Raw genomic sequence first — 144,179 nt, 5'->3', positions numbered from 1 at the left:
TTTAACATCCTAACAACAAAAAGGTAACTACATGACAAATCAACCCCTATCCTCTTAAGAAAGTTGCCCTCTAACTGGGGAAATGGAAGGGTATGAATGGTGTCCTAATTACATCATTCCCAAGTACAACATAAACATTGTATAATATTTTCCATTATTTCATCTAGATGTTTTGCTTGGTCTTATTCTTAGGCAACTGGTTTTCAAGATGGCACTCTTATGAACTGTCTACCCTGGGATGGGATCAGTGACCTCCCAGAGAGAGCAACAACTGAGGAAGTAAAGGATTCCAAACCTGCCAGCTGATCATCTCAATTTAAAGCAAAACAGAGAAGAAAATGGGTAATAATTTCCAAAAACAAAAGGCCAACCCAGGCTAAGGGCATAACACATACCACCTCCTACCCAGCAACTCTGAAACATGGAATAGAAAGACACATGTTTTTGTTTTCCCAAAGCAGGTCCAGGTGGAGTTCCAGAAAAAGTTTTCATGTTCTTGTTGCCTCCTCACAGGCCTACTGCCCTGTTAGTAGAGAAAGACAGTCTCTCTCTTTACTTTTTGTCCCCTTTTACTTTCTTAAGCCCAGTGAAATGATATTCATTTGAGCACACACCACTTCATATCCTAAACCTTACTTCTGTAATGTCTCCAAGGACGAAACTTCTCTTACTTTTCTCTTTCTCCTAACTCCATGCCCTAGCTCCCTCTCAGGTTCTCCCTCTGTGGCAACTATGGGTCCTGTCCACACAGGGTGTTCCAGACTCTGTCCTCTGAGGAAATTCTTAATAACAGGATTTTTAAATCCTAAGGTGCCAAAAGAGAAGGGGAAAGAAATGACAGACAACAGGCACAGCAGATTAGACTTTATTCAAGAAGGCATGGGATGCTCCTCCTTGGCAACTCACAGGAGTTAGTGACCTGCCTTAACAGCTGGAAGTCAGTGCCAGAAAAATGTGGATTCTAAAAAAGAATCCAGTGATCGAGAGGTGGGATGATGATTCACAGAAAATGGTGGTAATAACAGGAATTTTCTAGAATTTTCCCTGCAGTGCACCTCCTGAGAGACAAGTAACTGGAAATATTTAACCAGCCCCAAGCCCTTGCTACTTTCAATTTATTGTGTGTGACTAAAGATTCATAAGGAGAAAAGGGCTAGTGAGGGCCATACAGGATTAAAGGAAGGTTGAGAATATATGAGGGGTGAGTAAAGAAATAATCAGAATGTCTTTTCTCCTGCTGACAACAATGATGCTCAAACTCCTGACGAATCTGTGAGCTTCTCCTCTCAGCCACCTCCCACCAGCTCCCCTACCTCAGCCTGAGTGGGAGCAGGAGGTGGCAAGTCGCAGGGAGCAGCAGGGTAGGGTCTACAGGCAGCCTGAGGGCATTAGATGCCCTTTTCCCAGGGAGTCCAAGTGACCTCTGTTTCACACACAATGGAAAGAAACCCAGTGGGCAATTTTCCTGGGAACAAAGAAGTTAAAACCACACGCGCTTTCCCTCCTCAAGTTCTACATTTAGAAGAAATCATTCTATTCCCTGTGATGACTTCTTTCCAGGTCAGTAAAGGGTCTCCTCTGTAAAATGGAAAAGGTTATGATTTCATCTAATGTGAGCTTAGAATAATTCTGAATGGTAGGAAATACAATTTCACCCTCTTTTTGCAGATGTGTTTGCCCACAATGAAACCAGTTTTACTGTTCAACTGTTTACATGTATTGACAACATCTCATTTTTTAAAGAAAAACAAAGAAATTGTTCTAGTCCACCTTAGATTTTATTTCAAACCTTGCTAAGAATAGCAAGTTACTTGAGAGTATAGATTTGATATAAAAATGGTTAAAAAGGAGTTCCCCAACTTGAGCCCAAGTGAGAGGGGAGAAATGGGAATATGTCCCCCCAGAAAGATGAGTTGAACTGGCAAGAGTGTCCTACTGTTGAAGAAAGCCTGGAGCACAGGGAGTGTCTTGCATCTCAAGTGTAACAATACTTTTCACAGATACTACTGTTTTCCCACTGAGACCTGTAGAGAAAAGAAGTGGGAGGTCTCAGAGAAGCGTGTTAAAAAAAAAAAAAGCAAATTAAAACTTTTCAAATGATCAGACTGAACAGGTGACACCAGAAGACTAGAGCTCCTGTGGCTAAGTGCAGAGACACAACCAGCTTCCTGGGCCCCCAGCTTCTAAGGGGCACCAAACCCCCGCCCCACCACTGAGAATAGCCCAAAAGGGAAAAGGTTTTACCTGCCAGGTGGCATCTCAGGAAGCATACAGGATAGGGGTAAACAGGTAAACCCCAGTTTGCAGTGAATGCAGTGAGACTCACAAAGGGCATGTTTGAGTGACAGCCCTGCTTGAGGGAAGGTGTCTGTAACTGCAGGGCTTGTTTGTGGATTGTTGCAGATACATGTAGGGCCAGAGTTAAATTGCCTTAAATAAGAAAGGAAAGTTTGAGCCCCACTCCTTCTTTTTCATCCTTCCCAAATGCTGCCCTACAAGATTCAGCCTCTCCTCTAAATAAGCACAGCCTAAATATTTCTTGCTTAAGTATTCATTTAGAGGGGTACCAAATTAATAGTCAGCTTAAGCTTCCCACATGAATTTGTATTATCCTAATCAAAGACAATAGTGCTTTAGAAGAGAGTCAGGCCCAATATTCTATATTCAACAAGTACTTACAGAGAGAGAAAGAGAGAGCAAGGGAGGGAGAGACAGAAGAAGATGAAAGGGAGAAAGGAAGGCCAGGAGGGAAGGCAAGAGGGAGAATTCAAAGTTGACTCTAAGAAGGTTTTGGGTCTGAGACACTGGAAAGATGGAGATGCCATCAACTGAAATGGAAAATAATAATCAAGTAAGGCAGGTTTGAGAAGACAAGTAGCTCCATCTTGGATGTGTTGAATTGGAGATGTCAAGACAGTCACCAAAAGAGCCTGAGAAGGCAGCTAGAAGCCTCAAAATTAACATATTCAGAACCAAACTCTTGCATTCATTATTTCTCATTCCCCATCCAAAGCATGTCTTTGCCGTCTTCCATTGCTCAGACATGACAATTCTATTCAGCTAGTTGCTCAGGCCAAAGACCTTCAAGTGATCCTGGACTCCCTCTTTCTGTCACATACCACACCTAATCATCTACAAATATTATGAGATCTACTTTGTAATGTATTCGGAATCTAATCCCTTCTTATTTCCTTCAATGCCACTATTTCAGTTCAAACCACCACCATCTTTTATCTATTAAAATTAATATTAGGCTAAAACCAACATTTAATGAGCTCCTGAGATAAACAGTAAATGTGGTATTTGATCTCAAAGATTACTATTTTACCTTTATTATTTAAAAATCTAGTAGTCAAAGTTTTAAAGTTTGATATATAAGAATAATAATTTGTTGGCACTGATAGAGTGCTCTTGTAGTCACTATAGTGTACATTTACAATCCCGAAGGGATCTCACTTTGAGCTAAGTGTGATTGAGAGACAAAGTAATTTGAAGGCAAGTGTTTCCATTTTAGGCACTGTGATACTGACATCGCCACTACGGTTTTCCTTCCTTTCTAATAGTAGCTCACATGGCTAGAGATTTTTCTCCTCCTCTACTCCTGGGTTTAATGGCTTTGTTTATAGTAAAGATACATGTCATTGAACCAATCTTGCAAATTCTGGGCATTGTTTGAAGAAGATGTTTTCTAACCATTTTCGTAAGGCTGTTGCCCTTGCTGATATCTGATATTTCTAATATTTTTGCATGAGTTTACTGTTTCACACAATCTGTTTTTAAAAACCTATCCTTAAACCTTGGATCTAGAAATGTGGCAATAGGACAATGCAATTTTCTTTCAAAATAACAAAGTTAGGCTGGGTGTGGTGGCTCACGCCGGTAATCCCAACACTTTGGGAGGCCGAGGCGGGCGGATCATGAGGTCAGGAGATCGAGACTATCCTGGCTAACATGGTGAAACCCCATCTCTACTAAAAAAAAAAAAGAAAAAAAAAATAGCTGGGCGTGGTGGCAGGTGCCTGTAGTCCCAGCTACTTGGGAGGCTGAGGCAGGAGAATGGCGTGAACCTGGGAGGTGGAGCTTGCAGTGAGCTGAGACCGCGCTACTGAACTCCAGCCTGGGTGACAGAGTGAGACTCCTTCTCAAAAAATAAAATAAAATAAATAACAAAGTTAGCTCTGACTTTTCATCTGCATCTCAGTTTTTACCACATGAACACCCATCTCAGCACCTTCTCTGTAGTCAAATGCTAGAGGACAATGTACGGCATCATGTAAGAAATATTTGCATATGCAAGATATTTCAGACTAATAATTTCCTCAGTGAGCTCCAAAAGCAAACTACTTTCTGGTCAAACAAACCACTGACTGTTAGTAAATCCTGTTATGTTGATATTTTTGTCCATCAAATGTAATAGTAAACCTTTCTTTTGTTCAAGTAGCCCTTTCAACATGTGTAGTTACTATCCCATCATATTGGAACACCTTGATAAGTCCTGCCAAGACAGTTCAAAAATTTCTTGAAGGTCATAAAACTTGTCTTTGGCTAAAGAAGAACATCAACAGTGACCCATTGTCTGCTGCTTAGGGATTAATAATCTTGTTATATTCTTCTGTGCCATAATTACTTTCTAAACACACAACTAAAGGATGTGAACAAAATACTGATTGTGGTTCCTAAATTACACATAGCCTTCACTACGTTTGTTCTATTGTCAATATCAATTACATAATAATTTCTTTTCTCTATTCAATAAATATTTCTTCAACCAGATTCACTCTGTTGTTCACTGTAAGAGACCCAACATCTCTCAGCAAGCTAGTAAACAGGAACAGAGTTGAACTTATCATGACTCCGCCAGGCTGTCATACCTAAAAAAAAAAAAAAAAAGACATCCAGTTCTCCCTGCATGCCCAAATTTTTGATGTATGATTTACAAAAGTAGTATATTTAATTAAGTGACTGCCTTTGTGTTCAAAGGAGAATAGAATTCAGGAAGAAATTTTTAGTATGTATTTTTTTAAAGGAACTTTTATCTAAGATTCATGTGCATACCTCAAAAATTATTCATCTTTAACTATTGAAAATTGTAGACAAGCTTTAACAAGTGTTTTAACAATTATTTTATTTAAGTGTTTAATCTTCATAGACTCATAACTATAAGGATTCATCTTCTGAAAAGATTCTAACAGAGTATGTATTTTTAGATTAGTTATGTGACCAAAATATATTTCAAGTCTCTCCATTTTCTGCAATACTTTATTTTCTTCATATTCTTTATTATGTCTTTATTGCAAACTATTTTTTAATCTAAAAATATAAACAATAGAACTCCTGGACACAGAGAGTATAAGGATGGTTACCAGAGGCTGAGAAGGGTAGTAGTGGATGGGAGTGGAAGGATGGTTTAAAAAAAAGAGTTAGAAAGAATGAATGAGGCCTACTATTCTACAGCACAACAAGGTGACTATAGTCAATAATAACTTAATTGTACATTTTAAAATAACTAGAAGAGTGTAATTGGATTGTTTGTAAAATAAAGGATAAATGCTTGAGGGGGTGGATACCCCATTCTCCATGATGTGATTATTACACATTGCATCCTATATCAAAATGTCTCATGTACCTCATAAATATATACACATACTGTGTACCCACAATAATTACAAATAATTTTTTTCTCTCTCTCTAGATTCCTCCTCTCTGGGCATGGAATCTCTGAAAGAAAGGCAGCAGCCCCAGTTAGGGGCTTATAGACAAAACTCCCATCTCCCTGTGACACAGCACCTGGAGGAAGAGGTGCCTGTGGGCACAGCTTCAGCAGACATAAACATTCCTGCCTGCTGGCTCTGAGGAGAGCAGCAGATCTCTGAGCACAGCACTCAAGCTCTGCTAAGGGACAGACTGCCTCCTCAAGTGGGTCCCTGATCCCCATGCCTCCCAACTAACAGACATCTCCCAGGAGGTGTCGACAGACAGCTCATACAGGAGAGCTCCAGCTGGCATCTGGTGGGTGCCCCTCTGGGATGATGCTTCCAGAGGAAGAAGCAAGCAGCAATCTTTGCTGTTCTGCAGCCTCCGCTAGTGATACCCAGACAAACAGGGTCTGGAGTGGACCTCCAGAAAACTCCAGTAGACCTGCAGCAGAGGGGCCTGACTGTTAGAACAAAAACTAACAAACAGATAGGAATAGCATTATTATCAATAAAAAGGAAGTCCACACAAAATCCCCAGCCAAAGGTCAACAGCAGCAAAGACCAAAGGTAGATAAATCCATGAAGAAGAGGAAAAGCCAGTGCAAAAATTCCGAAAATTCCAAAAACCAGAACACCTCTTCTTCAAATGATCACAACTTCTTGCCAGCAAGGGAAAAAAAAAATGGATGAGTTTGAAGAATTGACAGAAGTAGGCTTCAGAAGGTGGGTAATAACAAACTCCTCTGAGCTAAAGGAGCATGTTCTAACCCAATGCAAGGAAGCTCAGAACCGTGAAAAAAATTAACAGGAATTGTTAACTAAAATAATGAGTTTAGAGAAGAACATAAATAACCTGATAGAACTAAAAAATACACCACAAGAACTTCGTGAAGCATACACAAGTATCAATAGCCAAATTAAGCATGAGAAAGGAAATCAGACATTGAAGACCAACTTAATGAAATGAAGCATGAGGACAGAATTAGAGAAAAAACAATGAAAAGGAATAAACAAAGCCTCCAAGAAATGTGGGACTTTGTGAAAAGACCAAATCTACACATGATTGATGAACCTGAAAGAGATGGGGAGAATGGAACCAAGTTGGAAAGCACTCTTCAGGATATTATCCAGGAGAACCTCCCAACCTAGAAAGACAGGCCAACATTCAAATTCAGGAAATACAGAGAACACCACAAAGATACTCCTCGAGAACAGCAACCGAAGACATATAATCATCAGTTTAACCAAGGTTGAAAGGAAGGAAAAAATGTTAAGGACAGCCAGAGAGAAAGGTCGGGTTACCCACAAAGTGAAACCCATCAGACTAACAGTGGATCTCTCTGCAGAAATCCTAAAAGCCAGAAGACAGTGGGGGCCAATATTCAACATTCTTAAACAAAATAATTTTCAACCCAGAATTTCATATCCAGCCAAACTAAGCCTCATAAGTGAAGGAGAAATAAAATCCTTTACAGACAAGCAAATGCTGAGGGATTTTGTCACCACCAGGCCTGCCTCACAAGAGCTCCTGAAGGAATAACTAAATATGGAAAGGAAAAACAGGTACCAGCCATTACAAAAACATACCAAAATGTAAAGATCATCGAAACTATGAAGAAATTGCATCAACTAATGAGCAAAATAACCAGCTAACATCATAATGACAGGATCTATGGGGGGAACCCGCTACCAATATTTCAGTGTAGGTTCCTTCTATTTTCCATAAGTGTTGGCCAGCTGAGAAATAAAGAGAGACAGTACAAAGAGAGGAATTTTACAGCTGAGCCTCCAGGGGTGACATCATATATTGGTAGGACTGTGATGCCCGCCTGAGTCTCAAACCAGCAAGTTTTTATTAAGGGTTTCAAAAGGGGAGGGGGTGTAAGAACAGGGAGTAGGTACGAAGATCACATGCTTCAAAGGGCAAAAAGCAGAACTACTAATAGGAGTCTAACAAAGATCATATGCTTCCAAGAGAACAAGGCAAAAGGGCAAAAGCAGAACTACTAATAAGGGTCTATGTTTAGCAGTGCATGTATTGTCTTGATAAACATCTTAAACAACAGAAAACAGGGTTCAAGAGCAGAGAACTGGTCTGACCACAAATTTACCAGGGCGGAGTTTTTCCCCACCCTAGTAAGCCTGAGGTACTGCAGGAGACCAGGGTGTATCTCAGTCCTTATCTCAACTGCATAAGACAGACATTCCCAGAGCAGCCGTTTGTAGACCTCCCCACAGGAATGCATTCCTTTGCCAGGGTATTAATAGTAATATTCCTTGCTAGGAAAAGAATTTAGGGATATCTCTCCTACTTGCACATCTGTTTATAGGCTCTCTGCAAGAAGAAAAATATGGCTCTTTTTGCCTGATCCTGCAGGCAGTCAGACCTTATGGTTGTCTTCCCTTGTTCCCTAAAAATTGCTGTTATTCTGTTCTTTTTCAAGGTGCACTGATTTCATATTGTTCAAACACACATGTTTTCCCATGAATTTGTACAGTTAACACAATTATCACAATCATAACACAGGTCATGAGGTGAAGTACATCCTCAGCTTATGAAGATAACAGGATTAAGAGATTAAAGTAAAGACAGGCATAAGAAATTATAAAGGTATTATTTGGGAACCAATAAATGTCTATATTAAAATGAAATATTCACAATTTATGTTCCTCTGCCATGACTCCAGCCAGTACCTCCATTCGGGGTCCCTGACTTCCCTCAACAAGGATCAAATTCACACATAACAATGTTAACCTTAAGTGTAAATGGGCTAAATGCCCCAATTAAAAGACATAGACTGACAAATGGATAAACAGTCAAGATCCATCAGTGTGCTGTATTCAGGAGACCTATCTCATGTGCAAAGACACACATAGCCTCAAAATAAAGGGATGGAGGAAGATTTACCAAGTAAATAGAAAGAAAGAAAGAAAAAAAGTAGGGGTTGCAATCCTAGTCTCTGATAAAACAGACTTTAAATGAACACAGATAAAATAAGACAAAGGAAAACATCACATAATGGTAAAAGGATCAATGCAACAAGAAGAGCTCCCTATCATAAATATATATGCACTCAATATGGGAGCACTCAGACTCATACAGCAAGTTCTCAGAGACCTATAAAGAGACTTAGACCCCCACACAGTAATCGTGGGAGACTTTAACACCCCACTGTCAATATCAGACAGATCAACAAGACTTAAAATTAACAAGGACATTCAGGACTTGAACTCAGCTCTGGGCCAAATGGACCTAAGAGACATCTACAGAACTCTCCAGCCCAAATCAACAGAATATACATTCTTCTCAGCACCACATAGAACTTATTCTAAAATTGACCACGTAATTAGAAGAAAAACACTCCTCAGCAAATGCAAAAGAAAAGAAATCATAACAAACAGTCTCTCAGATCACAGTGCAATCAAATTAGAACTCAAGATTAAGAAACTCACTCAAAACCACACAACTATATGGAATATGAACAACTTGCTCCTGAACTACTACTGGGTAAATAATGAAATGAAGGCAGAAATAAATAAGTTCTTTGAAACCAATGAGAACAAGGACACAATGTACCAGAATCTCTGGGACACAGCTAAAGCAGCACTTAGAGGGAAATTTATAGCACTAAGTGCCCACAAGAGAAAGCAGGAAAGATCTAAAATCAACACCCTAACATCACAATTAAAAGAGCTAGAGAAGCAAGAGCAACAATTTCAAAAGCTAGCAGAAGACAAGAAATAACTAACATCAGAGTAGAACTGAAGGAGACAGAGACACAAAAAAGCCTTCAAAAAATCAATGAATCCAGGAGCTGGTTTTTTGAAAAGATTAACAAAATAGATAGACCACTAGCCAGACTAATAAAGAAGAAAAGAGAGAAGAATCAAAGAGACAAAATAAACAGTGATAAAGAGGATATCACCACTGATCTCACAGAAATATGAACTACCATCAGAGATTACTATAAATACCTCTATGCAAATAAACTAGAAAATCTAGAAGAAATAGATAAATTCCTGGATACATACACTCTCCCAAGACTAAAACAGTAAAAGGTTGATTCCCTGCATAAACAAGTAACAAATTCTAAAATTGAGGCAGTAATTAATAGCCTACCAGCCAAAAAAAAGAGCAGGATAAACGGATTCACCACCAAATTCTAACAGAGGTACAAAGAGGAGCTGGTACCATTCCTTCTGAAACTGCTCAAGGAAATAAGGGAAACAAGTGGAGAAACATTCCATGCTCATGGGTAGAAAGAATCAATGTCATGAAAATGGCCATACTGCCCAAAGTAATTTGCAGATTCAATGCTATCCCCATGAAGCTACCATTGACTTTCTTCACAGAATTAGAAAAAACTACTTTAAATGTCATAGGGAACCAAAAAAGAGCCCATATAGCCAAGACAATCCTAAGCAAAAAGAACAAAACTGGAGGCATCACACTACCTGACTTCAAACTATACTGCAAGGCTACAATAACCAAAACAGCATGGTACTGGTACCAAAGCAAATATGTAGACCAATGGAACAGAACAGAGGCCTCAGAAATAATGCCACACATCTACAACCATATGATCTTGTAAAAATCTGGCAAAAACAAGCAATGGGGAAAGGATTCCCTATTTAATAAATGGTGTTGGGAAAACTGACTAGCCATATGCAGAAAGCTGAAACTAGGTCCCTTCCTTACACTTTTTACAAAAATTAACTCAAGATGGAGTAAATACTTAAATATAAGGCCTGAAACCACAAAAATCCTAGAAGAAAACCTAAGCAATATCATTCAAGACATAGGCATGGGCAAAGACTTCATGACTAGAACACCAAAAGCAATGGTAACAGAAGTTGAAATTGACAAATGGGATCCAATTCCAATTAAACTAAAGAGCTTCTGCACAGAAAAAGAAACTATCATCAGAGTGAACAGGCAACCTACAGAATGGGAGAACACTTTTGCAATCTATCCATCTGACAAAGGGCTAATATCTAGAATTTACAAGGAACTTAAACAAATTTACAAGAAAAAAACAATGCCATCAAAAAGTGGGTGAAGGATATGAACAGATATTTCTCAAAAGAAGACATTTATGCAGCCAACAAAGATACGAAGAAAAACTCATCACTGGTCATTAGAGACATGCAAATTAAAACCACAATGAGATACCATCTCATGCCAGTTAGAATGGCGATCGTTAAAAAGTCAGGAAACAACAGATGGTGGAGACAATCTGGAGAAATAGGAATGCTTTTACACTGTTGGTGGAAGTGTAAATTAGTTCAACCATTGTGGAAGACAGTGTAGCAGTTCCTCTAGGATCTAGAACCAGAAATACCATTTGACCCATCAATCCCATTACTGGGTATATACCCAAAGGATTATAAGTCATTCTACTATGAAGACACATACACACATGTGTTTATTGCAGCACTATTCATGATACTGAAGACTTGGAACCAACCCAAATGCCCATCAATGACAGACTGACTAAAGGACACATGGCACATATACATCATGGAATACCATGCAGTCATAACAAAGAGTAAGTTCATGTCCTTTGCAGGCACATGGATGAAGCTAGAAACCATCATTCTCAGCAAACTAACACAGGAACAGAAAACCAAACAACACATGTTCTCACTCATAAGTGGGAGTTGAACAATGAGAACATGTGGACACAGGGAGGGGAACATCACACACTAGGACCTGTTGTGTGGTGGCGGGGAAGGGGAGTGATAGCATTAGCAGAAATACCTAATGTAGATGACAGGTTGACAAATGCAGCAAACCACCATGGCATGTGTAGACCTAAGTAACAAACCTGCACATTCCGAACATGTATCTCAGAACTGAAAGTATAATTAAAAAAAAAAGAAGCATAGGTAAAATACATATTGTGGAAGACAAAATCATGTTTAGATGTGTAAAAACCTATTGTAGGAGAATAATACAGTGTAGGGTAGCAAAGAATTCAAGTGCATAAAAATACATAAAATAAAATTTTTTTAAAAAATTATTTCTTATAAATATTGGTGAGCGTGATTGAGTCCTTTATCACTGTGAAATTTTGAGTTGCTAAAGTTAACATTCTGCTTTTAATCTTTCCTCATAAGATGTGAAGAAATCCCAAATAAAACACTCATGGATTAAATGGAATTAAGTAACTTAAATACAACTTTTAAAAATTATTTTGCTTAATGGCATAATACTAGTACAGATGCTGCTGTAGTTATGACATGGTTATGTTTTGATAAACTTGTTGTAACTTGAAAATATTGTTAAGTCAAAGATGCATTGAATACAGCTAATTTATCAAACATCATAGCCTAGATTATGCTACCATTAATGTGCTCAGAACACTTACATTAGCCTATGGTTGGGCAAAATCATCTAACACAAGTCTATTTTATAATAATGTGTTTAACATCTCATCTATTTATTGAATACTGTACTGAAAGTGAAAGACGGAATGGTTGTATGGGTACTTGAAGTACGATTTTCACTGAATACACATCACTTTAGTACAATCATAAAGTTGAAAAATCTTAAGTCAAACAGTCATAAATTGAGAACCATCTGTATACAATCTACAAATATTAGAATAATGATATAACCTAAACATCCTCATTATTATTACTATTACTACTACTCTTACTAAGTAGAGTAGATTATAATATTACTCCATAATGTTATTATTGATATTTATTAATACATTTTAATAAACATTTGTTGTAGAAAAATATATACTATTCTACATAAAATCATGTAATCAACACACTCTCATTATTTATATTTGTAACCTATTTCCCTATTAAAGTATTTGAAAGCAGTTTTTTATAAATAAAATTAACAGCTTGGATCACCATCATTAATTATTATGGTATTTTAGTCTCATTAGTAATAAATGTGTATTTATCCTTGAATCAGCTGAGAGAATTTCAGCATAAAAAGCACACGATGAGATTTTCCCTCCAAAAGACCCTTGCCACTATTTGATATTGAGTTTCATATACACAATAAGTCTGAAATTCATACCTTCTTAAATTACTAACTTAGTTTTCCTCGCTAGGCATGATGGTAACACGTATGATTACGAGATCATTGATCACACAAAGTTCAGAGATGCCAGGAATGATATTGAAGCAGGTCTCCAGCTATTTGCCTTGAAGATGAAGTCCAAGGCAGGTCTCCAGCTTTTTGCCTTGAAGATGAAATCCAAGATGAAGACGACATCTTGGTCTCCCACCAAGGGATGAGTTCTGGTCTACTCCAAGAATATATTTGAACTTGGATATTATTGTATGTCTGCTTCTACCCTCAACTAGGATGTAAGCTTCATGAATGCAGGTTGGTTTTTATTTATCACTCTATCTTCAGTGCCTAGCCCAAAACCAAGCACATAGAAGACTCAATAAATATTTACTGAATTAAAACTATGTAGCTATCATAAATAAAATCTATGCAAATTGACATGGAAAGATGTCTACAAAATACTTACTGACTAGCACTCTTTTTACATAGATAGCTACTTTGCTCACCATACTCTCAATGAGCTGGCTCAAAGTCTTGTATCTGGAAGAACTTAATAAAGATATGTTGAATGAATGAATGAATGAATGAATGAATGAATGAAATGAAAGCAAAGAGCTTCCTTATGGTTGCTCTCCTTCAGTCTCAGCCTTCCAAACTGACCTCTTTCATTTGTTCATTTGTTCATTTATTAATGTTTCTTTCTAATATGCAAATTTGACCATGTTTTTCTGCCCCAAAATCTTTAACAGCTGCTCATAACCTTCAAGATAAATTCTAGGATCTATAATAGAGCACCCAACACTCTTCATCATCTGATCCCAGCAAACCTAAGCAAATACATGTCCTGCCACAGCTCTCTCCCTATGGTCTCATTCCCTCTCCATGCCCTTAATGTTACTAATACTAATGACTTCTAATTCCCTAAAGATACTGATACCAATTCCTTCTTTGTTTCTCACAAGAAATTTGTTGCCACTCTTATCTTTTGTTCATCTGTATTTAACATGTCTTTGTTCTTTGGATGCTTTTAAAACTTTGTCTTCATCATTGGTTTCGAGCAACTTTATTATTATGTGCCTTGTAGCTTTCTCCATGTTTCTTGTGGTCAAATTTTATTTCTAGTATATTGTATAGTATTTACTTATCATACATCTAATAAAAATTTAGAAAAACTCAGCAATTAAAAAAATATTCTCCCCACTCCAATACCTTCTCTCCTTTAGAGGTCCAACTACATGTATATTAGTTACTTAAAGTTCTGCCACAGCTCACTGATGCTGTTTTCATTTATAATTTTAAAAAAAGTTTTCTCTCAGATGGCATTTTAGATAATTTTTATCACTGTATCTTCAAGTTTACTTACCTTTTTACCTCATGTATAATCTGCCACTACTACCATACTTTTTTATCTTCATTATTATAGTTTTCATCTCTGGAAGTTCAATATAGTTGCTTTTCAATATCTTGCATTTCTCCCCTTAACTATTTAAACATATGGAATATAGTTATAATAATTGTCTAAATGTATTTGTCTTTTCATTCTAACAACTGTATCAGCTCCAGATTGGTTTTGATTATTTTCTGCATTATTGGTCATATTTTTGTTTGTTTGTTTTCACATGCCTGGAAATCTTTGTTTTAAGATAGACATTGTTATTTTACTTGCTAGATGCTGGGTATTTTTATATTTCTGTAAATATTCTTGAGCTATGTTTTGACATACAATTTAGTTACCTGGAAACAGTTTGTTTAGGTCTTGCTTGTATGACTTGCTAGGCAGGCCTCAAATGGCATTCGCATCTGGGCCAAATTATTCCTCACTACTGAAGAACAATCTTCTTGAGTATTCACCCCAGTGCTTCATAAATTGTGGATTTTTTAAATCTGGGTTTTGGGAATAAGCAATCTCCGTAAGCCTGTGTGTATGCCAGGCAATATTTTCTAATCATTTTGAATTGTTATTTTCTTGCTCTTGAGTAGTTTCCTCGAACACACAAAACATTGATCAGTAATCTGCTGATTACTCAAAGAGAAGCTTTGCAAATCTTCAGGGTTCTACCTCTGTGCAGCCATCTTTTCTTTTTTACTTTGTCTTGCAAATGCTAACCACCTTGGTCTCCCCAGACTCTCTGTCTCCTTGACTTAGGGAGTCTGCCAAACTCTGGCTAGGTTCCCCTCTGCTGCATTTTTAATATTTATCTTTACTAATTTTTTCTTAATCTACACTGAAGTTTTGGATCAAAGACAGATATCTTGTGACACTCACAGCATGATCAATCCTGAGTAACATTGCAGCATTGTTCCTCCATGTCTACAGTGATACAATGAGAGCCAGATATTAAAAATTTTCTTGAATGAGTGACAGATTACCCAATAAATGAGAGATACAAAAATAAATTTTCTTTGTTATATACAAGAAAAAGAAGAAGATGTCTCCCTTTCCACTTCTGAAAGAATCTCCTTGGAAATATCTTACTCTAACCTTTTGGAATGTAAATAAATCTCTCCAGAGAAAAGATAATCCCAGTGTCTCCAGTTTTACAACTCAGAGACGTCTCCAAGTCCCAGGCTTCATCCTCTCTTGAAATGTACACACAAATCTTTGTGGTTAGTTAAATCTCTCTGGACTTCTCACTATCTATACAGTTGTAAATTAACTTCTAAGACTCGCTCTCAGGTCAGATTCCAAGTGTCAGTAAAATTTGTTCAGAAAGCCCTAACTGTACTGAAACATAAAAATATTTTCTCCTCAATCTGACATCCTACTAGTGTTACAACCTGGAAACACTCTCAAAGAGTAAACTGCAACTTAGGTTGTGACCTACACACAACTTCAAGTCATGACTTATTCAAGATGTGACTCACCTTGCTTTCTATCTCTCAGGCAGATAGAAAGACACTGAATTGTTGATGGCATCATTGAGCAGCAGAAACTCTCAGCATTCTGTTATGCACAATACTAAAGTTTCTGGCTGGGCACAGTGGCTCACACCCATAATAAAATAAATTAGCTGGGTGTGATGGCATGCACCTGTAGTCCTAGCTACTCAGAAGTTGTGGCCAGAGGATAGTTTGAGCCCAGGTGTTTGAGGTTACAATGAGCTATGACCATGCCACTGCAAACCAGTGGATGACAGAGTGAGACCCTGTCTCTAAAATAATAATAATAATGATAATAATAATAATAATAATAAAGTTTCTAATTGTTTAAGGCAATCTGAGTTGGGGTTTTAGCCAAAGCATCCCAACTGATGTGCTGCCTTTTCCCCAAGCTCCTGTATCACTTGTACATGCTTCCTTTTCAGCTGTGGTTGGCTGCATAACTGTCTTCCCTCTAGACTTCAAGCCTCTTGAGAGCCAAGAGGACACAAGTGCATCTTATCTCTCTAAACTCAGAGCCTGATACAGAGTAGGCATGGCATGTGTGTTGAATGAATGATTCTTCGTCTCCTCAGAAGGTTGCAAAACATCTATTGTTACTATTAATAATAGTTTTTATCAAAAAAATCCATATGCCAACCACGTGCAGCATCTTATGTAATCTTCCCAATAATCCAATGAAATAGATACTTCTCCAGTATTAAATTCATTTTGCAGTAGGAAAATTGAAGCTTTGGAAAGTTTAGTAACTTGCCCAACCTTACACAGCTAGGAAATGATAGAAATAGACTAGGACCCAAATATCTCAACCACCAGATATTTTTCTTTTTTCTTTTTTTTTTTTTTTTTTTTTTTTTTTTGAGAAGATGACCTTATTTTACTACTTTATAGCTCCTCCACAAAAGTCTAGCACCAGATTTTGGTACATGTGTATAGTAAACGTAAATTGAATTGAGTCAAATTGAATTGAATTATAGAGAATTGGAGAGAAAGGTAGTTGCTAACATTCAAATACTTAACAAAAATCCTGCCACAGTTTAACTGTAATTTCTTCCTAAAGAAATAAATTGATATTTCAGAAATACAACCCATTAGAGATTCTCAGTACCCTGCTAATGAGACCAGCTCACTAAATTCCAAAAATCTTCAAATAATTTATAGCATGCTCAAGCAGTACATTTACTCCCTTTTCTACCTTGTCACTGAACTCATAAGTATTTCATCAACTATCATAAAATTCCAGGTTCATTTTCTATTTCAAAGCCAAGCAAGATGTCTGGGCACCTAATAAATATTAATTAGTGAAGATGATGAAGGTTAACTTGATATGTTTCTTTCCCCTAATTGCTTTTGAAGACCGTTGGCATCATTTAGCATTGGATTGAAAGCTTTGGAAGATGACATTTCAAATCTATACATTGTTTAATTAACATTAATAGGTATTTCCATATTTTATGTTCAAAAGCTTTTGCAGTCATTAATTACATATGCAGAGTGATGGGAACAGATACAATTTCCTCTGAGAATCTTGATGCACTAAACTGCTTCTGTGCTGCTGGAATCAGGAAATGCCATAAAAACATTCTTTTCTGTGGTCATTCTCCTTTCCTCTCTGTTTGTCAATTTGGATAGTAAAGCAAGGTTGACAAATCAATTTGCAATGCCAAAGTTAGATATTTCTTTTAAAGCTACAAAATAACAACAACAACAATATGAAACCCTACCCAGTAGTGTCTGGTTTCTCATTCTCCACACATTCACACACATACCTAAAGGAAAGAACCCTGGGAAAGTGTTAAATGAATTCATGTATAAATAAATGCACACATGCATTTTTAAGTGCACTGTCCTATTTGAAGTTAAATGTTCTCTGGGGTTTGTTAACTTTCCCAAACTGTCCCCTTGACCAGGCTTGTCTGACCCTTTCCCAACTCTAATAGGAAATGTGAGCATCTGTGATCAAGAGTCAGCCCACCACTTGGACACACACCACCCCCAACGTGATCTTAGGTCTTTTTGTAGCCAGATTCTCCAGTGTGTGGAAATGACACCTCAGGAATGTGTTTAAAGTTGTCTTAACCTTTTCAGATCACCAGGGTAAAGGTGTCCAAATACAACTACCAAACAGCCATTCTGCCTAGTTTAGCTCTCTCACTCGCACTATCCAAATGTTAAGACAATAATTTCAACAAATCCTTAACCTAGCCCTGAAATTCTAGCTCTATTAGTGCTTTTAAAGCCTCAGGTCCAGTTTCCTTAAAAGTCAGTTATAGTAAGATTTTGCAGAACAGGTTTCTAGTTTCTGTTCCCATTGGGTTTCTTCACCAGGAAAAGTTTCCTCCTTGCTGCTGCCTCTTTCTTCCCTTGTCTGACCTTTTGTACCATGCACCAGCCCCTCCTCTCCAAATACCTTGTCTTCTAAGGCATTATGAGCCATAGCTTTGTTATCTCATGATCATGTAAACAGGATAAAAATAGAGGGCAGAAAATTTAGAACAACTGAAGCAGCCACTGGCATTTCCCTATTAATTCAGAAAGGGAGTGCACTCTGGCACCAGGTCAAGATCTGTCTTGAGCTGTGAGAAGAGGAGTGATGGAAAGTCCAAGGAAAGAGTGTCTTTTAATTCAGAAAGGAAGCTTTGCCAGAATTTTCCAAGGATGGCGATCTATAGTTTTGTTTTCATTAGATTATTCAATTGATAGAAGCAAATCACAAATTCCAAAGGGATTCAAATAAGGAAAATGTCTCAGATTAGCACTGGAAGTCTGTATTGAACTTGGGCAGATAAACTTTTGATCTTAAATAGAGAGAACTAATTCCTTTGATATGCAAAATAACTCAAAACTATCTCTGCTTTCCTCTCTCTGGGTAACAGTTTGCAGACATTAGGGCTACTTTAAATGATAAAGAACATACCTTCATGTTGAAAAATTAAAAATAAAAAAGAAATTTAAAAGCCTGGGTTCGAATTTAAACCACCTTGAATCTGGTGACATGGGCAGACGGTAATCAAAAAGCCTCTCTGAGTCAGCTTCTCACTTACAAAAGGAAGTTAAGGATACCTCTATTCACAAGCTGGTGTGCATAGCCCTTTGCAAACTCTAAAAGGTTATGTAAATATAAGGAACCATTAATATGATGATCCAGGCACATTTCCAAAACACTATAGTCACCATTGAAACTGGGAACTATGGATTGGTAAGCCCCTGTAAAAACTCCTAAAGAAGATATTTTCTGCTCTAAGGCATGTATATTGCTACCCTGAAAAGACGATCAATACGAGGACTCATGTGAGGACTGAGACTCCGCTAGATCATTGCTTTGGAAAGTATAAGCCATGGAAAGGTTCACTGCCTGAATCTCCTAAACAAAAGAATAATTTTGACCAGAAATACAATGGAAATAGATTGCTTGCACATATACAATAATTGTAATAGTATCTTGTCTCCACACTATCCTTCCTCCCACCCTCATATTGCCATCCAGTTTGGTTCTTCTGTTTCTTTAGTTCCTGCCATCCCAGACTCTCAGGATCTCACCTACCCCAAGTGATTCATTAAGATATTTTTCTAAGCAAAGATAGTTCTCTTCCTATGAGAAGTTTCAGCCCAAGCCCTTAAGACAAGGACATTTTCACCTTGAAATATGTGCATTTAATAAATGTGTATCCCTGGGAAGTAAAAAGAGGAGGTGGTAATACATAAAACCAAAGTGCTTTTTGATACCTTGAACTCTTGTACTGGAAAATACACTGAAGAATAATTAATAGAGAAAATCATAAACCTAAAGTTTTGTAATTATGATAATCTCATTTGCATAACTCAGCTTAAAAATCTATCATAAATTCATTATAGCAGGAGTACTCTTATCTCAGAACATTAAAATATTCTATTATTATTAAATAGGGGAGAAAACAATCTAATGACATGACAAGGTGCTAAGTTTTTTAAAAATTATCTTCATCCAAATATTCTGGCAGCTGCTCAGGTCCATGCAATGTCCAGCTAGAAGCTAATTCACTCCAGGTGTCAAGACAGCTAGCCTTAACAGCAGCATTGCTGGGTTATAGATATTTGCCTTATATTTTCTACAAATCAGTTACTTGTTCCCATTGCATTCATAGTTAATGAGTTTACAAATTAAAATTTAATCAAAAACATATTGGTAAATTAACTGTCACCTCTTTTACTTGCCCACTAATACTTTTTATCCATTCATCCATTCATTCATTTATTCATTCATCAAACATTTATGGAGGGCTTACCAAGGGCAAACTCCAGAGGTGCAAGCAGGAAGGATGGCCCCTGCCCCCAAGTCTAGTGTGGGAGTCACCATTTACAAATATTTGTAATAGAAAATTGTTTATGTTATTATTCATTCATTGAAACCATGTTTTCAAACCATCAATTGTTCTAGGCATCTATATCATATTATCTCATTTAATCTTCACACCACCACCACTTCAAGAGAGGTATTACTAGCCTCATTTCATACACACTGTAAAATGGGGTGGTCAGCGAGGTTAAGCAATTTGCCTAGTCACTGGAAAATGGCTGCTTAGGGGCAGAGTCTAGATGTGAACCCAGGTCTGTTCAATTCCAAATACTGGTGGACAGAATTGTATAGGCAAAGGCATGATAGTATATCCTGCTATGGCCCTGATTTCATCTTACTGATCTACTGCGGTGGAACAAGAGATTCATTAGGGCTGGTTTCTCTATCTCCTCCCAAGCTTCCCAAAGTAGACAGGAAGCTCCTCGAAAGCAAGAATGGCACTCTGCTGATTTAGTGGTCTCCCCTGAGCCCAGCACAATGTCTTACAGAGATGGCGTTCAATTATTGTTTGAAGAAATGAGTTAGAGAATATAAAGTGGAGGGAAGAAATGAAGAGAGGAAGGGAAAAGGAAGAGAGGAAGAGAAAAGAAGGAAGGAAGAAAAGAAAAGAAGAAGGAAGGAAGGGAGGGAGGGAGGGAGGGAGGGAGGAAGGAAGGAAGGGAGGAAGGAAGGAAGGAAGGAAGGAAGGAAGGAAGGAAGGAAGGAAGGAAGGAAGGAAGGAAGGAAGGAAGGAAAAAAGGAAGGAAGAAAGGGAGGGAGTGAGGGAGGAAGGGAGGGAGAGAGGGAGGGAATAAGAAAATACAACTTCCGTTATTAAATTTTTATCACAGGGCATCTTATAGTGTTTACTTTCTAAAATATTTTTAGATTTTTCTTAGAGTGCTGAGTTAACCCTCTTATGTCTCCTTTTGAAAGATAATTGCTGGTGTATAATCTTAGTGACATGATTTTTTTGCTGTTATAATCCAGCAGCCAGAAGATTCAGCACGTGCTCTGGTCATGATAGAAACAGCTTCGTGTATATGGTCCTGGATAAGATGGTGCTCGTAGGTCCACAACATCAACCTTTGTGAATTATTAATTGTCGTAATAATGGCAATAATACTTTGCATTATTTATCAAGTTTACTTTCAAGGCAGTTGTACCTTTATCCCTCCAAACAACCCTGATCTTCTATAGTTTATGAAACTAAGGCAAGCCCCCCTCAGGGAGTTAATGCCCTGATCGTGGTTAAAGCTGATGGGGAAACTACTACCACCTTGAGCACAGCATGATTGGAGATACTCATATGGATCTGAGTTGAGACAGGGCCTCACAGCCACCTTTTGCCCTAGATGCAGTCCCTTATATCATTTGTTTTGACAGTTCCAGCCAAAAGATGGCTACTTTCTTTAAGTCTATGATGGTACCTTAAGATCTCACAACTTATTTTGGTTGAGCGAACTTACAGACAGTCCACTGTGTGCTAAGGCTCGCTTTAGGCACTGGGTCTCAATAAGGCACAATCCCTGATCTCTGTTCCTGGAAGCTCTCAATACAACAGAAGAGACAGAAATGTAACAATTATCTTCAGGGAGATATTAAAAATATACAACTCCCTGTGATGGTTAATACTGAGTGTCACTCGATTGGATTGAAGGATAAAAAGTATTGATCCTGCGTGTGTCTGTGAGGGTGTTGCCAAAAGAACTGGGGCTAACATTTGAGTCAGTGGGCTGGGGAAGGCAGATCCATCCTTATCTGGTGGGCACAATCTAATCAGCTGCCGTCCAATACAAAGCAGGCAGAAAAATGTGAAAAGCAGAGACTGGCCTAGCGTCCCAGCCTACATCTTTGTCCTGTGCTGGATGCTTCCTGCGCTCGAACATCGGACTCCAAGTTCTTCAGTTTTGGGACTTGGACTGGCTCTCCTTGGTCCTCAGCTTTCAGACAGCCTATGGTGGGACCTTGTGATCGTGTAAGTTAATACTTAATATTAACTTACACGATCTATCTCATTAGTTCTGTTCCTCTAGAGAACCCTGACTAATACACCACCTTCACACAATGGACACGAACCAGTCAGAAGGGATGTTGGCCAGTGCTCACGGGCATGCTGGCTGCATACCACCCTACATAATACTGCATTATAAGAATGGCGGTCGAGGTCTCTAAAAAGGATGCTATGGGAGTGCAAAAAAAGATTCAGTTAATACTTGGCTCAAGCTGATACATGATAGAATCCTGGCCCCTAGGAGGAGGGGTTTAGGCCCAAAAGGTGAATGATTATAAAAACAGTGACAAAAATGGTCATATTTAGCACATACCACATGCCAGATTTGAGTTAAGAATATTCCCAAAGTTACCTTAGGTAATCTTCACAATATCTCATTTTAACCAATGAAGAAACTGGAACTTAAAAAGGACAAATGAATTACCCAAGATCACACAGGGTTCGAATAGAATTTGAACAGAGTTTGAACAGTAACAATCCGATTCCAGAGCCTGTGCTCATACCTGCAATTTGAGGTGCAGATTCTTCTAAAAAGGGAAGCTATCAGAGTTAAGGATACAGAAAGACTGAGAGCTGTTTGGCAGAAATGTAGTTTTCTTGCTACAAGGGTGAACTGGGAATATTTCAGATAGTGATCACTGAAGACCTTAGTCAAAAAGTCAAATCCAGTTTGATGTAAGTAAAAGTAAATACCACATAAGACAAAGTTAATAGTCTCTTTTCTTAAGAGTCCATGTAGAACGAAGGACAGGCAGAAAGAGCTATCAGGTAAATATTCCTCAAGATGCCGGCGGAACTGAGTAATGAGCACAAAGGAGTCTCATTGTAACTCTGAAGAGCCCAGCTGGAAATGTTGGAATAAAACCATCTTCTAGAAACTGCGTCTGGATCACAGAAATGTTCCTCTTGTCGGTTTTTTATCACCACAATCAGTTAATGGAAGTAGCCCTTTCAAATCTAATAGTTGATCTGTTTTGGGACATTGGGATCACAAAATTAAATGAATGAATGAATGAATGAATGAGCAGTTGATCTGCTCCTGTTGCCTGATTTACACCGAAAATCACATAATTCTCTCCTAGGGTCCTTTACAGCCTAAGGTGAGGAAATGGCCATGATGGCAGCCCAGGAGAACTGTGGCTTCACTTGGAGTCAACACAGCAGAAAAGAAAAAAAGAATGTTCCCAGAAGAATTTATTTAAAAAAACACATCTTATACTCAAGTCTCAAAGTAATAGAGAAGAGGAGAAATGTCACCAGCAGAATTGATTTTTCATGATGTCCTTCCAAGAGTCTTATGTTCTCAGACCGCAGGAAATTCATATCTGCAGATCTAACGGTAACATGAAAGAGACGAAAAACAGCCTCACTCACTCTCTCCTGTAAAAGTGCAAAGATTTCTGCTTGATAAATAATAAACAGTAAATCCCAAATGTTGAGACTGAGGGTGTCACTGGGGGAGAACTACTGCTCTAAATATTAATACTACTAATAGTAATATTGGCCATTTTTCATTAACCATGGCCTGAGTCTCAGCCTTAAGTATTCAGAAACTCATTTATTTATTCATTCATTCAACATGTATTGAGAGCTGACTATGTACCAGACACTGTCTGAGGTGCAAGGAGATAAAAATAGGCGGGTGAGTTAACAGTCTCTGCTACTATGGAGTTTATATTCCAGTGGGATAGAAAGCCAGCAATAGTTGAACAAATAAATGAATAAATGAGGAGTTTCAAGTAGCAATAAGTGCGGTGAAAAGCGTAAAACAAGAAAAGAAAGCAAATCTGGCTTCTTGCTCTAGACTTCCAAAAGCCGTTAGACGTAAGCACATACATCATGCACCACAGTCAGAGAAAGAACTTTGCACTCTGAGATAAAGCACAAAATTGTGAAACACCCTAACTCTAGTCCTCAAGAAAACAAATTTTAAATTTTTCCTTACAGAAAACAACTGTGACTCTGACTTTTGCAACACTGACATAGGCAGACAGTTAATGACTCTTGCAGATAAGACAATAATGTGAAGAAATCTGTTTTTCAGGTGAGAATAATGAATGTGCTAATTGTAACTTTGTAAAATTTTTTCCTTTAAATAGCAACTATAACTATAAGGCTGGATATTCTTTCCAAGATTGGACGTAAAAATATTTTTCTGAAAGCTCAGATTCGTCTCTGAGTTTTCCTTTGACAACAGTATCGTGACAGACAGTAACTGCAAGCGAGGAGGAGTCCAGTAAGGGTCAGAAAATATGGAGACACTGGCTCTGGAAAGGAGCAAGCAATGAGAAGCGTTTTCCGGCAGAAGGAATAGCAAGGCCTTTGAGGGCCTTCAGGTGGGAATGAGCCAGGTTGGCTTGAAGACTAGAAAGAAGTTGCGTGTGGTTGGAGAGTAAGGAGAAACTGAGAGAGTGGCAGACAATGAGCTCAGAGAGAGGGATTAACTGAATTAAAATATTGAGGATAAAGGGAGCCAGATTTCTCAGTCTCAGAGAAGTGATTACAAAAGAAAGAAAACTATAGTAAACCCTGTAGTATTGGGTGAGAATTGGAGACGCTGACACCACCTCATGGATTTTAGTACATATAGATAGACACAAAAATAAATGAGGATGTGGTTGTGTATAGAGAAGCCCTAGTTCTGTCCACTGAGAAGACCTGGGAACAGCAACACCACAACAGCAATGAGTGTATCTAGTTCCCAGGTCTGGCTTCCAATTATTGTTCTTCTCTCAAAGGAATCATGGCTCCTTGGGAAAATGGCTGCTTCCAGAGCTGGAGCAAGGAAAGATTCTGAAATATCTTACTGTTCCAGATAGCAAGAAGGTATTCCAGAATGACACAAAAGCCAGCCTGAAGAAGATCTCACTGGCCAGAATTACAAATAATTAATAGCAACTAGGAACAATAAATGATAGCAAAAATTATAATCCATTGAATAAACAGAAAATCATGAGTCCACACTGACATAAATAAGTGAGTAAATAGACAATTGAAGGTTTGATTAAAACAAAATAGTTATATAATTTGAAATCACCTCCCCACAAGATACTTACTAATTACAAGGGAAAAAAAAGATAGCCTCAGGCTGGAGAAGCCTGGCAGATGCCACCTTAAACAAATGATCTGAGTGACCTCTATCAGCACAGGGACACATCAAAAGTTTGCAGCACCTGATGGGATGCAGCACAAAGGGCACAGTATTGTTTCTTCAGTATTCCCGCCAAAGATACACGGCCTAAATCGAATCATGTGGAAACATCAGCAAAGCAAATTAAGGAAATTTAAAAAGCAAATGGGCCTGTAATCTTCAAAAGTGACAAAGTTATGAAAGTCAAAAAGAAAAAGGACTGAGGAACCATTTCACATCGAGAGATTGATGGCAACTAAAGAGACATGACAACACATGATTCCAGATTGGATCATTGTACTACAAAGCCATCTTAGGAAAATTGGTGAAACATAGTAACGTAGCAATGCTAATTTCCTAGTTTTGATCGTTGTATTATGGTTACATAGGTGAATTCCCTTGTTTGTAGGAAATGCGCACACACACACACTAAGGTATTAAGAGGTGACCAGAATCATATTGGTAACTTAGTCTAAAATGGTTCCAAAACTGAGTTTTATGTACTGTGCAAGTTTTCCACAAATTTGAGATTGTTCAAAATAATTATTTTTTAAAAGATTTATACAAAAGGGATTATTTTGTAGCATAGATTACTGTGAGGCAAGAGCAATCAGACACCAAGTATGATGCTTTTGCAGTAGACCAGATAAAAAAGACAGTTGTTTCAACCAGGATTGAAGCAATAGAAATGGAAGGAAGTAAAGAAATTTTGAATATGCTTAGGTGAGACAGCTGTTGTTAAGTAGGGGTTAAAAGAAACAGATAATTCAAAGATAATTTCTAGGTGTGGGGCCCAAGTACCTAGGTGGTTAGCGATGTCATTTTCTGACATGAGAAAGACTGGGAGAGAAGGAGTCTTGGGAATGAAATCAGGAGTTCTGTTCTAGCTATATTAAGTTGAAGATGTTTATGAGACATTTGAGTGAAGATGCTGAGTAAGCAGTTGGATATGTGAGTCTGGTGCTTAGGAGAGAGAGGAGAGAGAGATAAATTTGGGAGTCACCAACACATATATGGTTTTAGTTATAGGACTGAATAAAATCACTGTTTGAAATAGGGTTTGATATAGTTTGGATATTTGTCCCTGCTCAAATCTCACGTGGAGACGTAACCCCCGGTGTTGGAGGTGGGGCCTAGTGGGAGATGTTTTGATCATGGGGGTGGATCCCTCTTGAATGGCTTGAGTCATCTCCTTGGTGATATATGAGCGCTCCCTCTGAGTTCACAGATCTGGTCATTTAAACGAATGTGGCACCAACCCCCTCCACACTCTCTCTCTTGCTTGATCCTGTTTTCTCCAGGTGACGCGCCTGCTCCCACTTTGCCCTCTGCCATGGTTTTCAGCTTCCTGAGGCCTCTCTAGACGCTGGCAGACGTTAGCACCATGCTTCCTGTAAAGTCTGCAGAACTGTGAGCCAATTAAACCTATTTTTCTTATAAATTACCCAGTCTCAGGTATGTCTATCTAGCAACGCAAGAATGGACTTACACAAGGTTCTTGATTGAAAATAACAAGATCTCCTCTAACATGAAGGTCAAGTAGAGAGGAAATGACAAAGGATCCTTAGGGGGAATGCCAGTGAAATCAGATGAAAACCAGGGTAGAGAGATATCATAAATGACTCAAAAACAAAGTGTTTCTAAGAAGGAAGCAAGCACCTCTGTTGAATACTCCTGAAGGGTGAAATAATATGGAAGCAGAGAAGCGACCACTGAATTTGCAACATAGAAGTAATGTATAACTTTGATAAATGAAGCACACCTAACCTGGTCAGTGGTCCAGGGCCAGTCAGATTTGCAGATGCTCAATCACACTAACAAAGCTCATAATAAAATGATACTAAAAACCAAAATATCAACTAATTTAGAATGAAAAGTATAACTGCAATGTGCAGTGGATAGTAAGTCACTATATGTTCCTATCATCCTGACATGGGCTTCTGCTCCTGGCTGATTGGCCTTCATCAGAATCCAAATTATCAGAAGGTTGATTGGCAAGAGTGGAAAAAAAGTATTTAATGAGATGAAGTTCTGATATTCCACTCTATTCATCTTCAAATGATCAAATATATCAACCAGGTAGGCCAAAACCTCTCCTTGAGCAAACAAGAAATCTTTTCCCAAAATAGAATTCAACTGGGCATGGCCAGCCTTTGCCTTTTTATTTCCTACTCTTCAATTGCTGACCTATATCATCTCTCACTGACAAATAATTTAATACTCTTTATATATATTATATATAGTATATGTATATATAATATTAATATATGTATGCATTATATATTATATAGTATATATAACATATATTATATATTAATATATGTATAAATTACATATGATGTTTCTATACACACATACTATATGTATAATATACTATCAATAAATTATATATTACATATACTATATGCTATTACATATAGTATATATAAGTATACATATAGTATATGTATATATTATCTATAGTAGTGTATAGTATGTATATACAATTTATTTTTATATAGTATATGTGTATATATATGCTATATAAAATATAATATAAATACACATGTACTATACCTGTATCTTTTAGTGCCCTTGACAAATTATGGTCTGCTTTTATAGGTCTAGGAGCTATTTTAACTTTGCATATATAACCCACTTACATTGATTTTACAGCCTTTCTCATGGCAGCTGTATTTCCATCATTTCCAAGTTATGACTATTGTTTTAAATCTCTTTGTGTGGCTACGTTCATTCTTCTGAACATCAGAAATATAAACCTTAATCACAAGAGTGATCAAACTTATCTGCCATTTGCTAGGGTTTTGTAATTCAATTTTTTTCAGCTTAAGAAGTTTGACAACATTCTCAAAAAAAATCATTTTAAGCAAATAGTTTAAATAGACAATGAACAATAATACTATACTTCAAAAGTGATAGAGAAAAATACAAATAGATGGAAAGTTCCATCAATTTGGATATAGCACAAGTCAAGTCATGTTCACTAGAACAAGTCCTTACAGCTGACATCTAAAGCAATAGCCCATAGGCCAGAGATCCGTATCATTGAAAACTTTTGTTTTCTCTGTCATAAACACTTTGAAGAGGGATGAGAAAGGTTATAAAATCAGACAAGGATAGAGTGATAGAACTCCCTTCAAACCCCACACCCTTCAAAGTAGAGATCTTCATTGCCCACCCAGTGACTCTTCTGAGGAAATAAGAAATAAGAAGGAAATAAGAAACTAAGTCTTTCTGCTTAGTTTAACTTGCCACCAAAAGAAAAGTAAGGTGACAAATCTCAAAGCATGTGAGATGAGGTTTAATTCCAAAAATCCCCTCATCGGCTTTTCCTGGGTTCTTTGCCCTCCTCTTTTTACAGAGACCGAGAAAGAGACAAGAACTATCAGCTTGAGTGATGCCATTGAACAGTTAACAGATTATTTCACTTCTTTTAAATCTACTAACAGTATTAGTCTCATTTTACACACGAAGAAACTGAGACTCAGAGAGATCAAAATTATTTGCCCAAGGTCAAAATTTCAGTTAGTAGCAGGGTCAATATTTATTTAGGTCATATGACTCCAAAATGCAAGCTCTTTTTTAAAAATTGTGTTTTACGGCTTTATTGAGTTATAATTGGCATACAATAAGCCGCCTGTTTAAAAATTTACAAGTTGATAAATGTTGTATAAATGTTGATAAATGTTGTATAAATGTTGACTATATATACACCCATGAAACCATCTTCATAATCAAGATAATGAGCACAATCATGACACCCAAGAATTTCCTTATGCTCTGTGCCCAGGCCACTACTGATCTAATTTTTTTCACTGAGATGACTTTGCATTTCCTGGAATCCTATATAAGTAGAATCACACAGTATATATTCTGTTTGTCTTTTTTATATAGCTGATTTATTTTGAGATTTATTTATATTGTTGCATGTATTGATAGTTGCTTTTGATTGGAGAATCATATTCCATTATATGAATGGATCATAATTTGTTTATCTTTTTACATGTTGATAGTCATTTGGGTTGGTTAAAGTTTGGGGCATTAAAATAAAGCTGCTTTAAACATTTGAGTGCAAGTCTTTCTGTGGACATATGCTTTTATTTCTCCTGGGTAAATATCTAGGAGTTGAATGGTTCGGTGTATGGTATATGTTTAACATCTTAAGAAACTGCCAATCTATTTTCCACAGTGATTGTGCTATTTCACATTCCCACCATCAGCAGATGAGAGTATTCTGGTTGCTCCACATCCTTGCTAATGTTTGATATAGTCAATCTTACTAATTTTAGCCATTCAAGTGGCTAAATATGTAGTAATATGACATTGTGGTTTCATTCTGCATTTCCATAACAACTAATGATGTTGAGCATCTTTTCATGTTTATTGGCCATACATATATTTTCTTTGATGAAGTCCGTCCAAATCTTTTTTCCATTTTTGTTGGGTCATTTTTCTTCTTACTCTTTCATTGTAGGAGTTCTTTATATATTCTAGATACAAATCATTTGTCAGTTACATGTTTTGCAGATATTTTCTCCCAATCTGTGCTTTGTGTTTTCATTTGCTTAACAGTATTCTTTTTAAGGGTAAACATTTTCAACTTTAGTGCCAAAAATTTTTGTCTAAGCACTGCTTTAGCTATATTCCACAAATTTGGATTTTTTATATTCTTACTGAAGTTCACATCAAAATACTTTCCGAATAGTAAACATCCCATTACTTGCCATCCCTGGGTTCTCTCCCCTTTCTTCACTCAAATTTAAAGAAAGAGACAGAATAACCACCAACTTGAGTGATGGCAATTGACAATTTACAAAACATTTCTTCACTTCATTGAAACTTACAAATATTATTAGTCGGTTTTACAGAAGTGGGAACTATAGTTCAGGAAATTAAAATAATTTGCCCAAGGTGGAAGTATCAATAAAGACAAATTCAAACCTTACTCAAGTCACCTGACTCTAAATCCCATGCACTTTTCATTGTACTTTATCCAGGTCTCTAAAAATCTAAGTTAAAGCCTTTTTGCAAGCTAAGTGTCTAAGATAGCTTGTGTTTTAAAAGATGGCATTCAGACCAGAGACAGTGGCTCACACCTGTCATCCCAGCACTTTGGGAGGCTGAGGCAGGCAAATCACTTGATCCCAGGAGTTTGACACTAGCCTGGCCAACATGGCAAAACCCCATCTCCACTAAAAATACAAAAATTACCCGGATGCAGTGGCATGCACCTATAATCCCCGCTACCAGCTACTTGGGAGGCTAAGGCATAAGAATCGTTTGAATCCTGGAGGCAGAGGTTGCAGTGAGTGGATATTATGCCACTACACCCTAGACTGGGTGACAGAGCCAGATTCTATCTCTAAAAAAAAAAAAAAAAAAAAAAAAAAAAAAAAAAAAAGTTCAAAGGTATATCCTAAGGACTCTCAGATTTCTAAATGTGATAATGTCAGACACAGCAGCCACAGAGAGTAGTCAGTATTCTTGCCCAACAAGTCCTCTCTTATCTTTGAAATCATCCTTTAATAGCAGCCCTGGCCATATTTCATCCATTGCAATCCAGGTGGCTTGTGTTTCATCTCTATTAAGCAATTTCAATAGCCTGGCAAATGGTTCTCAAATTGGCACTTAGAAGACTCCCTTTAGTAAATCCTTGGGATTCTGATTTAATCAGTATTAAATGGAATACAGGAATCTGGGGGGTTTTTTAACAAGCATCATAGATAATTCTGATGCAGGATATTAGTGGATCACCCTAAACTGGTAAGAAGGGAGTAGAGGGTAAGGATCAAGTGGGAGGAGAGGAAGGGACAGAGTAGGCAGAAGACTTGTTATAAAGCGCCTTGTCAGCCCGCTTTAACGATTTAAATTTTAACCTACAAGCAATGGGGAATAATTGAGGTTTTAAGCAAAAGAGGTACATAATACATTTACACTTAAGAAAGATCACGATGGTGAAATGTAAAGAGTAGATTAAACAGAGCAAAGACAGGACATAGGGAGAGCATGAGGAGGCTGTTAGAGCAATTCTGGTAGCAGAAGACGGTAGTTTGCTAGTAGGCATGGAAAAACTTTAGGAAAAAAAAATTAACATACACGAACAGACAACATGCAGTGAAAGGGTTCAATAAAAAGAAAAAAATATCAAAAAGACTAATGCAAACTGCTAGTAAGGGCCTATAAACAAGAAATCAGTACCCAGAGGACCTCTTGTACTCTGAAGCTTCCTTGATTCTGTCCTTTCAAGAGGCTTATTGTTTATGATAATAAAAGGAATTTACTGCCTCAGATAACAAAAGGTTGTTGCTTAGAATCTGGGCAACAACCACGTTAACCACAGCCATATTTTTTAGCAGAGGTCTCTCAAAGCAGTTTTATGATTCTGTCTCATGAAAGTCTTCCCAGCCAGCCTCATCGTCCCTCTGGTACACCTTGTTTATGGGCTCAGGTGCTCTGTGCTTCATAATGGCATCATCACTCAGTTTGCTACAAAGTTTGGGAAGGAACTTTGCCCTGAGTCCAACATTAAATGTATTCAGAGAAACCCTGGCATGGATGGCCACATGTTAGTCCTAGGATGTATAATGTAAATCCAGATTTGTGAATTTATACTTATACATTGTATATTTATTCTGTCTAATAATATTTTAATCACATCATATGTCATTTCCCTGGGGCTGGTATAAAAGGTTACAGGTTCAAATCTCATTGAGGTGGCATCTTAAGTCAATATATTTTTAGCCCTCATGTTATTTTATTGTTTCCTCTAAGCATGGTCCAATAAAGTGATAATAATTTCCTTTGTACCCACTTAAAAAGAAAATTGCCAGGGGAATAAAGAGATGATTCCTACCAGAAAAGCCTAAACAAGAAAAGAGGGGGAACAAATCACTGAAATTACCAAACAAGGGAGAAGAGGCCAGTTTTAAGAGAGCAAGGAACTGCTGAAGCAATGGTTCTCAACACTGACCTCACGTAAGAATGACCTAGGAGTTCTTATAAAAAGTTTTTTCCAGACCAATTAACTCATATCTCTGGGGTTGGGCCTCTGGCAAAGGTACTCTTTATAAACCCCACAAGCACTTCTAAGGTGCAGCACTGGGAATCACAGCCATAGGAAGTCAGCATCCAAGAATTCCGACTTGATATGTTGTACTGCAAGGATTAAGCGAAAGTCCGTGTTTCTTCTACCTCACACTCAATGTCTAATCTGAAGTTTTAAGAAAAAATCAATAAATGAAGAATATTTTTTAAAATTTTGTGTTTCAGAAATGAATATGGCTTTTTTTTTTTGTCTTCTGAAAACATAAATCAGGTAATACCACTCTCAGAAATGAGTATCATTTTGCTGCTTTTTCTCATCTTTTAAAAATGTAAATCAGATCCTGTCACTTTCCTAGGTCCTCTCCTTACATTTGCAGGCCTCGGCAGAGGGACTAATAGAGGCTACCTAATGTTTATTTAAATGTTTAAATTAATAGATCAAGCTAATACCTGTTAAATAAAATATATTCCATCCTCCTACTTTAAGCCATGTCTGTGTCTAACAACAAAAAATCGAAAAAACTCTATATGGTTTTCACATGATTAAAAGCCGGCAAAATATCAAAGATGACTAAATTTCATTATCATTACACATCTCTGAGTGTTCCATTGATGGTCCAGCAATGTTTGTAAGAGTAATAATGTTTACACGGTCCACAAATTATTATCTATTTATGAAATAAAACTTATTTTTTCTTGCCTTCATTTTAGCATAATCAGTAATTACATTGTTATAACCAATATTTGCACATAATTTATGTTCTAGTGATAGTAATGTCAAATGAGACTCCCTTTTTAGTTATTCTTCTTAGTTTTTTTTATTAATTTCAACTTGGAGAAATTTTCTCCTGCTGAGAAAGCAGCAAACAAGATTGTCAATAAAATATTTTTTTAGAGATAGGATGTCTCTACGGTGCCCAGGCCGGTCTCAAACTCCTGGCCTCAAGCGATCCTCCCACCTTGTCCTCCCAAAGACTTGGATTACAGGTGTGAGCCACCATGCCCAGGGAATAAAATTCTTAAGTTAACATTTAGATTCAAAAATAAATCTCAAATTTTATTTACTACATTAAAATGTTTTAATGAGGCTGCATACAATTATCACTTTGCAGAAAGTATTAAAACCATTTTAATGTAAGCACATAGATTATCATTTGTATCACCATTTTCACTGTTAAGCAATGCCTAGAGCCTGAAGAATCTTTCATGTGCATGCACGTGTGTGTGTGTGTGTGAGTGTGTGTGTGTGTGTGTGTGTGTGTTTTACTAAAGCATGGAGCCCAGGACAGGGTCCCCTCTAGTTCAGTCTAAAGGCAGAACTGCTTTCCTTCTTGTAATGGCTTTCCTTAGAATTACATCTAAACTCCTTACCAAGAACTATGAGGTCTTACATGGTCTGACTTCTCTCAGCTCTGAGCCCTCATCACCCACTGCTCCTGTTTTGTTCAATGGTCTTTGATCTGCTCCTCAGACTCCACAAACTCCTTCTTGTTCAGAAACTTTCCACTGGCTCTTACCTCTGCCTAATACAGCTGCTTTCAACTGCATGGCTGGCTTGAATCCTTCAGGTTTCAGCTTAGGGCAGGCAATATATGTAGTGGTTATAAGTACAGATTCTGCAGCTAAACTCCCTGAGATCAAATTTGGTTCTACCATTGCCCACCAGTGTGTTCCCGGTCAAGTCTCTAAATAGATCTTTCAGTTTCCTCCTTTATAGAAAGGAGGCAATAGTACTTTCTCATATGGCTACTGTGTAGATTGAATGTGTTAATAGAAATGAAACTCAGGCTAGCATACGAATAAATCATAGCAATATCATATAAATAATTGCAGTAAATCATAGCTTAAGAAATCAAAAGCCACCTCTTCAAAAAGACCTTCCCTGACCACCCAACCTAAAATAGCTTCCCACGGGCACATCACTGTATTTCATTTTTTCCCAGTATTGATCACCATCTGAAACTACCTTGTTTATTTCATAATTGTTTATTGTCTGTCTTCTTCCCCTAGATGACAAGTTTCACGAGAACTGAGCCCCTGTCTCAAAGTCCGTTGCTGTATACTCTTGTGCCTGGCACATAGTTGAAGTCATTAAATATTTGTTGATTAACTAGACTTTATTTAAATCCTTCCAATTTTAAACCAAATCAGAAATTATAGGTTTAGAAAGATGAAATTTACTCGTCTTTTTCCAACCAACACATCTCAAATTCTGCTCATTTATGATAGGTTACAGGTATGTGTGCAGAGCTGCAGTGTGCCAAAAAGTAGGTGTCAAAGGCAGCGTGGGGATCGTGGTGTTGAAGACTGCCAGCCACTCGCAAACAATGAGAGAGACTTCTAACAGTCTCAGGGAGAGAGGAGTCTTTGCAGTCATCCAGCAAATGTAGGCAACGTGGACTTCCCACCTGATGGATTTAAACTATTGTTTGTTGTTAATGAACAAATTGACCAGAAAATGACCAACTTTTGCCTTGTACAGCAGAAGAAGTCATAAACTATGGAGGCAACTATTCCCTAAAGAAAAAGTAAGAAACATGGGTCTTAATAGATCGTCATCAAAATTTGTGAATGAACACAAACACCAGGGATGCCACTTGAAATTATACCTTCTAAAATAAGAATAAAAATTCCATTGTGCAAGAATGGAATCCATTTCTTTGCTGACTATTGTCTTGCTTTTCACAAACAGATTTCTCGAGCATGCTGGACACTGGCATCAAGCCAACGACATAAGAAAGCAATGCAATGAATTCCATTCTAATTTGGGAACTGTTACAGATAGCTAAGTCTCAAGAGCCCATGTGACTTGCCCATACGAAAGATGTCTGTTGTCTACTGCAGCCTGTGGTAGCAACCCGCACACCTCTGTCTCCTTTGGCTTCTGTTCCTCCGTTTTCCCCCAGTTTTTCTCACTTTCCCCATTCCTACTCTTCTAACTGGAAAAACTGATTTGTTTCCCTTTGAGCTCCTGAAGAGAAAAGATAGAATTAAAATAAAACACAATGATCATTCACATTGTGTACAGAGAAGCTATGTATCTGAACCAAAGCCTGTATCAGAAATGTATTGAATAATATCAAAAAAAAAAAAATGACTTTCAAAGGTGTGGCCCAGTTTCTCACTGCTGTAAGTAAAGTGAAATGTATAAGAAATGACTCCAATCATTTCAAATGGTGTTTTGTTTCCTGACCAGGCCACCATAAAGTGTTCTATTAGCTTACATAAGCTGAGCATCTTCCCTATACGCAAACACTAATGTCCTGTGAAATAAAAAACAATGCAACACTGCAACTCTCTGCAGTTACAGTAGTCCTCACTTACCTGCAGTTTTACCTTTGTGATTCCAGTTACTCACAGTCAACTTTGGTTGGAAAATGTAAACTGAAAAATTCCAGAAATAAAGAAGTCCTAAGTTTTAACTTGCACACTGTTCTGAGGAGTGTGAGGAGATCTTGTGCTCTGCTCCCTCCTGCCCAGGACAAGAATCCTGCCTTTGTCCATAGTATTTGTGCTGTTTCCCACCCATGAGTCACTCAGTGGATGTCTGGGTTATCAGATCAACCACTTCAGTATTGCAGTGCTTGTGCTCAAGTAACCTTCTTTTTACATAATAGTGGCCCCAAAGCACAAAAGTAGTAATGCTGGCAATTCAGATATGCCAAAGAGAAGCCGTAACATGTTTCCTTTGAGTAAAAAGGGGAAAGTTTATCACAGGAAGGTTTGTATGGAAAAAAACAGTGTATGTTTTCAGGCATATACTGCAGCTCTTGGAAAATATTCCCTGTAGATAAGGGGGGACTACTGTATTCACAAACAACTGCAGAGACTGAGCTTTTTAAATCTCTACCACAATTTCCAATAAGACTCTGTCATAAATTCCCTTAGATTGCATCCTTTTGCCTGATGGTTTGTTGACAAAAATAAAGAAATAAAATAAAGACATCAAATTTGCTTCATTCTAAGGAAGTTTTATTCCAAGTCTTCAAAAGGAAAAAGGGAAGAAACAACAGAAGTATTGAGATGTGGATTCACTCATATAGCCAGCAAGTTCAGATTGTTTGTAATCTGCTGGCACACTGATAAAGCAGTAAAAATAACAGTTTACATCAGCACCACCTGGCTCAAAAAAATTCTTCTATTCCTTGTTTTGAGGGAGTTAAGCTGATACCCACCCCCACCCATCTACCTATCCACTTTTCCGGGAGGCCCTTAGACTAAGCCAATGAAAGAGAAGTCCTGACGTAGCAGCCTGTGGAGAATTATATCTAAGGGACAGAGCTGCAGCAGAAAGCTGGACAATCTGAAGGATGCACAAATTATCCTGACCTGGGGGGAGATGTTCAGCCTGAATCTCATTCACCAGTGCTTGCATCTGACTCAAGACTGTGTCCAGCTTGGCAGGGTTACCTTTGTCCTCCCAGACAGGGTGCCTTTTTCTAATTCATTTAAAGGAGCCATATAATAAGCTCCTTTCTCCAGTATAAACTCCAGCATCACTTCTTCACTGTGAAGGTTTAGACCTTACTTTTCCATGATCTTTATATGGATGTCCATAATTTTAACATTTATCACATTATAATCATTTATTTGCATGTCTGTTTTGACATAAGACTTCAAGATTCTTGAAAGCAGGCACTGAGTACTTTTCCCCTCTTTTATACCCAGTTCCCAGCACAGAACCTGGTACAAAATAAATTGTGCCAATGCTTCAAAAAATATGCTTACTGTATGGATGTTTGGAAAAATGGATGGATAGATGAATGGACAGATGAGTGAAATCCGGAACAGACCTATCAAGAGTATGAGAATTGGCTTAGAGTCAGGGCAAAGGACTTCTCTTCCTGTTTTTTCTCTATCCTTTGACAGTATTGGTGAAAGAACAGAGAATAAAAGTCAAAACAGTCAAGAAGAGATTTTGTTAATGATAGCATTCATCACTCAATAAGCTAACACAACTGTATGCAACTAGCACTGTTCTGTAGTTTTTGAGGTTGTGCTGGATATCTTCAATTTGCCACTTCCCTGCACAGATCAACTACTAACCCATCTCCACCACACTTTAGAAGAATTAAGGAACGTTTTGAGACAGTCCACTCTGGTGCATCTTATGTTGGCTTTCCTCTGCCCCCCTCCATCAAAACTTATTTTTTCTGTACCTTCCTTTAAGTGACAGACTACAGAAAGTTAAGTATCACCCTTCCCAAAGTTTCCTTGTATATTTGGGGAAGACACTCACTAATGTGACCCCTCAAGTAAATAACCTTCTGTGGAAAGCAGCTTTAGTGGAGTCATTTCTTTGGATACCAGCCTCTGGAGCGGAGCACTGAGTACTTTAACATCAACAGCAGTAAATCCACTCTAAGCACATTGAAACAAATAAACATCTTTAAATTTAGCAAATCAGAATGCTTTTTATCCTCACTGGAGGCAAGCTGGGGTCCTTTTTGCAAAAGTTTTGCTGCCTAATCCATTGCTTCCCAAACTTTTTTAAAGGAAAGGACATTTAGAAAATGACAGTATTTGTAATATAGAGCGTGGAAAATAGTTGAGGCTGTTTGCTGTTACAAACAGCCAGCCTGGGGGCTCCAGCTCTAGTCGTCACCTGCAGCCCAACAGCTGAGGGGGTCAGCCTCTTGCTTGGCATACTGCCTTCCATCTGTGTGTCACAGTGAAGACAGCCACGCTGTCATATTCTACTCATATCCCTGACACTGGACACGGATACTGCCACTAGAACTACAGTCGCCTTGCCCCTTTGGATGTCACTGTGGCCACCACTGCTGCCATCCTCAGAATGGATTATGTGTGGCTTATTTCACACAGCTGGCAGAGGGATTTGGTCTGTTGTTTCTCAATGAGTAGCCTCCAAGCCTGGCTATTAGGTCCCCTGGGAAATTACAATATCTTTTTATTTTGTGTTCTAAATTTATTCACAATGTTTTAAATTCAAAGCAATACAAGGTACATACACATGAAGAAGTTTCAATCCCTCTCCCAGTACATCTCATTGGCCCTCACAACCTCTAAGCAACCACTCGTGAAGTGTATGGATGCTTCCAGCATTGTCTTGCAGATACAAGTAGAAATCGATATTCTTATCGCCCTTTTTGGTTACACAAAAGGTAGCATGCTATCTGTACATTGTGTGTGCATATGTGCATTCTTTTGCCCTTTGACATTTTGCCATGTGAATACACAGAGAGCATTCTCATTCACTTTTACAGTGGTATAGAGTATAGATTTCCATTGTGTGGATCCATACCACAGTTTATTTTAGCCCATACTTATTAATGTTTACTTGGCCTGTTCCCAATATTTTGCTGTGAAAAGCAGCACAATGCTGCATATGTCATTTTTTCTGTATGTAGGTGTGTTTTTAGAAGAAATTCCTAGAAACAGGATTGCTGGGCCCAAGGATAAATGCATCTGTAATGTTGATGAATATTGCCAAACTGCCCTCCACGGCATAGGCTTATCATTTTGCACCCCTACCAGCAACGTCTGAGAGTGCCTATTTCCCCACAGTTTTGCCAGGGTATGTCGTCCAGTCTGTGGATTTTTGCCAATCTGATAGGCGAAAGTTGTAGTTTAGTGTAGTTTTAAAGTTTATTTATCTTATTATGAGGGAGGCTTATCATCTTTTCATTTGTTAAGGCTGTCTATATTTGCTTCAATAAATCCTCTTTCTGCTGGAATTCGCTAGAGCTGTTTTCTGTTGCTGTATATTGCGACATGGTTTAAAACCTTCTCTCCTGGAAGACAGAGTGTTTCTACAGGAACTAATTTTGATAGTGGTCCTTAAAGTACCAAAGTAGAGGAGCTGGATTCTACCCTAAGAATACATCCCTCTAGAGATAGAAGAAGAGGAATTAATGGTGATTGTAAGCAACCTCCTCCCCCAGAATCAGATCTAGACTCCTTGACTTTATCAGGTTTTGCTGTTAAGTGCTTGAGCTGGGAATAGGCAATACGGTGACCTGTTGACACACCATGATTTTAAGTTCTAACTCTAGTTAATGTTTCAATAACTTCACACCACCCACAGATGTTATATTCTTGTGTCTTCTCCCTCTTTGCTGTCTTCTCCTCCTACCTTCCTTGTATTCTTTCCCCTTTTTTTGTTATTCCTGAGGATTTCAACTAATATAACTTCAGGGGGCAAGTGAAGTTGATCAAATCATCAAAATGTTCCTCTGTTCTGTAGCATATCTTGTCATTCCCAGTGGATTTCAAAGACTTCAGCAAAATTTTTCCATTCAGCCTGACATCAGCATGGGGATTCCTGCCACTCAAGGCCTCAACTTGTAGGAAATCAGAACTGGGAGAATCCGTGCTATATGTCAGGGCTGGAGGGAATTCTCCTGGTCTAAGAGGCCAACTGCAGGAAAGCAGGTTGGCAAAATCACAGCACAAATCAAGCAGTGGACATCACTGAGAGGTTCAAACCAGCAGACAGGACTCGGTACCTAAAAGCCTAACCTCCTACAGTACTGGTTACAACAGGGAGGCTCCATCGTATCTGCCCAGATATGGCAAGATCCCACCAGAGGGCACGGAGTCTGGGAGGGAAGTGGGAGTACAGGATATGGGAACTAGCACCAAGAAGGACCAGAAGGGGCTAATCTGGGATTTCGGGCTAAGTCTTAGTGCCAGAAAGGATTATGTAAATAAACAAAAAAGGACTATTGATTGAGGTGTCAAGGAAGGTCCATCCTCCAGTCCAAGACAAATTTTTAGAAAGAAAAAAAAATATTGTCAAGAGTTATATGGAAACCTAAAACTCGGCCCACATTTTGATACAGTCACTTTAACATGGCCGCTAAAACAAACCATTAAAATTTCATCTTTAAAAAATTACCAAGCTATTTGGACAATAGATAGCCTCTCTTTGTCTCAGAGCTGGAAATGAGTGAGGCTCAAGGTCAAGGTGAAGGGCAAGAGGGGTGTGAAATGGGAGTTGGGAATGTCATGGCACACACTGCTCAGTAATTTAAGCAAAAAATAGAAACAGTACTTTTTTTTTCAATTTTAATGAAACACTTTCAAGTGAGCCACGTAAAAACATTCTGCTTCACCAGGACTCTCTCCAATGTCCTAGTGGCCAGTTCTGGTGGGCCCTACGGAGACCTCCCAAAGGGGGTGTGGCACTTGGGAACCCAAGGGCTGAGGCCAACCCTCCAGATTATGAATTGGCTGAATAGAATTATGTCCAACCCCACCAAATACACTATACCATCACAATCCCCTCAGAACGAGGACAGTCCCAGGCCTGCAGAGCAAAATTTAAGAGAAAGTTTAGGCCCCAGAATTTGTTAAGGACAAACTCAAGAGATCAAAGGGAAAGGCTGATACCACCACTGGGAAGGTCATAGACGGTCTCTTTCCCACCAATGCAGGGCCCGCGTCTGACTGCTGTGCGCAGCTGGTCTGGCTCAGTTAGGCCAGACCAGATTTCCCTGTATGAGTCATAAAGAAACACAGTAAGTGATACTTTTCTGGATTACAATAGCTCTTAGGGAACTTTTGTATAGAACAGTTTATTACATAAAATTATAACAGTCAACATAAAAAACACTCACTTACTTTGCAATTCTTCATTATTTTCTCAATTGGCTTTCATGGTATGTGTAAAAATGAAGTCCAGATAAAGTCTTTCCCGGTGAAGGGGAAAAAAAAAAAACCCTAACTCTTTAAACTGTCTTTACTCAAAATCTGTATCACAGAAAAAATATAAGTCTTGGTAAGTTACAAAAATAATAATTTATCTATTATAGCGAGGTTATTCAACTTGATTGGATTTCTGTTTAGTTCTCTCTTGCTGCCTTTCTTTGGGATGCATGTTTGTGCAGCCCCCTCAAAGCATGAAACCTGTTTTTCTGACACAAAATAGGACCTTGCACGGTAGCTACTGTCACCACTGCAGCCTGCCCTGCGTCTCATTAGGGTTAGGCCTTTAGCAGCTGGGGCTGTCAACTAGGATAAACTCATGAAGTTTTGTTTATTTATTCTTTTTCTAAACCCTCTAATCCAAGCATTTGCAAGCCAGCCATAACAGCAAGTGTCTGCAGACAATAACTAATTCATTTGCTATACTTTCCCCTTTGGTGGTACTGACATGTAATAGAATACCTGTCAGGACACTCTGGCGGAATAGGAATTACAGGAATATTTTTGACAGGACACTAGTATTGTGTCTTGATAATTTATTGAAACCACCTGGTTTCAGATAGCCTACTCTGGGTAATACCTGACTATTATTGTGAAATATTTCAACCTTACAGAAAAATGGAAGGAATAGTATAAAAGTCATCCATATACATTTCTTCTAGATTACCCAATTTTGAACATTTTGTCATCTTAGTTTTATCTCACTCTCTCAATGTGTGTATGTGTATGGATGTGTGTAAATGTAGTACCGTTTGAAAAAAAAAAAATTGCAGGTATTATACTTCCACCCTAAATATTTCCTCACTGACCTTTCAATAATAGGAACATTCTCCTACATAAGCACAGTACTATTATTATACTCGAAGTATTTAACTTTGATACAATATCATCAGATATATAGTCCATGTTCAAACTTTTCTGAGTGGTACAATAAAGTCTTTAAATCTGTTTTTCTTTCTGCAATTCCAGGATGCCATCGAAAATGACACATTGCGTTTTGTTGTCACCTCTTTCTAGTTTTCTTTCATCTAAAACAGTTCTTCGTATCAATCCCCTGAGCTCCCCACCTTTTTGGTCTTTTATCACATTGGCATTTCTGAAAAGTCAGTTGTTTTGTAAAATATTCCACAACCTGGATTTGCCTGATCATTTCGCTATGATTTAATTCAGGTGAAACATTTCTGGCAAGATTTTGACAGCATTACACAAGTAATGTTGAATATAGTACATCACATCAGGAGGCAGATAATGTGTCATTTTTTATGATGCTAAGTTTGATCATTTGGTTAAAAAGGAATTTGCCATATTTATTTATTATGAAGATAATTTTCCCCTTATAATAAATAAAATAATAAATGATAGTTGGAGATAATGTGAATATTTTTCCCTGACAACTTTTCACCTATTGATTTATGTGCCCATGAATGAGTCTTCCCTATATTGACTATTATACTGTTGGTGGCAAAATGATGATTTTCTAATGCAATCGTTCCTTCCACATGTATTAGTTGCCATTCTTTTGTAAAGCAAAGGTTTTTCTTCACCTTCAACCATTTAAAAAAATCACTATGGAACTTAACGATTCCTTTAAAATTAAGTATGTTTTAATTCTTGATTTTTATTATTCTCTTTGATGCTCATACCTTTTTAGTTATGGTCAGGGGACCCGCTTAAAGCTAGTAAAGTTTATAATTTTACCACATTATTACATTTCACAATTAATTACAGGTAAGCAGTTATGCTGTATTAAAACACTGGTTTTTAATATCCACTTCATTATTCTTATAGAATTAGTAATATAATTCAAACCCCCAAGCACTCCATCTTATGGAATCATCCTTCTCATTATTATTCAAACAAAATAACTGTGCTCACATCCCCCAAAATTGTAGAAAATTCAGCAACATCCTTTACATTTTAAAAGATTTAGGACAGTGAGGGAATTGCCTGTCTCCTTTCACAGCCTGCCCAGGCCCCCATCACTTTGGGGCCAAGCCCATGTTGCTTGTCCATGTTGCCATCTCCTGCCACATTTCCCCCAAGCATGGATTCTGTATCTTCCTCATTTTTCAAGGCTTTGCTGAAAATAAAGCATTGTTACAACACCAAACAGGAAAGAACTTAACAGTCTACATCAGATATCCTTGCTCCAGGAAGGGAGCATTCTCTGAATGAATTGCATTCATTTTCCTATTCAGTCTATCATAGCTCCTTTCAACATCAGCCCCACCTCTCAGACAGGCACCAGGCACCCGGCAAATGGAGTGACACAGCAAACACAACTCATGGCAAAGTCTAGAATCACTCCATAATTGGTGTTTAAGTTCCCCAGTCAGTAACATCATTCTCCTCTTTGCCTCAATCATCCTACACATGTATATCCTTTCAACCACCTCCCTGACCCCTCACCTTGGCAACCCATTCTTGCATCACCTTCAGTAATGGCCCTTCGGTGTCCTGTCCTTACTAGCTAATCCTAGGTGGCACCATTTCTCCTGGCTCACCCCAGCCTCAGGGTGAGACTCTTCATAACACTTTCCCTTGGGCCATCTGCTCCTTAGGGCCATCTGCTCCTTAGGGCCACTTCCCCTCTCCCCCTATCACTGTTCGTAGCTATCTCTTTTAATGGAAAACATATTAATTAATCTGCTGCACTGGCCCAATTCCTCACACTGACTGTTCAACATTCCTTTCTGTTCTGACCAGCCTAACTCATCTGACTCTTTGCAGGATAGGAGAGGCTGTGGAGCCACACTGCAGTTAGGAGTCAGAACATTCCAGCTCCTAGAAGGAAGGACATGGTGTATTAGGCCATTCTTGCGCTACTATAAATACTTGAGATGGGGTAATTTATAAAGAAAAGAGATTTAATTGGCCCATGGTTCTGCAGGCTTTACAAGAAGCATGATATGCTAGTATCTGCTTGGTTTCTAGGAAGGCCTCAGGCAGCTTTTACTAATGGCAGAAGGTGAAGCATGAACAGGCATGTCACATAGCAAAAGCAGGAGTGAGAGTGAGAGGGCAGTGGGGAAGGTGCCACACACTTTTAAATGGGCAGATCTCAAGTGAACTCAGAGCAAGAGCTCACTTATTACCAAGGAGATGGCCCAAGTCATTCATGAGGAATCGACCCCCATGATCCAAACACTTCCCACCAGGCCCCACCTCTAACATCGGGGATCACGTTTCAAAATGAGACTTCAGTAGGGAAAGCTATCCAAATAATAACATTCCACCTTGTTCCTTCCCAAATCTCATGTCCTTCTCACATTGCAAAACACAATCATAATTCTCAATAGTCCCCTAAAGTCTTAACTCATTCCAGCATTAACTCAGATCTCCCAAATCCAAAGTTCTATCTGAAACCAAGCCAAGTTTCTTTCTCCTATGAGCCTGTAAAATCAAACGCAAGTAGTTAACTTCCAAGATGCAATGGTGTTACAAGCATTGGGTAAATATTCCTGTTCCAAAAGGGAGAAATTGGCTAAAAGAAGGCTCTACAGGCCTCACACAAAACTGAAACACAGCAGTCACTAAACATAAAAACTTCAAAATAATCTTCTTTAACTCTATGTCCCACATCCAGGGCAACTGATAAGAGAAGTGGACTCCCAAAGCCTTTGGCAACTCTGCCCCTGTGGCTTTGCAGGTTTCAGCACCCAAGGCTACTCTCACAGCTGCAGTTGAGTGTCTGCAGCTTTTCCAGGCTCAGGGCACAGGCTGCTGGTGGATCTACCATTCTGGGATCTGGAGGGCAGTGGCCCCATTCCCACAGCTACACTAGAAAATGCTGTAGTGGGGACTCTGTGTGGCAACTCCAACTTCACATTTCCCCTCCACACTGCCCTAGTAGAGGTCCTCTGTGAGGGCTCTCCCCTGGAGCAGGCTTCTACCTGGGCACCCAGGCTGCCAAGGCTTCACTCTGTGCACCTACAGGTTTAACACCACATGGAAGCCACCAAGGCTTACTGTGGCACAACTCAGAAAGCCACCTAAGCTATATACGGGGCCCTTTCAACCAAGGCTGGAGCCAGATTGGGCAGGATGCAGGGAGCAGTGTACTGAGGCTGCACAGAGCAGTGAAGTTCTATGCCTGGCCCATGAAACCATTCTTTCTTCCTAGGCCTCTATGCCTATGATGACAGGGGCTACTACAAAGGACTCCAAAATGCCTTCAAGGTCTTTTTCTCATTGTCTTGGATATTGGCAGCTGGTTCCCTTTTATTTATGCAAATAACATGCTAAACATGATAAATATCCTTACTTCTAAAATCATGCATATTCCATAGCAGATGGGAGGCAGGACTAGATTGCAGCTCCAGACAGAGCAGCATGTGGAGTTTTGCATTGTGAATTTTAGCTCCAGATCGACTGCAAGAACAAATCAGCAATTTTTAGAGCACCCACAGACCCTCTGAAAGAACAGGACTGCTCCTGCAAGACCCAGGAGACACGCCAAATACTGTGAGTGCCCCAGCTATGGAAGGGGGAAACAGAGATTCTCCTCTACTGAACACACACCCCCACTGGAGAAGCTGAACGTCTGTTTGTGGGAGAAGTTTCCAACTTTACACAGAACGGAGTCAAGTTAGCCAAGCGAAATACAGGGGTACAGGAAGCAGCAAAAAGGCCCTGGGAGCTTGCTGGGTCCCCAACCAGCCCATTCCTGCCTGACACCACAGGGATTCATCAGGAGGGTGGCCAGAGGAGCAGGGGTAAAACTCCACAGGGAGAAGGAATTCTCCAGCTGAACTTCATAACAATTTGAATGGGGTGGGAAACCTCCTGGCCAGAACTCAGGAAAGGGTGCAAATCCAGAGTGCAGACTTCACAGGCAGGGGGAAGAACTAAAGTCCTTTTCTTTTGCAGCTGGCAGGTGGATAGCCTCAGGCAAATTTTCAAGCCTGTCTCACCCTCTGCCTGGAAACAGACTCGGGGATGTTCCTGGGGGTACAGTGAGAGTGAGATTGGCCCTTCGGTTTGTATGGTAACTGGGTGAGACCCGTGACTACCAGCTTTCCCGCACTTCCCTGACCACCTGTATGACTCAGCAGAGGCAGCCATAATCCTCCTAGATACACAACTCCAGTGATTTGAGAATCTCACCTCCATCCCTTACAGCAGCCGCAGCAAGACCCACCCAAGGAGAGTCTGAACTCAGACACACCTAGCCCTGCCCATACCTGATGGTCCTTCCCTATCCACCCTGGTAGTGGAAGACAAAGAGCATGTAATTTTTAGTGTTCTAGGGCCCCACCCACCCGTGGTCTCTCTCCACACTACTACAGCTGATGCTTTCTGGAAAACACCACCTCTTGGCAGGAGGCCAACCAGCACAAAAATAGAGCATTAAGCCACCAAAGCTAAGGATCCTCAAGGAGTCCATTGCACCCTCTGACACCTCTACTGGAACAGGCGCTGATATCCATGGCTGACGGACTCATAGACAGTTCACACCACAGGACTCAGTGCAGACAACCTCTAGTACCAGCCCGGAGCTGGGTAGACTCACTGGGTGGCTAGACCCAGAAGAGAGACAACAATCATTGCAGTTTGGCTCACAGGAAGCCAACTCCATAGGAAAAGGCGGAGAGTACTATATTAAGGGAACACCCTGTGGAACAGAAGAATCTGAACAACAGCCTTCAGCCCTAGACCTTCCCTGTAACAAAGCCTACCCAAATGTAAAGGAACCAGAAAACCAACCCTGGTAATATGACAAAACGAGGCTCTTCGACACCCCCCCAAAATCACACTAGTTCACCAGCAATGGATCCAAACCAAGAAGAAATCCCTGATTTACCTGAAAAAGAATTCAGAAGGTTAGTTATTAAGCTAATCAGGGAGGGACCAGAGAAAGACAAAGCCCAATGCAAGGAAATCCAAAATATGATACAACACGTGAAAGGAGAAATATTCAAGGAAATAGACAGCTTAAAGGAAAAACAACCAAAAATTCAGGAAATTTTGGAAACACTTTAAGAAATGTGAAATGCTCTGGAAAGTCTCAGCAATAGAATTGAACAAGTAGAAGAAATTCAGAGCTCAAAGACAAGGTTTTCGAATTAACCCAATCCAACAAAGACAAAGAAAAAAGGATAAGAAAATATGAAGAAAGCCTCCAAGAAGTCTGGGATTATGTTAAATGACCAAACCTAAGAATAATCAGTGTTCCTGAGAAAGAAGACAATTCTAAAAGCTTGGAAAACATATTTGGGGAAATAATAGAGGAAAAATTTCTCTGGCTTTGCTAGATACCTAAACATCTAAATGCAAGAAGCACAAAGAATGCCTGGGAAATTCATCACAAAAAGATCTTCACCTATGCACATCATCATCAGGTTATCCAAAATTAAGATAAAGGAAAGAATCTTAAGAGCTGTGAGAAAGAAGCACCAGGCAACCTGTAAAAGAAAACCTATCAGATTAACAGCAGATTTCTCAGCAGAAACCTTACACGCTAAAAGGGATTGGGGCCCTATCTTCAGCCTCCTCAAACAAAACAATTATTAGCCAAGAATTTTGTATCCAGTGAATCTAAGCATCATATATGAAGGAAAGATACAGTCATTTTCAGACAAACAAATGCTGAAAAAATTCACCATTACCAAGCCACCACTACAAGAACTACTAAAAAGAGCTCTAAATCTTGAAACAAATCCTGAAAACACATCAAAACAGAACCTCTTCAAAGCATAACTCACACAGGACCTATAAAATAAAAATGCAAATTAAAAAGCAAAAACAAAAAACAAAAACAAAAAAAAACAGCGAAAGTATGCAGGCAACAAAGAGCATGATGAATGCAACAGTACCTCACATTTCAATACTCACATTTAATGTAAATGGCCTAAATGCTCCACTTAAAAGTTACAGAACATCAGAATTGATAAAAACTCACCAACCAACTGTTGCCTTCAGGAGACTTGCCTAACACATAAGGACTCACATAAACTTAAAATAAAGGGGTGGAAAAAGGCATTTCATACAAATGGACACCAAAAGTGAGCAGGGGTAGCTATTCTTGTATCAGGCAAAACAAACTTTAAAGCAACAGTGTTTAAAAGAGACAAAGAGGGACATTATATAATGATAAAAGGCCTTGTCCAACAGGAAAATATCACAATCCTAAACATATATGCACCTAACACTGGAGCTCACAAATTTATTTAAAAACTTACTAATAGACCTAAGAAATGAAATAGACAACAATACAATAATAGTGGGGGACTTTAGTACTCCACTGACAGCACTAGACAGATCATCAAGACAGAAAGTCAACAAAGAAACAATGGATTTAAACAGCACCTTGGAACAAATGGACTTAACAGATAAATATAAAACATTTTATCCAACAACTGCAGAATACACATTCTATTCAACAGTGCATAGAACTTTCTCCAAGATAGACCACATGATGGGCCATAAAATGAGCCTCAATAAATTTAAGAAAATTGAAATTGTATCGAGCACTCTCTCAGACCACAGTGGAATAAAAGTGGAAATCAACTCCAAAAGGAACCTTCAAAACCATGCAAATACATGGAAACTAAATAACCTGCTCCTGAATGAGCACTGGGTCAAAAACAAACTGAAAATAGAAATTAAAAAATTCTTCTAACTGAATGACAATAATGACACAACCTATCAAAACCTCTGGGATACAGCAAAGAGGGTGCTAAGAGGAAAGTTCGCAGCCCTAAATGCCTACATCAAAAAGCCTGAAAGAGCACAAACAGACAATCTACGGTCACACCTCAAGGAACTAGAGAAATGAGAACAAACCAAACCCAAACCCAGCAGAAGAAAGGAAATAACCACGATCAGAGCTGAACTAAATGAAATTGAAACAACACAAAAGAATACAGAAGATAAATGAAACAAAAAGTTGGTTCTTTGAAAAGATAAATAAAATTAATATTAGCAAGATTAACCAAGAAAAGAAGAGAGAAAATCCAAATATCCTCACTAAGAAACGAAACAGGAGATATTACAACTGACACCACTGAAATACAAAAGATCATTCGAGGCTACTATGAATACCTTACACACATAAACTAGAAAACCTAGAAGAGATGTATAAATTCTTGGAAAAATTACAACCCTCCCAGCTTAAATCAGGGAGAATTAGATACCCTGAACAGACCAACAACAACCAGTGAGATTGAAATAGTAATTAAGAAATTACCAACAAAAAAAGTCCAGGGCCAGACAGATTCACAGCAGAATTCTGCTAGACATTCAAAGAAGAATTTGTACCAATTCTTTTGACACTATTCCACAAGATAGAGAAAGAGGGAACCCTCCCTAATTCATTCTATGAAGCCAGCATCACCCTAATACCAAAACCAGGAAAGGGAATAACCAAAAAAGAAAACTACAGCCAATATCCTTGATGAACATAGATGCGAAAATCCTTAACCAACTACTAGCTAACTGAATCCAACAACATATCAGAAAGACAATCTACCATGATTAAGTGGGTTTCATACCACAGATGCGGGGATGGTTTAACATACTCAAGTCAATAAACATGATACAGCACATAAACAGAATTAAAAACAAAAATCACATGATCATCTCAATAGATGCAGAGAAAGCATTTGACAAAATCCAGCATCACTTTGTGATTAAAACTCTGCAAAATCAGCATCCAAGGGACATCCCTTCATGTAATAGAACCCATCTATGACAAACCCCCAGCCAACATAATACTGAATGGGAAAAACTTGAAAGCATTCCCTCTGAGAACTGGAACAAGACAAGGATGCCCGTTCTCACCACTCCTCTTCAACATAGTACTGGAAGTCCTAGCCAGAGCAATCAGACAAGAGAAAGATATAAAGGCCATCCAAATTGGTAAAGAGGAAGTCAAACTGTCACTGTTTACTGATGATATGAACATTTACCTTGAAAACCTTAAGGACTCCTCCAGAAAACTCCTAGAACTAACAAAAGAATTCGGCAAAGTTTCCGGATACAAGATTAATGTACACAAATCAGTAGCTCTTCTATGTACACCAACAGCGACCAAGCAGAGAATCAAATTAAGAACTCAACCCATTTTACAATAGCTGAAAAAAAAAAAAAAAGACTTAGGAATATGCCTAACCAAGGAGTCAAAGGAATTCTACAAAGAAAACTACAAAACACTGCTGAAAGAAATAATAGATGACACAAACAAATGGAAACACATCGCATGTTCATGGATGGGTAGAATCAATATTGTGAAAATGACCATACTGCCAAAAGCAATCTACAAATTCAATGCAATTCCTATCAAAATACCACCATCATTCTTCACAGAACTAGAAAAAACAATCCTAATATTCATATGGAACCAAAAAAGAGCCAGCAGAGCCAAAGCAAGACTAAGCAAAAAGAACAAATCTGGAGGCATTACATTACCTGATTTCAAACCATACTATGAGGCCATACTCACCAAAAGAGCGTGGTACTAGTATAAAAATAGGCACATAGACCATGAAACAGAATAGAGAACCCAGAAGTAATGCCATATACTTACAGCAAGCTGATCTTCAACAAAGCAAACAAAAACATAAAGTGGGGAAAGGACACCCTTTTCAACAAATGGTGCTGAGATAATTGGCTAGCCACATGTAGGAGAATGAAACTGTATCCTCACCTCTCACCTTATACAAAAATCAACTCAAGATTGATTAAGGACTTAAACCTAAGACCTGAAACTGTAAAAATTCTACAAGATAACATTGGAAAAGTCCTTCTAGACATTGGCTTAGGCAAGGATTTAATGACCAAGAATCCAAAAGTAAATGCAATAAAAATCAATATCTGGGACCTAATTAAACCAAAGACCTTTTGCACAGCAAAAGGAACAGTCAGCAGAATAAACAGACAACCCACAGAGTGGGAGAAAATCTTCACAATCTATTAGTATGACAAATGACTAATATCCAGAATCTACAGCAAACTCAAAGCCATAAGAAAAAAGCAAACAATCCCATCAAAAAGTGGGCTAAGGGCATGAATAGACAATTCTCAAAAGAAGATATACAAATGACCAAGAAACATATGAAAAAATCCTCAACATTACTAATGATCAGGGAAATGCAAATCAAAACCTCAATGTGATACCACCTTACTCCTGCAAGAATGACCATAATCAAAAAATCAAAAAACAGTAGATGTTGGAATGGATGTGGTGATCAGGGAACACTTCTACACTGCTGGTGGGAATGTAAACTAGTACAGCTGCTATGGAAAACAGTGTGGAGATCCCTTAAAGCACTAAAAGTAGAACTACCATTTGATCCAGCAATCCCACTACTGGGTATCTACCCAGAGGAAAAGAAGTCATTATTCAAAAAAGATACTTGCATATGTATGTTTATAGCAGCACAATTCACAATTGCAAAATTGTGGAACCAACCCAAATGCCCATTAATCAACAAGTGGATAAAAGAATTGTGGTATATATATGCAATGGAATACCATGCAGCCATAAAAAGGAATGAATTAACAGCATTTGCAGTGACCTGGATGAGACTGGAGATTATCATTCTAAGTAAAGTAACTCAGAAATGGAAAACTAAATATTGTTATGTTCTCACTGATACATGGGACCTAAGCTATGAGGATGCAAAGGCATACGAATGATACAGTGGACTTTGGGGACCTGAGGGGAGAAGAGTGGCAGGGGTGAGGGACAGAAGACTGCAAATATGGTGTCATGTATACTTCTGAGGTGATGGGTGCACCAAAATTTTACAAATCACCACTAAAGAACTTACTCATGTAACAAAATAATACCTGTACCCCAAAAACTTATGGAAAAATAAAATAAAATAAAATAAATCATGCATATTCACATACACACACATATATATATACACACACACACTTCTCATTTATCTCACTCCTGTCTACAGCACCTAGCAGAAAGTAAGTACAAATTGCCATTAAAGAGATAAGAAAGTCAACAATCTAAATTGCAACACATACAAGTGGCAGCTCTACCAAGTAGCACTGACTTTCCTGAGTCATTGCGAATTTCCTACATCATTTAGTGAACATAACCAGGTCAGATAGCATGGCAGTAAGAACCTTTAGCTGAACAATTATAAGCAAAACTAATGACAAAGAAACAGAAGTCAGGCCTCTGCCTTGGACCTTACTCAACCCTGGGCTGCATCTAAATATTTAAAAACAAAAAATTAAGTAGTCATCTGAGTGAGTCCATTTAATGGCGGCAAACTTTCAATAAGTAAACTACAATCAGGGAGTTGAGGAGGGATCAATTCATAGTACCCTTGTTGGAAGGCAGAATAATGCTCCTCCCACCCAAAAGATATTCATATTCTAATTCCTGAAACTTGTTAATATCTTACCTTACATGACAAAAGGGACTCTGTTAAGCATCTTGATCTAGGTAAATGATCCTGGAATATTTCCGTGGGCCCAATGTAATCATGGGAGTTCTAAAAAGATGGGAAAGATCGGCAGAATCTCAGAATCCAAGAGATTTGAAGATTCCACACTGTTAGACTTGAAAACAAGAAACGGGACCATGTGAGTAGCCTCTAGAAGAATGTGGGCAGCCTCTAGAAGCTGGAAAAGACCAGGAAAAGGAGTCTCTCCTCTCCCCGGAGCCTCCAGAAGGAATACAGCCAGCAATCACCTGATTTCAGCCCATTAAGACCCATTTTGCTTTCTGACCTCAAGAATTGTAACATAACAAATTCATATTATTTTAAGCCACTAAGTTGGTAGTAACTGGTTACAGAAGCAACAGAAAACTAATACACCAAACTTCCCCAGCTGAGTACTGAACAAATTAGAAAATGCAAGGAATAAGGCACAGAGCAAGATATCACCTTTTTTGCTGATAAAGCATGTGCCTGATGATGGTTTGAATTGGTGTGCCCAGCCAAATTTCATGTTGAATGAACTGTATTCTCCAATGTTGGAGGAGGGGCCTGGTGGGAGATGATTGGATCATGGGGTGGACTTCCCCCTTGCTGCTTTCATGATTGTGAATGAGTTCTCATGAGATCTGGTTGTTTTAAAAGTGTGCAGCACCTCTCCTTTTTCTCTGTTCCTCCTGCTCTGGCCATGTAAGATGCACCTCCTTCATATTCACCTTTCTCCATGATTCTAAGTTTTCTGAGGCCTCCCCAGCCATGCTTCCTATATAGCCTGTGGAACTGTGAGCCAATTAAACTTCTTGTCTTTATAAATTGCCCAGTCTCTGGTAGTTTTGTTGTTGCTGTTGTTTTTTGACCAAGGCTGGAGTGCAGTGGTGTGATTTTGGCTCACCGCAATCTCCAGCTCCTGGGTTCAAGCAACTCTCCTGCTTCAGCCTCCTGAGTATCTGGGATGACAGGCATGCACCACCACGACCAGCTAATTTTTGTATTTTTTTAAGTAGAGATGGGGTTTTGCCATGTTAACCAGGCTGGTCTCAATTGCTTGACCTCAGGTGATCCACCAGTCTTAGCTTCCCAAAGTGCTGGGATTATAGGCATGAGCCACTGAGCCTGCTCCTCTGGTAGTTATTTATAGCAATACGAGAACAGACTAATACAGTGCCCCAGATGTGTAATGATAAGGGGCTTCCTTAAAACAAGCCCCAATTTAGACAGAGCACCACCAGCCAGAGGCCGTGCTGGTCCACTCAAAGTCCCATAATTGCCCCTGTACAATTTATGGCAGGAGGTCCAAACCGGAAAGAGTCATGATTTCTGTGGATGGCTAGACTTCAAAGAGAAAAAAGAGAGAATGGGGCAGAGCTGGCCTTCCCTAGTTCTCATCCCTAATACCTAACAGAGGGGAATAAGTGAGGAGGTAGACTGTAGCTAATATATGTCCTTCTGAGTGAAAACAAGAGGGAAAAAATACATTTAATTTAAGTACATCTGGGCACTGCTCCTTCTACTTAGGCTTTATTACCCTTTAGGCCATACCTCATCAGTGACGCCTTATGTCATAGGTAGCAGGAGCATTATTCTATAGTCCATTTGCCTGAGTTGAAATCCTGCCTTCATCACATTCATTATGTCAAGTTGCTTACTCTCTCTGTGCTCTGGTTAAGAATGGTAGGGCAGTTCAGAGAGGCTTATAATATATTCATAGCTTATTTCATAGTTTTGATATAAGAATTACATAAGATAATGGTTTTAATGTACTTAGCACAATGTCTGACATAGAGTATACATTCAATAAATACTATTATTATTACCATGTGCCATTTTTGCATATCTCAATATGTTGTACAAATATTCTTTGTTTAAGGAGCTAGAAAATTATTACAAGGAATTTGACAGCCTAATCAAGGGTTGCCCTCAAGGGCATATTTGGAAATGTCTGGAGACATTTTTGGTTGTCACAAATGGGGAGTGCTACTGGCATCTAGCAGGTAGAGGTCAGAGATGCTGCAGAATACTCTACAAAACACAAGACAGTCCCCAACAACAAATAATTGTCCAACCCAAAATGTCAGTAGTGCTGAGATACATAAATCCTATATTAGATAGACAACATAGGAATTGACTTGCTTGAGAAAAAGAATTTTTAAGTTTATATTCTATGCATTCAGCAGAATATGTAATGTATAAATTGAATACTGAAATACAATCAAGTAGCCCTGTGATACAATGAGAGGAAGATGAACCAAGGAAATGAAAGTCAGAAACTGTTTGGGGGGATTTTTTTTTTTCTTAGTTAAACAATAAGCAGTTTAGGCAAAACCGCTGTTGCCAGACTGCCTCTCTAGATTCCTCCTCTCTAGGCAAGGCATCACTGAAAGAAAGGCAGCAGCCCCAGTCAGGGGCTTATAGATAAAACTCCCATCTCTCTGGGACATAGCACCTGGAGGAAGGGACAGCTGTCGGCACAGCTTCAACAGAGTTAAATTTTCCTGCCTGCCAGCTCTAAAGAGAGCAGCAGATCTCTCAGCACAGCGCTCAAACTCTGATAAGGGACAGAATGCCTCCTCAAATGGGTCCCTGACCCCCGTGCTTCCAGGGGTCGACAGACACTTCATACAGGAGAGCTTCCACTAGCATCTGGCAGGTGTCCCTCTGGGATGAAGCTTCCAGAGGAAGGAACAGGCAGCAATCTTTGCTGTTCTGCAGCCTCTGCTGGTGATACCCAGGCAAACAGGTTCTGGAGTGGACCCCCAACAAACTCCAGCAGACCTGCAGCAGAGGGACCTGTTAGAAGGAAAACTAACAAACAGAAAGGAATAGCATCAACATAATAAAAAGGATGACCCCATAAAAACTCCATCCGAAGGTCACCAACATCAAAGACAAAAGGTAGATAAATCCAAGAAGATGAGGAAAAACCAGCGCAAAAAGGCTGAAAATTCCAAAAACCAGAATGCCTCTTCTCCTCCAAAGGATCACAACTACTGTCCAGCAAGGGAACAAAACTGGATGGAGAATGAGTTTGACGAATTGACAGAAGTAGGCTTCAGAAGGTGGGTAATAACAGACTCTGAGCTAAAGGAGCATGTTCTAACCCAACGCAAGGAGGCTAAGAACCTTCATAAAAAGTTACAGGAAGTGCTAACTAGAATAATCAGTTTAGAGAAGAACATATATCACCTGATGGAGCTGGAAAACACAGCACGAGAACTTTGTGAAGCATACACAAGTATGAACAGCTGAATCGATCGAGTGGAAGAAAGGATATCAGAGATTGAAGATCAACTTAATGAAATAAAGCATGAAGACAAGATTAGAGATAAAAGAATGAAAAGGAATAAACAAAGCCTCCAAGAAATATAGGATAATGTGAAAAGACCAAACCTATGTTTGATTGATGTATCTGAAAGTGACAGGGAGAATGGAACCAAGTTGGAAAACACTCTTCAGGATATTATCCAGGAGAACTTCCCCAACCTAGCAAGGCAGGCCAACATTCAAATTCAGGAAATACAGAGAACACCACAAAGATACTCCTCATGAAGAGCAACCCCAAGACACATAATCATCAGATTCACCGAGGTTGAAAGTAAGGAAAAAAAGTTAAGGGCAGCCAGAGAGAAAGGTCGGGTTACCCACAAAGGGAAACCTGTCAGACTAACAGCGGATCTCTCTGCAGAAATCCTACAAGCCAGAAGAGACAATGAGGGCCAATATTCAACATTCTTAAACAAAAGAATTTTCAACCCAGAGTTTCATACGCAACCAAACTAACCTTCATAAGTGAAAAAGAAATAAAATCCTTTATAGGCAAGCAAATCCTGAGGGATTTTGTCACCACCAGACCTATCTTACAAAAGCTCCTGAAGGAAGCAATAAATATGGAAGGGAAAAGCCAGTACCAGCCACTGCAAAAACAAACCAAAATGGAAACACCATCGACACTATGAAGAAACAGCATCAACTAATGGGCAAAACAACTACCTAGCATCATAATGACAAGATCAAATTAACACGTAACAATACTAAACTTAAATGTAAACAGGTTAAATGCCCCAGTGGGAAGGCACAGACTGGCAAATTAGATAGAGTCGAGACCCATCCATGTGCTGTATTCAGGAGACCTATCTCATGTGCAAAGACACACATAGGCTCAAAGTGAAGGGATGCAAGAAGATTTACCCAAGCAAATGGAAAGCAATAAAAAACAAGGGTTGCAATTCTAGTCTCAGATAAAACAGGCTTTAAATCAACAAAGATCAAAAAAGACAAAGAAGGAGATAACATAATGGTAAAGGGATCAATGCAACAAGAAGAGCTAACTATCCTAAATATATATGTATCCAATACAGGAGCACCCAGAGTCATAAAGCGAGTTCTTAGAGACCTACAAAGAGACTTAGAGTCCCACACAAAAATAGTGGGAAACTTTAACACTCTACTATCAATATTAGACAGATCAATGAGACAGAAAATTAACAAGGATATTCTGGACTTGAACTCAGCTCTGGACCAAGTGGACCTAATAGACATCTACAGAACTCTCCACCCCAAATCAACAGAATATACATTCTTCTCAGCACCACAAAACCCTTATTCTAAAATTGACCACATAATTGGAAGTAAAACACTCCTCAGCAGATGCAAAAGAACAGAAATCATAAATAAACTGTCTCCCAGACCACAATGCAATCAAATTAGAACTCAGTATTAAGAAACTCACTCAAAACTGCACAACTACATGGAAACTGAACAAACTGCTTCAGAATGGCTACTGGGTAAATAACGAAATTAAGGCAGAAATAAATAAGTTTTTAGAAACCAATGACCACAAAGATACAATGTACGAGAATCTCTGGGACACAGCTAAAGCAGTGTTTAGAGAGAAATTTATAGCACTATATGCCCACAGGAGAAAGCGGAAAAGATATAAAATTAACACCCTAACATCATAATTAAAAGAACCAGAGAAGCAAGAGCAAACAAATTCAAAAACTAGCAGAAGACAAGAAATAACTAACATCAGAGCGGAACTGAAGGAGATAGAGACAGGAAAAACCCTTCCAAAAATCAATGACTCCGGGAGCTGTTTTTTGAAAAGATTAAGAAAATAGATTGACCGCAAGCCAGAAAAAATAAAGAAAAAAAGAGAGAAGAATCAAATAGACAGAATAAAAAATGATAAAGGGGATGTCACCACTGATCCCACAAAAATACCAGCTACCATCAGAGAATACTGTAAACACCTCTGTACAAATAAACTAGAAAATCTAGAAGAAATGGATAAATTCCTGGACACATATACCCTCTGAAGACTAAAACAGGAAGAAGTTGAATCCCTGAATACACCAATAACAAGTTCTGAAATTGAGGCGATAACTAATAGACTATCAATCAAAAAAATCCCAGGACCAGATGAATTCACAGCCAAATTTTACCAGAGGTACAAAGAGGAGCTGGTACCATTCCTTCTGAAACTGTTTCAAACAATAGAAGAAGGAGGACTCGTCCCTAACTCATTTTATCAGGCCAGCATCATCCTGATACCAAAACCTGGCAGAGACACACACAAAAAAGGAAAATTTCAGGCCAATCTCCCTGATGAACATTGATGGAAAAATCCTCAATAAAATACTGGAAAACCAAATCCAGCAGCACATCAAAAAGCTTATCCACCACAATCAAGTTGGCTTCATCCGTGGGATGAAGGGCTGGTTCAACATACACAAATCAATAAACGTAATCCATCACATAAACAGAGCCAATGACAAGAACCACATGATTATCTCAATAGATGCAGAAAACACCTTCAATAAAACTCAAAACCCCTTCAGGCTAAAAACTCTCAATAAACCAGTTATTGATGGAACATATCACAAAATAATAAGAGCTATTTATGAAAAAGCACAGCCAATATCATACTGAATGGGCAAAAGCTGGACACATTCCCTTTGAAAACCAGCACAAGACAAGGATGTCCTCTCTCACCACTCCTGTTCAACATAGTATTGGAAGTTCTGGCCAGGGCAATCAGGCAAGAGAAAGAAATAAAATGTATTCAAACAGAAAAACAGGAAGACAAATTATCTGTTTGCAGATGACATGATTGTACATTTAGAAAACCCCATCATCTCAGACCAAAATCTCCTTAAGCTTATAAACAACTTCAGCAAAGTTTCAGGATACAAAATCAATGTGCAAAAATCACAAGCATTCCTGTACACCAATAATAGACAAACAGAGAACCAAATCATGAGGGAACTCCCATTCACAATTGCTACAAAGAGAATTAAATACCTAGGAATGCAACTTACAAGGGATGTGAAGGATCTCTTCAAGGAGAACTACAAGCCACTACTTAAGGAAATAAGGGAGGACACAAACAAATGGAAAAACATTCCATGCCCAAGGATAGGAAGAATCAGTATAGTAAAAATGACCACACTGCCCAAAGTAATTTATAGACTCAATACTATTCCCATTTGCTACCATTGACTTTCTTCACAGAATTAGAATAAAAAACTGCTTTAAATTTCATATACAAAAAAGAGCCTGTATAGTCAAGACAATCCCAAGCAAAAAGAACAAAGCTGGAGACATCACACTACCTGACTTCAAACTAAACTACAAGGCTACAGTAACCAAAACAGCATGGTACTTGTACCAAAACAGATATATAGACCAATAGAACAGAACAGAGGCTTCAGAAATAACAACACACATTTACAATTATCTGATCTTTGACAAATCTGACAAAAACAAGCAATGGGGAAAGGATTCCCTATGTAATAAATAGTGTTGGGAAAACTGGCTAGCCATATACACAAAACTGAAACTGGACCTCTTCCTTATACTTTATATAAAAATTAACTCAAGATGGATTAAAAATTTAAACATAAGACCTAAAACCACGAAAACCCTAGAAAAAAACCCAAGCAATACCATTCAGGACATAGGCATGGGCAAAGACTTCATGACTGAAACACCAAAAGCAATGGCAACAAAAGCCAAAATTGACAAAAGCTCTAATTAAACTAAAGAGCTTCTGCACAGAAAAGAAACTATCATCAGAGTGAGCAGGCAACCTACAGAATGGGAGAACATTTTTGCAATCTCTCTGTCTGTCAAAGGGCTAATATTCAAAATCTACGAGGAAGTTAAACAAATTTACAAGAAAAAAACAATCACATCAAAAAGTAGGCAAAGTATATGAACTCACACTTCTCAAAAGAAGGCATTTATGCAGCCAACAAACATAGGAAAAAGAAAATGTCACTATCACTGGTCATTAGAGAAATGCAAATCAAAACCAAAATGAGATACTATCTCACACCAGTTAGAATGGTGATCATTAAAAAGTCAGGAAACAACAGATACTGGACAGGATGTGGAGAAATAGGAATGCTTTTACATTGTTGGTGGGAGTGTAAATTAGTTCAACCATTGTGGAAGACAGTGTGCTGAATCCTCAAGAATCTAGAACTAGAAATACCATTTGACCCAGCTATCACATTACTGGGTATATACCCAAAAGATTATAAATCATTCTATTGTAAAGACACATGCACATGTATGTATACTGCAGTACTTTTCACAAGAGCAAAGATTTGGAACCAACCCAAATGGCCATCAATGTTAGACTCTATAAAGAAAATATGCACATATACACCATGGAATACCATGCGGCCATGAAAAAGAATGAGTTCATGTCCTTTGCAGGGACATGGATGAAGCTGGAAACCATTATTCTCAGCAAACTCACACAGGAACAGAATACCAAACACTGCATGATCTCACTCATAAGTGGGAGTTGAACAATGAGAATGTATGAGCACAGGAAAGGGAACATCACATATCAAGGCCTGTTGGAGGATGTGGGGCAAGGGGAGGGATAGCATTAGGAGTAAAACCTAATGTACACAACGGGTTGATGGGTGCAGCAAACCACCATGGCACATGTACACCTATGTAACAAACCTGCATGTTTTGCACATGTATCCCAGAACTTAAAGTAAAATAATTTTTAAAAAGAATAAGGAGTTTTATCTGGAATTCTTTTTAAGGAACCAGAATTCAGCCCCATTGCCCTACTCACATAAAGTAATGAATAGTTTCAATTTTCCCCATTACAATACTGCTTTCTCGTCTACAGCTGACTGTAGACATTCCTGTAAGATGGGGGTTTCCAATCTACGGTCTATGGAGAAGCCACAGATGGGTATGTGCAATAAGCCTTGTCCAAAGACTGAACACACAATTTGTCTCTTACTCCTCTGAACTATCTTTTAATAAATGGAAGTGCTGCTGTAATTGAGAATATAAAAAATTAGCATAAAAACATTACCATATTAAAAGTATCTTCTTGTCATCATGTATTTTCTCAATCAATGAAGATAAAAATATACCAACAGCATGTGATAAAGAGGTATACTTGAAATTTTGAGGTGTAATGCTAGAGAAAGTTGGGAATCTTTTTCAATATGTTTTATATTAATTAAATTCTGATCTTTCTTTAATTTCATTATGGCCTCCCACTGTGTGTGTCACCATGATCTCCAAAATGACACAGAATTTGAATGGTTACAGTGGAAAAATCTCTGGGTAACTTCCTTTCAATGTGCTCTCTTTAGCATAGCTTAGAGAAAATCTTCATTTTCCCTATCCCTATTTCTGAACCCTCCCTTCATCCCAACCACAGTGGCCTCAACTGTATGTTTTAGCACTGCGTTCTGCCCAGGAAATTCAAGCATTGCTGCAGTAGCTCGATGACATTATCAAGGACACATGTATGTATGTATGTATGTATGTATGTATTTTTGTTTGTTTGTTTGTTTGTTTGTTTGTTAATCTTCCTGGTCTACCAATCTCAGCCAGTTGGCTGGCTTTTAATGTCAAGCTCGTTCCCTCGTAGTTCAAGAAGACCACAACATCACAGCCACATCCAAAGGCCAAAAAAAAGAACATTTTTTTCCTCAGCCATCTCTTTTTATCAGGAGGAAAATCTTTCCCAGAAGTCCCTCCCTGAGAACATTCCCAGAAGATCCCCTCAGGGATCACTGACAAAGAGAGTTCACATGGCCAAACTCAAAACTGCGAGGAGGCGGGGAAAACAAGCACTGGAATTTTCACCTCTGTAGCAAGAAGTGGGTACTTCCGGCAGAGTTAGGAGACAAGAAATGGAAAAAAGGCTGGTAAGTGTTTCCCTTAGATAGAAGCTGTAAATTCAAACTGAAAGGACACATATCTAGGCTTTGGGAGCCAAATCTACTCTTGTTCTAAGCCTACTTTAGCTCTAATTTCTCTCCCCATCCAATTGTTTACCTTCTTTTTAATCCAATTATTCCCAAAGATCTTTACGGAGTGAGTTTTCTTTGTTTCAAGGTAATTTAAATTCATTGTAGAAAAATTTAAAATACCAGTAAGCAAATACTAGAAAAAGTAAGTTATACCACTCTGAGACAAATACTGTTAATAGCTTGGTATATATTTCTTTAAACATTGTTATAGTAACGTATAACAATGTTATAGAAATATATATCATATATACATTATGCAAACAAATATGTATAACATGCATATATGTATATACATACATATATGTATACAACATACATATATGATATATGTTATACATTTGGATGTATATGTGTACATATAAATGTGTACGTACCTATATTTCTTTGTATGTTTTATGTACCTACTTAAAATGAAATATTTTAAGTGCTTATGTCTAGCACATATCAGTGGCTGTTATATGTATAGGTATACATATAACATACAAATATATATAACACATATATTACATATAATAATGTTTAAAGAAACAAATACGTAGTAATGTACAATGTTTAAAATATATTTTTGCAAGGTATTTTCCTTATAGTGTTTTCTTCTACTTCAATATATATAGGAATGCAAGAATGCATGACAAATTACTGTGCTTAACTTTAAAAGTTGAACTATTTTGGAAAGCAAATTGAAGTCTTTAGAAAGTAGCCAATACCAGCTGATAGACACAGATAATAGGAAAAAGAAATAGTCTAAAAGAGTTTGAAATAGTGTCAATTTCAGGTTAATTCATCAAGTTTATATATTAGTAAATGTGAAGTTACATGGTATTTGGCCAAATTGTAAGATCTGATGAAATTAATTTTCAGTCTAGCATTCCAGTCTAATAAGAACACCATTAGATTTCCATGCATATCCATGTTTGCTTTGACTATTACAGGCATAAGTCATTCCTTTTAACTCTGTTATGAATAATTCTGTAGCATTAGAAGGATTTAGGGTATTAAATGTTTGTTCTAGTTTACAAAAACATCCACAGAAAGAGCACTTTTATCTTTCAGAGTTTTCACTGAGCTTTTACAAGGAACTTATTCAAATTCACCCTAAAAGTCATTTTTGAATAACAAATATAATAACTTTAAATTAGTCAGTATCACAGAAACATTTTCCTTGCACTTCTAGAAAACACCTGACCACAGCTCACATCTCATGGATATGATGACAGCTTGATAGTGTGATTTTGACCAACCATCTTGACTTTTCTTCTTTGATGCAGCTGTTTGGCCATGAGAATGTTTTGATGTTGTTCATATTCCAGTTTTGTCATTTATTAGATGTTTTCTGGTGACATATAACTTAACCTTTATAAAGGCTCCACTTTCTCACATATAGAATGAAAATAATAATATGCTCCTCAGAAGCTTGTGGTGACGATTAAATGAAATATTTTAAGTGCTTATGTCTAGGACATATCAGTGGCTCAGTAAGTGATAGCAATGACAAAGTTAGCAACTGGGGTATTGATGATGTTGATGGATGAAGATGGAGCAAGTGTCTGTACAACACAGGACTAAAAAGATGCTCTCCCTTTATCTGAAGGTCTGGTTCAAGCATCCCTAAACACAAAGCATGTTCACCAACTTTCAAATTAAGTCGGGAAAATTAACGTTATGTGAACTTCAGAATCAAAAGAAGTTAGAGGCAAGAGTACTGTAATGTGTTTGGTAGTGGCACTTACTGATAAAAGGTGACACCACAGACCAGACGTACGTTTCACAACTATTTCTTTCCTCAATATACTGACTTAATTGGTTTTTAACATATTGATGGTTCTTTTTTTGCCAGGTATTTTCTAGGTTCTTATTTTTGTCTTGGTGTTGCAAAACTTCTAGAAGCTATTAATGAAGAGTCATGGTATGCTTAGCTATAAAAGAAATGTTTATGACATAGACTTAGGCATATAGAAAGGAAAAAAGGCAATGGTGGAGAAGAGACTGCAGTTTGGAAAATGCTATGAACCAATCCACTAAAACAAAGGTTAAATGAGGAACAACTACTGTTCCCAGAGAATCCTCATGAAAACTTCAACCATGAGTGTACACATAGTACTAGGAACATAGGTAACTTCTTAAAAAGATTCTTCAGAAACATGTGGCAGCTTCTACTTGTCCAGGATAAAACATGCTATTACAGCATTAACAGTGTGAAAGAAATTGGAGTAGAAAGATTTCAATGTTGATTTCTGCTGGAAAACTTTTCCACAGCTATTCCTCCCATCCCCATCAAACACTATCATCATTAAAAAGAACAGAGAAGAAAAAAAACCACATTGTCCTATGAATTAGACAATAAAAATTAGATACAGTTTTTGCTGAAAGTGTAAAAGGAAGATAATTCTCTTAAGAAGCATGCCTCTGTTGACATCAAATAAAGTTGTATGACTTAAGAAAGAAGGTACAACTAATTACCGATTATCTTCCACTCCATGAAAGGAAAGGTGGAAACAGATCATATTATAATTTGAATCAATTTATTGAATTTAAAATTACTTTTCTACAGAATCTTTCTATGATGGTCATGGAAACCAGAGATCTGCAATGCAGTTTGCCTTGCGCTTGAATCCTGGTGTGTGTACATGTTTATGCATTGATGTATATAGGAACAAACTGTTTAGCCAGCAGCTGATGGAAAAACATTTGTCCAGTGTTTTGAAATATACAATTCTATCTTGGATGACAACAGCTTGATGTACATTTGACACTCTTGTCTACAAATGTTGGTCTGGCAGCCTTAGTGACAAGAATATGGCTGAAAATTCTATTCTGGCTCAGTGTAAGCATTTAAGCATATGTTCATTTATCTCCTCCTGTACCAGTTACATATCCTACTCAACAGATGGGGCAGGTTACTGAGAACAAAGAATGATCATGGCTTACATTGTCTGCCCCACAAACACCTCTTTGAAAAAGATTTAGCACTCACTTTTCAGAGCACTTTGATGTTCTGCATTTGGTTTAAGGCTAGTTTGGTATTGAAAAAGACTGTACATTCTTAATTCCTCAACACAGGACTATATAAGAAAGGGAATTTTAACCCTTGATATTCTTGCCTGAAATCAACAGGCTAGCTAATATTAAATTTGAGTTAGCACACTTACAAATTTCAGCCTGAGAATTTATATGGTGACTTAAAAGTTTCTCAAATCAAAGTTGAGTGGAGGAGCTTTTCAATGACCAAATCTGACAAGTAAATGAGCACAGACACAGATACGCGGTCACTCAACATCTACCATAGACTCATCCATTTTCTCCAGTATAGGTTCACTATTGAGAGAAAGAAAAAGGAAGGAAGAAAGGAGTTTGCACATGAAAATTTAAGCCTCTAAAGTATGTAAAATTCCTGAATACTGAACAGAACAGATTTTAGGATTTTATAAATTTATAAATTGATTGATAGATTTTATAAATCAATATCACTTCACATTTCTCCATTGATTTATATCACATTTTTGGAAATATTTTATCTGGTTTCTGATTGGTTTTTAATTTTCCAAAGCTCTTATTGCATTAACTTTTCCTTTAATTATTTGTGACTATTTCACACAAAGTGTATTTCAAAGCCATTGCAGCACAATGGTTAAAACAGATCTGTGTTAGAATCCTGGCCCTATTGTATACTCTACTTGCTTTACAAAAGTAATCTAACCACTCATCAGTAAAGGAGGCATTGTAATATCCACCCCACCAGACACTCTAAGGATAGAGTAAGCGCTACACACAAGGTGCTTAGTACAGTGCCTTGTCCACAGTAACATTCAAAACAATAATGTCAATACCTGCTAAGCTTCAGATTTCAAACCCGGCTACATATTAGAACTTGGGTAGCTTTTTAAATACTGACACTGAGGTCCCCATCCCATTCCAATGAAATCAGAATCTCTTTTTAATGCTCTCTTATTATTTACGATAACAATATTTTTATGTGCAATCAGAGTTAAAACCCACCTAGGCATTTTGTGGGCAAGGATTCTATCTATCTTGTTCACCATTTCATACCTATGACCTACCACAGTACTTGGTAGAGAAAAGGTACTCAATATATATCTTGAATGAATGAATTTAAAAGGTCTGTCTGTTCAACATATTTCAAGATAAATTAACAACAAATATCAATACATGAAATGCTTATAAGTCCAACAAAAAGAAAGGAAAAGTAATTCGGTATCCAAATGGAAACCCAAGCACACCATAGCTTCCATGTTTAACTTCCAACCAATACAATCATATGCCTTTCCAGTCATCTTTGTATTATTTTGGGTAAAATAAGAAGTGGATAATTTTGTTTAATCAGTAGAGCAACTAATAAGAGCTTTTACAACAACTTATAAAAATCTTACACTAGAAGAATAGTCTTCCACCTTTTTATCTTCACAGCATACTTATGAATAAAGGAATGCTTGTCCACATAAAAGAAGGGACTAAAAGCCTCAAGGCAACACCAAATAAGTCAGAAGCAACTACAACATAATCATTACTGTGACTGGAACAATGTCTCACAAGATTTACAAAACTCACTCAGTTATCCAATCATTTCCTCAATCTTGTAGTAGAGTATACTGTTTTAGAAGAATTTTGTTCTTAATTTACTTCCTTATAAACTCATGCGACAAAGCTCTCACACATTCCAGTAAGCCCTCAAAAGATTTTCAACGCCATTTTAGCTTACAGTAATAGCAAATTATACTCACTTATACTCTATATGCACCCCACAACCCTCTGAGCTCAAAGTTATGTCTGACTGACATCTTCAAGGTGGTAAGTATACTCAGTTGTGGTAAAAGGTAACATTATTCACTCATTACATTAGCCAGCTGTTTCTATAATAATGCTATGTAACAATACCTCCCCAAACTCAGAAATTTACAACTACAAGCATTTATACACATGCTTCTGGGATGGCAGGGAAGCTGCAGTTTGACTAACGTAGCCTGAGTGAGCTCGGCAGAGCAGCTCTTCCTCCTGCTTCAGGTCAGCCGGGGACTGCTCCAGACTGTGGGTTGTAGGTCTGCTCCGATGTCACATTTTAGGTCCCAGAAAAAGGGAACATATTCTTCATGTGGCAGATTACCAGAATGCAAGAGAAGCAAATCTAATTACAAAGCACATTGCAAGCATCTGCTCATCTCAAAGCTGACTTCATCCACTGGCCAAAACAAGGCATATGGCCCATCCCAAAAATCAAGGCGATGGGGGGAGAAAGATGTATGTTATCCATTATGAAGCTATGGCAAGTACATGGATGTATAATTCTGTTCATGGGGAGTTAAGCACTCAGTTTCATACTGAGCAAAATACAGTGGCGTACAAGTTGAGAACTCCTGCCAGGAAACTCCTGCCAGAGGAAAAAGAATAAGGCAAGCAGCATTGATTATCATGCTTTGACTGAATAGGTGGTTTGCTCAGAATATCAAAATGGCTCTCTACCTACCAGCATTTAAATTTTTATGATTAGAATCTCATGTTAGTTAAACAACCAAAATTAGAGCTCCAAGAGACTCCAATAAAATTTAGAATATTTCCTTAGAGACAGAGTAATAGAATGAGTATCCTGAACCAGGCACAACTAGGTTTGAACCCCGGCTCCTACACTGACTAGCTGCGTGATCTTAAGTTGCTTTTAAGTCTCTAAATACTTGGAGTTTTTTGTTTGCTAGGTGGTTTTCGGTCGTTTTATTTTATTTCATCTATGTCTATACATTGGAAATAGTACTGACCTCATGGAATGGTAGTGAGGATTAACTGAGCAAATAAGAAAAGCATCTGACCAACTATTGGTGCACAATTTCTTCATTCCCTTTCAGCCCTGAGAGCAGGGCCCACTTATGAGACTGGCTGTTTAGTTTCCTAAGAGAAGAGGAGAGGGAAGAGAGATGGTGATGATACAGCCTGAATTTCTTGGCACAGTCTTCATGTCTCTAAGTATGTTTATACTTAGATGGATGACCTGGCAGTTGCATGTGAGAATGAAGATGCTCATCACCCTCTCCGCTCAACCTTCTTCATTAATCACCTCTCACCTAATTCTAACACACACTTTACTTCAATGCCATTTACTCTGTAAAGTATATATTGCAATCGCATGTATTCCCTGACCCTACTCTGCTCTCAACTAGGCTGGGTGCTCCTCCTATGTGCTCTATAGCATGTGGTAATTCTCCATCTTAACATTTCTCTTGCCATATTGCAATTGTGCATTTATGTGGATCCCCACTCTGCTCTAAGCTCCTGTCTGTCTTGTTCATTCATTTTTTGTAGGATATGAGAGACAGTGATGGGCATCTATTATTTTGGTCTGGCCGGCATCCAGCCCTTCTTCTTGTGGTATCTCCTTAGTGGCATTATTTTTTATACCTACATTTAGCTTTAACTGAAAGTCTACTCATGAACCCTTCCCTAAATAATTTTTTTTTAAAACCCCTTTTGCTTACAACGGTTTGAATTAGGTTTGGAACTTCCAACTGAAATGGCTGACATAGACAGGTGCTGGTTCATGGCCAAAGGGGTATTGCCAGTTACCAACCCAAAATATCCAATTTAATGAGTCAATGTAGGGTAAATTGTTTCTCTTCTGCCCCCAAGTGGAAGCCAAGATTGAGTGCATTAGACTGAGGGTTCACAGCATAGTCAGGGCATTTGGGCCTGTCGCTCTGAGAAGCCTGGAACCACAGACCCAGGGTACAGGGACTTGAAGGACACCAATAAACAGGAAGCAGGGAACGCAGATGCCTCTGCAAACAAGCTTCCCTGGCCTCATCACTTGGCATGGGAATCACCATGCTCCTCCCACAGGACAAAACTCAGTCTCCTGACAACGATGGGAAAAGAGGATCAAATAGCTCAACTTCAGGAAGAAGCTGTTATGTTATTTTAAGAGTGAATGGAAGTCATTAGTACCATGACATTCCTGGTGTGGGCCTAGTCACGAAGCTGCCTGTTTGCCTTTGAAGCCGGCATGATGCAGCTGCTCCTGCATGTTTGCTCTGAAAATAAGATCAGACACCTAATCCTCTCCCACAAGCCATTACACGTTAGAAATGCCTGATTCTCCCCAGGCCGCCTACAATCTCCCGACCTGTCGTTTTTTGCATTTACATCAGAGGAGATTTTCTTCCCTCTGCTTTACATTTCCATAGTTTTATAAAACTATACATGATTGAGGAATTTCAAACGGCAGTGATGGATTACATGACCTATTAAGTAGTTTGCTGGTCTACACCTCATTTTGCATTCAAAGACACGGGGTGAGCACAGAGAAAAGGGACCTTCCTGGATCCCCTGATGGCTATGTGGTTGCCAACAGCTTTCCAGGGAAACACCTGTGAGAAACTGACCTATGCACATTGATTAGTAAGATTAGACTAAGAATTTGTGACAGAAACAAGTATTTCAACACTTGTGCTTTGCACGTATATGAATACATTTCTTTACAATTGATTTTTGTATATAGGCAGAGGGTTGAGCAAAGCAGGGATAGAATTAAGTCCCTGAAGGCAAGAGCTGCTGATTTCTGATTAGAACCATATCCGGGAGTGCCATGGGTTTCAAATGGTGTTCTTTAACCTCTTTGCCCTCACATGTGGGTCTGGAAGGAGTTTGCTGAGGGTTCCATGATGAGTAACTGGTTACTTCTAACCACCACCAATATTTTACTTGAGGGTAATAATAATTCTTTCTTCCTTTTTTTTCACATTTTTTACTATATTGGATAAAGGTTTTAGCAAATTGTTATTTGTTATTTTTTATCATGAACTGAGTTGTGTAAATTTGGATTGTATTTCAAAGGGTTCTGCAGTTTTAGAAAGTTTGATGATAGCTAACTCGAGGTATTTCTCAGTCCTATAACTTCTGGCTTCAGGGTGATCCCTATGAGCAAGACCAAATATTGCCTAAATGACGCGGCCTCTATATTCACATCATCATTAGTTTTCTTCATGTTTTTTCACTTCCTCAAATTCCTACTAAAAACACAAAAACGAAACTAAATGAAACTAAAACTATGTCCACAATATAAATACGCAACTATATATTTCTCTTTTAGAAGGCAAGTATCATAATGTCCAGTGATGGAAACCAAAGTCAAAGTAGCTTAGATAAAAGCAGAATACATTGTCAAGCTCAGGTGTCCACAGAACAGGCAGCCAAGCGGTCAGGCTGAGCACAGAGCCCAGTGCTGGGAGGATTTTAGGACTATTGCCTTTCTCCCTCTCTCTCTCTCTCTTTCTCTCTCTCTTTCTCTCTCTCTCTCTTTAATTTTTTTTATTATACTTTAAATTCTAGGGTACATGTGCACAACATACAGGTTTGTTACATAGGTATACATGTGCCATGTTAGTTTGCTGCACCCATTAACTCATCATTTACATTAGGTATCTCTCCTAATGCTATCCCTCCCCCTGCCCCCCAGCCCACAACAGGTCCCAGGGTGTGATGTTCCCCGCCCTATGACTGAGTGTTCTCATTGTTAAATTCCCACCTATGAGTGAGAATATGTGGTATTTGGTGTTTTCTGTCCTTGTGATAGTTTGCTCAGAATGATGGTTTCCAGCTTCATCCATGTCCCTACAAAGGACATGAACTCATCTTTTTTACGGCTGCATAGTATTCCATGGTGTATATGTGCCACGTTTTCTTTATTCAATCTATCACTGATGGACATTTGGGTTGGTTCCAACTCTTAGCTATTGTGAAGAGTGCTGCAATAAACATACGTGTGCATGTGTCTTCATAGTAGCAGGCTTTATAATCCCTTGGGTATATATCCAGTAATGGGATTGCTGGGTCAAATGGTATTTGTAGTTCTAGATCCTTGAGGAATTGCCACACTATCTTCCACAATGGTTGACCTAGTTTACACTCCCACCAACAGTGTAAAAGCGTTCATATTTCTCCACATCCTCTCCAGCATCTGTTGTTTCCTGACTTTTTAATGATCGTCATTCTAACTGGTGTGAGATGGTATCTCACTGTGGTTTTTATTTATATTTCTCTGATGACCAGTGATGATGAGCATTTTTTCATGGGTCTGTTGGCTGCATGAATGTCTTCTTTTGAGAAGAGTCTGTTCATATTCTTTGCCCAGTTTTGATGGGGTTGTTTGTTTTTTACTTGTAAATTTGTTTAAGTTCTTGGTGGACTCTGGATATTAGCCCTTTGTCAGATGAGTAGATTGCAAAAAGTTTCTCCCATTCTGTAGGTTGCCTGTTCACTCTGATGGTAGTTTCTTTTGCTGTGCAGAAGCTCTTTAGTTTAATTAGATTTGATTTGTCAATTTTGGCTTTTGTTGCCATTGCTTTTGGTGTTTTAGACATGAAGTCTTTGCCCATGCCTGTGTTCTGAATGGTATTGCCTAGGTTATCTTCTAGGGTTTTATGGTTTTAGGTCTAACATTTAAGTCTTTAATCCATCATGAATTAATTTTTGTATAAGGTATAAGGAGGGGATCCAGTTTCAGCTTTCTGCATATGGCTAGCCAGTTTTCCCAGCGCCATTTATTAAATAGGGAATCTTTTCCCTATTTCTTCTTTTTGTCAGATTTGTCAAAGATCAGATGGTTGTAGATGTGTGGTGTTATTTCTGAGGCCTCTGCTATGTTCCATTGGTCTATCTCTGTGTTTTTGTGCCAGTACCATGCTATTTTGGTTACTGTAGCCTTGTACTATAGTTTGAAGTCAGGTAGCATGATGCCTCCAGCTTTCTTCTTTTTGCTTAGGATTGTCTTGGCAATGTAGGCTCTTTTTTGATTCCATATGAACTTTAATTTTTTTCCAATTCTGTGAAGAAAGTCATTGGTAGCTTGATGGGGGTGGCATTGAATCTATAAATTATCTTGGGTACTATGGCCATTTTCACAATATTGATTCTTCCTATCCATGAGCATGGAATGTTCTTCCATTTGTTTATGTTCTCTTTCATTTCATTGAGCAGTGGTTTGTAGTTCTCCTTGAAGAGGTCCTTCACATCCCTTGTAAGTTGTATTCCTAAGTATTTTATTCCCTTTGTAGCAATTGTGAACGGGAGTTCACTCATGATTTGGCTCTCTGTTTACTTGTTATTGGTGTATAGGAATGCTTGTGATTTTTGCACATTGATTTTGTATCCTGAGACTTTGCTGAAGTGGCTTATCGGCTTAAGGAGATTTTGGGCTGAGATGATGGGGTTTTCTAAAAATACTATCATGTCATCTGCAAACAGAGACAATTTGACTTCCTCTTTTCCTAATTGAATACTCTTTATTTCTTTTTCTTGCCTGATTTCCGTGGCCAGAACTTCCAACACTATGTTGAATAGGAGTGGTGAGAGAGGGCATCCCTGTCTTGTGCCAGTTATCAAAGGGAATGCTTCCCGTTTTTGCACATTCAGTATGATATTGGCTGTGGGTTAAATAGCTCTTATTATTTTGAGATACATTCCATCAATACCTAGTTTATTTAGCATGAAGGGCTGTTGAATATTGTCAAAGGCCTTTTCTGCATCTATTGAGATAATCATGTGGTTTTCGTCATTGGTTCTGTTTATGTGATGGATTACGTTTATTGATTTGTGTATATATTGATTTGTGTATATTGAAGCAGCCTTGCATCTCAGGGATGAAGCCGACTTGATCGTGGTAGATAAGCATTTTGATGTGATGCTGGATTTGGTTTGACAGTATTTTATTGAGGACTTTCACTTTGATGTTCATCAGGGATATTGGTCTAAAATTCTCTTTTTTTGTTGTGTCTCTGCCAGGCTTTGTTATCAGGACGATGTTGGCCTCAAAAAAACAGTTAAGGAGGATTCCCTCTTTTTCTATTGATTGGAATAGTTTCAGAAGGAATGGTACCAGCTACCAGCTCCTCTTTGTACCTCTGGTAGAATTAAGTTGTGAATCCATCTGGTCCTGTACTTTTTTTGGGTGGTAGGCTGTTAATTATTGCCTCACTTTCAGAGCCTGTTTTTTATCTATTCAGAGACTCAACTTCTTCCTGGTTTAGTCTTCGGAGGGTATATGTGTCCAGGAATTTATCAATTTCTTCTAGATTTTCTAGCTTATTTGTGTAGAGGTGTTTATAGTATTATCTGATGGTAGTGTGTATTTCTGTGGGATCAGTGGTGATATCCCATTTATCATTTTTTATTGTGTCTATTTGATTCTTCTCTCTTTTCTTCTTTGTTAGTCTTGCTAGCAGTCTATCAATTTTGTTGATCTTTTCAAAAAACCAGCTCCTGGGTTCACTGATTTTTTTGAAGGGTTTGTGTGTCTCTATCGCCTTCAGTTCTGCTCTGATCTTATTTATTTCTTGCCTTCTGCTAGCTTTTTGAATGTGTTTGCTCTTGCTTCCTTAGTTCTTTTAGTTGCGATGTTACGGTGTCAATTTTCCATCTTTTCTGCTTTCTCTTGTGGGCATTTAGTGCTATAAATTTCCCTCTACACACTGCTTTAAATGTGTCCCAGAGATTCTGGTACATTGTGTCTTTGTTCTCATTGTTTCAAAGAACATCTTTATTTCTGCCTTCATTTTGTTATTTACCCAGTAGCCATTCAGGAGCAGGTTGTTCAGTTCCTGGGTGAGTCGATGCCCCGCCCTGCTTCAGCTCGCCTCCATGGGCTGCACCCACTGTCTAACCAGTGTCAATGAGATGAACCAGGTACCTCAGTTGGAAATGCAGAAATCACCGTCTTCTGCATCGATCACACTGGGAGCTGCAGACCAGAGCTGTTTCTATCCAGCCATCTTGGAACAAAATCCTCTCTTTAATTTTTTTAAGAGATGAGGTGTTGCTCTGTTGCCCAGGTTGGAATGCAGTGGTGATGTGAGCATAGCTCACTGCTGCCTTGAACTCCCAGGCTCAAGTCATCCTTCCACCTCAGCCTCCTGAGTAGCTAGGACTATAAGTGCATACGACCATGTGCAGCTAATTTTAAAATTTTTTTTTGTAGAAATGGGTTCTTGCTATGTTGCCCAAGCTGGTCTCAAACTCCTGGACTCAAGTCTTCCTCCAGCCTCATCCTCCTGAGTAGCGAGACCTATAAGTGTACACCATGCCCAGCTAAGTTTTTTTGTTTGTTTGTTGTTTTTGTTTTTGTAGAGATGAGGTCTCACTATGTTGCCCAGACTGGTCTCAAACTCCTGTCCTCAAGTGATCCTCTTGTCTTGGACTCCCAAAGTGCAAGGTTTACAGGCATGAGCCACCATGCCTGGCCTCAATCTCTCTCCCTCTCTCTCTCTCTGTCTCTCTCTCTCTGTCTCTCTCTCTCTCTCTATATATATATATATAAACACACATACACACACATACACTAACACACACACACACACATATACATATATATGTATATCTTCCTCTTTCCCTCTGAATATCTCTCTTTTTATACTTCTTTCTCTCTCTCTCTCTCTCACACACACACACATGCACACACACACACACACACACACACACACACTTCTACCAATGTCTATCTTTCAGTCTCATTTTCTCCTGTGCCAGATTGACAACAGATCGGACTGCTGCACCCTTCAAAGTCTCCTATCTCCATCCCCAGATTGGAAATGCTCGCTGGCTCTCAATTCAAAAATCCTGAGGAAAGACATTTTTGGGTTCAGCTTGTGTCTGATGTTTGTCCTGGAAAAAATCAAGAGTAGCCAAGAGGTAGATCTGCAAGAAGATGGCACCACCCATTCAACCTCACGGACTTAAATAGAGGGAGGAGGTGATACATGTACACATTACAATGGATGTCACAAAGACTACCTAGAGATTTTGGAGCACCCTGGTGATCAATATTAAGTAAAAATGGCAGGATATTAAAAATATCTACACTATGATAGCCATGTTTTAAAAAATAAATGGACTCAAATATATTATACTAGGGCAGAAACTTCTCTACCTTACTCACTTATTTATCCAAGCATAGTCCCTAGCACATAACCAGTTCTCAAGAAATATTTGTTAAATGAATAAATGCAATAAAAGCGAAAGGAAAAAAATGACAGAACCTGTATATACCAAACACTAAAAGTTGTGGTCTCTCCACATAAGATTACCCAAAAAAATTAATTTTTTCTTGATATACTTCACTGAATGTTTAAATATCTTATAGTGGACCTGTGTTACTTTTTAAACCAGAAAATTAGAATGTTGTCAAGTTCCCTTCACAGCAATCAGGGGCTTTGTGCCCCAAGAGGCTCTGGAAATGTCAGGTGCAGGATCTGCTTCCTCCAGCCCAAATCAGGCCACCTGTGGAATGCGGGTTGTCCTGGGAAGAAAAAGCCTGTTCGAAGCTGTTTCCTCCTTGACAGTAAGATAGCAGAGGCAGGACTCTGGCTCCCAGGCCCACTGTGATGGGATACCTCTCTAATTCAGTGTCCCAGGGTTGTTTTCAGCCTCTGCAGTGGCAGCTGCCCGGGAAGTAAAGAACAGGAAAACACCAAGGCGGAGCAGCTTGCCTCACCTGTGTGGAAATAAGTCAGCTTGCTCTTCCCCAAAGAGTTTCGGAGCTTGACAAATGAAATCACCTCATCTTACAGGGCCAAAAAAGGAAGGGTAGAGTGAAGTGACTTTTGGAAAGTGACTTAAGCTCTTGAGCCCGTTTCCTCATCTGCCTGGAACCTGAATATGACTGATCTTCCTGTACCCAATTTACAGCTCATCTTAGCATTTTAAAGAGACACAAATCCAAATTCAAAAATAAGGCAGATCTTTTGTGATGGAGAGGCAAAAGGAAAGAGATATGCCATAGGCAGAGCACACAGAAAACCTTCCTAACAGCGGCTTTTGCATCTGTACCCTAAAGCCCAGGCCTGACTGCGTTTTTTGCAGTGCACCCTATTATTTTTCTTTCTTTAATTTGCTTGGTTTTCTTTCTCTCTCTTTTCCCTTGTTATCCACATTAACTACCTAGGAAATTTATCTTTATATGTTTCTCTTCATGCTGATATAATTATACACAAGCATCTATATACACACAAACATATGTGGTGGAAATTGCATTTTTGTCTTATAAAAATGAGGTCATATAGACTTTTCTGTATCATGCTTTTCTCATAACAACTCATAGAAACCCCTTCCAATCATCTGATATAGGTCCAATTCTTTTTTGTTTAGTCAAGGCATAATATTATAAAGGATGAATATTTCATAATTTAGTCAGCATTCCCTGTTGATAAATGTCCTTGAACATTCTTATACTTGGTGCTTTTCTTTCAAAGAGTTTCTCAGAAGTGAGATTTTCTGAGTTGAGGGACATGTGTATTTTTTATTTTAATAGCTTTTCTTAGTTTATTTTCCAAAAGTTTATAACAATTTCGACTTCCATAAGCAGAGTATGATAATATTATTTTCCCTGCATGCCCACCAGCAATAAATAGCACTCTAAAAGTTCTGGTATTTAGTCAGGTATAATGTTACCTCATTGTTATTTTAATTTGTATTTCCCTGGTCTGTAGTGAATTTGAACATCTTCATTTTTTCAGTAATTGCCTCTGAATACCCTTTACCCATTTTTCCATTGAGTGTGTATAGTCTTATCCGTCTGTAAGAACTCTTTTTACTTAATCCTCCGTTCATCCCTACATTATAAATATATTTCCAAACCTAACTTCTATTGATTGATTTTGTTTATAGTATATTTTTCCATGCAAAAATTTTTTCTCCAACTTTATAGAGCCTCTTTTATAGCTTCTGAATGTTGTCTTGTTTTAAATCTCCTCATTCCCTGCAGGTGTTTTTTTTCAATTGCCTTATTGTCTACACTTAATTCTTTAATGTATCTGGTATTCGTTTTAATATCCCAAACTTGGAAATACAGCAAAAGAATGACTGCCTATGCTTTCACTGCCATACTAGCATGCTAACAGGTCCATTAGAGGATTATTTAAATCTCTTGGCCCTAGAGACCAGAAGATGTAGCATTTTTGACTTGCTATTTACTATTGATTGGGACCCAGACTCTGTGCCTTTTCATGTAAACTTGCAGGTTTTTCTCTAATAGAGTACAAATTATTTCTGTCAAATGGAGAAATAACTCAAGTTACAGTTATATTTCCCTAGGTAACATTAACCAGTTTTGTCTCTTAGTATGCTTGTTCCAGCCTGCCTGTCCTAGACTAACTATATAAATCTCTGTTCTCCAAATACTTTTTGAACCAGCTTTACCATCTGCTGGTTTCCTCATTAATGAACTAAATAAATCTTTGACCTGTTTCAAATCTATATTTATATAAGAGTTATGTTTTTAACTTCTTAAAAACTATACTTTGACAGTGGAATATATTTGTATATAGAACATGAGAGAGGTTTAATTTTATTTTTCTCCACATCATGGTCAGTTGTGCCAGATCCATTTATTAAATAATCTATCCTTTTCTCATCTACATAGCAATGCTTAAATTTTCCATGCCTAGAATAAAAACCTTGTATATAGTAAGCATGCAATAAAGATATTCTGGATGAATTCTGCGTATTCTCCTGTGTACTCGGTTCTACCAATTCTTCAGCTTTTCTGAGCTATTGGCCTATTTTTTAGCAATAACATCTATTTGTTTACTGTGGCTTTACAGTATGTTCTGATATTTAAGAAGCAGTCACTTTTAGTTAGTTTTCTTTTCCAAAAATTTTTCTATTCATGACATTTGTCTTTCCATATAAACTTTGTTTTTGGAAATAGGGTCTTGCTCTGTCCCCAGGCCTGGAGTTCAGGCGCACAATCATGGCTCACTGCAGCCTCAAACTCCTGGGCTCATGCAATCCTCCAGCCTCAGCCTCCCGAGTAGCTAGAACTAAAGATACACACCACCATGTCCAGCTATTTTTTTATTATTTTTTGCAGAGATGGGAGTCTTATTATGTTTCTGAGACTGGTCTCGAGGTTTTGGCCTCAAACGATCCTTCTGCCTGAGTCTCCTAAATTGTTGGGATTACAGGCATGAGCCACTGCACCCAGCCCATATAAAATTTAAGATTATTTTTTCAGTTCTATAAAGAAAAACTGCATTTAGAATTTCACTGAGAATTGTACATTTATCTATTAATTTTGATGAAATTGATGTTTTGTGATTTTAAACTTCCTATCCCAGAACATGGTGTGTCTTTCCATTTGTTCAGCTCTTGCTTTATGTCTTTCAATAACAGTTTTATGATTTTCTTCATATTAGTCCTATATTTTGTTATCTTTATTGTTAAGTATTTTATGGATATTGTTGCTATATCAAACATGGAACTTTTCTTCCATTTCCACTTTTAGATGCTTTCTGCCAGGACAGAGAAAAACTGTTGATTTTTATATCTTTATCTTGTATACAAATGCCTTACTAAATTCTCATTATTTTTAATAGTTCATTTGATTTCACATTGATCTAGTTGTTCTCTGACCCTGAAGTGCTTTAATAGAAAAAAAATAAAAATAAAATAATCCACAGGATTTCTTTTCTATCTATAAGTATTTACTTCACCTAGCAATGTATCCCTTACCACATTCCTTTTTTTTTTCCTTAATATCCTAAAACTCGCTGCAAACATGCTTGTTTTTATCTAAGTTCTACTCAAGAGAGAAGGAAGGACGCTGCAGGAATGCCATCCACAGGAGACGGTCTCAATGTAAAAGTCTCTGGATGTCCACCAGATCTGGAAATCATCTAATACACTGCGGCATGAGGCAGTGGAAATATCAAATGCAAATCACCTCACAGTTAGGGGAAAGTGCTACACATCAAAACTAAGGGATGATGTATAATTGAAAAAGATTAGTAACAAAGTTAGGAGACAGAAGGTATAGGAGGAGGTTAGGATGGGAACAAGAAATAAGTCAAGGTAAGTTTCTTCAGTCCCATGATCCTCGCAAGGGTGCCCAAGGCCTTTAATCCACCCCTGGTTATGGTGTTGGAAACCTGTACAAAACCAAAGATCCAAGCACTCTCTGAAGCACAGCGCACATTTTTGAAAAGGAAAGTGGCTTTATGTAGACACTTTCAGAAGAGCATACCCAAATTAGTAAATGCCTATTTTTTTAGCACTCTTTGCTTCATCTAGACACTGTCTTTATAATGTTCCTGGATGCTAAGTCTGTATTTTTCAGTAGTTCTTTTCCTCTCTGGCTTTTAAAGCAAAGTGAAAAGAAAAAATGCTGTTATCATCTTTTTTTATGTACTAATATACCAGCATTTGGTTTTATGAAATTTAATCAAAGCATTTTATAGTCTATAAAATAGATCACCTTCTGAATTTAAAATAAATTGTATTTTACACGGAAGAAAGGTTCACCAAGAGCACATATATTTTTCAAATCCATTTGTTCTTCATGTTAGCAATGTTAAAAGAGGCATTTCCAGCTAGCCCATACCTGTTCTAATGTCATGAGTGACAGGCTTTTACCTTAGAGAAAATGTCTTTATTTGTCATCGTCTAAGTCAATATTGTTGCAAAGGACATTTGATCAGGCTAATGAAACACTGGACTCCTTCAGCTTCGAAAAATGGAAGCAAATGAAATACTGTGATATCATTTTTCATGGGGCCAAGAAAAGAAATTCTGCAAACAGAACAGCTGGATTCTCTTTATGCTCTGACAAAGAACACACAAAAGGAACAACAGTCATTGCTTTCACTAGAAATTTAGGCTTAAGCCTGTGGTGGTCTGACTTTACTTCCCATCCCCCACCCTCCCAGGACTTTTCTCTAAAGACAGCCATGCATGCCTCTTTTTATCGTCATACGTGTACACATAGACATTGCCGCCAAAGGCCAGGGTCTCTGTGGAATTGCTCTACACTTCCCTTATTGTTCTCCTACCCCTCACTTATCAACCCAGCTATTGGAAGAGAGTGTTTTCTGTTCTGTTCATCCCACCTTGGACTACTCCACAGGTGAGTGACTTTCAGACTTTTCTGAGAGGCGCCCAGCCTACACCTATGTGCAGCCTGACATCCACACACTGTTGGGCATGGTTCTCTGTACACAGGAGCTGCTCAGTTAATTTTTGCTTTCCTCCTCATTACCTACCACCAACTCAAAGTCTGATTTGTTTATAACCTGTGCTGAGCCACCTAAAATGCCCCAGGAAGAAAATGCTATTCACAGCACTGACCTACCCAAATTTTTATCCCAGCGAGTCACATTACCCTTAGGATATGAAACCCAGGGCGGGCTGCTTTTCAGGGTCCCTCAGCTTCAGTGCAACTGGGGCACACACAGTCCAGATTCCATCTGTCCTGGGCAGCTTTCCTGAGCCTTGGGCAGACCAGCTCACCATGAATCTTAGGCATCTGTTGTCCCTTGCCGCCTATCTATAAGGAATAAACCTGCTTTGTGTAACTTGTGCATGAATGCTGTGTCTCACCAGACTACTGCAAGTGATAGAAACTGGGACAGCCCAAGGTGTAGTGTGGTGAGGAGTCCTCCTGTAGGATTGATACCAGTGCACCATGAACCTGATCCAGAGGGGATCAAGCATCGGATATGAGTTTAGACAGTGTTCGAAAGTGTTCCTTTGACCCTTAGATTCTGTCATTCTTGGGTAGAAAACAATATTTCTACTAAAACAAAAATTTTAACATCTCTATTTTTCCCTGCATTTCTTCCTATCTGAGCAACATCTGTTGTACCCCCTGAAAAATGACCCAACTTCTCAAATGTCTGTGTCCTGTTGAGTACATTAAACTCTCCCTTAATGCCCACCATTTGGAAAAACATGCATTATATTTAAACCCTGAGTACATTACTTGGCAGAAACACATACTGCAATATTTTAAATATGAGGCCTATTTATGGCATTGCTTCTCTGAGGACAAGTTACCAGATCAGTGACAATTACTATTCCTCATCTCACCTCAGGGTCTCTGACAAAGGAGCACAGAGCAGGAAGCAATTACAAGAAGCAGGCGGAATGTCAGCAAAGAGGCATACTGAGGCACCTTACAGAATCACCAAGGAGAAGGATTAAGGAAAGTCTTCCAAAGTAATTATCCCAAAGACCAGTGGGGACAGGGTAAATCTCCTACAAGCTCTTAAGATGCATCCTAATGTCACTGAAACCAGGAGGACTAAAGAAATGTTTGCCTGAATGATTTGATAGAATAAAGAACACAATTCAGAAAATCTGCAATTAAATGTGCACCTGCAAGTATGCCCTACCTGTGGTGCTCTTATCTTCCTCTCTAATTTGCAGTCTCTCCCTCTCTTCCTCGGTGTGTGTGTATTTGAATATATGTCCAAATGTATGTTTATGTGTGCATATGCACTTTAAAATTTTTTTAATTATGAAATGTATGTGAATAAACTGCCTAATAAATAAACCTTATTTCAGAGTATGGTTCCCATTCAACTAGATATATAGTAAATAGATTTTATTGATTATCCAATCCTAAGGCAAATTTTAAAGTTAGCCAACTACATAGCAGTCATATCATTTGATTTTTATTGGTTTTTCCAAACCATTGAGGTATGAGAATCAGATAATTTTCCAGCAACAAAATCTATAACTTAGCATTTGAGGTATTTAATCTGAAAGTCGGTGTTATTTCTGCATCCATTAGGATTCTGATGAGACCTTCAACTTGAAGGCATTTGACAAAAGTATGGAAATTCTTTGTCTTAAGAGTTTGCCTTTAAAGGAGAAATTAGGAAGAAAAAGTGTTAAAAGTGGAGTGATGCTTCATATGGCTTTAGCTGCTAATTATATTCCCATTTTGAAATCTAGGGCTCATTTTCAAGTTTGTGTTCTGAAACTAATTCCATCATTGAGGTTCCTTTGAGCACAACAGAATGTTTGAGATAAGAAGATTCCTAAAAAGACATCATCAAAAAATATGTAAGAATATGGCATTTTTAAATAAAATCAAAAGATTTTTACCTAAGAAACTCAGGAGGGACCACTCATGTTTAGGAAGTACACCTAGTTGTTTGCTCCTATCTCTTAATTCCACAACTATGCAGAATTTTAGAGACTTTTAGAAAGTTGGTCCTTGCTCTCATAGCTAAGACTGCTAATAATCAAGGCCTGAAGGCTCAGTAACCCCTACCCAATTTCTTAACCAATCCTTGACATATTCCTCTGTTTTCCATATCTGGTGGGTCTTGGAATTAATTTATATTCCTAGATGCTAAAATAATTTTTAGGTTCACATGAAAACTCTCAGTTAAAGCAACCACTTACAGACCGTGTCACTGAATGAGTTCACAGAACAAAATGTGTTTACGAATTTTTAGATAAACTCACCTGTCATACTCATTGATGGATAAGGAGTAAAACTTTCAAAATGGTTGGACCTTAGTCTGGGAACACCTGTGTACCCTAGCTATCAGCTCAGTTCCTGATTCTTGAGCTCTATGTGACTTTCTCTACATATTCTGCTGTCCCCACTGGTGATATGGTTTGGATTTTTGTCCCCTCCAAACCTCATGTTGAAATGTGATTCCCGGTGTTGGAGGTCAGGCCTAGTGACAGACGTTTGGGTCATAGGGACAGATTCCTCATGAACGGTTTGGTGCCCTCCTCGTGGTAATGAGTGAGTTCAAACTACGAGTTCATCCAAGATCTGGTGGCTTAAAAAAAGTGTGGCACTTTCCCACCCCACTTCCACTTTCGCCAAATGACATGCCTGCTTCCCCCTTCGCCTTCCACCATGATTGTAAGTTTCCTGAGGCCTCCCCAGAAGCAGATGGCAGCATTATGCTTCCTTCACAGCCTGTGGAACTGTGAGCCAGTTAAACATCTTTTCTTTGTAAATTACCCAGCCTCAGACATTTTCCTACAGTGATACAAAAATAGACCAATACATAAAACTGGTACCAAGGAGTGGAGTATTGCTATAAAAATAAAATCAGCTTCCAAACTGGGTAACAGGCAGAGGCTGAAAGAGTTTGGTGGGCTCAGAAGAAGACAGGAAGATAAAGGACAGTTTGAACTGCTTAGAGACTGGTTAAATGGTTTTGGCCAAAATACTGATAGAGATATTGACAGTAAAGTCCAGACTGGCAAGGTCTCAGATGAAAATGAAGAAGTTTTTGGGAACTAGAGTAAAGGTCATCTGTGTTACACCCTAGTAAAGAGCTTGGCTGCATTATGACTATGTGCTGGGAATTTGTGAAGGGTTGGACTTAAGATCAATGACTTAGGGTATCTAGTGGAGGAAATTTCTAAGCCACAAAGGATTCAAGATATGGCCTAGCTGTTTCTAACATCCTATGCTCAGATACAGGAGCAAAGAAATGACATAAAGTTGGAACTTATATTTAAAAGGGAAGATGAGCATAAAAGTGTGGAAAATTTGCAGTGGACTGTGAAGCAACTACTTGCTAAAGAGATTAACATGACTAAAAGGGAGCCAATGCTAATATCCAGGACTATGGGAAAATGGCCTCAAAGGCATCTCAGAAGTTTTTGAGGCAGTCTCTCCCATCAAAAGTCTAGAAGTCTAGGAGAAAAAATAATTTTGTGTGCCAGGCCCAGGACACCACTGCCCTGCACGACCTCAAGATGTTGCTCCCCACATTCAGGCCTCTCCAGCTCAACTGAGGCTCAAAGGGCTCCAGCTACAGCTCAGGTGGCTGATCAGGAAAGCACAAGCCACCATAATCCTTTGTGGCTTCCATGTGGCACTAATTCCATGGACACACAGAATATAAAAGTAAAGGAGACTTGGCAGTTCCCACCTAGGTTTCAGAGGATGTATGGTAAATCCTGGGTGCCCAGCAGAAGCCCACTACAGGGGTGGAGCCCCCACAGAGAAACTACTGGAGCAGTGCCAAGGGCAAATGAGGAGCTGAAGCCCCCAGACAGAGTACCCACTAGGGCACTGCCTAGTGAAGTTATGGGAAGCGGGCTGCCATCCTCCAGACCTGAGAATGGTAAATCCACTGGCAGCTTGCACTCTGAGCCTGAAAAAGCCACAGGCACTCTACTCCAACTGGAGAAAGCAGCCACAGGGGCTGCACCCTGCAAAGCCACATGGGCAGAGCTACCCAAGACCTTGGGAGCTCATCCCTTGCACCAGTGTACCCTGGATGTGGGACATGAAACCAAAGGAGATTATTTTGGAGCATAAGATTTAATAATTGCCCTTCTGGGTTTCAGACTTCTCTGGGGCCTATTGTCCCTTTTTCTGGCTGATTTATTCCTTTTGAAATGGGAATGTTTACCCAATGCATATACAACCATTGTATTTTGAAAGAAAATAATTTGTTTTTGATATTACAGGACCATAGGTGGAAGAAACTTGACTTGAATTTGAGATGAGACGTTAGACTTTCAGACTTTTGAGTTAGGGCTGAAATAAGTTAAGACTTTGGGGGACTATTGAGAAGGGATGATTGTGTTTTCAATATGAGAAGAATATGAGATTTGGGGGACCAGAGGTAGGATAATGGAAGTATATGATTTGCATGTTTGTCCCCACTAAATCTCATGTTGCAATGTAATCCCCAATGTTGGAAGTGGGGTCTCGTGGGAGGTGTTTTGGTTATGGGAGCAGATTTCTTCTGAATTACAGGGAGGGTTGGTGCCCTCCTTGTGACAGTGAGTTCTCACTCTGAGTTCACACGAGATACAGTTTTTAAAAGAGTGTGGAACTGTCTCCTTCTCTCTCACTTCCACTTTCACCATGTGACACATCTGTTCCCCCTTTGCCTTGCACTGTGATTATAAGCTTCCTGAGGCCCTCATCAGAAGTAGTTACCGGCACCATGCTTCTTGTACAGCCTGCAGAACCATGAGCCAATTAAATGTATTTCCTTTATAAATTACTTAGTCTCAGGTATTTCTTTATAGCAATGCAAGCACAGGCTAAAACACCTGGATTATTCCACCCACTGCACAGTCATTTATAGATCATCTGCCTATGGATTTCCCATGTTGTAGACTCTCCACAGGAAAGTTAAAACAGCCCAAATTGGATTCTCTCCATCCTTCAGAAGTTCCTGGGTGCTTTGTACTCAATCCAAACAGGTGTACTTTGATGAAGCAAGTTTATTTTCATATTAGGCTGAGGGAAACACAATTAGAAAGCAAAACATGCAGAAAAGAAAATCATGGTGCCCACCAAAGTCAAGAAAAAAATTAAATTGAAATTTTCAGTTCTCCTAATTCTAAGGGCATCTATATTTACCTCCCCAGGTCAGCAACTCCCATTTGTTCAGACAAGACAGGGTCACAATTACTCTTACGTGAGCCCTGCGGCATTGCTCCTCAGCAATTTTTTAAGAATCGGCTGGCCTCTCTGGAGAATTATTCTCTGTAAAAAGCCAGAAGTTTGTCATGAGTGTTAGGGTCATTTCTTCCAATAGCCCCACTATATGTCCTGAGTGAGTTTCTCACTTCACAGACCATTTTTATCCCCATAATTCTGCAGCTAGGTGAATGGCAGCCTCCCAGGAAGGTATTAATATACTGTTAGTCCGTTGCACTGTGCACAGCTTGAAACACAACTAATAAATTTTCTGTAAATTTTTCTTATCCCCTTTAAGCCTTAACTTTCTCAGGATGTGTGTGGTGCTGCTGAGCTGTCAAAGAAGATGTCCATGGAAAGCCTCTCATTTTTCTTTTAGTGCAAATTCTTAAAAAGTCACAAAGCAAAACAAATTACCCCTATAAAAATTATAACGGCCAACAGGAAAATTCATGGCAGCCCTCCTCCACGAACACAGCTGCCACAATTCATGCTCACCCACATCCATTAACCACTCATCTCCCCTGCACCTAGTGAGGCACAGGCTCTGGGGAGTGGGCTTTAGGACCTTGAAGAGCAGCATGCCCTCTCTGCCAGTTTCTCTACCTACCCCAGACCACTTCTGACCTCACCATGCCACTGAAACTGCTCTCACCAGGGTCATCAATGATCAGATAGAGGGCAACTTTCAACCATTTTTTTTCCTGACCTTTCAGGAGAATCTAGTACTCTCAGTGACTCCCTTCTATGAGAAAAAGACTTGCTGTTGGGTTCTAAAATGTCTCCCACTTTATCTGGTTTTTATCTGCCTCCTCCTTTACTGTTCCTACTCCTCCAGTCTTTTAAACTGTTGGCCCTTCTCTTTCCTAAGCCCTTTAACCTCCTTATTTAACACCCTTCCTCTAGGCAGACTCACCCTACCTCATAGATTCAATTACTATCCACATATCAACAACTCTCATGTATTTTTCTTCACCCAGATATCTCTGTTTAAAATCTTTATATCCAGAGGTTCCAAGATGGCCAAATAGGAACAGCTCCAGTCTGCAGCTCTGAGCGTGACCGACACAGAAGACGGGTGATTTCTGCATTTCCAACTGAGGTACTGGGTTCACATCACTGGGGCTTGTAAGACAGTAGGTGCAGCCCACAGAGCAGGGCAGGGCTTGTCTCACCTGGGAAGTGCAAGGGGTTGGGGAATTCCCTATCCTAGCAAAGGGAAGCCATGATAGACAGTACCTGGAAAATCGGGACACTCCCACCCTAATACTGTGCTTTTCCAATGGCCTTAGCAAATGGCACACCAGGATATTATATCCCATGCCTGGCTCAGAGGGTCCCACGCCCACGGAGCCTCGGTCACTGCTAGCAGAGCAGTCTGAGATCGAACTGCAAGGCAGCAGCAAGACTGGGGTAGGGGCATCTGCCATTGCTGAAGCTTGAGTAGGTAAACAAATCTGTCGGGAAGCTCGAACTGGATGGAGCCCACCACAGCTCAAAGAGGCCTGCCTGCCACTGTAGAATCCACCTCTGGGGGCAGGGCATAGCTGAACAAAAGGTAGCAGAAACTTCTGCACTTAAACGTCCTGGTCTGACAGCTTTGAGGAGAGTAGTGGTTCTCCCAGCACGAAGTTTGAGATCTGAGAACAGGCAGACTGCCTCCTCAAGTGGGTCCCTGACCCCGAGTATCCTAACTGGGAGACACCTCCCAGGAGGAGCCAACAAACACCTCATACAGCGCAGTGCCCCTCTGAGACAAAGCTTCCAGAGGAAGGATCAGGCAGCAACATTGGCCATTCTGCAATATTTGCTGTTCTGGAGCCTCCGCTGGTGATACCCCGGCAAACAGACTCTGGAGTGAACCTCCAGCAAACTCCAACAGACCTGCAACTGAGGATCCTGGCTGTTAGAAGGAAAACTAACAAACAGAAATGACATAATTGTCAGATTCACCAAAGTTGAAATGAAGGAAAGAATGTTAAGGGCCAGCCAGAGAGAAAAGTCGGGTTACCCACAAAGGGAAGCCATTCAGACTAACAGTGAATCTCTCAGCAGAAACTCTACAAGCCAGAAGAGAGTGGAGGCCAATATTCCACATTCTTAAAGAAAAGAATTTTCAACCCAGAATTTCATATCCATCCAAACTAAGCTTCATAAGTGAAGGTGAAATAAAATCTTTTGCAGACAAGCAAATGCTGAGAGATTTTATCACCACCAGGCCTTTCTCACAAGAGCTCCTGAAGGAAGCACTAAACATGGAAAGGAACAACCAGTATCAGGCACCACAAAAACATGCCAAATTGTAAAGACCATCAATGCTAGGAAGAAACTGCATTAACTAATGAGCAAAATAACCAGATAACATCATAATGACAGGATCAAATTCACACATAACAATTTTAACCTGAAATGTAAATGGGCCAAATACTCCAATCAAAAGACACAGACTAGCAAATTGTATAAAGAGTCAAGACCCATCAGTGTGCTGTATTCAGGAAACCCATCTCACTTGCATAGGATCAAAATAAAGGGATGAAGGAAGATCTACCAAGTAAATGGAAAACAAAAAATAATAAAACAGATTTTAAACCAACAAAGACCAAAAGAGACAAAGAGGGCATTACATAATGGTAAAGGGATCAATGCAACAAGAAGAGCTAACTATCCTAAATATATATGCACTCAATACAGGAGCACCGAGATTTATAAAGCAGGTCCTCAGAGACCTACAAAAAGACTTAGACTCCCACACAATAATAATGGGAGATTTTAACACCTCACTCTCAACATTAGACAGATCAAAGAGACAGAAAGTTAACAAGGATATTCAGGAATTGAACTCAGCTCTGCACCAAGCAGACCTAATACACATCTACAGAACTCTTCACCCCAAATCAACAGAATATACATTCTTCTCAAAACCACATCACGTTTATTCCAAAATTGACCACATAGTTGGAAGTAAAGCACTCCTCAGCAAATGTAAAAGAACAGAAATCATGACAAACTGTCTCTCAGACAACAGTGCAATCAAACTAGAACTCAAGATTAAGAAACTCAATCAAAACCACTCAACTACATGGAAACTAAACAACTACATGGAAACTAAACTACATGGAAACTAAACAACCTGCTCCTGAATGACTACTGGGTACATAACAAAATGAAGGCAGAAATAAAGATGCTTTTGAAACCAATGAAAACAAAGACACAATGTACCAGAATCTCTGGGACACATTTAAAGTAGTGTGTAGAGGGAAATTTATAGCACTAAATGCGCACAAGAGAAAGCAGGAAAGATCTAAAATTGACACTCTAACATCACAATTAAAAGAACTAGAGAAGCAAGAGCAAACACATTCAAAAGCTAGCAGAAGGCAAGAAATAACTAAGATCAGAGCAGAACTGAAGGAGATAGAAACACAAAAAAACCCTTCAAAAAACCAATGAACCCAGGAGCTGGTTTTTGAAAAAAAAATCAATAAAATTGATAGATGGCTAGCAAGACTAATAAAGAAGAAAAGAGAGAAGAATCAAATAGATGCAGTAAAAAATGACAGAGGGAATACCACCACTGATCCCACAGAAATACAAACTACCATCAGAGAATACTATAAACACCTCTATGCAAATAAACTAGAAAATCTAAAAGAAATGGATAAATTCCTGGACACATACACCCTCCCAAGACTAAACCATTCAAGAAGTTGAATCTCTGAATAGACCAATAACAGTTTCTGAAATCGAGTCAATAATTAATGGCCAACCAACGAAAAAAAGTCCAGGACTAGACGGATTCACAGCCGAATTCTACCAGAGGTACAAGGAGGAGTTGGTACCATTCCTTCTGAAACTATTCCAATCAATAGAAAAAGAGGGAATGCTCCCTAACTCGGTTTATGAGGCCAACATCATCCTGATACCAAAGCCTGGCAGAGACACAACAAAAAAGGAGAATTTTAGATCAATATACCTGATGAACATCGATGTGAAAATCCTCAATAAAATACTGGCAAACCAAATCCAGCAGCACATCAAAAAGCTTATCCACCATGATCAAGTGGGCTTCATCCCTGGGATGCAAGGCTGGTTCAACATATGCAAATCAATAAACGTAATCCAGCATATAAACAGAACCAAATACAAAAACCATATGATTATCTCAATAGATGCAGAAAAGGCCTTCGACAATATTCAACAGCCCTTCATGCTAAAAACTCTCAATAAACTAGATATTGATGGGATACATCTCAAAATAATAAAAGCTATTTACAACAAACCCACAGCCAATATCATACTGAGTGGGCAAAAACTTGAAGCATTCCCTTTGATAATTGGAATAAGACAGGGATGCCCTCTCACACCATTCCTATTCAACATAGTGTTGGAAGTTCTGGCTAGGGCAATGAGGCAGGAGAAAGAAATAAAGGGTATTCAATTAGGAAAAGAGGAAGTCAAATTGTCCCTGTTTGCAGATGACATGATTGTATATTTAGAAAACCCCATCATCTCAGCCCAATATCTCCTTAAGCTGATAAGCAACTTCAGCAAAGTCTCAGGATACAAAATCAATGTGCAAAAATCACAGGCATTCCTATACATGAATAACAGATCAACAGAGAGCCAAATCATTCACAATTGAACTCCCATTCACAATTGCTTCAGAGAATAAAATACCTAGGAATCCAACTTACAAGGGTTGTGAAGGGCCTCTTCAGGAAGAACTGCAAACCACTGCTCAATGAAATAAAAGAAGACACAAACAAATGGAAGAACTTCCATGCTCATGGATAGGAAGAATCAACACTGTGAAAATGGCCATACTGCCCAAGGTAATTTATAGATTCAATGCCATTCCCATCAAGCTACCAATGACTTTCTTCACAGAATTGGAAAAAACTACTTTAAAGTTCATATGGAACCAAAAAAAGAGCCCGCATTGCTAAGACAACCCTAAGCCAAAACAACAAAGCTAGAGGCATCATGCTACCTGACTTCAAACTATACTACATGGCTACAGTAACCAAAACAGCATGGTACTGGTATGAAAACAGAGATATAGACCAATGGAACAGAATAGAGCCCTCGAAAATAATACCACACATCTACAACCATCTGATCTTTGACAAACCTGACAAAAACAAGAAATGGGGAAAGGATTCCCTATTTAATAAATGGTGCTGGGAAAACTGGCTAGCTTTGTGTAGAAAGCTGAAACTGGATCCCTTCCTTACACCTTATACAAAAATTAATTCAAGATGGATTAAAGACTCAAATGTTCGACATAAAACCATAAAAACCCTAGAAGAAAACCTAGGCAATACCATTCAGGACATAGGCATGGGCAAGGACTTCATGTCTAAAACACCAAAAGCAANNACCATTCAGGACATAGGCATGGGCAAGGACTTCATGTCTAAAACACCAAAAGCAACGGCAACAAAAGCCAAAATTGACAAATGGGATCTAATTAAACTAAAGAGATTCTGCACAGCAAAAGAAACTACCATCAGAGTGAACAGGCAACCTAGAGAATGGGAGAAAATTTTTGCCATCTGCTCATCTGACAAAGGGCTAATATCCAGAACCTACAAAGAACTCAAACAAATTTACAAGAAAAAAACAAACGACCCCATCAAAAAGTGGGTGAAGGATATGAACAGACACTTCTCGAAAGAAGACATTTATGCAGCAAACAGGCACATGAAAAAATGCTCATCACCACTTGCCATTAGAGAAATGCAAATAAAAACCACAATGAGATACCATCTCACACCAGTTAGAATGGAAATCATTAAAAAGTCAGGAAACAACAGGTGCTGGAGAAGATGTGGAGAAATAGGAACATTTTTACACTTTTGGGGAAGTGTAAACTAGTTCAACCATTGTGGAAGACAGTGTGGCAATTCCTCAAGGATCTTGAACTAGAAATACCATTTGATGCAGCCATCCCATTACTGGGTATATACCCAAAGGATTATAAATCATGTTACTACAAAGACACATGCACAGGTATGTTTAGTGCAGCACTATTCACAATAGCAAAGACTTGGAACCAACCCAAATGTCCATCAATGACAGACTGGATTAAGAAAATGTGGCACATATACACCATGGAATACTATGCAGCCATGAAAAAGGATGAGTTAATGTCCTTTGTAGAGACATGGATGAAGCTGGAAACCATCATTCTCAGCAAACTAACACAGGAACAGAAAAGCATACACTGCATGTTTTCACTCATAAGTGGGAGTTGAACAATGAGAACATAATGACACAGGACTGGGAGCATCACACACCAGGGCCTGTTGGGAGGTGGAGGGCAAGGGGAGGGATAGCAAAGGCAAAATACCTAATGTAAATGATGAGTTAATGGGTGCCACACACCAACATGGCACATGTATATATATGTAACAAACCTGCACATTGTGCACATGTACCCTAGAATTTAAAGTGTAATAATAAAAAAAAAGACAAAAAAAAAAAAAAAACCTTTATATCTAATGGCCTCCTGAACATTCTATTTGCATTTCCTTTTGGAAGGTCAAACTTTAAATGTCCAAAACTGAACTCCTGATTATTTCTCCAAACCATCCCTTCTTTCTCATCTCAGTAGATGACTCCAGATCTACTCTGTTGCTCTTAGTCAGTAGCCAGGGGTGGACCTCTTTTTCCCCATACTCCTTTCTCCAAGTGATCACTAAATACAGTCTAGTTCCTACCAGACTTCAGCCCATCCAATCTTTCCCTCTTCCCTGCTATGTCCCAGGCCTCCAGCACGCTTCCTCTGGGCTACTACAGCAACCCCTCACTTACTGGCACCCCTTTAATCAACTTGCTATGCTGTAGCAAAGCAAACTTTCTATACTTATCAGAGCACATCATATCCCTTCACATGTATGTGAAACATTTAACATGTGCAAGTCATAGGGTTAGAGCTGAGGACACAGGTAGAATAGGAAAAAAGACAGCATGGCTCCTGGGCTCATGGAGCTCTATTCCAGTATGTGTAAAGTAATGTGATGCACTAATTAATGAAAGTAATATGCTGAACAACATATTTGCATACAGTTCCCCAAATGTTAACACCTCATTACATGAAAAGTATTTGAAGAAATAAATGATTGGAAGAAAATCCAACAAAATGTTAATAACGAATTGTAGGATTGTGAGGGATTTTTATATACTTTATTGTGTTTAAATTATGTTTACCAAAAGCATGTACTATTTTTTTTAGATATAAACCTATTACATAGTTCTATGAACCTGCCTTTTTAAGGGGGAGCCTAGACAGGACTTCCAAATTCTCCATTTGGAATCTACTTTCCCTTCTGTTTTGTCTTCCTTCATTTTCATAATAAATAGAAGACAAATCAGAGAGGAATGACCTCAGCTTCCTGCTGTGTCTCTACCTCTCTTCCTTACCTATAGTGCAAAGAATAAGATGTCAGACAACCATGTCAAGTGCTTATTTTCTCCTCTCTTTTCTGCCCCAAGCCTATTTTTTGCTGTCTCCCTTACCTGCATATGTAACCCCTTCCTCTCTAGCCCATCATCCTGTCCAGCCCTCCCCTACCCTTAACTCTTCTGGGCCCTGTGGGCTACCTCCAACTCCTACCCTCTCTCCATTTCACTCACCAGCCAGCATTTTTGAGAATGGTCTAGACACTTCCCTCCACATTCTCACATCCAATTCACTCTTCCACATCATTAAATTTCCTCCCACCCACCACAATCCACTGAGACTGCTCCTGCAAATATCACCAGGAATTTGCATATTGTCACATACAACAGGCACTTGGCATCCTTATTTTTAAAAGCTTCTTTGCTAACTTTTGCCCATGCTAATCCTTTGCATGGAATGCTCTTCCTCAGCCCGTTTGCCTGACTAACTCCTCCTCCCTGTTTTGCTACACTAACTTCTCTCTCTTGGGTCTCAGCTTACGTGATGACAGGCCAAAAAAGTCTTCCATAAATCTTCTTTCTGCACCTCAATAAAGATGAGCTCCCCTTGGGGGTTCTCATACATGACTGGTGGAAACAAGGAGTTTCTTATAAGCGTATATTTAATATATGACTCACCAATCTCACTCCTAGGTATTCATCCAAGAGAAATGAAAGCATATGCCACACAAAGACCAGGACACAAATGTTTATAGCAGTTTTATTTACAGTTCCTCAGAACCAGAAACAACCCAAATGGCTTCCAACTGACGAATGAGAAAACTAACTGTGGTACATGCATTTAATGAAGTTCTATTCAGCAACAAAAAGGAGCAAATTACTGATACATGCAACAACATGGATCAATCTGAAAAGCATTATGCTGAATAAAAGAGGCTCAATGCTAAGGCTCAATGCTCTCTGATCCTTTTTACAGAACATTCTGGGAAAGGCAAAATTATAGGGATATCAGAATGTGTGGGATAAGGATAAAAGAAAATAAAAAATAAACAAGAAAACTAAAAACTTAAAAATTTGGCCAGGCACAGCAGCTCATGCCTGTAATCCCAGAACTTTGGGAGGCTGAGGCTGGTAGATCACTTGTCAGGAGTTTGAGACCAGCCTGGCCATCATGATGAAACCCCATCTTTACTAAAAATACAAAAATTAGTCGGGAGTGGTGGCCCATGCCTGTTATCCCAGCTACTTGTGAGACTGAGGCAGGAGAATCACTTGAACCCGGGAGGGGGAAGTTGCTGTGAGCTGAGATCATGCCATTGCACTCCAGCCTGGGCGAAAGAGCATGACTTTGTCTCAAAAAAAAAAAAAAGAAAAAGAAAAAAAGAAAAAAATTTTTTAAGAAAAAATATTATAGGAATAGAAATCAGATCAGGGGTTCCCAGGGGCTGAATAATTGACTACAAAAAGGCTCAAGAAAACATTTTAGGGTAATGGAAATATTCTATATCTTGATGGTGGTTATATAACTGTATATATTTGTTAAAATTTATAAAATTGTACGCCTAAAAGGGATAAATCTTACTATATGTAAATTCTACTTCTATAAACCTGGCTTTGAAAAGAAACAGACAAAAATTCAGGTCAGGCTCATCTCTACAACAAACCTTCTATGACTTTATTCAACTCCAGACTGGTTTAGGAATCTCCTTAGTTTCCATAGCACCTTGCCTATGTGTTTCTTGCTGCATGTATCATATTACATTGAAATTATCTACTTTAAACAAAATGTTTAATATTTTTTAAATATCTAGCTCCCCTACTGGATGGTGAGCTCATTAAAGTAAGAAACCATACCATATTTGTCTTAATATCTACAAACTTCAGTCTCCCATCCTCCACCTTCCACTTAACCCACCATTATCAGCATGTTGATCAAGCAGTGATCAAAGACCTTTCTCCTCTGGTCGTCTTAGCAGGAGATCCAGTGAAATCTCCTAAGTTCAGAACCTTTCCTCATGAGTTGACCTCATCAAAATTCTCTGTTTTTATTACCTTCCAAGCCAATATGACTAAACGATTCTTAAGACAGTATTAACAACTAATGGTGAGTTACATTTATATAAGTACATAAAATTTTAGCATAGGTTTTCAATATTTTATTTTAAAGATAGGATCCCAATGGTAGAAATATTTAAGGTGAACTAACAAACCTATAGAGGAGATATTTTCAGCAGAAGCAAATCAATGTCTCTTGAATCTATGTAAGAATTGCTAACAATTACATGGCAACACATTAATTTTTTAAAGTAGGGAGTGATGATGTGTTTGAAAGTCTTTTGATTCCTAAGACTCATGTTCACAAAGCCATTATTTAACAGGGAGGAGTAGAAGAAGTTGGGAAAGGCAGACATGACAGAGTAGCATCTATGTGTTCTATGGCTCCTCTGGTATCATCCTGTGGTATAATTAGGACCCCTTGTGCACCTCAATTATAGACCAGAACCTACCCTTTATCTTTGCTGCTCTCTGCTGAGCATCCTTAATATAAAAGGAGTGGGGGAGGTCGGGAGCAAGATGGCTGAATAGGAACAGCTCCAGCCTCCAGCTCCCTTCGTGAGTAAACACAGAAGACGGGTGATTTCTGCATTTTCAACTGAGGAACTGGGTTCATCTCACTGGGGAGTGCTGGACAATCTGTGCTGGTCAGCTGGTGCAGCCCAACCAGTGAGAACAGAAGCAGGGCGAGGCATCACCTCACCTGGGAAGCACAAGTGTGAAGGGAATCCCTTTTCCTAGCCAAGGGAAACTGAGATACACAACACCTGGAAAATCGGGTAACTCCCACCCCAATACTGCACTTTACCAAGGGTCTTAGCAAATGGCACACCAGGAGATTATATCCCACACCTGGCCCACAGGGTCCCACACCCACAGAACCACCCTCATTGCTAGCACAGCAATCTGAGATCAAACTGCAAGGTGGCAGTGAGGCTGGGGGAGGGGCACCGCCATTGCTGAGGCTTAAGTAGGTAAACAAAGCCTCCAGGAAGCTCAAACTGGGTGGAGCCCACAGCAGCTCAAAGAGGCCTAAATGTCTCTGTAGACTCCAACTCTGGGTGGAGTCTGACAGCTGTCCAACAGCTTTGAAGAGAGCAGTGGATCTCCCAGCACGGAGGTTGAGATCTGAGAACTGACAGACTGCCTGACCCCTGAGTAGCCTAACTGGGAGACATCCCACACTAGGTGCAGACCAATGCCTCACACCTCACACAGCTGGGTACACCCCTGAGATGAAGCTTCCAGAGCAAGAATCAGACAGCAACACTCGCTGTTCAGCAATATTCTATCTTCTGCAGCCTCCACTGCTGATACCCAGGCAAACATGGTCTGGAGTGGACCTCAAGCAATCTCCAACAGACCTACAGCTGAGGGTCCTGACTGTTAAAAGGAAAACTAACAAACAGAAAGGACACCCACACCAAAACTCCATCAGTACATCACCATCATAAAAGACCAAAGGCAGATAAAACCACAAAGATGGGGAAAAAGTAGTGCAGAAAAGCAGGAAATTCAAAAAATCGCAGCACATCTCCCCCTCCAAAGGAACGCAGCTCATCGCCAGCAACAGATCAAAGCTGGAGGGAGAATGACTTTGATGAGTTGAGAGGAGAAGGCTTCAATCAAACTTTTCAGAGCTAAAGGAGTAACTACATACCCAGCGCAAAGAAACTAAAAATCTTGAAAAAAGAATGGAAGAATGGAGACCTAGAATAATCCATGCAAAGAAGGCCATAAAAGAACTGACAGAGATAAAAACCATACACGAGAGATACGTGACAAATGCACAAGCTTCAGTAACTGACTCGATCAACTGGAAGAAAGGGTATCAATGATTGAAGATCAAATGAATGAAATGAAGTGAGAAGAGAAGTGTAGAGAACAAAAAGGAAAAAGAAATGAGCAAAGCCTCCAAAAAATATGGGATTATGAGAAAAGACCAAATCCACATCTGATTGGTGTGCCTGAAAGTGAGGGGGAAAATGGAACCAAGTTGGAAAACACTCTTCAGGATATCATCCAGGAGAACTTCCCCAAACTAGTAAGGCAGGCCAACATTCAAATTCAGGTAATACAAAGAACGCCACAAAGATATTCCTCGAGAAGAGCAACTGCAAGACACATAATTGTCACATACAGCAAAGTTGAAATGAAGAAAAAAGTGTTAAGGGCCAGCCAGAGAGAAAGGTTGGGTTACCCACAAAGGGAAGCCCATCAGACTAAGAGCAGATCTCTCGGCAGAAACTCCAAAAGCCAGAAGAGAGTGGGGACCAATATTCAACACTCTTGAAGAAAAGAAATTTCAACCCAGAATTTCATATCCAGCCAAACTAAGTTTCATAAGTGAAGGAGAAATAAAATCCTTTACAGACAAGCACATGCTTAGAGATTTTGTCACCACGAGGCCTGCTCTACAAGAGATCCTGAAGGAAGTGCTAAACATGAAAAGAAACAACCAGTAACACCTATTGCAAAAACATGCCAAATTGTAAAGACCATTGATGCTAGGAAGAAACTGCATCAACTAACAAGCAAAATAAGCAGCTAATATCACAATGACAGCATCAAGTTCACACATAACAATATTAACCTTAAATGCAAATGGACTAAATCGTCAATTAAAAGACACAGACTGGCAAATTGGACAAAGAGTCAAGACCCATCAGTTTGCTGTATTCAGGAGACTGACCTCACAAGCAGAGACACACAAAGGCTCAAAATAAAGGGATGGAGAAAGATCTACCAACAAAATGGAGAACAAAAAAAAGCAGGGGTTTCAATCCTAGTCTCTGATAAAACAGACTTTAAACCATCAAAGATCAAAAGAGACAAAGAAAGCCATTACATAATGGTAAAGGGATCAATTCATCAGGAAGACCTAACTATCCTAAATATATATGCGCCCAATACAGGAGCACCCAGATTCATAAAGCAAGTCCTTACAGACTTACAAAGAGACTTAGACTCCCATACAATAATAATGGGAGACTTCAACACCCCACTGTCAACATTAGACAGATCAACGAGACAGAAAGTTAACAAGCATATCCAGGAATTGAACTCAACTCTGCACCAAACAGACCTAATAGACATCTACAGAACTCTCCACCCCAAATCAACAGAATATACATTCTTCGCAGCACCACATTGCACTTATTCAAAAATTGACCACATAGTTGGAAGTAAAGCACTCCTCAGCAAATGTAAAAGAACAGAAATTACAACAAACTGTCTCTCAGACCACAGTGCAATCAAACTAGAACTCAGGACTAAGTAAATCAATCAAAACTGCTCAACTACATGAAAACTGAACAACCTGCTCCTGAATGACTACTGGGTACATAACGAAATGAAGGCAGAAATAAAGATGTTCTTTGAAACCAATGAGAACAAAGATACAACAGACCAGAATCTCCGGGACACATTTAAAGCAGTGTGTAGAGGGAAATCTATAGTACTAAATGCCCACAAGAGAAAGCAGGAAAGATCTAAAATTGACACCCTAACATCACAATTAAAAGAACTAGAGAAGCAAGAGCAAACACATTCAAAAGCTAGCAGAAGGCAAGAAATAACTAAGATCAGAGCAGAACTGAAGGAGATGGAGATATTAAAAACCCTCCAAAAATTCTGTGAAACCAGGAGCTGACTTTTTGAAAAGATTAACAAAATTGATAGATCACTAGCAAGACTAATAAAGAAGAAAAGAGAGAAGAATCAAATAGACGCAATAAAAAATGATAAAGGGGATATCACCACCGACCCCACAGAAATACAAACTACCATCAGAGAATACTATAAACATCTCTATGCAAATAAACTAGAAAACCTTCAAGAAAATGGATAATTTCCTGGACCCTTACACTCTCCCAAGACTAAATCAGGAAGAAATTGAATCCCTGAATAGACCAATAGCAGGCTCTGAAATCGAGGCAATAATTAATAGCCTACCAACCAATAAAAGTCCAGGACCAGACGGATTCACAGCTGAATTCTACCAGAGGTACAAGGAGGAGCTGGTACCATTCCTTCTGAAACTATTCCAATCAATAGAAAAAGAGAGAATCCTCCGTAACTCAGTTTATGAGGCCAACATCATCCTGATACCAAAGCCTGGCAGAGACACAACAAAAAAAGAGAATTTTAGACCAATATCCCTGATGAACATTAATGCAAACATCCTCAATAAAATACTGGCAAACTGAATCCAGCAGCACATCAAAAAGCTTATCCACCATGATCAAGTGGGCTTCATCCCTGGAATGCAAGGCTAGTTCAACATATGCAAATCAATAAATGTAATCCATCATATAAAGAGAAAGAAAGACAAAAACCACATGATTATCTCAATAGATGCAGAAAAGGCCTTTGACAAAATTCAACAGCCCTTCATGCTAAAAACTCTCAATAAATTTGGTATTGATGGAACGTATCTCAAAATCATAAGAGCTATTTATGACAAACCCACAGCCAATATCATACTGAATGGGCAAAAACTGGAAGCATTCCCTTTGAAAACTGGCACAAGACAGGGACGCCCTCTCTCACCACTACTACTCAACATAATGTTGGAAGTTCTGGCTAGGGCAATCAGGCAAGAGAAATAAATCAAGGGTATTCAGTTAGGAAAAAAAGAAGTCAAATTGTCCCTGTTTGCAGATGACATGATTGTGTATTTAGACAACCCCATTATCTCAGCCCAAAATCTCCTTAAGCTGATAAGCAACTTCAGCAAGGTCCCAGGATACAAAATTAATGTGCAAAAATCACAAGCATTCTTATACACCAATAACAGACAAACAGAGAACCAAATCATGAATGAACTTCCATTCAAAATTGCTTCAAAGAGAATAAAATACCTAGGAATCCAACTCACAAGGGATGTAAAGGACCTCTTCAAGGAGAACTACAAACCACTGCCCAGTGAAATAAAAGAAGAAACAAACAAATGGAAGAACATACCATGCTCATGGATAGGAAGAAAGAATATTGTGAAAATGGCCATACTGCCCAAGGTAATTTATAGATTCAATGCCATTCCCATCAAGCTACCAATGACTTTCTTCACAGGATTGGAAAAAAACTGCTTTAAAGTTTATATGGAACCAAAAAAGACCCTGCATTGCCAAGACAATTGTAAGTCAAAAGAACAAAGCTGGCGGCATCACGCTACCTGACTTCAAACTATACTACAAGGCTACAGTAACCAAAACAGCATGGTACTGCTACCAAAACAGAGATATAGACCAATGGAACAGAACAGAGCCCTCAGAAATAATACCACACATCTACAGTCATCTGATCTTTGACAAACCTGACAAAAACAGGAAATGGGGAAAGGATTCCTTATTTAATAAATGGTGCTGGGAAAACTGGCTAGCCATATGTAGAAAGCTGAAACTGGATCCTTTCCTTACTCCTTATATGAACATTAATTCAAGATGGATTAGAGACTCAAATGATAGACCTAAAACCATAAAAACCCTAGAAGAAAACCTAGGTAATACCATTCAGGACATAGGCATGGGCAAGGACTTCATGTCAAAAACACCAAAAGCAACGGCAACAAAAGCCAAATTGACAAATGGGATCTAATTAAACTAAAGAGCTTCTGCACAGCAAAAGAAACTACCATCAGAGTGAACAGGCAACCTAGAGAATGGGAGAAAATTTTTGCAATCTTCTCATCTGACAAAGGGCTAATATCCAGAACCTACAAAGAACTCAAACAAATTTACGAGAGAAAAACTACCCCATCGAAAAGTGGGCAAAGAGGGGGGAGGGATTGCATTGGGAGTTATACCTGATGTAAATGACGAGTTGATGGGTGCAGCACACCAACATGGCACAAGTATACTTATGTAACAAACCTGCACGTTATGCACATGTACCCTACAACTTAAAGTATAATAATAATAAATAAATTTAAAAAAAAAAAAAAGAAAAGAAAAGTGGGCAAAGGATATGAACAGACATTTCTCAAAAGAAGACATGCATACAGCCAACAGATACATGAAAAAATGCTCATCATCACTGGCCATCAGAGAAATGCAAATAAAAACCACATGAGATACCATCTCACACCAGTTAGAATGGCAATCATTAAAAAGTCAGGAAACAACAGGTGCTGGAGAGGATGTGGAGAAATAGGAACACTTTTACACTGTTGGTGGGATTATAAACTGGTTCAACCATTGTGGAAAACAGCATGGCAATTCCTCAAGGATCTAGAACTAGAAATACCATATGACCCAGCCATCCCATTACTGGGTATATACCCAAAGGATTATAAATCATGCTGCTATAAAGACACATGCACACGTATGTTTATTGCGGCACTATTCACAATAGCAAAGACTTGGAATCAACCCAAATGTCCATCAGTGACAGACTGGATTAAGAAAATGTGGCACATATACACCATGGAATACTATGCAGCCATAAAAAAGGATAAGTTTGTGTCCTTTGTAGAGACATGGATGAAGCTGGAAATCATCATTCTCAGCAAACTATCACAAGAACAGAAAACCAAACACCACATGTTCTCACTCATAGGTGGAAATTGAACAATGAGATCACTTGGACTCTGGAAGGGGAACACACACACCAGGGCCTATTATGGGGAAGGGGGTGGGGGGAGGGATGGCACTGGGAGTTATACCTGATGTAAATGATGAGTTGATGGGTGCTGACAAGTTGATGGGTGCAGCACACCAACATGGCACAAGTATACATATGTAATAAATCTGCAAGTTGTGCACATGTACCCTAGAACTTAAAGTATAACAATAAAAAGAAAAGATTTTTTTTAAAAAGGAGTGGGGAAACAGTTCAAGGAAGACATCATGAAAGAATGACATGCTGCTATTATTTTCATTCAGCCCATTAAGAAGACCTCCTTCCACACATGTGTATGCTTCTTAAAGACCTACCAAATTATTCCAGGTCATATGATTTATTATAGTGGTTCCCACCTGGTAGTCAGGCCTTTCACAAGTAGCCCAGGAAGGAAGCAGGGGTTTCACAACCATTACTGAGAATTCACTTGTCTTCCATTTTACTCCTCTCCTGTAAGGGTGATGTGATGTGCTGGATCCAACCACATCCTGTCTGCCCTAGATAGTTCACCCCTTGGCCTACTTGTACATCACACTCATGGCAGCCCGGCAGATGTGAGACCAGATGGCATTCTGCAAAGGAGGCTGCTTGCCTAGCTTGCCCGATCAGAGCATCAGAATTTTGGATGTGACAGTGAAGTAAGGAATAACCTATCTAGGTATTTTCCTGAGAAAAGGGCCAACAGTTTCTATCCAATTCTCAAAGAAATCCACATAATTTAAAAGTGATGCTTTTAGAACTTTATGAGATGATATTAATAAAGAAAAACTAATATGAATAAGAAAAATTATACATATTAGAAGGCATCCTATTACTGTAACTACAGAGTAGTAAATTAGCACCTTTTGGGATCTACTGGGGGAAGAGCCCTTCCTCGAATCAGTAAGGTGTGTGCCTCCCATCTCTGCCTAATAATTTTGATCAACTAGTGATCAAAGACCTTTCTCCTCTGGTCTACTTAGCAAGAAGAGATCCAGTGAAATCTCCTGGTAAGTTCAGAAACGTCTTTCCTTATAGTTTACAAAACACTTTCACCCATCTCATTTGATTTTCATTCCCATTATGAGACAGGAATTTTTATTCCTATTTCACACATAAAGAATTGAGGCTGAAAGAAGAAAAGAAGTTGGACCCCACAGCTGCTTTCTACTTCCCTCTCATGGAAATTAACTCATTATTTCTGTAATTCGACCTTAAGATGACCTTGTCTTTTTCTTCTAAAGCTTCTCTTTATGTTCTTTCAGCCAACACTTGTGGAGATTTCTCAGCCTAGATTTGTTTGTAGCTTGCTTTCTTGCTTTCTGATCAGAAATCTAACTGCCTTGTACCTGGCAGGGACCACACCAGGGTCATTCCAGCCTCTATCCCAGCAATTTTGGGCTCATAAATCCTCAGTGTTTAGTAACTGGGTCTTTTTTATGTGTTTACATCTGAATCCAAGTTTTGTTCTTCCTTAGTACCTTGCCAGGCATCCTACAACTCCCCACTGTCTATTTTTTTTTTCCACTCTGACATGGAGATTCACTGACCTCTTTAACCTCAGCCCCAGAACATATGATCACAGAATTCCCAGGGTAGCCCTGAAAAGGGATAGAATGATTTGTAGAGAGACACATTAGGTTATGGAGCCCCATTCTTCTCCAAATCCCAACTCTTTCCACACAATAGCCTCTTCCCACACAATATCACCGGCATTCTCTGTCACTTCAGTATTTAGAGTAACTTTGATCAACTAAAAACTAGTTACAATTTGCTGTAAATACATTTTAATTACTGGACCACCAGTGGTCCCTTCTACTCCCCTACCACTTACAAAACTGATGTTCTACAGTAGAAGACAAACCAGATGACTTCTGAATTATCTTCCATTAGCACCCAGTTTAAAATTCACTTAATACTGTGGAAGCTAGAAAAGGGAAAGAAAGCTGGCTAAGAATAAGACTTGCCTAGAATTAATGTTTGCAGATTTGATGCTATCTTTGTCACAGAATTAGCATGTATTCTGCCTCATCCAAATTGCTTTCTCTTTCTCCTCCCTGTCCTCTTCCAGAACTCCCAGCATTGGCTGGAATGTAGGACAGAATTTCCCACAACATGCAGACATCACCCATCTGTCTCTAATTTCACAAAATGACAAACTGAAATGGCTCTGAGAGCCAAAATTTCTATTTCATTCTTCTCTCTGATATTCCAGTAAGGCCAATGGATTTTCTTTTATTTCAGTATTAGTTGGGAGTTTAAGGCAGAATTGAGAAAGGAGAAAGTAGACCCTGAGAATCTCATTGCTATGCTACTGATGAGAATTTGCAAGGAGCTGAACCACTCACACCCAGTCAAATTGCAATCAGCCCAGGAATTAGTTTAGCATGTTTTCAACATCATAGAGACTACTGCATTTCCCCTGGAAAATATAAACCAAAAGGCTCTTTTGAAACCTAGAACATCTTTCTGAACTATGGCAGGGTGGGATAAATGTCTTACCCTATTGTTGCTTCTTACTCAGCAATTGCAGTCAATGACTTTGTATCTCAGACATAGACTTGGTTATGAAAGTCAACATTTCTGAAACAAGATGACTTCTGAATTCTCTTATTCAGAAGTCCTTAAAATATACTGAGGTGTGCTTGTATGTGGGTGCATAGATAACTCCAAAAAATCATGAATAAGGACGAAATAGTATTTTCAAATTCTTCACATTTGACTGGATGATAGTTTTGCAGGAATTAATTCTAACAAAATACGTTGACTAAAGCTCAGGGAATAGGGCCAGATGTTGCAGCATGCACCTGTAGCCCCAGCCACTTGGGAGGCTGAGGTAGGAGAATCACTTAAGCCCAGGAGTTTGAGTTCAGCCTGGGCAACATAGCAAGATCCCCATCTCCAAAAAAACAAAAAAACTCAGGGAATGGGCACACAGTATTAGTCACTCCCTTGAGAAGAAATATGCACGCCCAAAACTAAAGCAGTCCAGAAGATATTTAATTTGAAATCAGAAGTCCTGAGCTTTCATCCTCGTCTTAGTTTGAGGTGGGCTGAGCCTTGGCTTTACCCACCTGCAAAAATTGAGTGATCAGCAGAGCATTCTTTAGAGCAGTGGCATCACAAGGAGGATCTAATTAACAGTTACAGAAAGTTGTAATTGACCTTAGGTGGCCAACTGTAAGTTTGAGCTTTCCCAAGGCACAGCCTGAGAGTTGGACTTGGGTACAGGTGGCTTACTGGGAGTTGATCCCAGGAAGCAGGAATGAGGGACTGGGAGAGTCATAAAGGAGGGTGCGCCAATGCCAAGGGTCATCATCAAGCACACCGTGGTGCACACTGGGGCTCAATTCCACTGCAATTCTTGAGAAGGGTACAGAATGCTTCCCAAAATAGGCCACTGAAAGACAGTGGAGCATCTATCCACCAGTTCCAATCCCTATTTGCTAAAGTTTGGCCCGGGGGCACTGATTCTCTTGCATTGCTTCAGTAAGCTCCTCCTCCAGCTGAAGAAGGATCTGGGGCAGAATGAGAGAAAACACAAGTTGAGAGCTTAAGGTGACATTCCAGCAGCCTACAGTGAGTATAAGCTCACATAGAGTTGCCAACCAGAGCTGAGGCTAAAATCACTGGTGGTCTTGGGCTTTGATGTAGGCACCACAGCATTTCCTACACTGAGCTAAGGTTCACTCACAGTGTTCCCATACTTATTCCATCCTCAGAAATAATCAACAGAACCTGGCCATCATTTTCTTTATTATAAACTATTCTGCCTTGGATGATTTCTCCTTGAAAAGTCATGTCCCTTTGCTTTCAGGCCTTTGCACACATTCTTGCTAATTTTCAGAACACTTTCCCTGCCCACTCTTCCCCATCCTGTGTATACTTTGCTATCTGGTCTCAGCTTAAAAATTATTTGCCTCAGGAAGCTTTCCCTGATCCCCGGGTAGGGCATTTGCCCAAGCTATATGTACCCAATGAACATGGTAAAGCTTGTTTGTGCTGTTTATCTCATTTTATATTGCCACTGTTTACAATATCTGCTCCTGTAAGCATGTAGGCATACAACCATTCAGTGTATCACTTGGGTGAGCTCAAGAAACTTACTCTTTTGTTAACAGAAATGCTCACAAAACCTAATGTAGTGCCTGGCACAAAAGCTAATCTATTTTGTTGTTGTTGTTGTTGTTAAATGGACTTATGAGTGGATGGGTCAGTGAATAAATGAATTGATGAGAAAGGCAAAAACATCAACTGTCACTCAAATCTGTCTGAAAGTTTGCTTTGCTCAGGAGGTCCTCGTCCCTTCTTCCTGCTGTATTGTCTTCAGAGTGATTATTCTGGAGCTTCCTTTCCAGGACCTCCTGCCTGGCTGGGCCTTTCTGGGAAGAAAAAAGTGCAAGTCAGTTGCTGCAGAGTTGTCCTTGGGATTTCTTTATCTCCGCATCTCTGCACTACACCCAGCTGACTGTGCCCCAGGGGTCATCTTGTTGGTTTGTTTTGTGGGTAGCACACCCCGGAATAAGCAGTACTGTTAGTTTTAGTCCTGGCATTTCAAACCCAGTTTTTTTTTTCTTAAGCAGAGATGATCTCTTCACTGTCAAACTACCCGTTCCTCCTTGCATCTCACTCTTCTTGACTTTGTCAATCTCAAAGGATGCAAGCCCTGCACAAGAGCAGAGAAGAGAGGAGGGCAATGGAAACCCTCCTCCAGCAAGTTGCATTCTTCCCACCACAAAGAGCCAAGGAAAATGTTCCCCTGGGGTGCAATCAGCGCCAGGGCTCCTCTGACTCAACCCCCAGATGACCTAATAAATAGCAAGAAGAGGACAGAACATTCTAGGAGTAAGAAAGTCTCCCTATAAATGTCAGAGGAAGTGCAGGACAGTATCACAAGAGACCACAAGACATCACAGAGCTGCCTGAATTGGCGTAAGGCCATGAGTGCCCTGATAAATGACCAGAATATTACAGTGAGGGACCCCCAAGCAGGCTCAGAAGGCCAGCAAGTCTGTATAAGGGACACTGGCACAGGGAAGAGGTCCTGAGTTCAGATGCATCGCTGATGCCTGGGATGACAATCTCAGTCCAAATCCTGGAGTGAGAGAGAAGTGGCCAGGATCCAGTTGCTACCTACGGTTCTTCATTCAGGCCATGCTACTTCTTGCCTCCTCAGTGTCTGCTGTCTTTTCTGCCTGAAAGGTGCTCTTCCCCACTCCCTACCCTACTACTCTGGTATTGCTACCTGTGTTTGGCTAGGTTTGCTTATCCTTCTTCCCTGATCTCCCTGTCCCTGCATTGTCCCACAGTGTCTGCCTCCCCTGCTAACCTGTGAGGACCCAAAGGAGGGAGCCATCTTATTCGTGTGTGTATCTAAAGGGCTTCAGATGATGCCCTGCCTAGAGTAGGTCCCTCAATCAAACTGAATAAATGAATGAATGAATGAGTTTACAAATTATTTGAGACCAGATCTTCAAGAGGAGGCAGAAGCTATTTATGAGAACAGGCACAAAACCAGATTGAGACCATCAATGAATGTAATATGAGACAGAGTCCTAAAGTCTCAGGCAATTTCTCCTTAAAACCCCTCTATCAGAAGTCAAGATTACTGTACATTTTTGAGATGAAACTGAGTTGACAGATAAAAGTTTCGCAGCCTCAACTCTGTTTGGCAGAGACTAAAGACAGGCAGACTGACAGTATTTGCAGTGGACTGATTCTTTCATTTCCCTGACTTGGCAAGAGTTAGGACAATTTGGAAGTGACAGATGGGTAAGAGGAAATAAAGTGGTATTTGCTTTTAAGAGTAAAACCAGTACAAATATAATTGACCTGCTGAAATCTCTCCAACCTAATTTTTTTTCTCCACCCTCAATGTGCTCCGGCCTCCTCAGCCTTCTCCCAATTTGTTGAATATACCAAGCTCTTCACTGCCTCAGGACCCTTGGACATGCTATTTTCTCTGCCCCGAATTTACGTCTACCTACATTTTAAAATATAAACTCCTTCTCTTCTACAAGTTTTAACTTAAGTGATAATCTTCAGAGAAGCTCTTCACAGCCACTCTGTTAAAAGCATGTGTCACCCATCACAGCCCATTAAATCTCAACCTCTTCTCTTTTTCGCATTTATCATGTTTATACAATCTTTAATTACTTCATTTATATATCTACTTATTAGTGGTCATGAAGGGGATAGTCCCCCATGCTGGGACATAATTTCATAATGACAGTGACCTAGGCTAGCTTGTTCATTGTTTTATCTTCAGCACTTAACATATCACTAGGAATCCAGTAAGAGGTCATTGTTATCAGTCCTGTCGTTGTTGCTGTCACTATCATTTTCAAAAGAATTTCTGCAGTATTTATAAAACTGAACTGATTTATCAAATCATGGACTCAGGCTTGAGTTTCTTCATTTTCTACATATTTTGTGTATCTTGTTTCAGAAGCATTTGCTAACGCTTGCAGGACCATCTCAGCATCCAGCAATACACATTAAAGAATGGCATGTAGGTCTGAGTCCACCTTGTGAATAAATCCCTCCTAATAAAAGAAAATGAGATTTCATGATTAAGGGGTTTAGAAATAATCAAGGGAGGGTTAAAAATAAAACTAGCAGAGGCCGAGTAGACCAAAGAATAGCTACTGGCATGCCTTCCAAAATAATGTCCCAGATTATGATTTCACATGAAAGAAATAAAATAATTTCTTGCCAAGCCATATAAAAAGCACGAATTCTGGGAGAACTTAAACAGAAACTAAACCTTGGTAGGCCTATAGAGTGCAGAACTCTCCCAGAATCCACTTTTCCTGGCCATTCTGAATGTTCCCTAGTCTAGCTTACCATCATCATGGAGTAATGCAGTACCATTAGTAGACTGGTCCTAATTACCCAAACTTGGCCTGTTGTGTTAATTTTTTTTCTTCTTCTTCTTTTTGAGACTGAGTCTCACTGTGTCACCAGGCTGGAGTGCAATGTCACCATTTCAGCTCACTGCAACATCCACCTCCTGGGTTCAAGCGATTCTCCTGCCTCAGCCTCCTGAGTGTCTGGGACTACAGGCATGTGCCACCATGCCCAACTAACTTTTTTTTTGTATTTTAGTAGAGACAGGGTTTCACCATGTTCGCCAGGATGGTCTTGATCTCCAGACCTTGTGATCTGCCCGCCTCAGCCTCCCAAAGTCCTGGGATTACAGGCGTGAGCCACTGCACCTAGCCTGTGTTAATTTTTTTAATTTCCCTAAGGAAAGTTTTAAATGAACTCTATCAGTTTGCAAATACTGGAAGAAGTTCCTGCTCAGGCCCTAGGTATTTTAAACATTAGCCTTTTTTTTTCCCCCCATGTTTGTCTCATCACAGCAGTCTAGCCATGTCCCATCTCCTTTAAACTAGATTTCAAAGCTAATGAGTTGTAAACAAAATGTTCCTTCCTACATGGAATACTAGTAGCTTTGACTGCAGAAGGCTTAAAAATAAACATAAGACAGGAGAAGCTGGCAAGATGGCCGAAGAAGAAGATCTCCGGTTTGCGGCTCCCAGAGAGACCAATGCAGGAGGTGGGTGATTTCTGCATTTCCAACTGAGGTACCCAGTTCATCTCATTGGGACTGGTTAGACACTGGGTGCAGCCCATGGAGGGTGAGCAGAAGCATAGTGGGGTGTTGGTTCACCCGGGAAGTGCAGGGGTCAGGGAACTCTCTTCCCTAGCCAGGGGAAGCTGTGAGGGACTGTGCCTTGAGAGATGGTGCTATCCAGCCCAGATACTATGCTTTTTCCACAGTCTTCCACAGAGCAGATTTCCTCGGATGCCTACACAACCAGGGCCCTGGGTTTCAAGCACAAAACTGGGTGGCTGTTTGGGCAGACACCAAACTAGCTGCAAGAGGTTTTTTTCATACCCTAGTGACGTCTGTAATGCCAGTGAGACACAACCATTCACTCCCCTGGGAAAGGGGGCTAAAGCCAGGGAGCCAAGTGGTCTTGTTAAGCATATCCCACCCCCATGGAGCCCAGCAAGCTAAGAACCACTGGCTTGAAATTCTTGCTGCCAGCACAGTAGTCTGAAGTCCACCTGGGATGCTCCAGTTTGGTGGGGGAGGGGCGTCTGTTAATACAGAGGCTTGAGTAGGCAGTTTCCCATCACAGTGTAAACAAAGCCACCAGAGACACCAGGAAGTTTGAACTGAGTTCAGAACACACCACAGTGCGGCAAACCCACAGTAGCCAGACTGCCTCTCTAGATTCCTCCTCTCTGGGCAGGGCATCTCTAAAATAAAGCCAGCAGCCCCAGTCAGGGGCTTAAGATAAAACTCCCATCTCTCTGAGATGGAGCACCAGGGGAAGGGGCAGATGTGGGCGCAGCTTAAGCAGACTTAAATGTTCCTGCCTGCCTGCTCTAAAGAGAGCAGTGGATCTCCCAGCACAGCATACAAACTCTGCTAAGGGTCAGACTGCCTCCTCAAGTGGGTCCCTGACCCCCGTGCCTCCTGACTGGGAGACACCTCCCAACAGGGGTGGACATATACCTCATACAGGAGAGCTCCAAATGGCATCTGGCAGATGCCTCTCTGGGATGAAGATTCCAAAAGAAGAAACAGACAGCAATGTTTTCTCTTCTGCAACCTCTGCTGGTGATACTCAGGCAAACAGGGTCAGGAGTGAACCTCCAGCAAACTCCAGCAGACCGGCAGAAGAGGGGACTGACTGTTAGAAGGGAAACTAACAAACAGAAAGCAATAGCACCAACATCAACAAAAAGGGCCTACATGCAAAACCTCCATGCAAAGGTCACCAGCATCAAAGACCAAAGGTAGATAAATCCATGAAGATGAGGAAAAGCCAGCACAAAAAGGCTGAAAATTCCAAAAACCAGAATGCCTCTTCTCCTCCAAAGGATCACAACTCCTCACCAGGAAGGAAACAAAACTGGACAGAGAATGAGTTTGATGAATTGACAAAAGTAGGCTTCAGAAGGTGGGTAATAACAAACTCCTCTGAACTAAAGGAACATGTTCTAACCCAATGCAAGGAAGCTAAGAACCCTGATAAAAGGTTGGAACTGCTAACTAGGATAACCAGTTTAGAGAAGAACATAAATGACCTGATGGAGCTGAAAAACACAGCACGAGAACTCCATGAAGCATATACAAATATCAATAGCCAAATCAATCAAACAGAAGAAAGGATATCAGAGATTGAAGATCAATTTAACAAAATAAAGCATGAAGACAAGAGTGTAGAAAAAGAATGAAAAGGAATGAACAAAGCCTCCAAGAAAATTGGGACTTTGTGAAAAAACCAAACGTATGCTTGATTGATGCACCTGAAAGTGACAGGGGAATGGAACCAAGTTGGAAAACACTCTTCAGGATATTATTCAGGAGAACTTCCCCAACCTAGCAAGACACACCAACATTCAAATTCAGGAAATACAGAGAACACCACAAAGATACTCCTCAACAAGAGCAACCCCAAGACACATAATTGTCACATTCACCAAGGTCGAAATGAAGGAAAAAATGTTAAGGGCAGCCAGAGAGAAAGGTTGGGTTATCCATAAAAGGAAACCCATCAGACTAACAGCGGAACTCTCTGCAGAAACCCTACAAGTCAGAAGAGAGTGGGTCCAATGTTCAACACTCAGCTCTGGACCAACCCAGAATTTCATAACCAGCCAAACTAAGGTTATTAAGTGAAGGAGAAACAAAATCCTTTACAGACAAGCAAATGCTGAGGGATTTTGTCACCACCAGGCCTGCCTTACAAGAACTCCTGAAGGAAGCACTAAATATGGAAAGGAAAAACCAGAACCACCCACTGCAAAAACATACCAAATTGGAAAGACCATCAACACTATGAACGAACTGCATCAACTAAAGTGCAAAATAACCAGGAAGCATTAAAATGACAGGATCAAATTCACACATAACAATATTAACCTTAAATATAAATGGAATAAATGCCCCAATTAAGAGCCACAGACTGGCAAATTGGATGAAGAGTCAAGACCCATCAGTGTGCTGTATTCAGGAGACTCATCTCACCTGCAAAGACACACAAAGGCTCAAAATGAAGGGATGGAGGATGACCTACCAAGCAAATGTAAAGCAAAAAAAAAAAAAAAAAGCAAGGGTTGCAATCTTAGTCTCTGATAAAACAGACTTTAAACCACAAAGATCAAAGGGACCAATAATTGCATTACATAATGGTAAAGGAATCAATGCAACAAGAAGAGCTAACTATCATAAATAAATATGCACCCATTACAGGAGCACCCAGATTTGTAAAGCAAGTTCTTAGACCTACAAAGAGACAGACTCCATGCAGTAACAGTGGGAGACTTTAACACCCCACTGTCAATATTAGACATATCAATGAGACAGAAAATTAACAAGGCTATTGTGGACTTGAACTCAGCTCTGGACCAAACAGACCTAATAGACATCTACAGAACCCTTCATCACAAATCAACAGAATATACAATCTTCTCAGCAGCACATTTCACTTATTCTAAAATTGACCACATAATTGGAAGTAAAACACTCCTCAGCAAATGCAAAAGAACAGAAATCATAACAAATAGTCTCTCAGACCACAATGCAATCAAATTAGAACTCAAGATTAAGAAACTCACTCCAAACCACACAACTATGTGGAATATGAACAACTTGCTCCTGAATGACTACTGGGTAAATAATGAAATGAAGGCAGAAATAAATAAGTTCTTTGAAACCAATGAGAACAAGGACACAACGTACCAGAATCTCTGGGACACAGCTAAAGCAATGCTTAGAGGGAAATTTATAGCACTAAGTGCCCACATAAGAAAGCGGGAAAGATCTAAAATCAACACCCTAACATCACAATTAAAAGAACTAGAGAAGCAAGAGCAACAATTTCAAAAGCTAGCAGAAGACAAGAAATAACTAACATCAGAGTAGAACTGAAGGAGACAGAGACACGAAAAAGCCTTCAAAAAATCAATGAATCCAGGAGCTGGTTTTTTGAAAAGATTAACAAAATAGATAGACCACTAGCCAGACTAATAAAGAAGAAAAGAGAGCAGAATCAAATAGACAAAATAAACAGTGATAAAGAGGATATCACCACTGATCTCACAGAAATATGAACTACCATCAGAGATTACTATAAATACCTCTATGCAAATAAACTAGAAAATCTAGAAGAAATGGATAAATTCCTGGACACATACACCCTCCCAAGACTAAAACAGGAAAAAGTCGATTCCCTGCATAGACAAGTAACAAATTCTAAAATTGAGGCAGTAATTAATAGCCTACCAGCCAAAAAAAGGGCAGGACAAATGGATTCACCGGCAAATTCTAACAGAGGTACAAAGAGGAGCTGGTACCATTCCTTCTGAAACTATTTCAAACAATAGAAAAAGAAGGACTTGTCCCTAACTCATTTTGTGAGGCCAGCATCATCCTGATACCAAAACCTGGTGGAGGCACAACAAAAAAAGAGAATTTCAGACCAATATTCCTGCTGAATATCAATGCAAAAGTCCTCAATAAAATACTGGCAAATCAAATGCAGTAGCCCATTAAAAAGTTCATCCACCACGATCAAGTTGGCTTCACCCCTGGGATGCAAGGCTGGTTCAACATATGCAAATCAGTAAATGTAATCCATCACATAAACAGAACCAATGACAAAAACCACATGATTATCTCAAGAGATGCAGAAAAGGCCTTCACTAAAATTCAATGCCCAGTCATGCTAAAAAAAACTCTCAATAAACTAGGCATTGATGGAATGTGTTTCAAAATAATAAGAGCTACTTATGACAAACCCACAGCCAATATCACACTGAATCGGCAAAAGTTGGAAGCATTCCCTTTGAAAACCTGCAAAAGACAAAGATGTCCTCTCTCACCACTCCTATTCAACATAGTATTCGAAACTCTGGCCAGGGAAATCAGGCAAGAGAAAGAATAAAGGGATTGAAATAGGAAGAGAGGAAGTCAAATTGTCACTGTTTGCAGATGACATGATTGTATGTTTAGAAAACCCCATCGTCTCAACCCAAAATCTTCTTAAGCTGATAAGCAGCCTCAGCAAAGTCTCACGATACAAAATCAGTGTGCAAAAATCACAAGCATTCCTATACAACAATAATAGACAAATGGAGAGCCAAATCACGAGTGAACTCCCATTCACAATTGCTACAAAGAGAATAAAATACTGAGGAATACAACTTACAAGGGATATGAAGGACCTCTTCAAGGAGAACTACAAACCACTGCTCAAGGAAATAATAGAGGACACGAACAAATGGAAAAACATTCCATGCTCATGGATAAGAAGAATCAACATCATGAAAATGGCCATACTGCCCAAAGTAATTTATAGATACAATGCTATCCCCACCAAGCTACCCTGACTTTCTTCACAGAATTCGAAAAAACGACTTTAAATTTCATATAGAACCGAAAACGAGCTTCTATAGCCAAGACAATCCTAAGCAAAAAGAACAAAGTTGGAGGCTTTGTTTGTTTCCAGGTAGCTGGAAGTCACACTACCTGACTTCAAACTATACTACAAGGCTACAGTAACCAAAACAGAATTGTACTGTTACCAAAATAGGTATATAGACCAATGGAACAGAACAGAAGCCTCAGAAATAACACCACACATTTACAACTATCCAGTCTTTGACAAACCTGACAAAAACAAGCAATGGGGAAAGGTTTCCCTGTTTAATAAATGGTGTTAGGAAAACTGGTTAGCCATATGCAGAAAACTGAAACTGGACCCCTTTCTTACACCTTACACAAAAACTAACTCAAGATGGATTAAACACTTAAATGTAAGACCTAAAATCATAAATACCCTAGAAGAAAACCTAGGCAGGACCATTTAGGACATAGGCATGGGCAAAGACTTCATGACTAAAACACCTAAAGCAATGGCAACAAAAGCCAAAATTGACAAATCAAATCTGATTAAACTAAAGAGCTTCTGCACAGCAAAAGAAACTACCATCAGAGTGAACAGGCAACCTACGGAATGGGAGAAAAATTTTACAATCTATCCATCTGACAAAGGGCTAATATCCAGAATCTATAAGGAACTTAAACAAATTTACCAGAAAAAAAAACAACTCCATCAATAAGGGTGAAGGATACGAACAGACATTTCTCAAAGGAAGACATTTATGTGGCCAAAAAATGTGAAAAACAGCTCATTATCACTGGTCATCAGAGAAATGCAAATCAAAACCACGATGAGATACCATCTCAGGCCAGTTAGAATGGCGATCATAAAAAGTCAGGAAACAACAGATGCTGGAGAGGATGTGGAGAAATAGGAATGCTTTTACACCGTTTTGGTGAGAGTGTAAACTAGTTCAACCATTGTGGAAGACAGTGTGGTGATTCCTCAAGAATTTAGAGCTAGAAATACCATTTGACCCAGCAATCCCGTTACTGGGTATATGCCCAAGGGAATATAAATCATGCTACTATAAAGACACATGCACACATATATTTATTGCAGCACTATTCACAATAGCAAAGACTTGGAACCAACACAAATGCCCATCAATGATAGACTGGATAAAGAAAAGGTGGCACATCTACACAATGGAATACTATGCAGTCATAAAAAAGAATGAATTCATATCCTTTGTAGGGACATGGATGAAGCTTGAAAACATCATTCTCAGCAAACTAACACAGGAGCAGAAAACCATACACCACATGTTTTCACTCATAAGTGGGAGTTGAACAATGAGAACATATGGACACACGATGGGGAACATCACACACCAGGGCCTGTTGGGGGGGGGGCAAGAGAAGGGATAGCATTAGGCAAAACACCTAATGTAGATGACATGTTGATGGGTGCAGCAAACCACCATGGCACATGTATACCTATGTAACAAACCTGCACATTCTGCACATGTATCCCAGAATTTAAAGTACAATTTTTTAAAAAAGGAATACAGAAAAAAAGATGAACATCACTTTCAAAGTCAGGGCACAAACTTTGCTAGTCATCCCTGTTATTCAACTCTCTTCTACACAGCCTTTAAGGTTCAGTCCAAGCTCTGCAACCTCATAGAAATCTGCTATTCCTCCTGACCACAGTGGCCATCCTGAGTACTCGGAGTCTGAACCCGCAGCTCAAGATTTTATTGCTCTCTAGTTGTATAAGATAAGGAGGAACAAAATCAGATGTGTTGGGAGAAGCTGGAGAAAAAAGATACTAAATTTTGACAAGAACTCAATTTTGCACATTACATAGGCAATCTCATTTAATTCTCACCACAATCCTATAAATAAGAATTATTCTTCACCATTTCCAAGATGAGGAAACTGAGGTCCATTCTATACTAAGAAACTTGCCTGCAGTCCAGAGCCAGTAAACATTAAAGCCAGAATTTGAATCCAGGTCTTTACCACAAAACATGCTCTGTCCTCTACATTGCAGAATTAGTTTTATCTCCTCTCCTCCTTCACCCCTAGGAACTGATGATACAAAGGAAACAGACAAGAAAGATGAAGGATATGAAAACCATAGCATATTTCAAGAGTAAGTATTTATATCAGGCATCAATCAGGTGCAAAGCAGAACCCTCAGAGCTTTGAAGAAGAGAAAGGGAAGTTTACATCATGGAAGGAAAGAAAGCTGTTTATACAGCATTGGGTACTGTGGCAGAGATGCTCTTGACAAAGTGAATACAACACACAGCGGGGATATTCAGAACAGAGGAGACCAGTAAGCATCTGCAGGCTGCCTGCTGGTTATACCACCATCTGCAGTGTGTGGTGTAGTTTTAGTCACTAAGGCACATGTGCTGTGCAATCCACAAGAAGAGCATGAGGATATTCATGCTCAGGAGGTCATGGTTAAATCTTCAAACAGCTAAAGAGTTATCTTTTATAAACAAGACACTTGAAAATGTTCTGTGTAACTCTAAAAAACAAAACTGGAACTAAAGAAGGAATGCTACAGGGAAGTCCATTTCTGCCTCATATGGGACAGAATCCTGACAGTTCAATAGAAGGAATCACCTCTGGACATTGGCAACTGTCATTGTTGACATGATGATGCAGCTTGGCAAGCCATTTATGAAGTATATGGTAAAGGAGATTCATGTATGGGGAATTAAGATTGGCCTGAAGCCCTCTAAGATCCCACTCAGCTCTGTAATTCTATGACTCAACTTGCATTTAATAGAGCCTTATCCCACTGCAGAGAAATTTGTATTAATTTCCAATTGCCACCATAACAAATCACCACAAACTTAGTGGCTTAAAACAACAGAAATGTATTATCTTACAATTCTATAGGTTAGAAGTCTGCTCAAAATTCTGCAGGTTAAGTTTCACTGGGCTAAAATCAATGTGTTGGCAGGACTGCATTCATTTCTCAGGCTCTAGAGAAGAATCCCTCCCTTGCTTTTTCCAGCTTCTTGATTTATGGCCCCCTTCCTCCATCTTCAAAGCCAGCAATGGTGGGTCGAGTCCTTCTCACCTCACATTATTCCACTCTCCTCTCTCCTTTTCTTCCTCTTTTATGGACCTTTGTGATTACAGTGGACCCATTCAGACTACCCAGGACAGTCTCTCTAAGTTAAAATCAACTATTTGGCAATCGGAATTCCATCTGCAACCTTAATTCCCCTTTGCCATGCAACATAACATACTCACAGTTCCCAGGAATCTGGTTGTGGATACCTTTGGGAGGGAACTTTATTCTGCCTACCACAATGAGGTTCTGAAAAATGCCACCAGTACATTCTCACACTTCAGGAGGTCATGTGAGTTAATAACACAGGCTGTGACGGTCTGCCTTTCCTAAAGTTCACAAGGCATGGGATAAGAAATTGGCAAGAGTACACCAGGCCTCCATGGGTTATGTGGGGCTCAACTTCTACTTAACACTAACCAACTAAATAAAATGGTAGAAAATATTTTTCTGTTCGGTAAGTTTTACCTCTTGATATCAGATGCCAAATGACCTAACTAAACATGGACTCCTAAACATATCTCGAGACCAAAGTCTTTAAGTAGCTAAGCAAATGAATCAACAAAAATTATCTAACAAATTATCTAACCAAGGTACAAGACTAGTGAGAAAGGAAAAGTTCAAAACATTAAAAAGCAGCTCTTCCCTCTTTTCTTTCACAACCAGAGATCATCACAACCAGAGACCATCACAACCTAGATCACAAACTAGATGCAACTTCGATGCAACACTCTCACCCATAGCAGACACTCCTACTCCTTCACTCTTCCCATAGCCTGTGACAGCCTTCAGGAGTCTGCTTCAGCCTATGCTCCAGGTAGGCACTAGCAATTATCAGAGTTGACACATGAGAAAAAACGTATTTGCCATCTCCTCAGGAAAGACTCTGTGTTCCGTGGATTGGGATTTAAGACTGATGTTTTAGTAACTGTTGTATATAAGACAATGAACTAGAAATGTGCCTTCAGAAACAAAATGTGCAATTATAATTTCAACTATCTAAGGATTACAATCTAATGGCTGTTATTGCTATTTTGTTTCTTGTTAATACAATTCCCTATCTCACACCATACTTTGTATTTATCTAAAGTTTTATCTTTATACTACCCTGGGATCTCTGTCATTTGAATCACAGTGGAATTCCTAGTTGAAGCAGAAAAAGGAATTAATTTGCTATCATCTTCAAAAATCCAAGTATAGATTTGGCTTTGGCCCTTCCCAGGGCCTCAGATGATGCTATTGGGCCCAGCACTGCCCTCATCTCCACTAACCCCTCTGCCTTCCTCTGGTGACTTCATTCTCCTACAGGCTCTTGCCCATGGAGATGAGATGGCTCCCAGAAGCTCCAGGTTTACTTCTCATCTCATCAGTGGGAAAGACAATGCTCTTTCTCTGTATCCCTCTACAAAGATGCTGAACAGAATTTAATTTTAGTGAATTTTCATTGTCCTAGCTAGGCTCGCGTAATCATCTGCAAGCCAATGACTATGACAAGAGAAATGCAAGCCTCTGATTAGTCAGCCCTCAGGCAACCACTCACTCCTGGAGCAGGGATTACATTCAGTGTCGTTTGAACCACATGAAACAAAACAAAGAAAGAAATGGGTCCCTCAGGGAAAATTGGTATACTGTTACCAAAGGGAAAACAGATACTGAGTAGGCAGAAACATTAAACAATTACTATACTTAGGTGACAATTTGAGTCAGAATATTTACTGCTCTCTTGTCCACTATTAGCTAACAGAAAGACAGAGAAGAGAGTATCATAATTTGAACAGGAATAGGGACTGGGGAGACTGTACAAAGTCTGGAGTACAACCCAAGGAAGTGGGGCATAAATGGGACACCACAATACAAGGACCATGGACTATTTGCATGATATCTTGGGAAGAAAGTCCAGAAGATATTCAAAGCCACTGAAAAGGGAGGACTCACCAAATTTACAAGCCTCATTTATTTTGCCTAACCCTGAAATAACTTCTAAGAAAATAAAAAATAAAGCAAGAAAGCAAAAGGACTTGGGGCAGGCAATCTGACTTTTAGCCCTACCACTTACCAGTGAGTGGTGTTGCTTGGGCGTGTCACTTATCTCAAAGCCACAGTTTGTTCTTCTGTGACATGAAACTTATGGTTAATTCTTAACTCAAAAAGAATTAAATGTTGTCATATGTGTATGAATCATTTCTCTTTTTTTTTAAATATACTTTAAGTTCTAGGGTACATGTGCACAACGTACAGGTTTGTTACATATGTATACATGTGCCATGTTGTTGTGCTGCACCCATTAATTTGTCATTTACATTAGGTATTTCTCCTAATGCTATCCCTCCCCCGGTCCCCTCCCCACAACAGGACCCAGTGTGTGATGACCCACTTCCTGTGTCCAAGTGATCTCATTGTTCAATTCCCACCTATGAGTGAGAACATGCGGTATTGGTTTTCTGTTCTTGCAATAGTTTGCTGAGAATGATGGTTTCCAGCTGCAACCATGTCCCTACAAAGGACACAGACTCATCCTTTTTATGGCTGCATAGTATTCCACGGTGTATATGAGCCACATTTTCTTAATCCAGTCTGTCACTGATGGGCACTGGGTTGATTCCAGGTCTTTGCTATTGTGAATAGTGCTGCAATAAACATACGTGTGCATGTGTCTTTATAGTAGCATGACTTATAATCCTTTGGGTATATCCCCAGTAATGGGATGGCTGGGTCAAATGGTATTTCTACTTCCAGACCCTTGAGGAATGGCCACACTGTTGTTCACAATGGTTGAACTAGTTTACAGTCCCACCAAAAGTGTAAAAGTGTTCCTATTTCTCCACCTCCTTTCCAGCACCTGTTGTTTCCCGATTTTTTAATGATTGCCATTCTAACTGGTGTGAGATGGTATCTCATTGTGGTTTTGATTTGTATTTCTCTGATGGTGAGTGATGATGAGCATTTTTTCATGTGTCTGTTGGCTGTATGAATGTCTTCTTTTGAGAAGTGACTGTTCATATACTTTGCCCACTTTTTGATGGGGTTATTTATTTCTTGTAAATTTGTTTGAGTTCTTTATAGGTTCTGGATATATATTAGCCCTTTGTCAGATGAGTAGATTGCAAAAATTTTCTCCCATTCTGTAGGTTGCCTGTTCACTCTGATGGTAGTTTCTTTTGCTGTGCAGAAGCTCTTTAGTTTAATAAGATCCCATTTGTCAATTTTGTCTTTTGTTGCCATTGCTTTAGGTGTTTTAGTCATGAAGTCTTTGCCCATGCCTATGTCCTAAATGGTCCTGCCTAGGTTTTCTTCTAGGGTATTTATGATTTTAGGTCTTACATTTAAGTCTTTAATCCATCTTGAGTTAGTTTTTGTGTAAGGTGTAAGAAAGGGATCCAGTTTCAGTTTTCTGCATATGGCTAACCAGTTTTCCTAACACCATTTATTAAACAGGGAAACCTTTCCCCATTGCTTGTTTTTGTCAGGTTTGTCAAAGACTGGATAGTTGTAGATGTGTGGTGTTATTTCTGAGGCTTCTGTTCTGTTCCATTGGTCTATATACCTATTTTGGTAACAGTACAATTCTGTTTTGGTTACTGTAGCCTTGTAGTATAGTTTGAAGTCAGGTAGCGTGATGCCTCCAGCTTTGTTCTTTTGACTTAGGATTGTCTTGACAATGTGGGCTCTTTTTTGGTTCCATATTAACTTTAAAGCAGTTTTTTCTAATTCTGTGAAGAAAGTCATGGGTAGCTTAATGGGGATGGCATTGAATCTATAAATTACCTTGGTCAGTATGGCCATTTTCACAATACTGATTCTTCCTATCCATGAGCATGGTGTGTTCTTCCATTTGTTGTGTGTCCTCTTTTATTACACTGAGCAGTGGTTTGTAGTTCCCCTTGAAGAGGTCCTTTACATCCCTGGTAAGTTGGATTCCTAGGTATTTTATTCTCTTTGAAGCTATTGTGAATGGGAGTTCATTCATGATTTGGCTCTCTGTTTGTCTGTTACTGGTGTATAAGAATGCTTCTGATTTTTGCACATTGATTTTGTATCCTGAGACTTTGCTGAAGTTGCTAATCAGCTAAAGGAGATTTTGGGCTGAGACGATGATGATGGTGTTTTCTAAATATACGATCATGTCATCTGCAAACAGAGACAATTTGACTTCTTCTTTTCCTAACTGAATACCCTTTATTTCTTTCTTTTGCCTGATTGCCCTAAACAGAACTTCCAACATTATGTTGAATAAGAGTAGTGAGAGAGGGCATCCCTGTCTCGTGCCAGTTTTCAAAGGGAATGCTTCCAGTTTTTGCCCATTCAGTATGATATTGGCTGTGGGTTTGTCATAAATAGCTCTTATGATTTTGAGATATGTTCCATCAATACCAAATTTATTGAGAGTTTTTAGCATGAAGGGCTGTTGAATTTTGTCAAAGGACTTTTCTGCATCTCTTGAGATAATCATGTGGTTTTTTCTTTGGTTCTGTTTATATGCTGGATTACATTTATTTATTTGCATATGTTGAAACAGTCTTGCATCCCAGGGATGAAGCCCACTTGATCATGGTGGATAAGCTTTTTGATGTGCTGCTGGATTCAGTTTGCCATTATTTTATTGAGAATTTTTGCATCAACGTTCATCAGGGATATTGGTCTAAAATTCTCTTTTTTTGTTGTATCTGTGTCAGGCTTTGGTATCAGGATGATATTGGCCTCATAAACTGAGTTAGGGAGGATTCCCTCTTTTTCTATTAATTGGAATAGTTTCAGAAGGAATGGTACCAACTCCTCCTTGTACCTCTGGTAGAATTCAGCTGTGAATCCATCTGGTCCTGGACTTTTTTTGGTTGGTAGGCTATTAATTATTGTCTCAATTTCAGAGCCTGCTATTGGTCTATTCAGGGATTCAACTTCTACCTGGTTTAGTCTTGGGAGAGTGTAAGTGTCCAGGAAATTATCCATTTCTTCTAGGTTTTCTAGTTTATTTGCGTAGAGGTGTTTATAGTATTCTCTGACAGTAGTTCGCATTTCTGTGGGGTCAGTGTTGATATCCCCTTTATCATTTTTTATTGTGTCTATTTGATTCTTCTCTCTTTTCTTCTTTATTAGTCTTGCTAGTGATCTATCAATTTTGTTGATCTCTTCAAAAAGCCAGCTCCTGGATTCATTGATTTTTTGGAGAGTTTTTTGTGTCTCCATCTCCTTCAGTTCTGCTCTGATCTTAGTTATTTCTTGCCTTCTGCTAGCTTTGGAATGTGTTTGCTCTTGCTTCTCTAGTTCTTTTAATTGTGATATTAGGGTGTCAATTTTAGATCTTTCCTGCTTTCTCTTGTAGGTATTTAGTGCTATAAATTTCCCTCTACACACTGCTTTAAATGTATCCCAGAGATTCTAGTCTGCTGTATCTTTGTTCTCATTGGTTTCAAAGAACATCTTTATTTCTGCCTTTATTTTGTTATGTACCCAGTAGTCATTCAGGAGCAGGTTGTTCAGTTTCCATGTAGGTGAGCTGTTTTGATTGAGTTTCTTGGTCCTGAGTTCTAGTTTGATTGCACTGTGGTCTGAGAGACAGTTTGTTTTAATTTCTGTTCTCTTACATTTGCTGAGGAGTGCTGTACTTCCAACTATGTGGTCAATTTTTGAACAAGTGCAATGTGGTGCTGAGAAGAATGTATGTTCTGTTGATTTGGGGTGGAGAATTCTGTAGATGTCTATTAGGTCCGCTTGGTGCGGAGTTGAGTTCAATTCCTGGATATCCTTGTTAACTTTCTGTCTCATTGATCTGTATAATGTTGACACTGGGGTGTTAAAGTCTCCCATTATTATTGAATGGGAGTCTAAGTCTCTTTGTAAGTCTCTAAGGACTTGCTTTATGAATCTGGGTGCTCCTGCATTGGGCGCATATACATTTAGGATAGTTAGGTCTTCCTGATGAATTGATCCCTTTACCATTATGTAATGGCCTTCTTTGTCTCTTTTGATCTTTGAGGGTTTAAAGTCTGTTTTATCAGAGACTAGGATTGCAACCCCTGCTTTTTTTTTTTTTTGCTTTCCATTTTGTTGGTAGATCTTCCACCATCCCTTTATTTTGAGCCTATGTGTGTCTCTGCATGTGAGATGGGTCTCCTGACTACAGCAAACTGATGGGTCTTGACTCTTTATCCAATTTGCCAGTCTGTGTCTTTTAATTGGACCATTTAGTCCATTTACATTTAAGGTTAAGATTGTTATGTGTGAACTTGATCCTGTCATTATGATATTAGCTGGTTAAATTGCTTGCTAGTTGATGCAGTTTCTTCCTAGCATCAATGGACTTTACATTTGACATGTTTTTGCAATGGCTGGTACCTGTTGTTCCTTTCCATGTTTAGTGCTTCCTTCAGGATCTCTTGTAGAGCAGGCCTCGTGGTGACAAAATCTCTAAGCATGTGCTTGTCTGTAAAGATTTTATTTCTCCTTCACTTATGAAACTTAGTTTGGCTGGATATGAAATTCTGGGTTGAAAATTCTTTTCTTTAAGAATGTTGAATATTGGCCCCCACTCTCTTCTGGCTTGGAGAGTTTCTGCCAAGAGATCTGCTGTTAGTCTGGCGGGCTTCCCTTTGTGTATAACCCGACCTTTCTCTCTGGCTGCCCTTAACATTTTTTCCTTTATTCCAACTTTAGTGAATCTAACAATTATGTGTCTTGCAGTTGCTCTTCTCAAAGAGTATCTTTGTGGCATTCTCTGTATTTCCTGAATTTGAATGTTGGCCTGCCTTACTAGGTTGGGGAAGTTCTCCTGGAGGATATACTGCAAAGCATTTTCCAACTTTGTTCATTTCTTTTTACTCCTTTTTCTCTACACTTCTCTTCTCACTTCATTTCATTCATTTGATCTTCAATCGCTGATACTCTTTCTTCCAGTTGATCGAGTCGGTTACTGAAGCTTGTGCATTTGTCACATAGTTCTCGTGTCATGGTTTTCATCTCTGTCAGTTCTTTTAAGGTCTTCTCTGCATTGATCATTCTAGTTATCCATTCATCCATTCTTTTTGCAAAGTTTTTAGTTTCTTTGTGCTGGTTATGTAGTTCCTCCTTTAGCTCTGAGTTTGATCAACTGAAGCCTTCTTCTCCTAACTCGTCAAAGTCATTTTCCATCCAGCTGTGTTCCATTGCTGGCGATGAGCTGCATTCCTTTGGAGGGGTGGTGCACTCTGATTTTTTGAATTTCCAGCTTTTCTGCACTGCTTTTCCCCCATTTTTGTGGTTTTATCTGCCTTTGGTCTTTGATGCTGGTGATGTACTGATGGGGTTTTGGTATGGATGTTCTTTCTGTTTGTTAGTTTTCCTTCTAACAGTCAGGACCCTTAGTTGTAGGTCTGTTGGAGTTTTCTTGATATCCACTCCAGACCCTGTTTGCCTGGGTATCAGCAGCAGAGGCTGCAGAAGATAGAATATTGCTGACCAGCGAGTGTTGCTCTCTGATTCTTGCTCTGGAAGCTTCGTCTCAGGAGTGTACCCTGCTGTGTGAGGTGTGAGGTGTCAGTCTGCACCTAGTGTGGGATGTCTCCCAGTTAGGCTACTCAGGCAGTCTGTCTGTTCTCAGATCTCGACCTTTGTGCTGGAAGATCCACTGCTGTCTTCAAAGCTGCCAGACAAGGGCAGTTACCAAGAATCATTTCTATACGTGCTGCAACTAACTCTCCTATTCATATGCCTGTTGCAATGAGGCTTGTTGGATCCTCTCATCTACTTACCCTCCTTTTGAATCTGATTCTGAGTTGGCTTTGTGAGTTGCTTAGTCCAAAAGAATGAGGCATAAGTGACAAGTGCCTTCTAAGGTTAGACTGTAAGAGCCCATGCAGCTTCCAGTTTTGCATTTTTTGAAAACTCCCTCTTGGAAGCCCATCACCACTCCATGAAGAAGCTAAAGGTAGAATACAGAATAAGGAGAAGGCACATACAGAGAGACTCTGGAAAAGGAAAAGACATCTATTTTTTTTATATGCTTTAAGTTCTAGAGTACATGTGCACAATGTGCAAGTTTCTTACATAGGTATACATGTGCCATGGTGGTTTGCTGCCCCCATCAACTCATCATTTACATTAGGTATTTCTCCTAACCCTATCCCTCCCCCAGCCCTCCACCCTCCAACAGGCTCCAGTGTGTGATGTTCCCCTCCCTGTGTCCATGTCTTATTGTTCAATTCCCACTTATGAGTGAGAACATGAGGTGCTTGGTTATCTGTCCTTGTGATAGTTTGCTGAGAATGATGGTTTCCATCTTCATCCATGTCCCTGCAAAGGAAATGAACTCATCCTTTTTTATGGCTGCATAGCATCCCATAGTGTATATGTGCCACATTTTCTTAATCCAGTCTATCATTGATGGACATTTGGGTTGGTTCCAAGTCTTTACTATTATGAATAGTGTCTCAATAAACATACGTGTGCATGTGTTTTTATAGTAGCATGATTTATAATCCTTTGGGTATATACCCAGTAATGGGATGGCTGGGTCAAATAATATTTCTGGTTCTAGATCCTTAAGGAATCACCACACTGTCTTCCACAATGGTTGAACTAATTTACACTCCCACCAACAGTGTAAAAGCATTCCTATTTCTCTAAATCCTCTCCACCATCTGTTGTTTCCTGACTTTTTAATGATCGCTATTCTAACTGGCATGAGATGGTATCTCATTGTGGTTTTGATTTGCATTTCTCTGATGACCAGTGATGATGAGCATTTTTTCATATGTCTGTTGGCTGCATAAATGTGAGAAGACATCTTGAATATGCCAAAACTAGTTGAGCTCTCAGCTGAATGTAGCTGCACAAGTATTCTCAGCTGCATCACATCATAGAGCAAAAGAACAGCCCAGCTGAGCCTGGTTAACCCACGGAATCATGAGAAATAACAAATCATTGTTTTAATACACCAAATTTTAAGATCGTTTATAACAAAGAACTGGTATCTGAGACAATGTGTATACATAGAGTTTCTATGGTCTTGCCATCTTTTTTCTGCAGTTTTCTCAAAAAGAATGTTATTTCACCTTAGGAAGAACAATTCCTCATTTGTGAGAAAGCCTCATGTTTTGCAGTACACTCAGCATCACTGGCCTTGCCTGCTATATTCCAGTAGTGCCCTGCAGTCATCGGAAGAATCAAAGACATCACTCCACAGGCCTAAAATTCCCTGTTGTTAGCAAAACCCAAACAAAGCAATTACTTCTGGGAAGGTGAGTACTTCAGAGGTTAGTCACTAATTATAAGGTAGGAATTACATTCTTCCTGTATGTCCTGATTATTAAAAGTTGAAATACCTCTTTCCCTGGAATTTCATGCCACCTTCAAAGAAGTGGGCTGTATTAGGCCATACCTAAAGTGAGTTTACAATGTCCATAAAATTATATCATGCTATTTGATAGTAAGCAATGCAACCAGATGTGATAAATATGGGTGGATTTGGCCTTGAACGTTCTCCAAAGAAAACCATCATCTACCACTAAGTTCAGTTAATGTCGAAAACATTAACATTCATTCTCTAATTTGTCCCACTTATTTAGTGCTTTTGGAATCTGGAGAAAATAAATAAATGAACATTATTCTTGGCTGCAAGATCATCTTTGTCCTTTCTCTTGGTGGATCCATGTAATGGAAGCTCCTACATTTAACAGAGCAACAACAAAAGTCAGGGTATTATGAAATGAAACTTCTCCAAGATAAATATTACTTTCCAGGAAGCAGAGGACTTGAGAAGTGACCTGCTAAAAGATAATTGTCTTTAATCATAAACATCTCTGTTCTTTGTAAACACCAGGAAGGACTACAACCTTATCTATTAATTTCACCACAGTGGGATTTCATGTTTTTGATATTTTTTTTTTCCTGAAGAGTTTCACATTTCCAAGGTCAACTTCAAGGACAAGCTTTTATTCAGTCAGTCCGAAGCATCAGCACTCCCGTCTTAATAAGATATAAAAGATTCTTTCTACCCCATTCTTTTTTTTTTTTTTTTTTTTTTTTTGAGATGGAGTCTCCCCCTGTCACCCAGGCTGGAGTGCAGTGGTGCAATCTCAGCTCACTGCAACCTCCACCTCCTGGGTCCTGCCTCAGCCTCCCGAGTAGCTGGAACTATGGGTACATGCCACCAAGCCCAGATAATTTTTTGTATTTTTAGTAAAGACGGGGTTTCAGCGTGTTAGCCAGGATGGTCTCGATCTCCTGACCTCATGATCCGCCCTCCTCCACCTCCCAAAGTGCTGGGATTAAAGGCGTGAGCCACCGCGCCAGGTCTCTACCCCATTCTTTTACCCACATCCATTCCCTCTTTCTTATTTCTACCAGTTTGCAAACTCAGGTTCCTGCTGAAGTGTTAGTTGAAATGGGAATGGGAATTTATTTGAGCATATCTGTCAGTTTGGCTCTGAGCAAAAGGTGCTAGTTTTCTGGACTGGCACACAGTATCCAAATATGACACTGGATGCTAAATTAGAATTTTGAACTAAGCTTCCAAAAATAACAAAATTATACTTTAAGTCCTTACATTTTCCTTACTCCAGATTGTACAGATTCCTAGTGATCTTAGGGAAGTTGAAGAAAAAAGTAATTAGATTATTAGAAAAAATATAAAGTACTACACAAGAATATAATGGCATCTGTGTTTCTGACAGAACTATTTGTACATGGTACTACATGTACAGGTTGCACAAGTGAAAGAAGCAACATGTAATAGTCCTCAGTTTTGAAAACTAAATGTTATTTTAAGGAAAAAGAAAGAGGGAAAGAGAGAAGAGAAAAACTAAATACCCAATCTGCTAAAATTTAATCTTAAAATATATCCCTTAGAAAAGTACATTTGTTAGAATTCAAGTAGGTGACAATATGCTACTTTTTATCTTGGTCTAGTTTAGAAAAATCCTCTCCTTCATAAATAAATAGTATGTTTATACTGCTAGTATATTTTAATAGTTAACATTTGAAGTGCATATAACATTTATTTTAATAAAATTTGGTATTTTAGAAACAAGAAAAGGAAAACGTACTTAATTATGTGATAGCCTATACTTCAAATAAAGTATCTTCAGTGATATTTCCTTCTTTAAAGAAATGAACTTTTCTGTCCACTGTGTAATCTAAGGAACATCACAGCAAATGTGCAGCTTAAACTGATAAAATATAGGTCTCTTAACCTGCCAAAAGGCGGGAAAGAGGTAAAGTTACATAACAAATCACGGTTCTTAGATTTGCCCATGTCTCCATAGCTGTCAAGTGATGGAGAGAGACTAAAGTCCAAGTCTATCTTAATCTGAAGCCCAAGTTCTCTCCACACTACTACATTGTCTCTTCATTTTTCTTTATGAGTTTTCATGCAAATCATGCATACATCTCAAATAAATAAATGTACTTATCTGGGCTAAATCCCCATGAGATTGTTGTTTTATTTTTAGGAATGTGCTAATTCCTTAGCACCAACCAAGCTCATTTCTGTTTATCTTGATCATAAAATATGACTCAGTTTGTAATAAAATAACAAGAGAAGGGAAAAGAAAAGACCACCAGAGAAACTGAGAGAAATTTGAAGCAAACAGGACAAAAAAAAAAGCAAAAAGTAAGTGAAGCTTGATGCAAAAGAGATTTTCAAAAAGCAAGAAGAGATAGATCTCTTCTATCTTTCTGAGAGAGAAATCTGAAATTTTCTCCACAAAATAAATTGAATCATCACTTCAACCTGATTGCTTAAAATATTGCTTCTTAAATGCTTAAAGTTGACATCATAGTACAGAAATAGTAAATTCTCAGCTCTGTTTATTATCAGATTGCCCCTATGGTTAGTGTACTACATATTTAAAAAGATAGAAAAAAGATCTCTTCTTCTTTCAAAAGAAAAAGAGGTAAACTGAAAGGATCTTGAAAATAAAAAATACAAAGATCTGGGGACTTCATCCCAGTGGTGGCAGACTGGGTAATTTGTGCCAACTCTGTTGCTGAAGGAAATTAAAATATCTGGGAAAACTATAAAAATCATTTTCTTTAAAGTATAATAAAGCTAAAAAGAGAGTGTGGAATTACTGGGCCAAGATCTACAAAAAAATAGAAATCTAAAAATGTGACTCTGGCAATTTATCACTGGCATGTAGGCCTATCTTGAAGAGGCAGCCAGTAGACTGAGCAGTGCTTCAAATATCTTCATAGGGCCAGGGAGAAAAAATAGACAGTGTCTCTGATAGGGAAACTTATAAAATTTCATTAAAAGACATTAGAAGAGACCTAAGTAAATGGAGCAATATGCTATGCTCATGGATTAGAAGACTCATTATTGTATTTGATGCCCCAAGAAATCAGTAAGCCAATGGGACAGAGTAGAAAACCTAGATGCAGGTTAGTTGATAAATGGGCACTTGGTATATTTTAGATATGATACTCATAAGAATGAGGAGAAGATGGTTGTGATAATTGGATATTCATGTGAGGAAAAAATAAAACTCGACTTCCAACCTCACTCTCTATCACTGCCTGCACTGCTTCCCCATACTACCCCCATATACACACTAGAAAAAATTTCATTTATACATTTTGATGCATGACATAAGAATATTCATATGCTATGTATAATAGTACAGTTTAAAAAATTGAAACAACACATGTTTATGATGAGTAGAATGAATCAGTGAACTGTGGAATGTTTATACAATTAAATACTATAGTGCAATAAAATTGAATGCTACAATATAGTTAAATCTGAGAAACATAGTATTAAAAAATTCAATTACAGAAAAACAAAAGTATGATTCTCTTTATACAAAATTGAAAACTAAAAATATATTCTCCAAAAATTCAAACACACTAGGTCATATGACTATAAAGAATGTAAAAGAAATGGTGAATGTAAAGTTCAGAAGAGAGGATATCTCTATGAAAAAAGGTTGGGATGAGGCAGGGCATTCAAGAAAGGGACTTAATAATGGTGTGTTGTTCTTTTCTTAAATTGGATGGTAGGTAATTGATGTTTCTTGTATTTTGATTACTTATACCTTACATATATTTCATGAGCATTCTTTTGCATTTACTCAAGAGTTAATAGAAATGTCTCACTGGCCCATTGCTAAAGGGCCAAGCTTGAATTCAGTCTTCATGAGGAGGTCAAACCCAGAGCTAAAGGTCACCATCACAGAACAGACTTTTTGAGACTAAGAAAACTCTGAAATTTTCTTCACAAAATAAATTGAATCATCACTTCAACCTGATTACTTAAAATATTGCTTCTTAAATGCTTAAAGTTGACATCATAGTACAGAAATAGTAAGTTCTCAGCTCTGTTGATTATCAGATTGCCCCTATGGTTAGTGTACTACATATTTAAAAAGCCACATAGACCCTCAGTTTCAACTGTTGCCCTTCCACTGTAGTTAACAACCGGATTAAAGTTTTGTCTCATTTCCACCTTTTGGAGTCAAAGCTTTGGTCAACAGTGATTATGCAATTTCACTGAAGCAACTTCACAAACAGAACCTCTGTGCATTGCTTGAAGATGATGCTTGTTTAACATTTTTAGAGGAATCAAATTTTTTTGCTCTCACTTATATTTTTATTTTTAATATTATGCATGAACTTACTACTTTAATTTACCCTTAAACCTTGGATCTAGAAATGTGGCAATAGAACATCATAACTGAATTTCAAGATAGCAAAATAGTCTCTGAATTTCCATTTGCACCTTAACTTTTATTGGATGCATAGCAATTTCAGTATCTTCCCTCAAGCAGAGTAAGAAATGAATTTTTATAGCATATATCATGCAAGAAACATTTGCACTTTCAAGCACATCAGTTAGGTTACCTCTTCAGCAGGTTCCAGCAAATGAGCTATTTTATCTGTGATAAAAAAAACTGATTGTAAGTCCTGCTTTTTGGTATTGTTATGTGTTCACGTAGACATTTAAACACTTAGTAGTCACTTTTCCATCCTACTTGCACATCTGTCTTCTATATATATTTGACAAAGTGTTCTAAAACCTTTTAGATGTCATGTTTGTCATTGACTGAAGAATAATTAGTGGTCCATCACCTTACAACTACTAATCTTATGATGGTGCTCCAGCTGTAATTCTTTTCTGAACACATAAGTGAAGGGTATAAACATAGCATCATATCTTCTAAGTCTTCAAATCATTCATACCCTTCACCATGTTTTTTTCCATAGTCAATAGCAATACATGGTATTTTACTGATTTTCCTTTTAAGAATATTTCTCCAATCAGATTTGTTATGTTGTTGGCTGTTTGAGGTCGAGGCATCTTTCAGCAAGCTAGTAAACCAGAAGTAGTCAGTTCAAGGACTCTAAAAATGACACTGAAATAGACATGTGTCTTCCAAAATATGAAACCAAAGCCACAGTTTGAATGGCACATTTTAGCTGAATGTTGAGGCCAAAGCTAAACTTATAAACCTCAATAATTTTCATAGTTACAAAAATAAATAAATGGCTTAAAACTAAAGGGATTCATATATTTATTCAATAATATTTTTATTGAGTTCTTGCTACATGTTAGACATTCTAGCAGACACTGAAGATACAGTAGGGGAAGGGAATTCCTTTTCCTAGCCAAGGGAAATTGAGACACACAGCACCTGGAAAATTGGATAACTCCCACCCTAATACTGTGCTTTACCAAGGTTCTTAGCAAATGGCACACCAGGAGATTATATCCCAAACCTGGCCCAGAGGGTCCCACGCCCACAGAGCCTCCCACATTGCTAGCACAGCAATCTGAGATCTAATGGCAAGGTGGCAGCGAGGCTGGGGGAGGGGCACTACCATTGCTGAGGCTTAAGTAGGTAAACAAAGCCACTGGGAAGCTCGAATTGAGTGGAGCCCACCACAGCTCAAGGAGGCCGGCATGCCTCTGTAGACTTCACCTCTGGGGAACAGGGCATAGCTAAACAAAAAGAAGACGAAACCTCTGCAGATGTAAAAGTCCCTGTCTGACAGCTTTGAAGAGAGCAGTGGTTCTCCCAGCACGGAGGTTGAGATCTGAGAACAGACAGACAGCCTGCTTGAGTGGGTCCCTGACCCCTGAGTAGCCTAACTGGGAGACATCCCACGGTAGGTGCAGACTGATACCTCACACCTAACACGGCAGGGTACACTCCTGAGACGAAGCTTCCAGAGCAAGAATCAGACAGCAACAGTCACTGTTCAGCAATATTCTATCTTCTGCAGCCTCCGCTGCTGATGCCCAGGCAAACAGGGTCTGCAGTGGACCTCAAGCAAACTCCAACAGGCCTACAGCTGAGGGTCCTGACTGTTAGAAGGAAAACTAACAAACAGAAAGGACACCCACACCAAAACCCCATCAGTACATCACCATCATCAAAGACCAAAGGCAGATAAAACCACAAAACTGGGGGAAAAGCAGTGCAGAAAAGCTGGAAATTCAAAAAATCAGAGCGCATCGCCCCTCCAAAGGAATGCAGCGCATCACCAGCAATGGAACAAGCTGGATGGAGAATGACTTTGACGAGTTGAGAGAAGAAGGTTTTACTCGATCAAACTTCTCAGAGCTAAAGGAGGAACTACATAACCAGCACAAAGAAACTAAAAACCTTGAATAAAGAATGGATGAATGGATAACTAGAATGATCAATGCAGAGAAGACCTTAAAAGAACTGACAGAGATGAAAACCGTGACACGAGAACTACGTGACAAATGCACAAGCTTCAGTAACCAACTCGATCAACTGGAAGAAAGAGTATCAGCGATTGAAGATCAAATGAATGAAATGAAACGAGAAGAGAAGTTTAGAGAAAAAAGAGTAAAAAGAAATGAACAAAACCTGCAAGAAATATGGGATTATGTGAAAAGACCAAATCTACATCTGATTGGGGTGCCTGAAAGTGACCAGGAAAATGGAACCAAGTTGGAAAACACTCTGCAGGATATCATTCAGGAGAACTTCCCCAACCTAGTAAGGCAGGCCAACATTCAAATTCAGGAAATACAGAGAATGCCACAAAGATACTCTTCGAGAAGTGCAACACATAATTGTCAGATTCACCAAAGTTGAAATGAAGGAAAAAATGTTAAGGGCAGCCAGAGAGAAAGGTAGGGTTATACACAAAGGGAAGCCCTTCAAACTAACAGCAGATCTCTTGGCAGAAACTTTCCAAGCCAGAAGAGAGTGGGGGCCAATATTCAACATTCTTAAAGAAAAGAATTTTCAACCCAGAATTTCATATCCAGCCAAACTAAGTTTCATAAGTGAAGGGCAAATAAAATCCTTTACAGACAAGCAAATGCTTACAGATTTTATCACCACCAGGCCTGCCCTACAAGAGATCCTGAAGGAAGCACAAAACATGGAAAGGAACAACCAGTACCAGCCATTGCAAAAACATGCCAAAATGTAAACACCATTGATGCTAGGAAGAAATTGCATCAACTAATGAGCAAAATAACCAGCTAATATCATAATGACAGGATCAAGTTCACAGATAACAATATTAACTTTAAATGTAAATGGACTAAATGGTCTAATTAAAATACACAGACTGGCAAATTGGATAAAGAGTCAAGACCCACCAGTCCGTTTGCTGTATTCAGGAGACCCACCTCACCTGCAGAGACATACATAGGCTCAAAATAAAGGGATGAAGGAAGATCTACCAACAAAATGGAAAACAAAAAAAAGCAGGGGTTGCAATCCTAGTCTCTGATAAAACAGACTTTAAACCATCAAAGATCAAAAGAGACAAAGAAGGCCATTACATAATGGTAAAGGGATCAATTCATCAGGAAGACCTAACTATCCTAAATGTATATGCACCCAATACAGGAGCACCCAGATTCATAAAGCAAGTCCTTAGAGACTTACAAAGAGATTTAGACTCCTATACAATAATAATGGAAGACTTTAACACCCCACTGTCAACATTAGAAAGATCAACGAGACAGAAAGTTAACAAGGATATCCAGCAATTGAACTCAACTCTGCACCAAGTGGACCTAATACACATCTACAGAACTCTCCACTCCAAATCAACAAAATATACATTCTTCTCAGCACCACATCGCACTTATTCCAGAACTGACCACATAGTTGGAAGTAAAGTACTCCTCAGCAAATGTAAAAGAACAGAAATTATAACAAACTGTCTCTCAGACCACAGTGCAATCAAACTAGAACTCAGGATTAAGAAACTCAGTCAAAACCGCTCAATTACATGGAAACTGAAAAACCTGCTCCTGAATGGCTACTAGGTACGAAACGAAATGAAGGCAGAAATAAAGATGTTCTTTGAAACCAATGAGAACGAAGATACAACAGACTAGAATCTCTGGGACACATTTAAAGCAGTGTGTAGAGGGAAATTTATGGCACTAAATGCCCACAAGGGAAAGCAGGAAAGATCTAAAATTGACACCCTAATATCACAATTAAAAGAACTAGAGAAGCAAGAGCAAACACATTCAAAAGCTTGCAGAAGGCAAGAAATAACTAAGATCAGAGCAGAACTGAAGGAGATGGAGACACAAAAACGCTCCAAAAAATCAATGAATCCAGGAGCTGGCTTTTTGAAAAGATCAACAAAATTGATAGACCACTAGAAAGACTAATAAAGAAGAAAAGAGAGAAGAATCAAATAGACACAATAAAAAATGATAAAGGGATATCAGCACCGACCCCACAGAAATACAAACTACAATCAGAGGATACTATAAACACCTCTACACAAATAAACTAGAAAACCTTCAAGAAATGGATAATTTCCTGGACACTTACACTCTCCCAAGGCTAAACCAAGAAGAAGTTGAATCCCTGAATAGACCAATAGCAGGCTCTGAAATTGAGGCAATAATTAATAGCCTACCAACCAAAAAAAGTCCAGGACCACACAGATTCACAGCTGAATTCTACCAGAGGTACAAAGAGAAGCTGGTACCATTCCTTCTGAAACTATTCCAATTAATAGAAAAAGAGGGAATCCTCCCTAACTCAGTTTATGAGGCCAACATCAACCTGATAGCAAAGCCTGGCAGAGACACAACAAAAAAAGAGAATTTTAGAGCAATATCCCTGATGAATGTTGATGCAAAAATCCTCAATAAAATACTGGCAAACCGGATCCAGCAGCACATCAAAAAGCTTATCCACCACGATCATGCGGGCTTCATCCCTGGGATGCAAGGTTGGTTCAACACATGCAAATCAATAAACGTAATCCAGCATATAAACAGAACCAAAGACAAAAACCACATGATTATCTCCATAGATGCAGAAAAGGCCTTTGACAATATTCAACAGCCCTTCATGCTAAAAACTCTCAATAAATTCGGTATTGATGGAACATATCTCAAAATCATAAGAGCTATTTATAACAAACCCACAGCCAATATCATACTGAATGGGCAAAAACTGGAAGCATTCCCTTTGAAAACTGGCACAAGACAGGCATGCCCTCTCTCACCACTCTTATTCAACATAGTGTTGGAAGCTCTGGTTAGGGCAATCAGGCAAGAGAAAGAAATCAAGGGTACTCAGTTAGGAAAAGAAGAAGTCAAATTTTCCCTGTTTGAAGATGACATGATTATATATTTAGAAAACGCCATCATTATCATCTCAGCCCAAAATCTCCTTAAGCTGATTAGCAACTTCAGCAAAGTCTCAGGATACAAAATCAAAATGCTTGTGCAAAAATCACAAGCATTCTTATACACCAGTAACAGACAAACAGAGAGCCAAATCATGAATGAACTCCCATTCACAATAGCTTCAAAGAGAATAAAATACCTAGGAATCCAACTTACCAGGGATGTAAAGGACCTCTTCAAGGAGAACTACAAACCATTGCTCAGTGAAACAAAAGAGGACACAAACAAATGGAAGAACATACCATGCTCATGGATAGGAAGAATCAATATCATGAAAATGGCCATACTGACTAAGGTAATTTGTAGATTCAATGCCATTCCCATCAAGCTACCAATGACTTTCTCCACAGAATTGGAAAAAACTGCTTTAAAGTTAATATGGAACCAAAAAAGAGCCCACATTGTCAAGACAATCCTAAGCCAAAAGAACAAAGCTGGAGGCATCACACTACCTGACTTCAAACTATACTACAAGGCTACAGTAACCAAAACAGCATGGTACTGGTACCATAACAGAGATATAGACCAATGGAAAGAACAGAGCCCTCAGAAATAATACCACACATCTACAGCCATCTGATCTTTGACAAACCTGACAAAAACAAGAAATGGGGAAAGGATTCCTTATTTAATAAATGGTGCTGGGAAAATTGGCTGGCCATAAGTAGAAAGCTGAAACTGGATCATTTACTTACTCTTTATATGAAAATTAATTCAAGATGGATTAGAGACTTAAATGTCAGACCTAAAACCATAAAAACCCTAGAAGAAAATCTAGGTAATGCCATTCAGGACATAGGTATGGGCAAGGACTTCATGTCAAAAACACCAAAAGCAATGGCAACAAATCTAAAATTGACAAATGGGATCTCATTAAACTAAAGAGCTTCTGCCCAGCAAAAGAAACTACCATCAGAGTGAACAGGCAACCTACAGATAGGAGAAAATTTTTGCAATCTACTAATCTGACAAAGGGCTAATATCCAGAACCTACAAAGAATTCAAACAAATTTAAAAGAAAAAATCAAACAACCCCATCAAAAAGTGGGCAAAGGATATGAACAGACATTTCTCAAAAAAAGACATTCATGCAGCCAACACACACGTGAAAAAATGCTCATCATCACTGGCCATCAGAGAAATGCAAATCAAAACCACAATGAGATACCGTCTCACACCAGTTAGAATGGCAATCATTAAAAAGTCAGGAAACAACAGGTGCTGGAGAGGATGTGGAGAAATAGGAATGCTTTTACACTGTTGGTGCAACTGTAAACTAGTTCAACCATTGTGGAAAACAGTGTGGCCATTCCTCAAGGATCTAGAACTAGAAATACCATTTGACGCAGCCATCCCATTACTGGGTATATACCCAAAGGATTATAAATCATGCTGCTATAAAGACACATGCACACGTATGTTTATTGCAGCACTATTCACAATAGCAAAGACCTGGTATCAACCCAAATGTCCATCAGTGACAGACTGGATTAAGAAAATGTGGCACATATACACCATGGAATACTATGCAGCCATAAAAAAGGATGAGTTTGTGTCCTTTGTAAGGACATGGATGCAGCTGGAAACCATCATTCTCAGCAAACTCTCACAAGAACAGAAAATCAAACACAGCATGTTCTCACTCACGGGTGGGAATTGAACAATGAGATCACTTGGACACAGGAAGGGGAACATCACAAACCAGGGCCTATTGCGGGGAGGAGGTAAGGGGGAGGGATAACATTAGGAAATATACCTAATGTAAATGACGAGTTAATGGGTGCAGCACACCAACATGGCACATGTATACATATGTAACAAACCTGCATGTTGTGCACATGTACCCTAGATCTTAAAGTATAATAATAAAATAAATAAATAAAAATAAATAAATGCTAGTAACTTTCAATTCTATATAGAGAATAGAGCTTATTTTTCAACACAGTACACTACAAAGAAAGTCTTTATAACTTCTAAAAAACAAATCACATAAGCACCTTTTCTGATTATAATGCCAAAAACTGATAGTTTTGACATTAAAAGAAATAAAATTCAACCACTTAAAAATTAGTGTCCATTCTCTTGGTAACTCTCAGGCCAGAGAGGAAAATAAACTATTTCATTACTAAAATATAATCACACCACTACATCCTAAAGTGTCTGAATGCCATCAAAACTGTTATCTGGGCCGGGTGCAGTGGTTCACGCCTATAATCCCAGCACTTTGGGAGGCCGAGGCAGGTGGATCATGAGGTCAGGAGATCAAGACCATCCTGGCTAACACGGTGAAACCCCATCTCTACTAAAAATACAAAAAATTAGCCAGGTATGGTGGCATGCACCTGTAGTTTCAGCTACTCGGGAGGCTGAAGCAGGAGAATGGCATGAACCCAGGAGGCAGAGCTTGCAGTGGGCCGAGACCGCGCCACTGCACTCCAGCCTGGGCAACAGAGCGAGACTCTGTCTCAAAAAAAAAAAAAAAAAAACTGTTATCTGAAGAAAATTTATACCACCAAAGTTTGCATTGTTAAAAAAAAAAAAAAGGCTTATAATAAATTAAGTACTGAACTGAAGAAGCAGAGAAAAAACAAAATTAATATTAAAAATAATAAAAAGAAATTCAACAATAAAAGTAGAAAATAATCATTACTAAAATAGTAGAAAAAAACAATAATATCAAGAGCTACTTCTTTCAAAAGACAGTAAGACAGAAAACGAAACTATTTTCCAGTACTGCATTAGAAGATGCTGCTACATTAAACTGCTACATTAAAAAGTGCTTTATGATTTCCAGAGAACTTTAGTATAAGCCTCGGCCGGCCGTGACTCCCCTGACTCAAACCCATGAATGACTTAGATACTGATATGGTTTGGCTGTGACCCCACCAAATCTCATCTTGAATTGTAACTCTCATAATTCCCAAAGGTTGTGGGAAGGACTCGGTGGGAGATAATTGAATCATGGAGGCAGTTTCCCCCATAATGTTCTCGTGGTGGCAAATAAGTCTCATGAGATCTGATGGTTTTATAAGAGGTTTCCCTTTGCACTTGACTCTCATTCTCTCCTTGCCTGCCACCATGTAAGATGTGCCTTTTGCCTTCTGCCATGATTGTGAGGCCTCCCCAGCCATGTGGAACTGTGGTCCATTAAGCCTCTTTTTCTTCATAAATTACCTAGTTTCGGGTATGTCTTTATTAGCAGCATGAAAAAAGACTAATACAGATACAAATAAAAGTGGTCAACTGTACAATTTAACCTACCTATGGAAAGTTCTAGTCACTACTTTTAACCCTATGAGGTGGGCTCCCCCTTTCTGGTGCCTAACAACATTTTAGTCAGGTGCTGTTTGTTTACAAATATTTTCTTTTGCTAAAACTTAGTCAAGTGCAATTAAAAGGTTCAACTTTCTACATAATTCAAGGTTTTCCCTTCTAAAGCCTGCTGGACTTGAGGCTCCTGGAGCTTGTAACAGAGAAGGGATAAGCAGGCATCCCAATGCTAACCAAGACTCGTCGCTGGCATGGCTCCCTGATGGGAGACATCCAGTTATGCCTGAAAATCTTTCCCAGCCCTGCTCCTTACTTTCCACCACCAATGACCTACCCCATGGCCTCTGCTGTTGCAGTTCTGAAAGGTCCAGCTGATGACCCCTTGGGTGGGTAAAGTACCAGTAAATGGCTTAAGCACCCTAAGCGAGTTCCAGATGAGCCACAGGTAACTTGTCAGCCTTGTCATGCTGACCCCTGCAAGTTCAGCCCGTGCCCCATTCAGCCCTGCCATTTCTTTCCGATTTTCTTTTCCTCCATTCAAGTAGAAACATGGGCAGGTCATCACCTCCACTGTCCCAGGTAATGTGCAAATAGGGAATAAAGAGCTAGGCCCCCACTCACTGATACATCCTGATCTTTAAGAATGAGGATCTTATCACTGTACCCACTCCTGGGCTTCTGATATAAGATGGTAAATCCCATCACAAACATAGCTCCCTCTGAAAGACCCAGTTCTCAGGTGACTCTCTCTCTCTAGTCTTCTTATACAGGCTGAGGTGGGGCAGTGGGGGTGGTAGTTGGTGATGGTAGGGCCAGTTAACTGGTATTTTAGGAAACCCTGCTCAGTGGTGGCCTTTTTAAAAATGTTCTCCGCTTTGAGGTTTAACCAAAATCCTTTCCCAGAGAGAAAGTCCCCATATAACATTTTGTTCCATGTAAATAATAATTTCTCCATGAGTCTTTTTTTTTTTAACTTTAAGTTCTGGGATACATGTACAGAAAGTGCAGGTTTGTTACATAGGTATACGCATGCCATGGTGGTTTGCCGCACCTATTAATCCATCATCTAGGTTCCCTCCCCTCACCCCCTACCCAACAGGCCCCGATGTGTGTTGTTCCCCTCCCTGTGTCCATGTGTTCTCATTGTTCAACTCCCACTTATGAGTAAGAACATGTGGTGGTTGGTTTTGTGTTCCTCTGCTAGTTTGCTAAATATGATGGTTTCCAGCTTCATCCATGTCTCTGCAAAGGACATAATCTCATTCCTTTTTATGGCTGCATAGTATTCCATGGTATATATGTACCACATTTTCTTTATTCAGTCTATTATTGATGGGCATTTGGGTTGGTTCACAGTCTTTGCTATTGTCAATAGTGCCGCAATAAATGTACATGTGCATGTGTCTTTATAGTAGAATGATTTATATTCCTTTGGGTATATACCCAGTAATGGGATTGCTGAGCCAATGCATTTCTGGTTCTAGATCCTTAAGGAATCACCACACTGTCTTCCACAGTGGTCAAACTAATTTACATTCCCACCAACAGTGTAAAAGCATTCCTGTTTCTCCACAACCTCGCCAGCATCAATTGTTTCCTGACTTTTTAATAATCACCATTCTAACTGGTGTGAGATGGTATCTCATTGCAGTTTTGATTTGCATTTCTCTAATGATCAGTTATGTTGAGCTTTTTTTCATGTTTGTTGGCCACATAAATGTCTTCATTTGAAAAATGTCTATTCATATCCTTTGCCCACTTTTTGATGGGATTGTTTGGTTTTTTCTTGTAAATTTGTTCAGGTTCCTTATAGATTCTGAATATTAGACCTTTGTCAGATGGGTAGATTGCAAAAATTTTCTGCCATTCTGTAGGTTACCTGTTCACTCTGATGATCGTTCTTTGCTGTGCAGGAGCTCTTTAGCTTAATTAGATTACATTTGTCAATTTTTGCTTTGGTTGCAACTTCTTTTGACATTTTCATGATAAAATCTTTGCCCATGCCTATGTCCTGAATGGTATTGCCTAGCTTTTCTACTAGGGTTTTTATGGTTTTGGCTACATAGATATACACACACCATAGTGATTTGCTGCACATATTAACCCATCATCTAGGTTCCCTCCCCTCACCTCCTACCCCCCAACAGGCCCTGGTGTGTTAATTGAGTTAATTTTAGTATAAGGTGTAAGGAAGGGGTTCAGTTTCAGTTTTCTGCATATTCTCCGTGAATCTTGGGTCATCTTCTTAATAAATGGAGTTCACTCTCTGGCTGTCTCCCCTATTTCAAGGCTCAGAGAACCCTAAGCAATGAAATGGATTGAAGACCCAGTTTCCCTGTTTCTCCAGGGTGTTAAGTCTTATTAAGCCTTATCTAATGTCAGCCTTCATAGTCCTTGTGGCGCACCTCACCTCTGCCCAGTGGTGTCCCAGAGAGGAGAAAATGGAGCACCACAAACTCTTGCTAAAGTGGATTCTTTAATCAGAAACAGCCCATCCTCAGTTCCGCAGCATCTTTACCACCTTTGGAGTGGTGAAAATTGAAGGCACTAGTTCTGGTGTTGGGCCAGAATGCCAGACACTGCCCAGTGTTCTGACCACCCCAAACCCAATTTCCCTGTTCCCCAAGGGACCTTGCACATCCTTGAGAAAATTTTGTCATCAGCACTACCTATGAACACTAGATGACTGACAAATCTGCCTCATAAAAGTCCAGTCACTCCTATTTCCATCTACCTGCAAGTTGTCCCTGGGGTTAGAATAAAAGCATCCCGTAGATAGTATTTGAGGAAAGCAGAGAATTTAGACTATTTGAAAGAAATTATCATAGCAAGATGCAACTCCCTCTTGTAAAAGACAGAAATAACCCCCAAGCTAGGTTAAAACCAGAGCCCCCGAGAGCCTGCTGCTGAGAGAATCAGCTACTGAGGGAGAATAGCAGCTGGGCATGAATTTGAAAAGCGTTACTTGTAATGGAGTCACCTGTAGCGCAAAGGGCCAACTTGGATTCACTATTGTTCAATTCTTTCTATGGCTTTCTCTCTAGCCTCACAAATGAAATCGTGTATGATCGCTGAGTGAATGCTGGTACAGGATTTAGACTCCACGTAAGGAAAAGAACATCTGCTTGATTGCTATGATCTAGTCTTCAGTCTTCTCAGAACATGAAGGTATTACAAATAGTGACAGTTAAAGATTTCTGGAAAGTGAACATTTTTTTGTTTTGCCTTTTTATAAGCTACCTCTACAGATAAGGCAACAAAGTGAGAGAATTTGGATACAGTTTTAAAGAATGCCCGGGAGCTGATATTCATTCTGTGATATATAATGTTAATGTTTACCTACTCCAGGAGATACTTCACACTGTCGTTTATAACACAAGAGTATTTCTACCCTTACTTGCCAAATGTTCAACTTATTTGCCTGGGGGTAGCCCCTTGAAGTAGGTTGAATTACAGCCCCAAAAATGATTATTCACATCCTAATACCCAGACCCTGTGAATGTGACATTATTTGGAAAAGGGTCTTTGCAGATAGCATTATCCAAGTAAACCTTAAATCCAGTGACAAGAGACCTTACAAAAGGAGAAGAGAAGACAAAAAGTGGAAAGCCATGTGAAGACAGAGATTGGGCATTTCTTTTCCTAATTATAGCAAAACCTGCTAGTTGTCTCCTCACATTCATTTATCTTTTCTGTATCCATTTTAGAACCCTTGATTTTAGCCAGACCTATGGCCACCTCAGTGAGAAAAAATATAGACTACACTTCCCCATGCAGCCCCCTAAGTGGCTGAGGGTAACCACATGACTAAGTTCTGGGCAGCAATCAAATGTGTGGTGGACAACTTTCAAGATGAAACTATAAAGGGACCATTTATCCCCTCCTCTTCTTCCACTTTTTTGCTTGCTCCGATAAAGAAACGATGATTGAATCTTGAGCAACCAAGTTGAATTATATTGAAAGAACTATAGGTTTTGAATGGCAGAACAAAAACATAAAAGAAGCATAGGTTCCTGGTGTCATGTGGTAGAATGTCAGCTCTCCAGATTTCATTAATATAAGAGCTAGATAAGGCCGGGCGTGGTGGCTCACGCCTGTAATCCCAGCACTTTGGGAGGCCGAGGTGGGTGGATCACAAGGTCAGGAGATCGAGACCATCCTGGCTAACACGGTGAAATCCCGTCTCTACTAAAAATACAAAAAATTAGCCGGGCATGGTGGCGAGCGCCTGTAGTCCCAGCTACTCAGGAGGCTGAGGCAGGAGAATGGCGTGAACCCTGGAGGTGGAGCTTGCAGTGAGCCGAGATCGTGCCACTGCACTCCAGTCTGGGAGACACAGTGAGACTCTGTCTCAAAAAAAAAAAAATATATATATATATATATATATATGAGCTAAACTTTACATCACTATAATTTTGGATTTTTGTCATACGCACCAGTTATACTGATATAGACATCAATATTTCTTTTTATTTTGTCTCCTCTGGCCTGAAATGTATACCCAATGCTAGGAGGTGCAGCAACCATCTTGCATACATGAGGATGAGGTGCATGTGCTCAGAATGGTAGCATGAAAAGATGGAAGGAACCTGGTCCCTGGATGACAGCCCTGGGTGTTCTTTTTTAGACTTTTTAACTTATGACAAAAATGAACCCATTACATGTTTAAGTTACAGTTTGTGGTAATTTGTGTTACTTACAGCTAAATATAATCTTATCTAATACATTTCAAAGGAAAAAAGGCTGATACAGGAAAAAATTGTTTGTTGTATTCATTAAATAAGAACAAGCTGATACAAAAATGAACCAATTATAAGTATTGAAAATGAAAATATAAATGGCTGAGAACAGTTGTAGAACAAATTAATGAGCTAAGAGGGCAAATTCCTCTGGATCACAATAACACAGAAAATTAAAGGAGGAATATAAACACCATTTTATTAGCTTCCTAGCACTGCAGTAACTGGGTGGCTTAAACAACAGAAATTTATTGTTCCAGTTCTGGATGCTAAAAGTCTAAGATCAAAGTGTTGGCAGGGTTGCGTTCATCCGAGGGCTGTGAGGGAGAATCTGTTCCATGCCTTTCTTCTAGCTTCCGGTGGTTTGCTGGAAACCTCTGGCATTCCTTGATTTCTGAATGCACCACTCTGACCTCTGCCTCCATGTTCACATGGTGCTCTCCTTGTGTGTGTGTGTGTGTCTGTGTCCAAATTTCTTCTTTTAACAAGGACTAATTATCTTAACTAATTACATTTGCAACAATCCTGTTTCCAAATAAGGTCACATTCTGACCTTAAGGACACCGGAGGTTAGAACTTCAACATATGAACTTTGAGGAGATGCAATTCAACCCATAGCAGCAGTTCAAGACAAGGAGAAAAGATAAGAGGAGGCCTAATATCCATATCATGGAAGTTCAAAGGTAAGAAAGACAAAATTGAAGAACAGAAATTGTTTTAAATAAATAATGGTAGAAAATTTTCCTGAGCCAAAGAATGACGTGAGTTCACATATACAGAGAACCCATTGATTACTGAGCAAGATAAATGTAAAAAAGACCCACTCCTTGTCAAATCATAATAAAATTTGACAATAGGAATAAACACAAAAATTTTTAAACATCCAAAATCTTTAACAAGTACACTTCAAAATAACAAAAATTAGATTAACATTAGACTTCATAAGAACACTACTGGAGGCAAGAAGACAGTGGAGAAACACACTCAGAGTTTTAACCGAAAATTATTTTGAATAATCATTCAAGTGAGAGAAAAATTAAAAACTGTGTCGGTTAGCAGTTAAGTAACTATTGATCCAACTGCAATTTCAGGAGTGGGAACTAATTAGTCCCAGCCAGTCAGAGCAATCCAGTCCTTTTGCCATGACTTGGCTCAGGAATGAGTAGGTGACACATTCCAGCTGAGGCACCAGCAAAAATTTCTTGGGTCTCTAGAAAAGCCTCTTCCTTATTCTCCTAGGGCTGGATCTCTTCCTCCCATTGGAAATGGATATGAAAACAGATCATCCATTGCTCACCCCACA

The sequence above is a fragment of the Theropithecus gelada genome, chromosome 5 (assembly GCF_003255815.1).
Source record: "Theropithecus gelada isolate Dixy chromosome 5, Tgel_1.0, whole genome shotgun sequence".
Lineage (NCBI taxonomy): Eukaryota > Metazoa > Chordata > Mammalia > Primates > Cercopithecidae > Theropithecus > Theropithecus gelada.
Note: the sequence above shows the minus strand (reverse complement) of the source record.